This window comes from Mytilus edulis, chromosome 2, assembly GCF_963676685.1.
Source record: "Mytilus edulis chromosome 2, xbMytEdul2.2, whole genome shotgun sequence".
NCBI classification, from domain to species: domain Eukaryota; kingdom Metazoa; phylum Mollusca; class Bivalvia; order Mytilida; family Mytilidae; genus Mytilus; species Mytilus edulis.
In genome coordinates this window covers 104890528-104995652 of record NC_092345.1, presented here as the reverse complement: position 1 = coordinate 104995652, position 105125 = coordinate 104890528, and the positions used below count along the sequence as shown (strand labels likewise).

The window sequence follows — 105125 nt, the reverse complement described above, 5'->3', positions numbered from 1 at the left end:
GTGATTGCATTTATATCAATTTAAGATGAGCTATCTATGATCAGAATTCCATATATACAGCTTCATTTATGCTTGGTAAATCATTAATTGATGCTGCATTTGGCACCATCAATCGGTTCTACGGAAGTTGATAAACATCTTCTTACCAATAAAAAAAGAATAGTTAAATAATTGATACAATCAATGCGTTAACAAATCTGAACAACGATTTGCATTAAAGGTACCCAAACCTGCATACGCCAGTTGTTGATATAGCTTCACGTTTGACTTTGTCAAGTTTTATCGTTTTTTTCCAAAGTATTAACAAAAACGTTTTAGTGAAAATACAAATATAAGTCCGTAAACATTCACACAATGAAATGTTAAACGTTTAATTTGATTTCGCATACACTACTTTTTTGTGTATTCTATTGAAAGACAAACACCATCGTCTTATAGAACAAGAATTTACACCCTTCAAAAAATGCTGGTTCATAGATGGGCATGCCACAGTTGTTTTCAATTCGATTAGATTGGTTGATATAGCCTGACGTTTGACTTTGTTAAGTTTTATTGACTTTCAAAAATATATTAACAATGACATTTTAGTGAACGGAATATTGATAAGTCCGTTAAAACTTACCATATCAAATAATAGACTTTGTCAACCAATGAACGATACAAATGGATTACTGTCATAATCCGTCTTGATAGTATTTGAGTGAATGCTTGCATCTTATTTTTCAAAATGGTCTACTTTTGTATAATTTTCTTTTGTGACATTTCATTTTATTTTTTATCATAAACACTTCATCTTGCAACCTGTTTACCTGAATATTATACTGTTACAGCTTAAAGAATAAAACAAAAGTCTAGATGTGGTTGCTCCTTTATTCGAGTGCAAAGTGTGTGTTTATAAGTGATCGTAGGAATAAAAGAATATAAAAGAAACCACATTTAACTCAAATATACGCTTCTTGGAATGTATTTATGTTTTGAAAAATCTATAATTGGATCTTGGAGTTCAGTTAAGTAGAAAAAAAAAACAAAGAAAAAACTTCACAGAACTGTCAAGTTTCATAGACAACTATTACAGTGTATCCAATTTAACGGAAATAAAGGTAGGTTAACAAAGTCTTTATTGCGAGTAATACGCTGTGTTCATTACGTTTTCCTTCTGATATATAATAAACATTATATGTTATTTAGGTCTCAGACAGGGTATATACTGTGACATTCCCGGCATAGAGTTTATATCCCCTGAGCCGAAGGCGAAGGCGATATAAGCCCTAAGCCGGGAATGTCACAGTATATACTCTTTCTGAGAGCTGAATTACACATATATTACGGATTACCCCTGACTTAATGTTATTTTCCAGTGCAGGTATTTGTTGACAACACATATATATTGAAAAACCCAATCTGATATGTTCGGCATACGTGAAGGATTTGTTTAATTTTCTGTGAACATAATTTTATCGTGTATGTGAAAAATTATAATAAGACTTTAAACATTAAATTTAAGTATTAAAAGTGTAAATTGCGTGATTTTGTATCAAAAATGTATTATTGACTGAATCACGTCATTTTTTTCTTCTCTGTGAGCCTCTGACAGTCTGATAACTTTTGACTACGTCACATAGTAACCGGTGTTATGATGACGTTTTTGAGGTTCCATTTGGTGATAAAAACGTCGTATATACCCCGGCAGTTTCCTGAATATATACTGACATCTCTGTGTTGCTATCCAATCACAAACCTCGACACATTTGTCATCCGTAATATATGAATATATTTGTGCATTGGTTGACTGATTTTTTTATTTTTTTATTTTTATGATGTTACGAGTTTAGCAGTATATGAGATAACCTGGTGAAGTTCCATGGCTAATTCAGCCTGAAATTCCAGTCAAAGAATTCCTAAATACCACCATTTTCATATTATATAACAATTGAATTCTTCAACTTATAGCATATGCAAATATATAAAAACTAATTTTAATCGGTATAGTGTACAGATTCAGAAAATATAAATGTTTGGAAAAAATACAATAAATGTTATGCATACCTGTTTTAAGAAAATCTTCAGTATCTTGTAAAAACTCAACGTTAGGTCAACAGTTGGTTTATGTTTTGGATCATAAGATTGACAATTCTGGCCAACACTGAAGTGCTGAGTACTGAAAGAGGTACGAAAAATACCAGAGGGACAGTCAAACTCAAAGATCGAAAATAAACTGACAACGCCATGGCTAAAAATAAAAAAAAAAGACAAACCGACAAATAGTAGTCCAGAAGACACAACATAGAAAATTGAAGAATAAGCAACACGAACCCCACCAAAAACTAAGACGTTTTCCTTCTAATATCTTATAAACATATGAATATATTTGTGCATTGATTGACTGATTTATTTTTTTTATTTTTATAATATAACATGTATTGCAAGTATGTTATGAGTTTAGCTGTATATCAGATAACCTTGTTGAGTTTCATGGCTAATTCAGCCTTCGATTCCAGTCAAACAATTCCTTGATTCAACCATTTTCATATTATATAACAATTAAATTCTGCAACTAAAAGAATATGCAAATATATAAAAACTAATTAAAAAGCAGTAACAAGAATGGAAATTAGTTGTACTAGATTTGAGAGGTTTCATCACTAATAACACTGGTTCATCCGTATTTGAGTAGTCGAGTGAGATTTATCATGTGACACTGTCTTGAATGTCTAAACCAGAGAAAAAATGTCAAATGCTAGAAAATCCTAAATTAATGTCATGATCTAGTAATTCATCTAAATTGCCAGACGAAATTTGTTCATTCAAATTATGTCAGAATTGATTTAGAACTGATATCTATTTTTGAAAGATTTGTTGTATACACTGTGAGTAAAATTGAATTAAATTGAGATTAAACCTAAATGAACTTCAACATTCTATCTTTTTAATCTAATTCCAGGCAAATTAATGATTAGCATCGAACTCTTGAATTCACAGTTAACTAGAGAGACGGAGGTTGCCAAATTGATATTTAAACAGATCACATTTAATACTTAAACTTTTGTCACTTAGAATTAAAGTATCTGTCATCATGATTCAACGTATTGCATACATGAATGGTACTGTGAACGATAATTTAAATAATTGGTATAGACAAATATTGTTATATATATACACAGAGACAGAAGATACGAGAGGGATATTCAATACTCATAAGTCGGAGATAAACTTGCAACTCCACAGCCAAAAACGAGAAACGCACGGTGGGTATGGTTGTCCTGCGAGAGAACGTACTGTGCTGGTGATTTGGTCCTGTCAGGTGCTGGTGGGTCCTGATTCTGTGCTGGTGGGTTTGTTTACATTGTATCAGAACGGCAATAAAACGACTGTTTTGTTGCTTAATTTTTCTCTGAAGCGTCATAAGTACTATGCAAAGTATATTACAACAATATTATATTGCAAAAGTCGTACAAGTTCGTTAAACGGAATTGTCCTGACGCTGTGCTGGTGATAAGAAAAACGGTCCTGGTACTGTGCTCCAATGTCCTGGTTCTGTGCCTTTATATTTTAGTTAAAAGAAGCATATATTCAAGATCATTGATGCTGCATTGTTATTGACTAATTAACTGTTGTCTGCTTTCTTGAAATTGACATTGTTGTGAATCTGTTTACTGTTATTATGAGAGAAAAAATACACCTATTTTTTTTTTTTTTTTTTTTTTAAATTAACTGTAATTTTATGTATTGGCCTGTTGATGGAACCCTTCTTGTCCCTTTTAAGATAAGAAAATGTGTTAACGATTTTCGGGATTACGATCATTTTGCAAGATTACCAAAATACGTTGTAATTTATACAATACTTATATAATGCAGATGATGTGGTATGTTTGTTGTCAATGGAAAAAATTCCGTAATGCCCGTGTCACACTGTCCCGATTTTTATATACGATGGACACCCGAATGCGAAAATTGTAAGTTCGTACGAAGTTGGTCCCGATCTCGTTAAAATACCAAAAAGTGACCGAAGCAAGTACGATGAATAACAAAGTCTATACGATGGTGCCGAAATTATATACGATAGCAAAAGATGGACATACGAATGTTAACCGAAGACGGGTATTTAAGCTTCATATCTCAGCCGAAGCCTACCAATGGACCACGAAGGCTACACGATGGATTACGAAGGCTACACGATGGATTACGATGATGGCGCGATGGCCATACGATGTCTAAACGGCGTGTACAGCTTACGATGCATTTAAATTATATGTCGAAGGCATCATGCGTTTTAAATTGTTTGATCAATATTGAATATATAGTATATTGTACATTTAATTTCTGGTTTAATCATAAGACGGAAGACCGTGGGCTTGAAGGGTAAAACTTAAATATGTTACATACGAGGGGATGCCACGCTCGGCATTGCCTTGTTTGAACTGTAAAATGTGTGCTCTAGTCTGAATAATCACCCATAATTATGCCCATGTTTACTGATCTATCTTAAAGGTAAGGTAATGGGTTCGTTGATCCCTTTTATTAAAAAAAGCTCTTTCCAGGAGAATATCATAATAATATAGACAAAAGGAAGGATGTGGGGAAAGCAACAAATGCGGCAAAATATGACATATAGAAAACAAAATGGTTATGGAGTAAACATTCGTGTGACAACAACCCAGACGATACATAAAAAATCAGAATAATGAAGAAAAAGTTGGTTTCCCTATATACGTGTACCTGCAGTGTTGGTGTACGAGGCGCGTTTATTATTTTCATTATGTTACTTGATATGAAAAATTGACAAAACATAATATTTTACTTGTAAAAGTAAATCCTGAGCCTGTAATAGCTGCTCTTCTTGTTCCATTTGAATAAATAGAAACAACGATGTTGCCTTTCTTGTTCTCATAGAATCATATGATATGAGCTTTAAGTTTTGTGAACGTCTTTCTTAACTGTCGTTTTAGACTGACCAGTGCATATCGCGCATGGCACTTTAAATGTATTTTAGCGCGAAAATTAACTTACATTTAGCTGGATTTATTGCCGTCGTAGTTCCATCTTGTCGCCTTCGTACTTTTATTCGATGGCAACACAACGGGATTACGAGGTCTTCACGAAGTCGTGTTGCCATCGAAAGACCTTCGCGTAGCTTCGTGATTCATTCGTGTAGACATCGTAATGTCAAAACTGCCCGATGGAAACGATGGAAACACGAATGCAATACGATGTTCAAAGATGCATTCCCGGTGACATTACGATGGTGAGGATGGTGATACGAACTAAATACGAACCCTCAACATCGGACGCACCTTCGGGGATTTTTTAACATGTTAAAAAATTTAGAACCCTTCCCGAAGTTGTCCCCAAAGGCTAGAAAAAGTGGCCGATGGTTCTACGATGGTTCAAGATGGCACTACGAATAGCCCGATCTGGATACGATCAGTCCCGATTTTGAAAATTTCCATAATCGTGTTGCCATCGGCGTAAAAATCGGGACAGTGTGACGCGGGCATAAGAAACCAAAGAAAGTATGTGTTAACAACCATACGTCATCGTACGACCTTCAACAATAACCGATAAAATAAAAATGTAAAAGGTTTTGCATAAAAATGGAGAGCAAAAATATAGAACAAAGGACTTACTGAGCGTTTGAATCATATGTCTTTAGCAGCTTTAAACACATTTGTTTGTGAACAATTGAGTGCTGACTATAAGAAAGACAATAGTATTGCGGGTTTGCTTGTTTTGGGGTTTTTGTCGGAGGGGGGGGGGGGGGGGGATGGGGGATAAGTTAAAGCGAGGTTACAGTGAAAGTTTTAAGCTTGGAATAGTTTCCCGTAAGATTTAAAAGTTGTATTTTAAAAGAAAAATGTATCTTATAGCTATTAAGAATCACTTGCTGTATCTGTAAGATATTTTCAACATTTTTTTTTTGTCTGAAGGGTTATCAGGTATTTTTTTTCGAAAACCTCGTACACACTAACAAAACTAAGATTTCTTAGCTTTTTCATTTCAAAATTCCAAAATAGCTTGTTAGCTAAACCGTGAGGTCATTTTTAGGTAAGGTAAAGTACCCTCCTTTCGAAGTAGCCTGGTCCTACAGACAGAAAGATGTGTCATTTGTCGGACTAGTCTACTCTTAAAGTAGGGTAGTTTACATAACTTACAATGACTTTTCTGTTGAGCAAGCAAGATAACCAAAGTTATCCCGTTGTCTACACACTCATTGAAATTGGCTGTAATATTGCAAAAGTTCAAGCGATAGGGGCAAACTTACCGAGTAAAAAAAATCAAAATGTCTATCTCCCTTGCACATTTTAGAAAATTCAGATCAGATAACGAAACTGGGTCCAGCAACATTTATAAGCAATTAAAGATTTTGACCCTCACAGTTTCCATTCACCACAAATATTCTCGTTACAACGAATCATTTTAAATACAAAAATACAAGTTGCAGCCTTTGGTTATCTATTTTAAAATAAGTGTATACGGATAAAGATATGAAAGGCAGCAGGGTCACCTGGGTGAGGAGTCCATGTCATCTGAAATAAATGCTAAGCATATATCTAGATAGCGACAGATAACCATGACATTAAAAAACTCTCTTCTTTTCGATTTTTTTCGAACAAATTGACACATAAAATGAATTATATAGTATTGTGGAATTTTTAACTTGTGTTCAATTCATTGGTTACACCTTTTACTAGAATAACAATCCTGTCAAGTATGAGCTGGGTAAAATATTTCAGAAAAAAAGATGGAAATGTGAAAGTTTCGGTGCGTCAGGTGCAACAGCATACGGACAGCTAACATGCCTCGTCAGGGTGGAAGCTAAAAAGTCCACGAAAATTTGATTTAAAACCTTTATTCGTTCCAACAAAGTAAATGATATTTTGTTGAGGATTTAACCATATACGACAACAAGATTTTTTTTTTTTAGAATTTACAGCTCTTCTATAAATACATGCAAAGCAAACCTTGTTTAAATTGCTTGCTATGATTGTTTGGATGGTTGTAAACGAAAGGTAAGTAGTATGTTTACTATATACTAGAATTTGTTTGGACAATAAACATTAACTTCAATTCCTGTCAGTTTGTATTTGTCCAATCAAATCCCAGTATGTATTGAAACTCCGCCTACCTATTGTTTGAAAATATCCTTGGAGCAAACATAGCAAGCAAGTCAATCAAAGTTATTTTTGCATGCTTTTAAAGAAGAGTTTTACTATATAAGCAAAGAAGCGTTTAAGTCTTCGCCAAAAAATACTATCAATTTCTTTTTGTCCTATGTAAACTTCCGTACCATTTCCTTCCATTCATGATCATTAAATTGAACTGTAAAATATTTCTTGGTACCTTCTTAATTCCTTTATAAGTCTTATGTAAACATAATTATGACAATAACTTTTGTGAGCACAAGATTCACTGCACACTTTTAATTAAAGTTCTGCTTAATCAAACATTAAAATGTGAACTTAAGTTTTGAGACTTTTTTAATCGACACGATTGGGATTTTTGCATATGAGAACATGTTTTATCTATTAGTTGAAAATGCGGCTTTGAACTAGCTTTCAGTACCTGTGAGCATTTGTTGTTCAATAATGTGTGTCTTTGTGTTATTATTTTTGTGATAAATTGTTGTGTTGCTACACCACTGTAACAATGAAGGAGGAAAAAGGGGGGGGGGTTGAGTAAGTGGGGAAGGGTATACGGAGCGCTAACAAACATGTCTATGCAGCATGGGCTTTGATCATTGTTGAAGCATCAATGTAAGGGGCATTTAATATCTTAATAAAACTATTTTTATTTCAGATAGTATATATTGTTATCTGATATTGGACGAAAGAGGTTGCCCTGTTATGTAATTGTGTAATATAAGTAACGATCATTTGAAAACACATATTAAACAGCCAAATGGATGCACAAGAGCTAAAATAGGAGTCATAGATCCTATTGACAATAATTATCTGCCCAATTTTATTGATTTTGTAACATTTGTTTCAAATATGAGCAACTTCTTATCCAAAATCACCAGCACCGTATCAGGACCCACCAGCACAATGACAGGACCCACCAGCACAGTATCAGGACATGAATAAATTGAAATAATGCTAAATTTTTTCACAAAATAGTTTTGTCGTGTGGATTGCGGTATAGAAAGCGGACTCTATGAGCATTTTTGTGTTACGCTTACTGAAACAGTTTAGAGGGTCAACTTTTTAATGCTTTACATATGAACCCATAAGAAACAAAATTGAAAAATCTCAACTGTTTTTTTCAATTTTTTATGAGTGAAAACGTCAAAAATCATCATTTTCGTCTTTGTTTACATTTTTTCATTGATCACCAGCACCCGTCAGGACCGAATCACCAGCACAGAACATTCTCTCGCAGGACAACCATACCCACCGTGAAACGACAAGTAGAAAATTTCAAATTCAGTGATGTCACAGGTGATGAACAGAAGACAATGTTGTGATTACGACAATTTCTAGCTATCCATGAATCAGCCAATACATAACTAAATAAAAAAAAGAGCAAACACGGTAGTTATAGCATAAATCAACACGACGGGTGCCACATGTGGAGCAGGATCTGCTTACCCTTCCGGAGCACCTGAGATCACCCCTAGTTTTTGGTGGGGTTCGTGTTGTTTATTCTCTAGTTTTCTATGTTGTGTCATGTGTACTATTGTTTGTCTGTTTGTCCTTTTCATTTTTAGCCATGGCGTTGTCAGTTTATTTTCGATTTATGAGTTTGACTGTCCCTCTGGTATCTTTATCCCTCTTTCAACGATCGACTGTTATTCGTAAGTAGATGTTCCTATTCTTTAATATTAATGTAGCACAATACTTCAGGACTCACAGGTAAACTCAGAAAGGGAGAGATGCATACAAATTAGCAAAATCTAAGTTTATTAACCAACGGAACGAGTAAAAACTATATGTCATCTTCCTGACTTGGAACAGGAATTTTCTTCAATTTTGGTTTTATAGGTAGCTATACCTTCCACTTTTATGACAGTTGTCCATAGTTATGTTAGTATGACAAAACTCTGTGAACAATCAAATTGTCAATGTGAAAATAATTAGATCAAGCAGGTAAAACTGTATAAACATATATCACACAAATACAAGATGTATGACTGTTCATTTTTTATTACAAATAAAGCCGTTAGTTTTCTCGATTGAATTGTTCTACATTGTCATATCGGGGCCTTTCATAGCTGACTATGCGATATGGGCATTGCTTATTGTTGAAGGCCGTACGGTGACTTATAGTTGTTAATGTCTGTGTCATTTAGGTCTCTTGTGGATAGTTGTCTCATTGGCAATCATACCACTTCTTCTTTTTTATATTGATTGTTAGAACTGTTTGAACATAAGGGAACTATATTTATCAAAATCTTGCTAGTTTCCAATTCTATACTCCTGCCTGATTATGTATTCCAAAAAATGTTGAGATATACACTTTTACCTTCAGTTGTTTCTATGTGGACAAGCGCTTTTATCAAATTATTATTGTTTTTCGGATTTGGTTCTGTACAAAATTAACAAGCCAAAAGACAAAAAATCTAAATCAACACAAATAGATATAGGAAGATTTGGTATGAATGCCAATTAGACAATTCTCAATCTAATTCACAATTTATAAAAGTTAACCATTAATGATCAACACGGAGCCTAGGCTCACACCGAATAGCAAGCTATAAAAGGCAAAAAACTTATTAGTGTAAAACCATTCAAACGGGAAAACAAATGGTCTAATCTATATAGAAACGAGAAATGAGAAACACGTTTGAACAGACGACAAACACTGAATATCAGATTCCTGACTAAGTACAGGTGCAAACAATTGCAGCGGGATTAAACTTTTTAATGGTACCAAACCTTCTCCCTTTCCTGAAACATTAGTATAACATCACAACATAGAAAGACACACTATAAAATATTAATTAGAATGACGTTACTCAATCAAAAAACGAAGTGACTCAAATAAACACACAATGAACGAATAAATGTGATCTCTGATACAATGTTAGTACAGAGTTTACAAAAATAAGGAATGCATGATTAAAGAAACAGTATATAACTGATCACTTTGAAATATTAAACAATTTAGAAAATCACCAACTTTGCAAAAAATACGTTATATATTACGCAGATAAAATGCATTAAAAATAATGATTTATTTAATTTGGGGGAAATAGTCCCTTACGTTTAATATACCACTATGCTGAGATTCAAGATTTTACTATCTTCGTTTGTTTTCTGTCATGATGTTGTCAGTTTAATTTTTGCTATGAGTTTAAATGTCCCTTAGGTATTGTTTGCCTCTCTTTTCTATAAGTCCGTTAAAAGTTACAAAATCAATTTTAAACTGTGTCAACCAACAAAACAAATGGAAAAAATAGTCATATTCCATCTTGAGTATTTGAGTGAATGCTTGCATCAGATATATCAAAATGGTCCATTTTTGTATAATTTCCTTTTGTGACATTTTCTTAATTTTTTTTATTACAAACTCTTCTTCTTGCAACCTGTTTTCCTGAATATTTTATTGTTGCAGCTAAAAGAATTTAATTTCTAGATGTTTTCCTCCTTTATTCGAGTGCAAAGTGTGTTTTTATTAAGTTATCTTAGGAATAACAGAATATAAAAGAAACACCATTTAACTCAAATATGCGCTTGAAGGAATGTATTTATGTTTTGAATAAATCTATAATAAGATCTTGGAGTTCAGTTAAGCTGGGGTCACACATACACGATTTTTACTGCCGTCCTTGACAGGACCATTCCCGATTAAAATTTGTCAAAAGTCTGATCAAGATCTTGTGAATCGTGGATGGAAATTCAAACTTTAATTAAAGTTTCTAAAACAAATAATTTAATCACGACAACAATCAGATATTCTTCAGGAAGCGTCGATATTCAACCGTTTCAAAGCGAATGTATCCGGATAATCCCGTTCTCAACCCGATTTTACCGAATGATATCAGACAGTGACCAGACAGTGACCAGACAGTTAACTGACGCTGACGGAAGTTATCCGTTCGAATAGTTATCAAAGGTACCAGGATTATAATCTAGTACGCCAGACGCGCGTTTCATCTACATAAGACTCATCAGTGACGCTCATATCAAAATATGTATAAAGCCAAACAATTACAAAGTTGAAGAGCATTGAGGATCCAAAATTCCAAAACGTTGTGCCAAATACGGCTAAGGTAATCTATGCCTGGGATAGAAAATCCTTAGTTTTTCGAAAAAATAAAATTTTTGTAAACAGGAAATTTATAAAAATGACCATATAATTGATATTCATGTCAACACCGAAATGTTGACTACTGGGCTGGTTATACCCTCGGGGACGAAACGTCCACCAGCAGTGGCATCGACCCAGTGGTGTAAATAGTTATCAAAGGTACCAGGATTATAATTTAGTACGCCAGCCTAGGGGTGCTATAAACAGTTTCGTATAAGAAACTAGGGTTATTCCCCGACTAAAAATAACTAAGGAGGGAAACCCCTGTTTATTTACTAAATTGGTGAAAAGGTATCATGTTTTTTGTATTTGATTGTAAAAATTAGTAAATTAGCTTTCAATTTACACAGGTGGAATGATTGAAATAATTATAAAAATTATATTAAATATTCATGTTTTGAGGGGAGACAACACTGTAAACATCCTGTGTTTTTGGCTGTGAAAATTGAAAACCTATTTGCAGCCACTGTACCTCTTTTCGGAGCAGGTAACCGTACCCTGAAACAAGTTTTTTTTTAAAGGAAAGGTAAAAACCTATAAATTTCATACAGTTTTAATTATGTAAAATGTGCATGGATCATGTCTTCATGGGTGTGTACATGACCTGATTTCAGTTTTTTTATGTTCAAATTAGGCCTTTGTTTCCCCATGTTCTTTGGATGGATTTTTTGTAATATATCAAAAGTTCACTTTATTTTTATTTCATTATAAACTAGAGAATATTCTGATTCCAGTGATATCTAGTTTTATAAAAGTATCTTTATTAACCAGTCCACCACTAAGGGTCACTTATGCATGATCCCTCAAAATATGACGTCATAGAAAAAAAACTGTTGATTGCACCCTTAAAACATATAATATAGTGATGTGTAAGCATAGAAATAATTCTGAAAAATATTATACGGCATGTATTCATTTATTTAAAAACATCAGTTTGGTAAATTTAATGCAAATATTACAGATTAGTACATAGCAACAAGATATAAGAAAAACCAGACTCTGTGCGAATATTAAAGTTTTTTCAGCTTTTTGTGACGTCATGATATTTTTATTCAATCTCTCATATATTTGGTAACACAAGCTGCACATGAAAAGTGTAGATTTTTTCTTCTTTGACCTTTACTACTGATCAGTGCAACATAGGTTTTTATTCATTATATTATACATTTGGTACTTTTTATAGTCAAAAAGGTACGAGTACCATTCCTAAGAAAAACACAATTTCAATATTTATCTCAACTCAGCTGTAACTGAGTTCATATAATACTAGGGACAAATTATATTTTAAGTAACTTTATTCATGCTTATTTAATAGTTTTTATTCTATTTATTCAAAAGAAACCCTATTCTATGATTTATTTTATTTGTAAAATTGATTAAAATGTGATACAGGAAATGTTTGGAATTTGCCAGTTAAACTGTTTGCCACTGGCCAAAATGCCACTACTACGCGACTTAAAAAAGAGCTGTAGTTTCACTATTCATGGTCACAATCCTTAATGCCCGCGTCACACTGTCCCGATTTTTATATACGATGGACACCCGAATGCGAAAATTTTAAGTTCGTACGAAGTTGGTCCCGATCTCGTTAAAATACCAAAAAGTGACCGAAGCAAGTACGATGAATAAAGTAGTCTATACGATGGTGCCGAAATTATATACGATAGCAAAAGATGGACATACGAAGGTTAATCGAAAACGGGTATTTAAGCTTCATATCTCAGCCGAAGCCTTCACGATGGATCACGAAGGCTACACGATGGATTACGATGATGGCCCGATGGCCATACGATGTCTAAAAGACGTCGTGTACAGCTTACGATGCATTTAAATAATATGCCGAAGGCATCGCGCGTTTTGAATTGTTTGATCAATATTGAATATATATTATATTTGACTTTAAAGTTCAAAGGTCAAGGTCACAGTGGCAGTTGTAATACTAGGCAATATCACCCTTGTAGACACTCTAAAACCAATATGCTTCAAAAGATTTGAACCACATTTGGTATATTGTTCCTCCTTGTAATGATCTGACATTTTTTACGTTCAAGGCCAAAGGTCAAGGTCATGCAGATGGACTTGTTTTTTCTCCTTGAAATAGCATAATACACAGGAAATTGGTTGCTCATTTTTTTACCTGCTGGTTCTAAAGACAATATTAAAGGTATTTCCAGTTACTGAATGTTTTGGTTGATTTAAAAAAAAATAGTTTATGTATCAAATATGCATATTCAATTTACCATTTTCTGCATGTGTCATATACAAATATAGTGTTCATATTTGTCCTCAATATGTTACAAACGAGGGGATGCCACGCTCGGTATTGCCTTGTTTGAACTGTAAAATGTGTGCACTAGTCTGAATAATCACCCATAATTATGCCCATGTTTACTGATCTATCTTAAAGGTAAGGTAATGGAATGGGTTCGTTGATCCCTTTTATTCAAAAAGAGCTCTTTCCAGGAGAATATCATAATAATATAGACAAAAGGAAGGATGTGGGGAAAGCAACAAATGCGGCAAAATATGACATATAGAAAACAAAATGGTTATGGAGTAAACATTCGTGTGACAATAACTCAGACGATACATAAAAAATCAGAATAATGAAGAAAAAGTTGATTTCCCTATATACGTGTACCTGCAGTGTTGGTGTACGAGGCGCGTTTATGATTTTCATTATGTTACTTGATATGAAAAATTGACAAAAAATAATATTTTACTTGTAAAAGTAAATCCTGAGCCTGTAATACATGTAGCTGCTCTTCTTGTTACATTTAAATTAATAGAAACAACGCTGTCGCCTTTCTTGTTCTCATAGAATCATATGATATGAGCTCCATGTTTTGTGGACGTCTTTCTTAACTTTCGTATTAGACTGACCAGTGCATATCGCGCATGGCACTTTAAATGTATTTTAGCGCGAAAATTAACTTACATTTAGCTGGATTTATTGGCGTCGTAGTTCCATCTTGTCGCCTTCGTACTTTTATTCGATGGCAACACGACGGGATTACGAGGTCTTCACGAAGTCGTGTTGCCATCGTAAGACCTTCGGGTAGCTTCGTGATTCATTCGTGTAGACATCGTAATGTCAAAACTGCCCGATGGAAACGATGGAAACACGAATGCAATACGATGTTCAAAGATGCATTCCCGGTGACATTACGATGGTGAGGATGGTGATACGAACTCAATACGAACCCTCAACATCGGACGCACTTTCGGGGATTTTTTAACATGTTAAAAAATTTAGAACCCTTCCCGAAGTTGTCCCCGAAGGCTAGAAAAAGTGGCCGATTGTTCTACGATGGTTAAAGATGGCACTACGAATAGCCCGATCTTGATACGATCAGTCCCGATTTTGAACATTTCCATAATCGTGTTGCCATCGGCGTAAAAATCGGGACAGTGTGACGCGGGCATTAAGAAAGGCATTATTTTAATCGGTATAGTGTACAGATTCAGAAAAGCTGAGAAATTTTAATATATCGCATACAAAGTTTTGCTTTAAGGGTGCTATAAACAGTTTCGTACAAAAAAAACTAGGGGTTGTTCCCGACTAAAAATAACCATGGAGGGAAACCCCTGTTTACTTACTAAATTGGTGAAAAAGTATCATGTTTTTTGTATTTGATTGTTAAATTAGTTAATTAGATTTGAATTAAAACAGTTGTATGATTGAACACTGTAAACATCCTGTTTTTTAGCAGTGAAAATTGAAATCTTATTTGCAGCCACTGTAGCTCTTTTCGGAGCAGGTAACCGTACCCTGAAACAAGATTTTTTTTAAAGGCCAGGTAAAAACCTAAAAATTTCATGCAGTTTTGATTATGTAAAATGTGCATGGATCATGTCTACATGGGTGTGCACATGACCTGGTTTCAGTTTTTTTATGTTCAAATTATGCCTTTTTTTCCCTATGTTCTTTGGATGGATTTTTTTTAATACATTAAGTACACTTTATTTTTATTAAATTATAAACAAGAGAACATGCTGATTCCAGTGATATCTATTTTTATACAAGTATCTTTATTAATCTGTCCACCACTACGGGTCATTTATGCATGGTCCCTCAAAATATGACATCATAGAAAAAACTGTTGATTGCACCCTAGACCCATACCGAACAGCAAGCTATAAAGGGCTCCAAAATTACTAGTGTAAAACCATTCACACGGGAAAACAAACGGTCTAATATATATAAAAACAAGAAACGAGAAACAATTATAAACCATATAAACAGACGACAACCACTGAACGTCAGTACAGGTGCAAACAATTGCAGCAGGATTAAACTTTTTAATGGTACCAAACCTTCTCCCTTTTCTGAAACAGTAGTATAACATCACAACATAGAAAGACACACTATAACATATTAACTAGAATGACTTTACTCAATCAAAAACTGAAGTGACTCAAATAAAAACACAATGAACGAATAAATTTTATCTGTGACACAATGTAAATACAGAGTTATTAAAAATAAGGGATGCATTATTAAAGTAAAAGTATAAAATTGATCACTGTGAAATGTTAAACAATTTAGAAAATCACCAACTTTGACAAATTACGTCATATATTACGGAGGTAAAATGCATGAAATATAATGATTGATTTAATTGGGGAAAAATAGTCCCTTACGTTAGCACTCTGCTGAAATTCAAGATTTTACTATCTTCGTTTGTTTTCTGTCATGGCGTTGCCAGTTTAATGTTTGCTATGAGTTTGAATTACCCTTTCTTTTCTATAAGTCCGTTTAAACCAACGATACAAATGGAAAAAATAGTCATATTCCATCTTGAGTATTTGAGTGAATGCTTGCATCAGATATATCAAAATGGTCCATTTTTGTATAATTTCCTTTTGTGACATTTTTTTTTTTTTTTTTTTACCAAAAACTCTTCTTCTTGCAACCTGTTTTCTTGAATATTATATTGTGTTAGCTAAAAGAATAAACACAATTCAATTTCTAGGTGTTTTCCTCCTTTATTCGAGTGCTAGGTGTGTTTTTATAAGTTATCTTAGGAATAACAGAATATAAAAATAAACCTCATTTAACTCACATATGCGCTTCAAGGAATGTATTTATGTTTTGAATAAATCTATAATAAATCTTGAAGTTCAGTTAAGTAGAACAAACAACAAAGACACTTCCTAGAAAACCATTACAGTGTATCCTATTTACCGGAAACAAAAGGTAGGTTAACAATGTATTTATTTTATGAAAGTACCAAATACCAAATGTTTAACCCGAATTTCTGAATTAACCTTCAGTTAAGAAATATATGTTGATCACATGTAGTGCACTTTGTGCTGTTCAGCAATATCCGTCAAATAACTTAATAAACTCATTATAGAGACAAGAATTAAAATGTTGTACGCAAATCGCGAGTTTCTTCTACAAATAACAAATACAAATGTTTGGCAAAATACAATAAATGTAATGCAAACCTGTTTTAACAAAATCTTCAGTATCTTGTAAAAATCAAAGTTAGGTCAACAGTTCATTTATATTTTTGATCATAAGATTGATAATGCTGGTCAACACTGAAGTGCTGAGTACTGAAAGAGATACGAAAAATACCAAAAGGACAGTCAAACTAAAAGATCGAAAATAAACTGACAACGCCATGGCTAAAAATAAAAAAGACAAACAGACAAATAATAGTCCAGAAGACACAACATAGAAAACAAAAGACTAAGCAACACGAACCCCACCAAAAACTAAGACGTTTTCCTTCTGATATCTAATAAACATATGAATATATTTGTGCATTGGTTGACTGATTTTTTTTTTTCATTTTTATGATATAACATGTATTGCATGTATGTTATGATTTTAGCAGTATATCAGATAACCTTGTTGAGTTCCATGGCTAATTCAGCCTGAGATTCTAGTCAACAATTCCTTGATACTACCATTTTCATATTATATAACAATTAAATTCTGCAACTGAAAGCATATGCAAATATATAAAAACTAATTAAAAAGCAGTAACAAGAATGGAAATTAGTTGTACTAGATTTGAGATGTTTCGTCAATAATAACACTAGTTCATCCGTATTTGAGTAGTCGAGTGAGATTTATCATGAAACACTGTCTTGAATGTCTAAACGAGAGAAAAAATGTCAAATGCTAGAAAATCTTAAATTAGTGTCATGATCTAGTAATTCATCTAAATTGCCAGACGAAATTTCTATATTCAAATTATGTCAGCATTGATTTAGAACTGATATCTATTTTTGAAAGATTTTTTGTATACACTGTCAGTAAAACTGCATTGAACTGAGAAAAAACCTAAATCAACTTCTACATTCAATTTTTTTAAATCAATTTCCTCGCAAATTGCTGATTAGCATCGAACTCTTGAATTCACAATTAACTAGAGAGACGGAGGTTGCCAAATTGATATTTAAACAGATTACATTTAAAACTTAAACTTTTGTCACTTAGAATTAAAGTATGTGTCATGATGATTCAATGTAGTGCTCACATGAATGGTACTGTGGACGATAATTTAAATAATTGGTATAGACAAATATTAATATTCATATAAACAGGGTCAGAAGATACGAGAGGGATATTCAATACTCATAAGTCGGAAACAAACTGGTAGCCTCATAGCAAAAACCAAGAAACGACAAAAAGACACTTTCAAATTTCAATTCAGTGATGTCACAGTCGAGGAAGACCTATCAATAACACAGCTTTTAGATATAATAAGAAGAAAAAAAGCATGCAGAGACTTAGAACAAACTTATAACTAAATCAAAAGATTTATGAATGTGAAACTGTTAAACACGATAGTTAAGGCACACATCAACGACCGACTGTTATCCGTTAGTACATGTTTCTATTCAAGAAACATCTTATATTAAGGTAACACGATACTACATGACTCAAAGGTAAATTTGAAATAAGAGAAATGCATACAAACTTGCAAAATACTGTCATATTCCTGACTTGGTACAAGAATATTTTAGTTAAAACTGGTTGTACAGATAGCTATACCATTCATCTGTATGACAGTTTTTCATAGTTATGTTATTATGACAAAACTCGGTGAGCAATCCAATTGTTAATGTGACAATAATTAGGATCAAGCAGGTAAAACTGTATAAAAATACATCACAGAAATACAAGATGTATGAGTTATGTAAAAGAAAACTTAGTTGTTAGTCCTCTTATATTTGATGTGTTTCCCTCAATTTAAGTTTGTAACCCGGATTTGTTTTTTCTCAATCGATTTATTAATTTTGAACAGCGGTATACTACTGTTGCCTTTATTTAGAATTGTTTGAACATGAGGGAACTATATTAATCAAACTCTTGCTATTTTCCAATTTCATACTCCTGCCTGATTATGTATCCCAAAAAATGTTGAGATATACACCTTTACCTTCAGGTGTTTCTATGTGGACAAGCACTTTCTTAAAATTATTATTATTTTCTGGGTTTGTTTCTGTACAAAATCAATAAGCCGAAAGTCAACCTAATTCCACACAATTACATAAAATATAGTGATTTTTTTAATTGTAAAAAAAAAGTTCCTTTACGTTTAATTAACCAATCTGCTGAGATTCAAGATTTTCCTATCTTTATTTGTGTTCTGATATCTTTTCTATTTGGAGGCTTTATTTTTAAACCTGGTAATTTTTACTGAATGTTCCTTATTATAAGTCTAAACACAAGAAACACAAAATAGAAGTTGAAATGTACCTGTAGCTCAGATTTGAAGTTTCTTTGAAAGAAAATTGGTCCTAAATGAACCAATCAAAATAAATCAATATATGAAAGCTGAACCTTTCGACGATTGTGTGTGTATGTCCCACGTATGTCGTTCACATCTTTTTGATATGTTTATGTGAATAATGTGAATAACAAATACATATACAAAATGTCATTACGTTCTTGAATACCAGGAATTTTAGTGTCTGCCATTAGGTAAAATGATATCCAGGTTTAAAGCATTTTCGAAATCCATTGTGACGTTATTTTGGAGGCAATTTGCATTTTAATTAGATTCCGAATGAATGAATATTACGTCGACCTTACACTGAGTGACAACATTAATCTTACAATTTGCATCACTTTATTTTGGTTAGTTTAGTTCGAACAACTTTAAGGAATATAACGTTCCTTTATAATAAGTACATATCGCCGCCGTTTTAGAACTAAATGGAAACAATTCAATAAACGCTAATACTTTTGAGGCAGACATTTTTATATTACATTATTATACAGAACTACTTAACCTTTAAAGATTCTGCAATGTTAACTTGCATACATAAATATAGACTCGGTACATTTTCAATTCAAGTGCACTACACTAGGTTGACTAACTGTAAACATCAAAACATCATATGTAAGTATGTAGTTTATATAAGACCCTTATCATTAATATGCATCAAATACCTACCACTGCACGTTACAAAATTAACAATATATCAGTTACTTATTGGTCTATATGTATATGTAACCTCATCATAGATATTAAGATTAAAACTATGTTCAATGTTATCAAAAGCCTTAAAGATAAGAAGTTAGCAATATCCTTTAACTTTACGTTCCGCTATATCGATGATGTTCTCGCACTAAATAATACAAAATTTGGTGACTATGTTGAACGAATCTATTCCATCGAACTAGAGATAAAGGATACTACAGATACAGCTAAGTCTGCCACATATCTTGACTTACATCCAGAAATTGACAATGAGGTCGGTTGAAAACAAACATTACGACAAAAGAGATGATTTCAACTTCCCAATTGTGAACTTTCCATTTCTATGTAGCAACATTCCCGCATCGCCTGCATACGGAGTATATATCTCCCAATTGATACGACATGTCCGGTCTTGTATTTCATGCCATGGTTTCCTTAGTAGAGGATTGCTACTCACAAGCAAGCTATTAAACCAAGGGTTCCAAATGGTGAAGTTGAAATCATTCTTTCGTACATTTTATGGATACCATCACGAGTTGGTTGACCGTTATGGAAAAACCGTTTCACAAATGATATCGGATATGTTCCTTACGTCGTAACTACAATCCCCTTCCCTTTTCACAAATGTGATCTACTGAATTAGACTATTCTTTTACCGGATTTGTAACATAAGCAACACGACAGGTGCCACATGTGGAGCAGGATCTGCTTAACCTTCCGGAGCACATAAGATCACCCCAAGTTTTTTGGTGGGGTTTGTGTTACTTAGTCTTTAGTTTTCTATATTGTGTCTTCTGTACTATTATTTGTCTGTTTGTCTTTTTATTTTTAGCCATGGCATTGTCAGTTTAGCAATTAGGACCCTAAATTCAAAATTCGGAACGGTTTGACAAATGCCCGTTTTGGCTATTTTATCATAAAAAATACATTTGTATGGAATGAAAATATGAAGATATTTCAAAACGTAATCATGAAGTTTTCTCAGTGCTATTGAACAATTGACCTAGTTGATAGTTTTCATATTTCTCTTCAACGTGTTTCTTACAAATTAAAATATTAAGATGTAATCAATTGACATAAAAAAGACAACATTTTCAAATTCCACGATTGCATTTTTGTGCCATTTTTTTCTTCCTCAATAATGTGTTCATCCGTGATTTAATTGCTGATTAAAGAGAATGTACAAGTTTGCATTTTCAGTCGTCCCAATTAACAAACACTAAGTGATAGATAAAGATTAGTCACAACGAGATTCAGTTCATTTTAAATTATATTCCTCAAAGAGATATAGGTTATATACAAAAGGGGCAAATAAATCAATATTAAACTTTAAATATTCTAATAATTTAACATCAGGTTTAATAAATGGAAAGGTAGGAATAATATTTACATGTTAATACTATAAAAATTTCAAATATATCGTAAAATATAATAATTTTACACATCATTTTCTTAAAAAATTAAATATGGGCCAATAAATAATCCATAAATAATTATTAAAACATATTAACATTTGGTTTGAGAACATTTTTAGTCAAATGCTTTTTTTCATAGACAGCTCTTGGTCTAAATTTATATCAAAAGATATCATAATAAGTCTGTTTTGTCAAATAGCAATTGTTACTGTATGCGTTCAAAGCGCTTTTTCTGGATTTGCCTTCATTATTAACGCTCAAATCCAAATTTTTGTATGTCATGGATGTACAAGACCAGAAAACATTTATATGGCCTTTCCAGAACAAAAAAGATGGGTAAAATCCATCTGAAATCAACGTTCTCTACGTTAGTTTGAAGCCTTAAAAATGCCAAACGTAATTCACAATTGATTACGCATATCTGAACTACTAATGTTTTATAATTATTTACTTACATATTATTCATTGTTTGATATGTCAAATGTATCAGAGACAAATTTTTTAACTAACTAAAGTCTTGTCTAAGTTGTAAACATCTGACGCACGTTGTTATAAAGATACATGTACTTTTTTTTTAATTTTAAAAGGAGAAACAGTTGCCTTATCCTACCGTCGCCTGTGACAGCTCTTATGGGAATATATAAGTGTTATGATACAGATTGTTTTAAATTATTTAAGGGAAACAAATTGATTAAAATCATATTTTTGTAGAACGACTCTGCCTAAAGATAACAGTAAAGCTAAACTATAATTTCAAACACACCGATAAATATTCCATCTTAAACATAGTTGTTAAAAATAACATATTTGTATGTAAGATGTCTATACGTAAATGTTATCATTATGACTATCAAATAAAGTCAGACACATCAATATATATACATTGATGAAAATATCTCTAGGTATTTGAGGATTAACCGTAAAACTAACCTTTATGTTCAAACAAAACAAAATATATTTGTGTAGGCAATCTTAACAAGGTAGACGTTTAACTATTTGCAAATTACAAAATCAAACATTAAACAAATATATTTTTATGTAGGAAGGATATATGAAAAAGGCAAACAAATATCAAAGGGATATGCAATCAAACTAGACAAAAACATCTTGACAATGGCATGGCACAAAAGATAAAAGACCAAAAGATAATCAAAAGGACATATTTTAACTGAGTGATTTCCAATCTCTCGTGATTTTTGTTAACATCAGAGAATAAGCAAAACATATTTGAATTGTCCATGCTATATCTGTCTTCATCTAATGCAAAGTAAAACTCCAAAGTGTATATCCCTTTCCTTTAGTGGACATCTATCCCAGACGCGCGTTTCGTCTTCAAAGACTCATCAGTGACACTCGAATCCAAAGAACGTTATAGGCCAAATAAAGTACGAAGTTAAAGAGCATTAAGGACAAAAATTCTTTAAAAAAATGCCAAATAAAGCTAAGGTAATCTATTCCTGAGGTAGAAAAGCCTTAGTATTTTAAAAATTGAAAGGTTTTGTAAACAGTAAGTTTATAAATATGACCATATCAATGATAATTTATGTTAGCACAGAAATGTTGACTACTTGACTTGTGATACCCTCGGGGAAATAAAACTCCACCAGCAGTGGCATCGACCCAGTGGTTGTTAACCATGGTGACCTCGGTTACCTTAAGAAAACCCGTCTTCTTCTTTAAAATGAACCACATTGAAAAAATAAAAAAAAACAAGACTATTTTGTAAACATTTTGTGTATTATTAGTTTTTTTTAAGTATAACATTCAAGGTGATGAAGATAGGCAAATCCTATAATATCACTTTGAAAATATTGATTTTATTTAGAGTCAGTTTCCTAATACATTCAGAATTGAATAAGAGTTTGGATGACTTGCTTGCCATGCTTACGTTGTTCGTTTTAATGTTTGATCAGGCAGTGTGGTTTAGATTGACATCTGCAAACAATATAAGTAGGCGGGGTTAAACCTGTATATAGGTAATTTGATAATTTCCTATCAAATTTAAGTATATGGATACAAGTTTATCGGCACCTTTTAATAATGTTTTCAGATGTCAATCAGTAGGAAATTGACTCTATCTAAATGTCCTTCTTAGACTTATTGCATCCTATCTGATCACTGCGATCAGTTTTTACAATACATATGGATATTAATTTTAAGTTAATTCTATCTTTAAGTTTACAACTTTCTGTTCATATACGTAGGATAGAAATATTTACGCAGACACAGTTTTGCAGGTATGTTATAGTTAACCTCCCATTCGAAAGAAGTTTATTCTGCCCCGTATTTCAATTTACACGGTCAAATCAAGATTGAGTGTATGGTATTAGATCTAAACAAAATCTAGCCCCTTGATGAAGAACAACTTATATAATCACTTCATATTTATGTCGTCATGTTATTGGCTGTTACCTGCAGCTTGATATCACTTTGAGAGAAGTGTTTCATTTACAACAGGTATTATAAATTATTCCAGCCGATATGCAAAATGGTATAAGGACAATTATTACCATGGATAATGTGAATTTTATTTATCCAACAATTTGAAAGTAGTGTTACCGATGAGTCTTTTGTAGATGAAACGCGCGTCTGGCGTCAATATAAAATTTTAATCCTGGTATCTATGATGAGTTTATCTAATTTATTTCTGATGTTTACATAGTAAAGCACTTTAAAATTTCAGCAAATTGTTAGATAGATATCATGAATTTTGAACTCATGGTTGCTAGTAATAATGGCTTAGATCTCTCTCAATATTTATGTTCTTTGTCAAATACAAAAATACTCATATATGCTTTGTTCAAAATATATATGTCCATATTAGAAGCTGGGAGGATACTTGACATGTGTATTTATTGTTTTATTTCTCTTTTATGATGTGTTTGTTTCCCTCTGTTTTCGTATTTGACCTAGTTTCGCGTAAACCATGTGTTCAACATCTGTAACAAATAAATGGCACTGTGTGATGAAAACATTCCAGATGCTCTGTTGATCGACCTTATAATACATAGTTCTGCACTATGATTAAAAAAGATTGATTATACCTTATGTATTTAAGTCGTGTTATGAAAGACATTTTCCTCTATTCAGTAGCTTGCATAATCTATTAATTATATTATTTAAGATGTTAAAATTAACGTAATCGAGAGAACAAAAGTACACGTTGCATTATAAAACACAATAAAAATGTCACTTTGTAACGTTCCCGCACTGATAACATTTACAGTACAGGTTTAATTCTATTTAGCAATTTGTTTATGCATCGACCTTTTTTGTTATTATATTAGAGGAGTAGTGATATTTTCTTTTATTCGTGCACGGAAATATACTTGATCAACGAAACTAGAAGTGACTTTTTATGGATAATTTGTGTAAGGAATAAGCTGCTGATTAATAAAATTAGAACATATTCATTCATCTAAATTTATCTATTCCTGTAAATTTATATCATGATCTAACCTCAACATAACTCAAGAGACAAATAATTTAAGCAAGCCATTCTGGGGTATACCAATTGGTACTGTTAATAATACTACTTACGCTGGATCGATACCTCTATCGGAGAACTGTTGCAGCCAAGAAACGGATCGTGTGGTGTTGTTATAAAATTTTAATTTGGAAATCGTGCATAGCTTTGATTCCTTGGCCGGCTTTGGCTTAATGTTATGTCCTTTTCCTTTGGTTGATTTGCTCTTCCTTTGTAACCGTGTTTTAGATTTTCAAATAGTATTGCCTCTAGCATCACTGATGAGAAACTACGCATTTAGTGCCGAACACTTGGCATAGTTTTTGTTGATACTACCAATGTTTGATACATATGCTCTTAGACAGTTAGTTCACGAGAGTTACACCATCCCAGTGTCTAGTTTTTCAGTACTGGCATGAAAAATAAAGATATTGTGTTATTTAAAAGATTTACCGATCTAAAAAATATTTTTGTTAATTAAGGAATACATCTGCTTCATGTACAGCTCTTAATCCTTCTCCGTCTTTTGCTAAATCTTTGGTCCGTTTCAGTTTAAAGGAACTTCATTTTTTAACCAAGTTTTTGATTTTCATTTATTTTGGTATTGATCATCATTGTAGAGACATGTGCATCTGGGGTAGAAACAGAATGGAGCCATTATGATATATCAATACTACCACTGAGTTGGGAATTATTTCTTAAATTTTAAAATATTTCACCCTCAACCATAACTAGTTATAAATGCGAACTTAGTGCAGCAGATTTATTCAGTTACTTGTGATTTGGTATAACATCTGCATCGATTCCCCAAAAATCATATACTTAAGACACAAGTGCTTCTCATAGAGTTCTTCATCTTGTCGGGTGCCACTAGTGGAGCAATGGTCTACGTTGTGGGGTTAATATGCTATTTTTTTCGCATTTAAGTGTGACCATGTTTATATTTTTCTGTTGTTTTGTTTTAGCCATGTAGTTGTCAGTATCTCTTTGGAATATATTTTTAATGACCCCTCGGTATCTAAAGCAGCATTTTTAAAATAAATTTTTACAAAAATTACTGAGACAAATGGGTTGAAAAAAATTAACGAGTTATTGAATAGCTGCTATTTTGAATTATGTTGATAATATTGTTGATATCAGCACTAAATGATTTACTTCACAAGTCCTCATAGATACATGGCTTAAAACTCTGTACGCCAGACGAACAATTCGTATACAAACTCAGTGATGCTCGGAAATTTTGGAAGTATACTTTGATTTTAAAAATAATATACCTACAAAATTATTCATTGAATTGTTGGTTTTTCTTTCGACTGATATGTTTGTTTTATCCTCTCTTCAACACAGAAAAGAAGATATATGGTTAAACTACATGACCATCAGTTATTAGAACAGTATTACAATAAGCAATTATATTTACATTCAAAAATCATTAAACAAATGACCGTATACATAGTTGGATTGATATTTCACTCATTATTTGTTATTTCAGGATTTTCCCTTGCAATTGATATGAAACAGATTTATTATCAATTTTTAAACAGTTTGGTTTAATTTGTTTAGCAGAAGGATGAATAACATATATTCTAATACTAATATACTGGTAGTGTTTATTAGTGACCACATGTGTCATTTGACCTAACCTTGTTCAGTGATTTTGTGTTCATACAGCCATTTTATAGTAGAACATAATAGACCTTTCTGTAAAATAATAACTTTCTAAAAAGAACTATATTGAAAAAAATGATTTGTCCGTGTAAAACAAAAATTGACCCACATTAATATTAATGATTCCCAGGAAAACGTATGCTTCTTGCTATTTCACTTTCCATATGCACAATTTCTTTTTTTCTTCAAGTTTAATTGCTTTAACTTAATTGAAACATATATATTAACTTTCCTAATGACTGATTTCTTTTTTCATTCATGTCACACATTTTGCTGTTTTTCGAACATGAATCTGTGACTAATAGATAAAATATCAAAAACAAACTGTAATGGTTTGGTTGCGTGTTAAATAGGTTCCTGAACTGTGTTTAAAGTAATTTAAATTCAGAGAATACCGAATATTGAATAGGAAAGTCTTTCACAATATTGTTCGTGAGAGTAAAATGAATGGTACATGGATCACTATATCAAAACTTTATGGGATTCAAATTAAGATTATACAAATAAAATAATTCTTTGTTATCACTATGATAACGTAAACGTTAATCCTTAAGATGTTATCAAAATGTTCCTATGGTGCATCAAAATTATTTTGAAAATCAATACAGTACCTCCTTCTTTTATTAATAACGATGTCCTCATAACAGTGTCAAAATCAATATACTAGTGAAATCATTCCTTGTAAAGGTTTCGTCTGCCCACTTATCGTGATATTTAACTTTTTTCTTCAACATCTTAAAGAGCCATATTTTTTTTTATTCTGTAACTAATAATACCGTTAATTAAGAAGAATACTGATGAAAGAAATTGAATAAATGTGATGTATACATTAAGATATTAAAAATAAGAACTAATACCATCCCCAATTCAACTTTTCCGATACTCATAGAAAAAAACAATACGCTATTAATTTAATGCATGCAAAGCGCTTCCATAAGTCTATCAATGAAAATACTAAAACATTAAAAAGATTACTAATTGTTATAAATCCAACGCTTTTCTAGATTGACCTTCATCAAGAACGTTTAAAGCCGAACATTTGAAAGCATATGATGTATAAGATCCAAAATAGTTGAAAAGCTAAATGACCAAAAGTACCTAAAATTTACTAATTTTATCTAAGGTAACTTTTCCTGAGGAAGTTGAAACTTCAGTATCTTTAACGGACATTTTAAGTTAATTCGTTATAAATGTCATAAGATGATCTGTTTTTGAAAGTGGGATTGATTTATATGTGTTTAAATGTTTTGGTTAGTACTGATTCCTGTGACTTCTAATACTTCAGCTTCCAAAACGTGCAAATTTCTCGATAAACTTAGGCGTGAGCTAGACTTGTATGATCTTTTTGAAATATTGTATCACAGTTGCAATGATAATACTCATGTTTTAAGCACGTTAGTCTCAGTCATAGCTTCAATCGTATGTTTTTAATGTAAGATATGTTGTCAACTGTATTATAATGAAATGATTTGAACTATGCGAATGACTTTTTTGGAACGTATCCCAAAATTAATATTCATTCAACAAGTGTTACTGTGTGAATGAAGAAATGAACATACCGTCTTACAAACAATATGCATCAGTATGCATTACTTGAAAGGACATTAAACATACATATTGATGTTTTTCTTATGTAAATAATAGCTTAATAAAGAAAAGGATGCCTACCATGACAACTAGACAACCTCCCAATGGTGACAATTAAAATACCTATATCATATAAAAACATGAAAAAGAGATGAAATTGATATAAAATGGCTTTACAAAAGATAAAGATTATTCCATGCATTGGTTAGGAGTCCCCTGACAGTAAGTTTCATATAAAGATAGGGAAGAAGTTAGGTCATGCCATTGTACCAAACACATTACTGTCCCCTGAACTAATTTCACCTTATGGATCTGTCATCTACAAATTTATATTGATTTGTTTTTCTGTCACGTAAATAATTGTTTTGCTACTCTAACTATTGGAAAAGGAGTTTCACTTATGTAATCCTGACAGATATATTATATATAGCTTGTCGTCGCGATTAAAGCGTCTGAATGTCACATACAGAATAGAACTATTCCCATGTTGTGTACTTGTAATGGATAAAAAGATACATTGTATAACGTGAACTAAATGGTTTTGTTACTACTAGAGTACAATAAATTCCGTTTCTTTCTGAGAAAATGGGTTATTATATGTGTATTTATTAAAGCCATTTAAATTTCCTCGTTCAAACGTGTGAGTACAGTATTCGTGGTAGAGGGATTTGCTCGGTAGCTTTCTTATTTTGTCTTAACTAAATCCGTACGATATCCTTTATCATTTTCAAAAATAAAGTACAGTGGACAATCTTGAAGTCGAAAAATAATAGTAGAATTTAATCATTTAAATAGTTTGTAATGTTCATAAGCGTGTCTGCATTGTTGAAAAGTACAATCACAAAAAAATTCCGAAGAAAATTCAAAACGGAAAGCTCCTAATCAAATGTCAAAATCAAAGACACAAACACATCAAACGAATGGATAACAACTGCTATATTCCTGACTTAGAAATTTTTTTATGTATAAAATTGCGAATTAAACCTTGTTTTATAGCTAGCTAAACCTCTCACTTTTATGACAGTCGCATCGAATTCCATTATATTGACAACGATGCGTGACCAAAACAAACAGACACAATAGGTATAAATGTCAAAAAGGGGTATAGCAGTCAATATTGTGTTATAATCTGAATCACTTAAAAAAAAACAATTATTAATAAAGTAGCACAGAAAATCATGTTTGCTGGTTTTATAAATACAAACTATGCTGGACAGTTTTAACATTGAATAGTCTTAAATCCGGCAACTATTTTTTTCCAGAACGATTATCGATTGTTCAGATGCTTTTATGTAAAATCTGCATATTAAGCGTTATCTCAAACTCTTCAATGTATTTGGAAAATGAAAAATAAAAAACATGGGTTGATAAATTTATAACTGAATGTAACTGAATAATTTCTGTAAGAATTCCACATTACATGAAAAACAAACTTGTGCTATATAACTGAAGATTCAAATTATTTATCATCTGTTTTTATTTCAATTGCACAATTGTTTAGAAATTAATGCAATGTTTAGTACTATTGGAGTAAATTTTTTTAACATCCAAATATATATCAAAATAAATGTAAAACTAATTAAATGGAAATTGATTTATTCCACATTATATTAAAAAAATATAGAAAAGTAAATAAAGAATTACTTCGGAATACACTTTGATTCTAGAATACACATAAAACAGTGTTCATTTATATCTAGGAATTCGAGGACAGATTACTGTCTACAAGTCTCTACTCCTTTATAACTTAATCTAATAAAATTAGATATTGTTTGACTTTTTCAACTGTTCGAGCATTTCTGTTGAATGAGAGAAAAGAAAAAAGTTATAAATGGCACATATCCGACGCGCTTAACTCACCAGGAACGCTCAAAGCCGATGTTGAGAATCAAGGATGTATCAGAACAGAATAAGACAAAAATAGACCTTAAAAATAGACAAACCCATCAATGATCAACTGTGCCTGAGGGACTTGAAACCTTAGTTTTTATATAATATCAGAATTTAAAAAACGGACAATATAGACATATTTGCTATGACATATGTCAGTAAATGACAACTGAGCTGATGATACCATCGACCAGCGGTATCGACTAAGTGCTGCAAACAAAAGTAAAAGCACTTGATATAGTTTAAGTCGCGTTTGTTATTTCTTACACGTGGCTGAGACCGCTCATGATTGACTGATTACCTTTTGGCAATTAGTGCTTCTGCATTTGTAATGTTTAAATGTAAAAAATAATGTAACTTAACATGTAAAAGCATTTTTGGAGTAATCAACCCAAAGCTATCGTTAACGGTTATCTTTACGATGTTTTATGAAATATCATTGGTCATTCAGTCTTTTAAAAAAATCAGTTGCAAAAGAGGCATGAAAGTTACGAGAGGTACAGTCAAACTCATAGATTGAAAAGAAACCTGACAAAGCCATGACTAAACATAAAAAGACCAACAGACAAATAATAGTACAGAAGACAAAACATAGAAATAATTTGGTAGGTCATAAATGTGAAAAGGGAAGGGTATTGTAGTTACGACATAAGGAACATATCAGATATCATCTGTGAAACGGTTATTTCATAGCGGTCAACCAACTCGTGATGGCGTCCAAAAAATTTACATAGCGATTTCAATTTCCCATTTGGAACTCTTGGTTTAATATCTTCCTTGTTAGCAGCAATCCTCTTGCAAGTGACATTGACATAAAAAGGACAAAATATGCTCTAACATCAGATTAACAATAGAAGATTTGGATCGATATACATATAAATATACAGAGCTTGAAATTAATTGATTACATTTATACTGTTTAAGATCATGAATTCAAAAGTTTGTTCCTCCTAGAGGGATGCTGATTTCATATTTGTGTTTACTTCAATACTAAACCACTGTTGTGTTCTATAATAGATAAGTTCCCATTATTATGTTAAATATCGAAGGGACAAAAGCAATTATAGACATTTTTTATTATTTGTTGATTTGATATGCTTTAAGTCTTTATTATAAACTGCAATATGCCCGTGTATTTAATACCATTTGCATTGCGATGAAAATAATCTTTGAATTACCTGTAAATTATTAAGTCAATGATTAGCGTCACTGATGAGTCTTTTTTGTAGACGAAACGCGCGTCTGGCGTACATACAAAATTTAGTCCTGGTATCTATGATGAGTTTATTCGTAACCACATATTACTTAACATCATTACCAAATTCTTTGATAGTTACACATTTTTGTTTGAAAGATTGGCTGTTCCTATACAAAACCTATTACAAACGGTATATAAAGACAACAGTAGTACACGCTGTTCGAAAGTCACCAATCGATTGAGAAAAACGAATAAAATTCTTAAAATTTATATTACCTGGGTAATTGTTTCAATGAACTTATTCTAAAAGATAACCAATTTATCATTCTTTTTTCTTTTCTTTTTTTTTTCATTTGACTTGATTGTACAACAAATAGTCTTTCAGTAATCTTTATTTTATATCACTGAATCTAACACGATTGTAATGTCGTGTGCATGCGAGTAAGATTATAATGGTGTGTAGTCAAATTACATTCGTTTGTCTTGTCCTGTACATATTGTCTTGTCATGTGATAAGCCTCTTTGTTAATTGTGAATATGACGCATATATCTTTGTTGAGGAGACCAAGAGGTAGCTTCTGGCTGTTGGCAATCCTCTTCAAAAAAAATAAAGGATTAAATTAGGATTAAAGACTCAACACAGCAATTTGATTTTGTAATTTTGTTTTTATTGGTAAAAATATTGTTTTGTTATAAAATTTCAATCCGGATTATTGATATACACATACATACTTTCCATCTTCGCTATCAAAGGGTTACAATCCACTTCTCCTCTCTGCACCCTTGGCAGATTAATACTACATTTGTGATAACAATGTTGTGCCATCTATAGGTAGATTGAACTCGCGCCCATTCCAAACACATTATTCTTTACCAATGGTAGCACTTAAACTTTTCAATTTGGAGATAAAAACACGGTAGCGTCTAGATTTTACACACTTGGTAAAGCAGGAAACGAAAATATACGTTGACAATCATTCATTTGTGCAAGAAACATACACAGGAACTTCTATTTGTTGATTAAAACATTCAATTTGTCACGAAATATAGTCGTATGTTTAGGGATGTAAAGACTTGTTGCACAATAGGCACGTTGCAAATGTTTACAAAACTTTGAATGTTAGAAAAACTAAGGATTTTCTTATCCCAGGCATAGATGACCTTAGCCGTATTTGGCACAACTTTTTTGAATTTTGTAAAACTGCTATATTTTGGGGCCAAAAAGGGGTCTTACTGAACCTACTCCTTTATATAATAATCTAACCTCAACATCACTCAAGAGACAAATAATTTAAGCATGCCATTCTGGGGCATACCAATTGGTACTGTTAATGTTATTACTTACGCTGGATCGATACTTCTATCGGAGAACTGTTACAGCTAAGAAACGGATCGTGTGATATTGTTACAAAATTTTAATTTGGAAATTGTCCATAGCTTTGATTCCTTGGCCGGCTTTGGCTTAATGTTATGTCCTTTTCCTTGGTTGATTTGCTCTTCATTTGTCAATATGTTTTAGATTTTCAAATATTATTGCCTCTAGCATCACTGATGAGAAACTTCGCATTTAGTGCCGAACACTTGGCATAGGTTTTATTAATACTACCACTGTTCGATACATATGCTCTTAGGCAGTTAGTCCACGAGAGTTACACCATCCCAGTGTCTAGTTTTTCAGTACTGACATGAATATAAAGATATTGTGTTATTTAAAAGATTTACCGATCTAAAAAAAAATTTTGTTAATTTAGGAATACATCTGCTTCATGTACAGCTCTTAATCCTTCTCCGTTTTTTGCTAAATCTTTAGTCCGTTTCCGTTTAAACGAACTTCATTTTTTAAACAAGTTTTTGATTTTCATTTATTTTGATATTGATCATCATTGTAGAGACATGTGCATCTGGGGTAGAAACAGAATGGAGCCATTATGATATATCAATACTACCACTGAGTTGGGAATTATTTCTTAAATTTTAAAATATTTCACCCTCAACCATAACTTGTTATAAATGCGAACTTAGTGCAGCAGATTTATTCAGTTACTTGTGATTTGGTATAACATCTGCATCGATTCCCCAAAAATCATATACTTAAGACACAAGTGCTTCTCATAGAGTTCTTCATCTTGTCGGGTGCCACTAGTGGAGCAATGGTCTACGTTGTGGGGTTTATATGCTAATTTATTTCGCATTTAAGTGTGACCATGTTTATATTTTTCTGTTGTTTTGTTTTAGCCATGTAGTTGTCAGTATCTCCTTGGGATATATTTTTAATGACCCCTCGGTATCTAAAGCAGCATTTTTAAAATAATTTTTTTTTTAAATTACTGAGACAAATAGGTTAAAAAAAATTAACGAGTTATTGAATAGCTGCTATTTTGAATTATGTTGATAATATTGTTGATATGAGCACTAAATGATTTACTTCACAAGTCCTCATAGATACATGGCTTAAAACTCTGTACGCAACACGAACAATTCGTATACAAACTCAGTGATGCTCGGAAATTTTTTAAAAGTAAATTGGAAGTATACTTTGATTTTAAAAATAATATTCCTACAAAATTATTCATTGAACTGTTGGTTCTTTTTCGACTGATAGGTTTGTTTTATCCTCTCTTTAACACAGAAAAGAAGATATATGGTTAAAATACATGACCATCAGATATTAGAACAGTATTAAATACTAAGGCTTTTCTACCTCAGGCATATATTACCTTATCTGTATTTGGCAACACTTTTAGGAATTTTGGATCTCAATGCTCTTCAACTTCGTACTTCATTTAGCTTTTTATAACTTTTTTGGATTCGAGCGTCACTGATAAGTCTTTTGTAGACGAAACGCGCGTCTGGCGTATATATATATAAAATTTAGTCCTGGTATCTATGATGAGTTTATTTACATTAAGCAAGTATATCTACATTCAAAAAGCATTAAACAAATGACCGTATACATAGTTGGATTGATAATTCACTCAATATTTGTTATTTCAGGATTTTCCCTGGCAATTGATATGAAACAGATTTATTAATAATTTTTAATCAGTTTGATGTAATTTGTTTAGCAGAAAGATGAATAACATATATTCTAATACAAATATACGTGGTCTTCTTTATTAGTGACCACATGTATCATTTTACCTGACCTTGTTCAGTGATTCTTTGTTCATACAACCATTTTATAGTAGAACATAGTAGACATTTCTGTATACTAATAACTTATTATAGCAACAATTTGTAAAAAGAACAATATTGAAAAAATGATTTGTCCGTATAAAACAATTATTGACCCACATTAATATAAATGATTCCCATGAAAAATGTATGCTTCTTGCTTCTTGCTATTTCACTTTCCATATACACAATATCTCTTTTTCTTCATATTTTAAAATTAAGTTTTATTGCTTAAATTGAAATATTTTGAAAAAAATATATATAAACTTCCTAATGGCTGATTTCTTTATTCATTCATGTCACACATTTTGCTGTTTTTCGAACATGAATCTGTGACTTATAGATAGAATATCAAAAACAAACTGTAATGGTTTGGTTGCGTGTTAAATAGATTCCTGAACTATGTTCAAAGAAATTTAAATTCAGAGAATACCGAATATTAAATAGGAAAGTCTTCTTTCACAATATCGTTCGTGAGAGTATAATGAATGGTACATTGATCACTATATCAAAACTTGATGGGTTTCAAATTAAGATTATACAAATAAAACCAATAATTTGTTATCACTACGATAACGTAAACGTAAATCCTGAAGATGTTATCAAAATGTTCATATGGTGCATCAAAATTCTTTTGAAAATCAATACAATACCAACTTCTTTTATTAATAACAATGTCCTCATAACAGTGTCAAAATCAATATACCAGTGAAATTTTTCCCTATAAATGTTTCGTCTGCCCACTTACCTTAAAATTTAACTTTTTTCTTAAACATCTTAAAGAGGCATATTTTTTTTAATTCTGTATCTGATAATACCGTAAAGAAGGATACTGATTGACGAAATTGATTAGGTTTAATGTATACATTAAGATATAAAAAAATAAATTAATAAAATCCCCATAAACTTTTCCGATACTCAAAGAAAAAAACGAACAACACGCTATTCATTTAATGCATTCAAAGCACTTTTCTGGATTTACCTTCATCAAGCACGTTTTAAGCCGAACATTTAAAAGCATATGATGTACAATATTCGAAACAGTTGAATAGCTAAATGACCAAAAGTACCTACAAAATAACTAAATTTATCTAAGGTTACTTTTCCTGAGGAAGTTGAAACTTCAGTATCTTTAAACGGACATTTTAAGAAAATAAGTTTTAAATGTCATACGATGATCTATTTTTGAAAGTGGGATTGATTTATATGTTTTTAAATGTTTCGGTTAGTACTGATTCCTGTGACTTCTAATACTTCAGCTTCTAACATGTACAAATTCATCAACAAACTGAGGCGTGAGCTAGACTTGTATGAGCTGTTTGAAATATTGAATCACAGTTGCAATGATAACACTCATGTTTCAAGCACGTTAGTCTCAGGCATAGCTTCAACCGTATGTTTTTTAATGTAAGATATGTTGTCAACTGTATTATAATGAAATAATTTGAACAATGCAGATGACTCTTTTTTGGAACGTGTGAATGAATGTCTTACAAACAATATGCATCAGTATGCATTACTTGAGAGGCAATTAAATATACATGTAAATAATAGCTTAATGAAAGAAATGATACCTACCACGACAACTATACAAACAACCAATGGTGAGATTTAAAATACCGATTTCATATAAAGACATGAAAAAAGAGATGAAATTGATATAAGGTGGGTTACAAAAGATAAAGATTATACAACGCATTGGTTTAGTAGTCCCCTGACAGTAAGTTTCATATGAAGATAAGGAAGAAGTCAGGTCATGCCATTGTACCAAACACATTACTGTCCCCTGAACTAATTTCACCTTTTGGATCTGTCATCTACAAATTTATATTGATTTGTTTTTCTGTCACGTAAATAATTGTTTTGTTACTCTAACTATTGGAAAAGGAGTTTCACTTATGGAATATTGACAGATATGTTATATATAGCTTGTCGTCGCGATTAAAGCGTCTGAATGTCAAATACAAAATAGAACTATCCCCATGTTGCGACTTGTGATGGATAAAAAGATACACCATTGTATAACGTAAACTAAATGGTATTGTTACAACTAGTGTACAATAAATTACGTTTCTTTCTGAGAAAATGGGTCATTATATACTTATTCATTAAAGCCATTTAAGATTCCTCGTTCAAACGTTTGAAGTTTGTGAGAACAGTATTTTTTGGTAAACAGATTTTCTCTGCACTAGAACCGTACGATATGCTATATCATTTTGTTTTTTTAAATTCCAATGGACAATACTTAAAAAGGGATGTAACTTAACATGTTAAAAAAAGTTTGGAGTTAACAAACCTAAGATGTCATAAATAGTTATGTTAACGATGTTTAATCAAATATCATTGATCATTCGAGCCTGAAAATAAAAAGACAATTAATAGGACAGAAGACAAAACATAGAAATAATTCGGTAGGTCATAATCGTGAAAAAGGAAGGGGTATTGTAGTTACGACATAAGGAACATATCCGATATCATCTGTGAAACGGTTATTTCATAACGGTCAACCAACTCGTGATGGCGTCCATAAAAATGTCAACTTCCCCATTTGGAACTCTTGGTTTAATAGCTTCCTTGTGAGCAGCAATCCTCCTGCAAGTTACATGGATCGATGAACATATTCAAGATATTAAGTAAGTGGTAGCACACATGGGCTGTCTGCTTCCATAATTGGTAGATGTCATAGTTTTTTTTCCTATAACATATAAATATACAGAACTTGAGAGTAATTGATTACATTTTCTCTGTTTAAGTATCATGAATTCAAAAGTTTGTTCCTTCTAGAGGGATGCCGATTTCATGTTTGTGTTTAATTCAATACTAAACCACTGCGGTGTTCAATAATCGATAAGTTCACTTTCTTATGTTGAATATCGAAGGGACAAGAGCGGTTATAGGTATTTTCTATTATTTGTTGATTTAAGATGTTTTAAGTCTTTATTATAAACTGCGCTATGTCCGTGTATGTAATACAATTTGCATTGCGATGAAAATAATCTTTGAATTACTTGTAAAATATTAAGTCAAAATGATTTTGTAACAACATAATACTTAACATCATTACTAAATTCTTCGATAGTTACACATACTTGTTTGAAAGATTGGCTGTTCCTATAGAAAACCTTTTACAAACGGTATATAAAGGCATTAGTAGTACACCGCTGTTCGAAAGTCATCAATCGATTGAGAAAAAACAAATCAAATTCTAAAAAGTTATATAACTTGGGTAAAGAAAGCCAACAGTAGTATACCGCTGTTCAAAACTCGTAAATCCATGGACATAAAACAAAATCGGGGTAACAAACTAAAACTGAGGGAAACGCATTAAATATAAGAGGAGAACAACGACACAACATTAAAATGTAACACACACAGAAACGGACTAAGAATTAGACAAAATCCGATGAAGAATAACAAATAAACTTTTCAATAAACGTATTCTTAAAGATAAACAATTTATTATTCTTTTTTTTTCTCTTTTTTTTTTCATGTGACTTGATTGTACTACAAATATTCTTTCAGTAATCATTATTTCATATCACTGAATCTTACACGATTGTAAAGTCGTGTGCAAGTGAGTAAGATTAGAAGGGTGTGTGTCAAATTACATTCGTATGTCTTGTCCTGTACATATTGTCTTGTCATGTGATTAGCATCTTTGTTAATTGTGAGTCTGTGTATATCTATGTTGAGGAGACCCAAAGGTAGCTTTTGGCTGTTGGCAATCCTCTTCAAATAAATAAAGGATTAAATTAAGATTACAGACTCAACACAGCAATTTGATTTTTTTAATTTTTATTGGTAAAAATATTGTTTTGTTATCATAAAATTTATAACAAAGTCAGCATTATTTATATACACATACATACATTCCATCTTCGCTAGCCAAGGGTTACGATCCACTTACCTTCTCTCCACCATTGTCAGTTTAAGCCAACATTTGTGATAACAATGTTGCGCCATCTATCGGTAATTTAAAGTCACGCCCATTCCGAATACATTATTTGTGACCAATGATAGAACCTGAACTCTTCAATTTGGAGGTAAAAACACGGAAGCGTCTAGATTTTTGACACTTGGTAAAGCAGGAAACGAAAATATACGTTGACATTCATGCATTTGTGCAAGAAACATACACAGGAACTTCTATTAGATGATTAAAACCGTTCAATTAGTCACTAAATACAGTCGTATGTATAGGGATGTAAAGACCTGTTGCACTATAAGCACGTTGACAATGTTTGCATACATTTTTTATATTTACACGTGATCATGTTATAGGCGCTTTTTGTTTGGATGCATCGAGTTTCGACTGCAACCAATAACAATCATTACCTTGTGTCTCCAAAATTCTATCTCAATCCCTTGCCGAGATAACATGACATACATACACGGTCATACAACCAGTAGATACCTTACAGGGTTGCTCCTATCACGAGTTCCTTGACAGAGTGTGCTTCTCACAAAAAAGCTATTAAACCAAGAGTTTCAAATGGGGATGTTGCAATCATCCCTTCGTAAATTTTGCGGACGCCATCACTAGTTGGTTGACTGTTATGGAATAACCGTTGCATAGCTGATATCGGATATGTATCTTACGTCGTAACTACAATCCCCTTTCCTTTACATGAATGTGACCTACCGAATTATAATATTTACCAAGTTTGTTATAACATGAATAACAGGTGCCACATGTGGAGCAGGATCTATCTGCTTACCCTTTCGGAGCAGCTGAAATCACCACTCAGTTTTTGGTTGATTTCGTGTTGCTTAGTCTTTAGTGTTTTATGTTGTCTCATGTGTACTATTATTTGTCTGTTTGTCTTTTTCATTTTTAGCCTTGGCGTTCTCAGTTTATTTTCGATCTATGAGTTTGACTGTCCTTGTGGAATCTGTCGCCCTTTTTTTTTGCACAAGGTCACTGGTGTCTATTTTTCCAGGATTGGTATTTGAGTCTTAGATATGTCGTATGAGTTTTTAGGGAAGTTTTTTTTATCGATCTGATGAGTTAGGCCTTTGTAAGCTGCGTTTTGAGTTTATCCCATTGTTAAACTGTTACTACACTTACAGGTAAGGGTATGGTTGAGGCTACATTTTTAACCCCGAAACATTGTATATATGTCCCACGTCAGGATCCTGTAAATCACAGGTTGTCGAGTGTCGCTGTATATTATATTTGTTTTGTTAATAAATCAGGCCGTCAGTTTTCTCGTTTGAATTGTTTAAGATTGTTTTAGCACTCAAATCAAATTTCCATATTTCTATTTTGAAAAGTATCTTTCTTCTTCGATATTGTTTTTCTTTCAGACTTTAGGGTTTATATTAGATTTTATATGAATGAAATGTTAAAGAATTCATAATTTATATATCTGTTCCAATGAGAAATTAAAAAAGAGGCGAGGATCTAGTATACTTGTTTGTATTTAGGGTATACATGGTGTAAATGACAGTATTCAGCATTACCAGTTGACCAAATATCAAAACTGTTCAACTATGACAGAGATTGCACAAACACTTCCGTGCTGAATTAATTTGGACAACACTGTTAATAGCCGTCATTCAAAATCGAACAAACAAAAAAATCTTCAAAATAAAATAAAAGTACATCTTCTTGTATAAGCTGCTTTAAATTTACGAGAATTATTTTTTTTAAAGATGTATAACATATATTTTTAGGTCATAGTTTACAAGTCGAATTAAAAGAGTTTGTACTTTTTTTAATTTCCTTTTTTTATATTTCCGTTTTTAGTAATTTCACGCAAAGACGATTATCAAAAGAACACTGCACCTTGTTTTGTTTAGTTCTTCCCTTGAATTTATTAACTTTGAAATTATCTTTTATTCATTGATAAATAAATCTATAAATCTATTTTTACATTTTCTTATCAGAATTTGAACATCCTGTCATTACAGTAGAAATGTCTTTGTTCCTCAACCACGTCTTATATAAATCAGAAGTGTCAAAGAAAATCTTATTTGTAGGTTTCTGAGGTGAGGTTTATTTACCGGATCTTCTTATTCGTACTTTATTAACTAGAACACTTCCTTGTTTCATAATAAACACTTGTACTTTAAAAAGTTCCATTTTAGCTTCGTGGTAACAAGTGGTCATTGAAAATAGCTCTGATATATTTCAAAGTGATTCTTAGAGCCTATACCAATCAGTTTTTTTGTGAAATGTTTTTCAATATCATTTGTAAGACTGCGCTATGCATTGCCTATCAGTGCAAATTTATGATGTTTGATTAAAAGCCACCTGAAACTTACTATCGCTAGAATGTCCAACTTTCTCCCTATATAGAAAAGTGCTTTTTCGATCATGCAAATTTATTTTCGGTGATCTGTTTTGTATCTCATAGTTCGAGTAACGATAATGACACGAGTATCTTGTTCTGGTAATAGCCTAGATCAAATGTTAAATTATGTCTGAAATACATGTCTTAACGTTTTTTTATTTGATAATACTCAAAATCAGGCCATAACACAATGAACCTTATAATGTATAATTATAATAATGTTTAATGCAATGATCTTTATGATAACACTACTTGACTAATAAGGAGTTTGCCATAATGTACAAATAATGTACTCTTACAATATAACCACTGTAGTAATGCAATTCTTAAAGTATCGCCAGTCCAGTAGTCAGCATAATTATATATTAACTGTTTACCAAACTTTAAATTTTCAAAAAAGTAAGCCTTTTCTTACTCAGGACAGATGACTTTAGCTGTATTTGGCAAAACTTTTAGGGATGCTTGGTCCTCGATGCTCATCGGCTTCGTGCTTTATTTGGCTTTTTAACTTTTTTTCTATTCGAACGTCACTGATGGATCCTTTGTAGACGAAACGCGCGTCTGGTACAAATAGACAATTGCAGTCCTGGTATCTATGATGTGTTCATTTACAACTACTAGGTCGATTCAACTGCTGGTGGAGTTTTATTCCCGAGTGTATCACAAGCCCAGTAGTCGTCATGGAATTTCGGTACCGGTATCTGTGATGATACTCGTTCCATTACTAGATTTATACCTCAAGTTAAAAGTTTAAAACCGTGTTCAAATCAGAAAACTACATAGAAAATAGGCTTACTCGATTATAAAGTTAACCATATTTATACGATCTATAGTTTTCAAGAGTACAAATACTAAGACAAAAATATAGCAAAGACGTTTAAATACTTTCAATTAGAAATTCGATTGGATTTTAAGCAACCTTGACGTGTAATAGTTTGATAATGCTATATTTTTCTTATATGAGTACGACATTTTTCTAGTAGAATAGAGATATGTTTTTATTATGAAAAGTTTATTACTGCTATATTTTTCTCATAAAATTGTGATTTTTTATTCAAATGAAAACAATAACAACAATGCTACACTTTTTCAATCAAACAAGAAACATCGGCATTTATGTATAACAGGTTAGTTTTTGGTGGGGTTCATGTTGTTTATTCGTTAGCTTTCTATGTTGTGTCATGTGTACTATTGTTTGTCTATTTGTCCTTTTTAGCCATGGCGTTGTCAGTTTATTTTCGATTTATGAGTTTGACTGTCCCTCTGGTATCTTTCGTCCTTCTTTTTTAGACTGAATATTTAACTGATAATTATTTACACTGACATCTCCTCAAAGATACACAAAGAGAAGATGGGGTATAACTGCAAATAAAACAACTATCCAACAGATACCAAAATGACACAAACTCAAGCAAATATATTGCAAATGAAATGACTACAACAATGAGCAAAACCTATATCGTATACAGTCAGCTAAGAAAGGACCGGACATGACAAAAAGTGAAACGATTCATACAAAAGAACAACAGTCTGCTTTATAACAATCGATAAACAAAAAATATATATAACAGAATGTGTGGCAGGGTTAAATATGTTTGAGAGGGTTCATCGAGGCTTTTACCTGGAAAAATGGTTTTGCTGCTGGTTAAAATAAACCTACGTCACAATATTGTATTCCTTAGTTATCCTCGAGGATAATACTGTAAGAAGGGCCAATATACACACATCACAGTCAAAAAAAGGAAATTACCAATAGATAACCTCTTTTTTGATGAAAATATTTGTTAAAATTTTTACGTGTGAAAATTTTTAATTCCATATCTATAAAAAGGACAATAACTGCTGTTAATATCATATTTATCTAAAGGAAATTCCCTTGTGTAGATTTCAGCAGGAAAATTAAAACAACTTGTTCTGTTTAAAGAAAACCATCAGCAAAGAAACGTTGAGTGTTTCTATAATAAAATGGATTTTAGATGGATCTTTACCGAGTTTGATTGAGAATTGACCGATATTTGTTTCCCTTATCTAAAAGGATTTTCTCATCCCAGAAATAGACAACTTTTTTGGAATTTTGAATCCTCAATGCTCTTCAATTTTGTACTTGTTTGGCTTTATAACTTTTTTGATTTGAGCGTCACTGATGAGTCATGTGTAGACGAAATACGGGTCTGGCGTATAAATTATAACCATGGTACCTTTAACATTTTTAATAACTATTTACTTGGTTTAAGTTTATAACACAATGTTGACTGCTGTACCCCATTCCTGACATTTTAACCTTTTGTGTCAGTTTTTTTTCTTTTTTTTTCAATATAATAGAATTTTAAGCCACTGTCGTACAAGTGAGAGGTTTAGATAGCTATAAAACAAGGCTTTATACGCAATTTACTACAGAAGATAATGCCTATACCAAGTCAGGAATATGACAGTTGTAACTCATTCTTTGTACGTGTTTGAGTTTTTGAGCTTTTAATTTTGCCATTTGGTTAGGAACTTTCCGTTTTAAATGTTCTTCGGACTTTAGTCTTTTTGTGATTTTACTTTTTATATAATTAATGAAATGCTCAAGATAACTGTTTATAAGATACTATGGGACTTGGATGTGAGTAACTATTGGTCACCTTAAGGTCTTCTGGTCATAAACTGCAGACGTGGGGGAGTCCGTTTAGAATTGTCATTTTGCAGCATATATTTTTATTAGTTTGTACTTCCTGTTTATTTTTTTAATGAAAATAAATACTTCAAAACATTTAGAATTAACATGTCATTCAATAACACCAAACGACTCGAAAATGTCGTTAAAATGTTTAGATTTTAGATTAATATATATGTATATATAACTTTTATCGCAGAAGACTACGTTAACAACATATAAAGAATCAAAAATAAAGAAATACAATATTTGCTTTAATTTTGAATATCGTACAAAAAAATCACTAATTGAGCTTGCAAGACTGACACAAAGCAGCGTATTCAAAGTTGACGCCATAATGATTCTGTCTGGAATCAGCGTGCAATATCTCGTGCTAGACAGTAGGCAGTGTCAATCAAGATTTACGTGCCGAAATTATCCTTATGTATTTCAAGCAATTTAAAGCAAATTATTCTCATCTTTTCAATAGAATCTATGTGGTTGTTTAAGTGCCTCTCTGTATGCACCGATTATATATAATAACTGATATAAAGGAGTTCAAATATGTGCTGTGTATATTTACGATATAATTACAGGCTATTATTAAATGATATAAGCAAATAAGCCCTAATACAGATAAAGGTGCAATACTGAAAACGTTTCACTGTCAATATAAATCAAGATTTAATATTGCTCTTCGAACAGGGCCAATATGGAAAAAAAAGGGCCAATACAGAAAAAGGCGAGAAAAAGCCGTATTGTCCTTGTATTGATCACAGTTTTCTTTATGAAAAACAAGGCCAATGCAGAAAGCTGTACCTTACGGGTCTCGAGGCCAATACAGCAAACCTTAAATCTATACCAGTGCAAATACAGAAACAGCCAGCTAATAACACTATATTATTACATACTAGTAGTCTATCTATTGTATTGTTTCAGTTACAGAAGCACTGTACTTCAACTTTCTGCTTTAAATTTGAGTCTGGCATTTGATAAATTTCTTTTTAATTTGAAAATATATTTAATGAATATTTCTATACTTAATACTTTTCACCATGTAATGATGATAATTTCGGGGTTCTTATCTGCACATATTAGGTAGATGAACTTATATAACAGCACTACTCTTGTCTGCCGAGACCCAGATTTTTTTAATTACTTCTATTCATTTACTCTTGTAACAATACATATCGAAGTCTTTTGTAAAACATGTTTACATCGAATGGAAGAAATCGACGTGGGACTAGATATAAACCATTAAGAATGCAATTACATATGATTGAGCCCTATAACCTTTAATGTTTTTTTTTCTGTAATAGATGCTATGTTTTGCTTTCCTTGATTTGCGGAGCTCAATGAAAAACAGAGATCACAATTACTTCATTTAGTGGCAAATGAACCCATTATTACGTCCATCGTCTCTATTCGAGTTTTTAATAATTCAGAATTCTTAATAATTGTCTGCATTAGTAGAATACTCTATTATTTCCTTGGGGAAACATAGACGTTATTGTTATCAAACGTCTTTTTTTTAACATTTATTAATCAACTTACTACTATATGTAATGCCCATGCTTTATTAGTGGGAAATTTCGACAGCCGGTCATAATGAACGAAAAAGTTGCTACAGCCACTCATTACGAAATCTCAGTCATGCATTACGAAATTCCATCCGTTCAAGTTGAGCTATGTATTCCTGTATCTTCTGAAAACCAATAAATAAGTGTTATGAACTGACTGTTTCTGTTTTGGGCCTGTTATTGATTCATAGTTAGCTGTATTTTGGCCCGATGTTCGAAGAATCAAGTTGGTTAATAAAAACAAAACAGTAAATGAACTTTCCATATTGACCATGGTTTGGGAAATAATAATAGCCTCGGTCATTTGAAATGGCACTCAGCGTTACCATTACCATCCTTGGTCTTTATTAATATACCCGGGCCAATATAAAAAAGTCAATAAATTGATATTATAGTAGTATTCTTGTATTACAAATTCATTTTCACTTGTTTACAGAATTCAAAACAAACCAAAAGATAATAGAAGTTACCAAAAGGTAAAATAAACAAAATAGCGCGGAAAATTATAATGGGAAAGCCTCTGATCAAATGGCAAAATAAAAAGCTTAAAAGATCAAACACATCGAACGAATGAATACCAACAGTCATATTCCTTTCTTGGTACAGTAATCTTCTTAATTAGAAAAGGGTGGATAAAACCTGGTTTTATAGGTAGCTTAACATATGATTTTGAACGTATGAAAAACACATGAAAAAACATATGAAAATATATGTTGCATTTTTTTTTCTGTGTACGAAATATTTATCAACTAGGTCTTGGTACCTTCCGATGATTTTTTTTTTAAAACGGAAGAAACTTTCTTTGGCAGACCCTCTGGTTCTTCAACTTTCTGCTTAGACACTGGTGACGCAATGATAGAAAATGATGATAAAAGAGTCTCACGTTTCATGATTTCAGTTTTTATGAAATTTAAGAAAGAAGATGTGGTATGATTGCCAATGAGACAACCGTCCACAAGAGACCAAAATTACACAGAAATTAACAACTATATGTCACTGTACGGCCTTCAACAATAAGCAAAGCCCATACCGTAAAGTCAGCTATTAAAGACCCCGAAATGACAATCTAAAATAGTTCAAACGAGAAAACTAACGTCCTTGTTTAGATAATTAAAAAATTTAACAAAACACAAAGATGTAACACATAAACAAACGACAACCACTGAATTAGAGGCTCCTGACTTGGGACAGGCACATAAATACATAATGTGGTGGGTTTAAACATGTTAGTGGGATCCCAACCCTCCAAATAACCTGGGACAGTGGTATAACAGTACAACATAAGAACGAAGTATAAAAGTCAGCTAAAAAAGGCTTAAGGGGGTTCGCGGGTCTAAATCATTTTTTTTTTATTTAATATAGGATTTCGCTATATTTTTCTATTAAAGAATTTTATCTTACAATTAATAGAAAAATGAAATAAAAAAATGGGATCCCCGTTCATTTACGCTCACAATCTGCAGTCGAAAGATGCATACATTTTTGTCCTTTTTTATGTTGAACTAATAGGCGAAATAGCGGTAATATCGAAATAAAAAAAGAACTAAATTACAGAAATCGCTAAAATTTAACAATTATTTAGTTTATGTACAGCTTATTCGAAAACAACAATAAAAATTATAGGTCACTGATGAGTTAAAAAAGATATTTCAATTTTGATGCCAAAAAATGGCATGTTTGCACCAAAGGGAGATAATTTGGAGCTTTTTCAATGATTTTTAAAGTCCCCTGGGACCAAAACGAATTGATTTTTCGAAATGATTTTTGTACCATATGATAAAGTTACAACTACTAAAGGTAATAAATAAAAAATGTAATGAAAAAATAATGTTTATTTTTTTTTCTGAAAATCTTTTACCCGCGAGCCTTCTTAACACATCAGATGAATGAGTTAATCCATTTGAATGTATCTCTTTAAATTTACCTTAGGGTTAATCCTTTTTTTATGATACACTTTCAAAATACGCATTTGAAAGCAACACGATTTTCGTTCCTGAGGGAAGTACCAGCTCGGTAGTTAGCATTTTGGTGTTAACATGAATCAATATGTTCCTTTTTTTATATAGAAGTAAACAGTTTATGAAATGTCAAATGAATCAAAACACAGATATGTCAATTCTGAGGCATTCTGAGGTAGCAAAGTAATTCCATTTCAAACATCAATTTCTTATGTATAACATGTAGCTTGGGATAATCAATATTTTGATTTTAAAATGCACATAAGTCTTTAATACAGTTTGAAATTGAATATTTTTATTAGATAGTGTCGATAAAATCAAATTCAGTGATAAAAGAGAGACAACTTTGGGAACTACATTTGTGTTTCTTATTTTTTGCAACACTCAATAGCCTGTTTGCAAACTTCCGTAACTGACCCAGCAAAAAAATTTCTATTTCTTTACTTGTCTTCCTTATGAGGAAGGTGAATTTTTATTGACAATGGAGATTTATCTGTGTGTTATGTGTTTAACCTTTGTTATTTTTATATATTTAATTTACATTTTTGTGTTGTTAAGCTAAATATTTTTGATAACTGAAATTGGGTTTACAAATAACTACAAAACACCGATATCGTACTTTAACTTATCATGTTTTGTGTATGCAAAAGCCAATTTTATCTGGTGAAGAACCAGTATACGATTTTACAAAGTGGAAAACTTTGTTTTAAAACAGGATAATAACAGAATCATATGGGTTATTGGCAAACGGACTATAATATCATGATATATAAAGCAAGATTTATTTTTGCTTTGTACATTTTCCATAAAGACAAAAAAAAGCAAAAATGAAAAATGCATTAGTCTTGTTTCAATGCTTATAGTTATGCTCACCTTGTCGATGCACTCGTTCCGTCAGTCTGTAATTACACTTGTTTTTTTTCAATCGGATTTAACATTTATCTTACTTCCGACCGAATACAAACTCCCTTATTACTTCATTAAAGGATATCATTTTATTACCAGTAACAATAAATCATTTGAGTTATCTATTTATTTTTTGTTTTGTTAATTTGGCCGAGTATTACACTGAGGCATTCAAACTTAATTAGTCTGTTATTGACAATTGGTTGATCCACAAACATCCGATATAGACGAACTAGATAATACTTTAGATTGGTACATCTTTATCACTTCATTACCTGCAAAAATATAAGCCATTTGAAACAAAATGTGCATACCTTCAACGATCTTTCAAGTATAAGCATAAATTTTGTTAAACTTATCTCATTGCAAAATAATGTTTAACGATACACAACAAACATACGTATTATTTTCTAAATAGTATAAACGTAAACAAATATTTAATTAAACATAATGCATGTTTGATGTTTGATATTAATTCAACCGTTGTACATGTAGTGCTAAATGATTTTATGCATGAATAGTGTGTTGCGTAGTCGTTATTATATTATATTTATGACCTGTCAAATAAAAGGTAAAATGACAAAAATACTGATTTCCGGTGTAAAATTCAAAAAGGAAAGTCACTTATCCAACACATCAAACAATGAATAACAACTGTCGTCATATTCTTGATTAATGAGTCAATACATGAACAGAACAAAACTAGTCTACAAGTAAAAACAGTTTAAGTTGACTGCTATGTTTAGATGATGCTAGTAGTAACTATTAGCCGAATTATGTACACTTTTGTATTGTGTCTAGACTGCAAAAACGTTTGTAAATGGTTATCTAAGATATCAAAATGAAACTTTGACCTATATAACATTGCTTTTCCTACACAGATGTCAAAATTAAAGAGCCATATTGATTTCCCCATCAAATACACATAAGAATGTCGAAAACTAACTGGTTCTTTTAGGTTCTTGTAAATGTTGATTTATGTATTTCTTAAAAATATATTTTTCATGCAGCTTCTGTATGTTTTTAAGTACTAGTTTATGTTTGTGTCATAAAAATAACAAATCCCACACAAAAAGTCGATAAGTACTATTACTAGGTCGGCAATGCTACTGGTACAATAAAAAGATATAGCTGTACGCATGCGTTCTGTTGGTGTGATAGTCGTACTAGTATATATACAAATCATTTAGACAGTATTAAACGTTATTCGATTTGTACAGTTATCATGTTTCAAACGTGATATATTCTATGTTTTGAATCAAGTATACATCATTACTAATTGCTTAAAAATCTTACTTTGTTCATAATATTCAGAAATCCGACATGGAACGGGTTTCTGCTTAGCCACAAGACTCACTCTATCTATGTTTATATCAATACACATTTCTTTATTGGTAATCTAAATAATGAAAAAAATCAAAGACAATGAAAATTGCCACTTAAGTTGGTACCCAACACTTTAGCTAAAATTAATTTTCTTATAATTTTGACAAAGTATTTACTTTAACCCTTTTACAAAAATATAAAAAATTCAAAAAATTTGAACCAACCATTTTATCAGAAAAATTACACTGGTTATATAGCAGTTTGACAAACACTAATTTTGATCATTGAGAAGCTTAATATTCCCTTAACTACACAACGTAATTAAAACGTTGAGCTGATTTTACAGAGTTATCTCCCTGTAGTGTTAGGTACCACCTTAAGCTAGTCCGTGACGTTTTTATGGTTTAAATATATTTTGACATATCAACCAATTTAAAACAACAAAAATGTATCAGATATAAACAGTACTGAAGTATTCTATTTCAAACTACAATTTGTGCATACTTTTGTCAATTATCAATCAATTTGTTTAATATTTGTGTTTTGCTAATTATTATTTATATATACATATCCTCTTTAGAAGTCTGATCACGATATAAGTGCGAATGTAATGAGGTGTTGTGTCATAGTTGTTTTGTGTTATTTCAATTATTTGGAACACTATATTTGTATCAAAATTGAAGATTAGTTAAATATTTGATTTTTTCAATTATATATATATATATATATATATATATATATATATATATATATATATATATATATGTCAGATTCAAATCGACGTCCGGTCTCTAATCGACGTTCGTTTCTCAAAACGACGTCCAAATCTGACATAACAATAAAATAACATTCCAAATTGACAGCCAATGTTATGCTTATCTAATCTACGTCTATCTAATCAACCTTGAACCACAAACGTCAAAATTATTCAATCACGTAGTGGAATTAACTATTTGTGGATTCTTATACATTCTATATAACTTTTAGACTAATTTAAATCTTGTTCTATTTCTGAAATTGATTCCTACATACTTTTTTAACCCTTTATGCTAACATTGCCTATGTGAAATTTTTTAATTGTTTCTATATACATTGAACGACAAATTTATGTGACGTATAAAATTTTCTGACGTCAGACACGCGAATCAATGAATGTGTTTGTAGATAGATGTTTTTGTGTTCTGTTAAATTGTTCCTTTTAAAATTGTTACACGATGATGACTGCTGTACCCATATTTTGACTATTTTATTTATTGTGTCTGTTTAGTTCACGCATCATTGCAAATATAACGGAATTTGATGAGACTGTCACCAAAGTGAGAGGGTTAGCGCTTTAAAACCAGGTTTAATAAACCATTTTCTACATTTGAAAATGCCTGTACCAAGTCAGGAATATGACAGTTCTTTTCCATTCGTTTTTGATGTGTTTTGTTATTTGATTTTGCCATGAGATTATGGACTTTCCGATTAGATTTTCCTCTAAGTTCAGTATTTTTGTGATTTTACTTTCTACGTCTAATTTTCGTCTTCTCTAATCGACGTTCAATTTTTTGCTTCTCTAATCGACGTCCGTATTTGACACAAAATTTAAATTGACATGAACCTAAATCAGCTGTACCCTTAAGAGTTTTAATTAAAAAAAAAATTTTAATCTATTACATACTAAACGAAGAATGTAAATAGGTTATGGTATCAATTCTTAAATTACAGAGATTACATAAAAATAAGGAGTTGTGATATGATTTCCAATGGAACAACAATCCACCAATGTTCAAATAAAGTTAATGTACGCAATTATAGGCAACTGTACGGCTTTCAACAATGATAAAAACCCAGACCACAAAGGCTATAAAAGGGTAGTAATGTCCTTTAACGTAAGGCGACAACAGGTAATTTGTGGCAACCATTAGCGTCAAATTGCTTAATATTTTACCGTTATTCGCCCAAATATCCTTATCGTGATTCGTGAGAGGGCTCAAATAAAGGTTCGTTACCGTCATATTTAAAATCAAATTAACGTGATTCGTCAAATTTACTCAATTATTTCATCGTCTAATAAAGTCTACATTGCATTGTCATGCACCAAAATTACCATTAACGTCATATGGCAAGGTTTTTAACTGTTATTTGTCATGAGGGTACCCCATTACGACCCTCCCATAAAAGGCCACGACATGAATAATGTAAACAATTCAAATTAGAAATTAACGGTTTTATTCATATAAAAAATAATCCGAAAAACAATTATCACATACATAAACCATCAAAAACCACTGCACTACAGGCCCATAAAGAATATGTCGGATTTAAACATGTGTGTGAGCACTTAACCAAAAACAGTGGTGTAGCTGTACAACATAAAACAATGCCAATTCCTTGCGCGTATGTTTCACTCCAGGTGTAAAACTGAATTTGTGGAAAAATATCTTACAGAGTCAATATTATAATACTCTCAAAACTATTGGCTGTACTTCTTCATTTTATCTATTGTTGAAGACTGAATAATGCTCCTAGATGTAGTTTGGTTTGTCTTGTTGTTTGGTTGCTTCCTCATTGACACTTACATGCATGCCAAATAGGAATGAACACACTATCATGTAGATCGATAGGATTAACTTTTTATCAAGATAAACATTAATATGCATATTATCTATTTCGAGTTGCAAAATTCTCTATGGAAAGTATGTATGAATGTTTAAAAATGTGGTTGTCATAAGAAACATACAAAACTTGTTCATGTATAAGTGTAAGTCCAGTAATTTATTACATCGACTAAAGACGATTACAATCAACCGGACGTCGTCTTTGCAATACATGACGTCACATTGGACGTCGATTAGAGTATCAAAAATATTGGACGTCGATTTGAGAATGTAACATCAAATTTGGTCGTCGATTTGACAAACGGACGTCGATTAGAGTCCGGACGTCGATCTGAGTCTAACATATATATATATATGTAAAATATCCTCATACCTCACAGAAGTCACGATATAAGTGTAATTGTAATTAAGTGTTATGTACGTAGTTGATGTGTGTTATTTCAATGAATTGGAACACTATAGTTATATCAAAGTCGAAGATTTGTTTCTTACCCAGTCAAAATAAAGATTCAATTGATCTGCAGTTATTTCTTTTTTCTTGAAGAGACCATATGTACTGCTTGTATTCAATGAGCCAATGTCGGTTTCCATTCCAGTTGGTTTGGTAATTTCAATATATCCCATTGTACTGCTGTTCCCTCTTAACCAACTGCAAATCATTTTTTTTCACATATACTTAATTACACAAAATAATAACTAAATTGTAGAAGTCAAACGACCAAATTTCGATACAACTTATACGTATGTATTACGTACAATTTTAGCCTAGCCCTTACCACTATAGCTCCTGGTATTATTTTCTTCATAAATTATAAGTAAAAGAAAAATCTACTAGAAACTAACATGGGTTTGTAAAATCTTGTGGTCGTTGATGAAATATGTTTGTTGTTATTCTGCGGTTTGCATGTTGTGGGGACTGTTTTAATATTTAACGATTTTCTGTTGTGTTTGTTCTTGCATGCGTTTGTGTTGTATTTCTGTCACGTCATTCATAGTTTGGTATGAATTATTCGAAATACTAAGAATGTTCTTATACCATGCATAGATTACCTGAACCATATTTGGCATAACGTTTTGGAATTTTTGGATAATAAATGCTCTTCAACTTTGTACTTATTTTGGCTTTCTGTCTTTTCTATCTGAGCGTCAATGGTGAGTCTTATGTAGACGAAACGAGCGTCTTGCGTATCAAATTATAAGCCTGGCACCTTTGATAACTCTTGGCATGCTATAAAACTAGGATCAACCCACCGGTTTTTTTTTTTCTTAAAACGTCCTGTTCCGTGTTAGGAATATGACAGTGGTTATTAAATAGTTAGTTTCTCTATGTATTGGCGATTTTGATTTTTGATTTTTTGTTGTTTTGCTGTTTTCCTTTTATAGTTGATGTGTTTCCGTCTGTTTTGTTTGTTTTTCCTCAATCAATTTATGACTTGTGAACACCAGTATATTACTGTTGCCTTTTTTTTTTTTTAAATTGCAAATTTAATTCACTGGATATTAAGTTAATGGACACTTTGCTTTTATCCAAAAGCACTATTTTAATTCTTTGAAAAACTAAGGATTTTCTTATTCCAGGAATAGATTACCTTAGCCGTATTTGGCACTACCTTTTGGAATTTTGGGTCATTAATGCTCTTCAACTTTGAACTTCTTTGGCTTTATAACTTTTTTGATCCGAGCGTCACTGATGAGTCTTGTGTAGACGAAACGCGAATCTGGCGTATTAAATTATAATCCTGGTACCTTTGATAACTATTTTCACCACTGGGTCGATGATAATGCTGGTGGGCGTTTCATCCCCGAGGGTATCATCAGCCTAGTAGTCAGCATTTCGGTGTTGACATGAATATCAATTATATGGTCATTTTTATAAATTACCTGTGACAAATCTTTGAAATTTTGGAAAAACTAAGGATTTTTTTATCCTATGAATAGATTACCTTAGCCGTATTTGGCACAACCTTTTGGAAATTTGGGTCAATAATGCTCTTCAACTTTGAACTTCTTTGGCTTTATAACATTTTTGATCTGAGCGTCACTGATGAGTCTTATGTAGACGAAACGGGCGTCTGGCGTATTAAATTATAATCCTTGTACTTTTGATATTAATTTACCTGAAGCATATTTGAAGCCTAAACCCTAGAACTGAATCATTTAAAATGTTTATATCTAATGCAAACGCTGGTTTTCGGAGCTCCTCTGGGACATTGAAAAATACGGACACCTAAAATAAATAACAGTATAATAAATTGCAATCAAAATAACACTATCTGAATTAATAATTTGTCACCAATTTATCAACATGTATATAGACCAACGAAGAAATGTCAATAGTAATGAGACAGGTAAAACATAGCTATTCTTACAATTCAATCTTAATTGTCACATATTATTTGACAGCCATACTAGCTAGCTATAACACCAGGTTTAATACACAAGTTTATACATAAATTATTGCTTTACAGTTAGGAATATGACAATGAAATCATTTGATGTGTTAGAGATTGTGATGTTGCCATTTAGTTTGGGACTCTCTGTGCTGAATTTCATTGGAGTTTGATATTTTTGTTATTTTACTTTTTTTAGTAAAGATAGTTTTTGATGAAGTTGAATTCCAATCGACTTGCAACTAAATACACATGTTCCCTATGATATGATCTTTCCTCTTACAATGTCACAAAAAGTTTTAATTCCAATTTCACAGTCTACTGAAAATAAAAAGCGATAGTGCGAGTGGGTTATCTGTGTACTATGGACGCATTCTTGATATCGGATAATTTTGAACTTAACACTTCTTAAAAAATAACAAAAATGTGTCCATAGTACACAGATTAACAGTGAAATTGGAGTTGAAACTCTTTTTGTGGCATTGTAAGAGGAAAGATCATATCATAGGTAACATGTGTACTCATCAAATGATTTCATTGTCATATTCCTGACTGTAAAGCAATATAGTTTTCGCTAAACAGGAGATGCATTTTCTCGTCGGCTCAATCTTAAGTTTTGATTTGAAATGACATAAAGTAGTATGTAAATGAAATATCAGCAGATTTGTTGTTGGTAAAAATATAACCCCTTCATTGTTCATCTCTTACCAAATTGAAATAACATTACCTGAAAAGCCGTCATATTTTCTTATTAAATGTGTTCTTCTTTCCTTATAACCTTGCCAAATATCAAAGAGTTGTTCTTAATTCTTATCCTTGATCATAGATCTCAAGAAAACTTTAATGTTGAACTATGTGGACTTTTACTTCTCGAAATATAATTATAAATGCAAAAAGGTAAAACATCAATATATTTCTTTCATTTGTAGGTTTTTTTAACGTATTAACCAGATATAGAGAAGTCATGCTTGACGTCATTCTTTATGTAAAAAGTAAAATCACAAAAATACTGAACTTAGAGGAAGATCAATTGGGAAAGTCCATAATCACATGGCAAAATCAAATAACAAAACGCATCAAAAACGAATGGACAAAAACTGTCATATTCCTGACTTGGTACAGGCATTTTCAAATGTAGAAAATGGTGGATTAAACCTGGTTCTATAGCGCTAACCCTCTCATTTTAATGACAGTCTCATCAATTTCCGATAATTTTACATTGATGCGTTAAATAAACAGACACAATTAATATAATAGTCAAAATATGGGTACATCAGTCATTATCGTTTAACAATTTTAAAAGAAACAATTTAACAGAACACAAAAACATCTACTATCTACGAACACATTTATTGATTTGAGTGTCTGACGTCAGAAAATTTTTTATGTAATTGATACACTTAACCTCATGCGGCTAACGTAATACAACTATACATCTTATAACTTTTGTTCCCCCACAATAGATACAACTCTGTTACATTGCACCAATATTTTTCTAGCAAATATTTCCGAAGTTTGTGCCTAAAAGAATTTTAAGAACCCATGTAAATTATTTTGGCTTTAAAACTTTTCTTAATAATTTTTAAAATGAAGTAAACACAAACCTCGACCATTGTAAAACCATAGCCTTGTGCTTCAACCCGCACTTTTCTGGTTGATATAGGCATCTGGAATGAAATCATCATATATAAACAAAGAATAAAAAAGGCACAAGGATTTCTTGCTTTTTTAATAGATATGCAGTCATCAGTCTGTAATGATCACAACATTCATTCATTTAATGAACCTTTGTAAAATTAGTTCACAAAAAGAAACATTCAATCAAATTTGATGATTTAAGAATGTTTCTCTGATATATAGATTAATTATTTTAATATATTTAAGTTAAAATATTTCAAGCCAATATGTAAAAATAGACTGCATATTACTTACACCTTCCATCTGTAGAACAAGAGAATTACTGTTGTCAACATTAAACGTATAAACACTCCCTTCATTTCCCGTCACAGTCAGAGAAGCTCTAAACTGTGGTGTATAAACCTGTTCAGCTAGTCCTGTGATGGCTTGTAATGTTATAACAGTATCCTGTAAAAACATACTCATTTAAGTAACATGTTTGTATTAGAGAAATTATCATAAAATCTATTCGAAAGACATAATTAACTGATGTGGTATTGCTTTAGCATGTTATTTAGATCTTGAGTTCGATTTATGATAATTTCTCTAAGACAAATGTGTGAACATTCTAAAATTGTCCCCTCTTCTTAATACTGATCAGTTAAAAAAAATCTTGGAAATTTAGGGACATGTCTTGCAATTTTTACTGCACACTATTCTTTGTACATATCTCATTAAAAGTCACTTGTTTTTGATAAAAAAAAAAAAAAAAAAAAAAAAGGGGGGCCTAAAGATACCTATAGGGACATTTAACCTAAACATACGGTCTTATTCAGTAGGGTGCCACATCATTGATTTACATTTGTTGATGAACTGTATTGTTGATACTGGAATTATACACAATGCATTACTTTTGAAATTATGTAAGACAGATATCTTATAGGTGCAGCAGTCGATATTGAAGTGTCTTACGACAAATTGTTGATTCCTGAACATTTCATTTTTCTGCGGGGTCGTTCAACAACTGGAAAAGTTATTTCATAAGGAAACATACTGTGACATATTATTATTGTGTGCCAAACACAAAGTATTTAGTGCGTTGTTTATCTAGAATTAACAATAGTAGAATGTTCGGCATCAAGATCTGTAAATAACAATGTTAAATACTCTTAGGTTGCACTCAATTGCTATTCTCAATTATGTCAGATTGCCATCTTATAGGTACAGCTGTCTATACTGTGGTGCACTGAGATAAAATTACGATCCCTGAAACATTGAATTTTTCTGTGGGGTCTTTCAACAACTGGAAAAGTTATGTTATAAGGAAACATATTATTATTGTGTGCCAAACACATAGTATTTTGTGCGTTGTTTATCTAGAATTATTTTTGAACATCTAACAATAGCAGAATGTTGGGCATCAAGATATATATATAACCATGTTTTAAAATACTCTGAGGATGCATTCAATTGCTGTTCTCAATTTGGTTTGAGTTTTATTTTGCATTTACCTGTGTAGAAATGAACCCGCCAAAGGGATTTCTCTGCTTGTTTAACCATCTTACTACTTTTATTCCATTTGCTGTGTCGTTTTTTAAATTATAGATTAACAATACATATGATGTTATTTCAATATCAAGTGCTCTGACTTGGGTATGCGGTGGTTTCCAGTGACTGTATGGTTGAATTGATGCTGCTTCCATGTCAGATAACTGCCAGAATTTGTCGCCGTCTAAGAAAAAAAAATTTAAACATTGACTTGTCCTTCCTATATCAAAATTGATACACTGTAGTTCATGTAAACCGTGCAAATGGCAAACTATACGGTTTCGTCTTTTAATTAGGCGATTTGTTCAGTTAAAAATTCAAACCTCAATTTCGATGTAAAATTCGAAAATTGTTTCACACCGCAGTGATTGGTTTTAATAATTTAAAGGGTTTTTATAGAGTTTTCAGTTTACATAAGTATGTAACATTTTACATACGTCGAATATCGTTATTTGTTTTTACATAAATCAAGCAGGTAGTTTTCCTAGAATTGTTATACATTCAGGGCATTTTTAATGACTATGCAGTTTGGGTTTCACTCATTGTTAAAGGTTGTACGATGACCTATATTTGTAAATTTCATTGTCATTAGGTTTCTTATGGAGAGTTGTTTCATTTGCAGTCATACCCCATTTTCTTTTTACATACATATAAAAATGTATTTATGCATCTGAAAATGCATCCATAATAATTAATATTCAAATGTAAAATCCCTATCATTATAAATGAGGATTACATGTTTAGCTGATAAATATAACATCAAGCATTCATCCTGTTGAAAAAAGTTTCATTGCGATGTTGAGTAACCATTAAAGAACTAACAAAACACATATTATTTGACTTTGCCTGCAGTATTTGCTTACATAGTTGTGTAAAACAGTAGGTCTATGTCTGCATAGAATTCACGGGTTTGTGCCCAATTGTATTTGTGTCTCGCATTGAAACAAAAATGTTCTTCTAATTCATGCTACCATATGATATAAAAGAAATGTATACGCCTTATATCACAAAACAAGGATACATCGAGTTTTTGCGTATGACATTTTAAAACGATTCCGTCATATTAAATTGAATATCTTTAAATACATTTTGAACCAGGTCCTTTTTAAAGAAATGTTGAATTGAAATTTTTAACTTGATATATGATGCATTTCAAATGTCTCTAGTTCATATTTAACGTTCGGAAATCATATATGTTAAAACTGATTTTTTTTAAATGATACCATTGAACTTTTTGAAAGTTTCTATACAATGCCTACTCGTTGTATTAGCTAATTTCTCGATTTTTTCCAACAGTGCATCTGTCAGCGGTGTTTTGGTTAAGGCTAAGGCGTATGTACAAATAATCAATTCGTATTGGTAACTTGAAGAAACATTCTGGTGTTGCTCTAAAGACTTAGCAATATGAATGGTACCCCTGCGTATAGTTGAATTTACTTCTCTGATCATCTGGAATTTAAAAAAGAAAAAAACAAAGTAGACAACTCATAAAACGATTGGAATATATTTGTACTAATCAAATAAAGTTTGTTTGCTTTTCTTAAATTTACCACAAAATGAAACTGATAATAGATATATAAGATTTTAGAAACAAGAGAGCAGTTAACAATCGAAATAATTTGTGGATATTTTTGGAGAAAAAAGTACTTATACACATGTTAAATTTGTTGATGTTTACAATACGGTAATCTAAATTGCAAAGATACATATCTTAATGGCATACAGAAACATTTATATTATTCAAATAATTCGTGACGTACAAATATTTTACTTAAACCTATCCTATATGTATCAATCAGTGATGAAAATATGTCGACATCTAACAATTTTCAGAGTATATTTGTAAATCAAAAATAGAAATTTTGAACAATTTACAAATCTGTTTGGTATTAAATAATCGATATATGTCTTTTTCCAGTGAAAATGAGACGTTCAGTGGAGAACAAATACATGTACATTGAAATACAGTAAAGATATATATTTGTATAACTTACATTACTAGGTATCTGATTGTTAAGTTTTGCCTCTTCAAATGCAATAATAACATACGCTGTTAAACTAGCAGAGCTTGATGCTGATCCGCCCTGTATATAAAAATAATTGCCAAATATCATTAGTGAAACTTACTTCTGATGAAGCGATTTCTTATATTTCTATGTTTTTTTGATTTTCTGTATGGTGGTTGTAATTTTTTCTTTTTTGTCACATTATTTGTCTCTCTATTTTTATTTATATACAATTAAGAAGATGATGTATAAATGCAAATGAAGCAACTCTCTATGTAAAACCAAATGCACAGAGGTTTACAACTAAAGGTACCTACACGGTAAAGAGCAAAACGCATAGTCAATATGAATAGACCGAAATGAGAGATGTAAACAATTCAAACGAGAATATTTACGGCCTGATGTATGTACAAAATAATAAACGAAAACAAAATATGATAAACAGCAACAAGCGACAACAAACATAATTAGGCGAGGTTAAACAATTTTCTGGGCACCCAATCCTACCCTTATCTAGCACAATAGTGTAAAAGCAAAGCATATGCATCTGATGTACAGAAGTTGTCGTTTGTTTATGTAATTTAAACATGTTTCTCGTTTCTCGTTCTTTATATAGATTAGACCGTTGGTTTTACCGTTTGAACGGTTTTACACTAGTTATGTTGGGGCCCTATATAGCTTGTTATTCGGTGTGAGCCAAGGCTCCGTGTTGAAGGCCATACATTGACCTATAATGGTTTACTTTTATAAATTGTTATTTTGATGGAGAGTTGTCTCATTGGCACTCACACCACATCTTCCTATATCTATTCACAAATAATTTTTATTCTGTTTTACTGTTTGTTAAGAATAGTCAGTTGTACTTAAAACAGGGGTGATTGATATATATGTACGAGCTGGTTTAAATTTTCAGATACACAACGGAAACAGAGATAAAAGAACATATTTGAGTTTTACTTACATCAACTTATATGTACCGTATCAAATATATCATTATCTTGAAATTCGATTATTCAACGATGAACGAAATGAATAACCAATAGAAATTATGTCATAAAAAGTTTTCAGAAACTTAAAGCATTTTTTGTATTGGTACATTAAAATAACAACATTAAGGAGGATCGCGGAAATAAGATTTTCAGAAAAAAAATAAACTTTTATTTTTCATTACAAATTTTATTTATTACCTTTAGTAGTTGTAACTTTATCATGTGATACAAAAATTATTCCACAAAATCAATTCGTGTTGGCCCCAGGAGACTTTGAAAATGTTTATATCATGAAAAAAGCTCCAAATTATCTCCCTTTGGTGCAAAAATGCTATTTTTTGTCATTAAAATTGAAATATCTTTTTTTACTCATCGGTGACCTATATTTTTTATTATTGTTTTCAAATAAGCTATACATTAACTAAATAATTGTAAAATTTAAGCGATTTCTGTAATTAAATTCGTTTTTTATTTCGATATTACCTCTTTTTCTCCTATTAATTCAACAGAAAAAAGTACCTTTACAAAAATGTATGATTCTTTCGAAGTCAGATTGTGAGCGTAAATGATCGGTGACCCCCCTTTTTTATTTTTTTTTGGCGAAATCTTATATAAATAAAAAAATGATTTAGACCCGCGAGCCCCTTTAAATGTCCTGCTACCATATTAATTGATAAGATGTCTTTTTGATTTTTGTTTTCATGTTTATGAAGTAAAATTTCTGTGTAATTTTCAGGAGATTTTTTAATTTAGTCTACAATATTAGCTTTATTTTCCATAGTATTCACTTTCATGCTGATTTGAAAACACATTGATGGCTTTGTGCTGTTTTCTAGTCGGGTTGTTCTCTCTTTGACATATTCCTGTTCCAATTCTCTATTGTACCTTTAGTAAACTCAACTTAAAATAATAAAAATCATGAATCCAATGAAATCATACAGATTTTATTATTTTGCAAAGCAACTACACAGTTTTTACTTCATGTAAAATAATTCGATAAGATAATACCTGTAATGCTTTACTGTACACCGTGCCGTACTCTTTAAAGTCCCCGGAAGATGATTGTCTCCTTAGAAGAAAATATGCTGCTTTTCTAATCACCTCTGGATCAATGTAAGTAGATTCTGCCGCTTGTGCAAATGATTTTAACACAAACGCGGTCAACCTGAAAGTAATAACAGGATACACAGTTTTACAATGTTAACATTTCATGATACAAATCAATTTAAAAAGCAAATCTCTTAGAGAACCAAAGGAACTCCAAAACGCAGTAAGATTGGTACCATACCTTACTAAACAAGCACACCCTTTATTTTGATTCCAAACACATTCAAAATATGATATGACTATTTTGTTTTCTAGCGATCTACGACTGCAAAAACATGTCTCTACTGAGTTGAGATACATACAAACTATTTAGTCAACCCATTTGTAATGGTGACCGGTACACTTATAAAGTATTAACTGTTTAGGACATTGTTTATGTCCTGCACACTTCCTGTAACAGAAATATGTATAGTGTGAGTATGCACTAGCGTAATGTCTTTATTGATAATTGTTAACTCCATTCGATAGAGTAGAGTGCACGTTTCTGCTGAGAAAAAGGAAGTTGACATGCAGACAGTTAAATTCATCTTATTTATCATATGATCTAGTTGGAAATGTGTACATCTATGCATGTCAACATCAATGAAAGGATCCATATTTGACATGTTCAAAGGAGAGTTATGACAGACCCACTTCTCATTGTTCATTAAATTAATTTAAATACTTTGAAACCTTCAAAGAATCAACACATTATCATTTGATTTAAATATTTTTTTAATAATTCAATTTTACTATTTGTAGAATTTACCATGTAGAACCCTGTCTATCGGAGTTACCAAATGCACTAAATGATCCATCATGACGAGCATACGATAGCTGACGTTGATATCCTGTCACAAAAAAACATATATATAGTACTCAAATATCTGTTGATAGCTACAACTGCTAAATGACAAGAATTATAGCTGAAACATACAGACCTTTAAAATATTTATGTTATGTTTAAGCATCTTTATTGGTACAAAATTGTAAGTTACACAGCTCCTTTTTCTGTACCAAAAATCTGTAGTACTGAAAAGATCTATGTTACTGATGATTCCATAAAGAGTCATATCACGGGATAACGCAGCATACCAGAGAAAATTGTCTCGACCTTACAGTATCATATAGTTCCACTGATAAATGTATATCGTGACCAAATGTAAAATATAAAGTTGAAAATATAAAAATAGAGTTTTTATAAAAAAGGATCGGTTAGAAAATAATAGTAGAAACAACCTAAGAGTGTTCCTTTAAGATAAATTATTAGGTGAAAATATGCCTAGTCATAGGGCTTCACACTATCTCGGACTGGTCAATGCTTTTTGTCTACACTAAATACATTATCGATTTCATACATAGTTTGTATATTACAATTCTGTTAACCAACATTTATTAAGCACAAGTTCTGTACAATTTGATTTGACAACTATATAAAATTAACTGAAATAGTTTTACCTGCTGTAAGGAACTTGTCTATTTTAGCAACGATGTCATTTGTCAGTCGCTGGGTTACGTTTAGATATGCTGATACAAACACATTCGGTACAAATCTGACGAGGTTTTGTTCACCACAGCCGTATGACATCTGTAGTAAATCTTCTATTCCAGATAACGTTTTTCCAATAATGTCACCTGTAAAACAGTTTTGTTTTATGAATACATAATTTCGCTATAGAAATTTTATAGCTACATACACAATTCTGTAAAGCACCACAATTAATTGTTGTTTAATTATATTAGCAAAAAACATGTTAAAAAAACTCGTTGGCAAATTTAAAGAATTTTTATTCACATGCGTCCTAATTATTTCGATAAAATATTTGTCTACATTAATAATAATAAAGCTATTAAATATGTAGTCCATGTTTTAGATATTTTAAAGTATTTCAATACAAGAGATCCTAACGACATTACAATACGAGAAACCAGAAACATTTCAAAGTAAATAATAAAAATAATGGTCTTTTGTTTCATTTTGTTGACATTGTGAATTAGTAAAGGGGTTGTTAAATGTCATCAAAGACTCAGACTTGTTAAAATTGGTCATTTAAACTGCCAAACAGAACATATTATGTTATTGCAGTGTTGTGTTTGCAAATAAGACACGGTTTGAACATCATAGGATTGTAAACGGTTGGAGTAATTATGTATAAAAATGTGTTCAGTTGAAAAGACAATGCTGAGAAGTTGTCTATCCCGTTTATATCAATGATAAATATGTATAAGATTTATCATTGACATAGTCCGTGTACAGATAAATGTAAAAAAAGAAAATGTCCTTCATTCTTGTGTATGTTGAAATTTTGTATTTACGCCAGACGCGCGTTTCATCTACAAAAGCACTTCTTCAATTGAAAACAAAACTTCAACATCTGCCTCAAAATAGATCTGTCTGTCATTATTTTTCTTACCTATTACAGAAACCTTGATGAACTGAGATTCATTGATAACGTTTGGAGGGAATGTGACGTCCACTTCTGTCGAATAGGATCTTTCATTAATTAAATCTACTGGTATAGGTATATTATAATTCTGTTTTATACCCTCTGGCTAAAATAAAGGGAAAGAGTATGTTTAAACAAAACAAAAACTGAATCCTTGATTCCTACGAGTTATATAATTTTGTTTGGACACTAATGTTAAACTACATATCTTTCTGAATGTGTTTTAAGCTCATCAACCCTGTTAGGATACGAATTATATCACTATGTAGTTTCAAATAAGAGTATTGTGTGAATTGGAAAATCAAAATCACAGATTTGTTAAATCTAATGGGTTTTTTAAAGTATTTTTTCTTATTTTGCTGTACCTTTTTAGTTAAAGTAATTGATGCCTCTTAGAAAACTATTTATCATATCACGGGTTTATATGTTTGTCTTATGTTGTTACTCATAAGTTTACTTCCATCAGGCTTTTGCAACATAACATGGAGTAAATGTACATGTACAGCATTTGATTTTATAGACTATTTTATTCGGTAACTGTCACCCAGATCTTTACCCTATATCCGACATAGACTTTTTATACATTATTGGTATATACTGTATCTTCAAACCTTTTTGAATGTGAAAACTAAAATAACAACAACACTGAAAATTTTGAAACGAGTGATATCAGGTTTCAGATAGTTGTACAAAACCGTGAAAGTAGTTGTTAATAAACCTGATTCGTTATTTCAGTCTTATACCAAACATATCCATATCAATTAACTCAAAAAACAAAACAAAATAAATTACTTCAACTCTACATTTCAACTTTGAGACTGCTGCACTTCTATGAAATTATATTGAAATCTAACGTACCTTCACTAGAAGTTTTCTTTGAACTGCATCAGCAACTTTTATTGTTCTAGCTGTAACATCAATTAATGATGTCCCTATTCGTTCTGGGATAATTGGGAAATAAACGGATCTAACCGTGTCCTTCGGAACTAAAACTGTCTATCAAAATAAAAAACAAATAGTTCCTAATTTAGAAAAATATTGGACATATATGTTATGACACAAATTGACGCAAACCTACATATCCAGTAATGATAGTATAAGTTGCCAGTCCTTATTTTCGGGCAACACGAAAATTACAGCTGATTTATGACGTTATCAACCAATAACAGAATCTTTACATGGGAAAGACGTTCTTAGAATATGGGGGAGTTAAACACGTTTATGAAAGCTCAATAATCTCTCTAAGCCTTTACATTGATTAAACAGCATAGCCTACGAACAAATTTTTAAATAAGTTGGAAAGGGCATATATCATTATATCAGCACGAAGCACAAAAGAATGACAAAGCTTTTGCAAAAAGAAAAGAAGAGAACAACAAACCAGACACACAACTAACCATAACGACATCTAGAGGTTCACATACAGCTTAAACAACCTGAAATTTAATGTACTATACGCTTGTGGTGTATGCCCTTATATTTTTCAATTATCACATTTCATAGCGGTATAATACCGTAACTTTAATTATTCATCCCTCATTTTAAGGATTTCGTATTTTGTATTTACATTGTATCAGATATCAATTTTATACGTTTAGTTTTTAATATGTCTTTTGATTGAGTTAAGCAATTTTAATTGATATTTTATAGTCTTTCTATGTTGTGATGTTACACTATTGTTTCAGATAGTCTGTCTTTCTATGTTGTGATGTTACACTATTGTTTCAGATAAGGGTGAAGGTGTGGTACCATTAAAACGTTTAAAAACGCTGAAATTGTTTGCACTTGTCCTAAGTCGGGAATCTGATGTTCAGTAGTTGTTGTTTGTTGATATGGTTCATAAGTGTTTCTCGTTTCTCGTTTTATATAGATAAGACTGTTGGTTTTCCCGTTTGAATGGTTTAACACTAGTATTTTTTGGGACCCTTAATAGCTTGCTGTTCAGTGTGAGCCAAGTCTCCGTGTTGAAGACTGTACGTTGACCTATTACGGTTTACTTTTATAAATTGTGACTTGGATAGAGAGTTTTCTCATTGGAACTCATACCACATCTTCAAATATCTAAGATAATATAAAATCTACTTGTACGAGTTTTAGAACAAGACGTAAAGCGAGACTCGCTGTACCTATATTTTTATCCAGTAAAGTACACCCTCTCCTTGAAGCTTCAGTCATTTAATAAAAAATAGTTGTCTCTGATTTTTCAAAGAAATTGTCAATTCAAAACGTGGACATCAAAGATGATTCCAAAATAAATAATCACACAAAGAGAATACTAGTACTTATTCACATAAGTCTTACTCAACATGGAAGAGACTGTATATGTATAAGGTTTTTCTCCATTGTATTCATGGTGTTGAAATTGCACTTCTGTTTATTTTTTTGGTAACTAGTAATATATCCATCATTGTTGTAACTCACAAATATACATCTTTCCCTAATTGGGGCCCACATTTAGTTATGGAATCAGATGACTTAGAGTGCTCCGTTAGATGTCCGGGAATTTCTTTTTCAGATTTTTTGACGTGTTATTATCGTAGCGGGATCGTTGTAAAAGCGTAATGAGGACGTAGTACTTAGCATCGTGAAAACAGTTTAAAACTAATAAATAAATCTGGTTTTTTTCCAAGATTTAGCTATCAATACTGACTGATTTTAGTTCGTTTTTAAAACCTACAGACGATAAATAATAGTGCTGAATTATGTTTAATGGGCTGATTACACAAAACAGGTACGTTTATGTTTCCACTTGCGAGCCCAAACGATACTTTTCGAGAATTTAACATTTACATTCTAAATTTCGCATTTTATTTTATTACCTTTGTCCACTCTCTTCCAGGTGAGAACATAAGGTGTCCGTCATTATCCGAAAAACTTATATTTTCATTTTTACTCAGGCTGACGTGAACCTGCAATAATTAGAAATGTACATTAATTGTATACTTGTAATCAATATGCAGACTTTGAAAACTTCTTCCTGTAGTCCAGACCGAACTACTTGAAAGACGCTAAAACACGTACCTATTGTATAAATAATTGGTTTGTTCGCGTTCTGAATTTACATATAGTTATCAAAGGTATCAGGATTATAATTTGATTCGTCAGACGCGTGTTTCGTCTGCATAAGACTCATCAGCGACGCTCAGATCAAAATAGTAAGAAACCCAATCAAATAACGTTTGCCACTGGATTTTACCCAATAATAATCTGTTTCTTATTTGAGAATGAAATTGTATCTGAATGAAAATAAAGTAACTGTTCGAAAATGTATTTCTAGGTATTCCACTTAAATGGTTCTTTTTCTCGATGTTCTAGCGATTGTAAAAGCTAATCGAAATCTAATAATAGTTATCAAAGGTACCAGGATAATAATTTAGTACGCCAGACGCGCGTTTCGTCTACATAAGACTCACCAGTGACGCTCATATAAAATCTGCTGATTTGAAATAAATTTCATGTTTAATGAAACAAGATAGAAGTGTATTCATTTCTGTTCTTTTTAATTTTTTCCAGTGAGCAGCAATATAAAAACAGCTAATACTTTATGTAGTAGAGGGTACATTTTGATACTGTTTTCCAAATTTTGTGCTTACTTTTCTTGTTCAAATTAATCGTCATCCAGTATATAACTGCAGGTTTTTATGTGTTTTACTCTTGCATAATAAACAAGAAGGAGAATCGTTCACATTCAAATTGGTTCGATCTATACACGGTTTGTGACTATATCCATTAAAAGTTTCTGTAGCTCGTTGTTGTTGTCTTTGTCAATAGTTTTCTTGTTGTGTTTAGTTTTTGTTTTAATAGTCAATGCATGCTTTCCAAAAAGGCATTCGTGTTTTTATTTGTCTTGTTTTATTTCCTTGATGTCTAACCTCTCTTCCCTCTTGAAGGAAAAATTACACATAACAAATTTAATATCAAATTAGCATTTAACGTTTTGACTTACGTTAAGATCTTCTTCCATATAGTTAAATATTGTTGTCTGAAGAATTAAAATTTCTCCTCGCATAACAGAATACGGCAATTCTATTCGAATGAAGAATCTTTGAAATGTTGTGATCTGAAAAAAAAATTACAATTAAAAAATGTATTCTAGAAAATAAAAAACAACAAATATTATCAAAAGCTTATTTGAAAACACAATAGAAAGTTAAATTTAATCCGTATAAGCGCACTCACTTAAAAGTTTTACAGTTAAACGATCATATATGTTTAAGCTTAGTAATTGATGATATGAAACATTAATCTATATAACCATGACCAATAGGTATAATGATTGTGAACATGGAGCGCTGTGAAATAAAACATTCTGTAGAAACAATGATATAATTACATTTGCATTCGCTGATACTCCAAAACCAGTGTTTTTGTTAACTGCAAACGATGATGTTATCCACTGTGTAATAGTATCAGGAACAATCGTCTCTATTGAGGCATGACCATTTTCACTTAAAAGATAATAACATCTTGCATATACTAATTGATATCTAAAAGGGACTGAATGTTCACGCATCATTGTCAATATAATGAAATTTGATGCAACTGACGTACGAGTGAGAGGTTTAGCGCCATAAAACCAGATTCAATCCACAATTTTCTACATTTGACAATGCATGTACCAAGTCAGGTATAAGACAGTTATTGTCCATTCGTTTGATGTTTTTTATCATTTGATTTTGCCATTTGATTAGGGACTTTCCGTTTTGAATTTTCTACGGAATTCAGTATTTTTGTGATTTTCTTTTTCCAAAGCATAAAACAATTCATTATCACAACTTTGTTATGGTACAAAGAATTCTTTCTTTTTAATAGGAGTGACATTTTAAAATACTGTACACAGCTAATTTTGCATAGGTACTATTTCTGTACTAAAAATGTGTAGTACTAGAAATTTACTTTTAATATTTAGTATTATTTCTTTACTTTAAAGCTATTGTTATATTTAGGTACTTGTATTTTACAGTACTTGATTTGTACTAAATATTTTGGTACAGAAATAATACAATATTCCATGTTTGAAAATCATAACTTTATGAGATTTGAAATAGAAAAAACTTTCAAAATGTTGAAAAAGTAACAGATGTAACCAAAAATCTGTAGTACCTAAATTTCAAGTACAAATAAAGTACTGTAAAATACAGGTACCTAAATATTACGATAATTGTAGAGTAACAAAATAGTACTGAATATTAAAAGTAGATTTCCAGTACTACACATTTTTAGTACAGAAATAGTACCTATGCAAAAGTATCTGTGTAGATAGTGAATTTGTATACTACAGTACCGCATTTGTATATTAAAGAAGTGTATATGTTTGAAACATTATTGCACTTTAAATCGACTTTATGTCTATATTTTCAAATAATGATGTGTTAAGTCTACACGAAAATCAATGGTTTCTAACGACAAAAGTTACCTATATCACGAAATCTGAAAAATTAAAAGGTAATCCTATATCGTGAGTATCTTTGGCATCTATCGTTTGTTCATATGACAGTTCATTCGTTTGTTGTATTTGAGCTTTCGATTTTGCTATTTGCTAAAAAAAACATGCTGTTTAGAATTTTTCTCGGTGTTCGGTATTTTTGACATTTAACTTTTTGTGTACTAACATATAGACGTCTAATTAATGTTTAAGCTTGTCCGTCAAAGGCTATATTTTGTAATCGATCTATTCTAGTATTTTATTGGTTGCTTAAACTGTTATTTCATTTCAATTGCATATTAGTACACAAAGTGGTGTCGTAAGACGAATCACTGCATTCTTATTGCATGGATAAAACGAGAAAAAGCTGACAAAAAAATCCCTAAACTCTTTTTTTCAAATAGATAATATTCGTATTAAGCATTTTAAATAACATTTAACTAAAAACAACAACCATGTAGCCAAATTAATCGTATCGAACATAAAAGAAAGACAAAGCGGCTGATAGATCCTTATTGTTTGTGAAAATGTTATATTGAGATTTAGCTGAAGGAAATACAAATTCATCATTTAAACGGAAACTCATTTATGGAATATGGCACCGATACCGCATAAACCTGCTGCTACCTCTTATCAAGGAGAACCGATTAACATGAAAACTCAACTTACACAAAACAACATACAAACAATGTTTTATTTCGTCTTCAACATATTGTTCAATTTATTCTACTTATTAGTGCACTTTATACAATCAAAAATCTGATAATCTTTTTTTTCAAATGAGTAAAATAAATTACTTGTGGCGTGTCAAAAACGCGTTGAAAGCACTTGATAAACTACCTTCTAATATCGGTGCTTTCGAATATGTTCAAAGTTTTGATTTTCCTGCCCCGTTAACAATTCTTGGCCTCAAATCTCATTTAAAATTTTACATACATAATTAAATAGACTTTTAAAAAGTCAGAATACGAATATATGTGTTCAAACTCTTTTGTATTATTTCAAGGAACAACAAACACATGAAATTTCAATTACCCCCCCCCCCCCCCCCCCCCCAAATCAATTACGCCTGCTTTGTTATGATTTCTGCGTTCAAGCTTTGCAAACGTCTATCAGTAGTTCGACTGTCGCAAATTGAGTTTACATGGCGATACTAGTAGAGACAAGTAAACGAACACTACACGTAAAACAGTATTCGCTTGATCATATTTCTCCCTTTACAACAGTGTTCACATACTCGTGCTATCTGAAGTTTTATGGACTCATTATTCATAAATGACCTTAATATCGTAACCTCACCTTCAATACAGATATATCGAATGCATGGCTTTAACTGTTTTATTAAAAACGCAAAAGTATATAAAGATAAAAACAATTGGTGTACAATCAATTCACGAACTAGATGTAGTAGTAGATTGTGAAAAAAAATCATATAAGTGCATGCATCGCTTGACATAAAGAAACCCGTTGACTCATTCTGAGTTCTTTTTGTAACCTTCTAAAAAAAAAAAGCTTTCACCTTCTTTAGACCAATGAATCAGATGACAAGATAACAAGGTGTGATCACAATCTATTTGTCGATAAAACAAGATGACAAGGGCGATCAACATCTTTTTGTCGATAAAACATGACAAAAAGGACGATCAATATTCATTTATCGATAAAACAAGATAACAAGAGTGATCAACATTCATTTATCGATAAAACAAGATAACAAGGACGATCAACATTCATTTATCGATAAAACGAGATAACAACAGAGATCAACATCTATCAGTCGATAAAACAAGACAATTACGGCAAGTGTTCAACAAAATATGTAAGTCGAAAAAAAATGAAAACAAAAAGTGGTCAAAATAAACTCATCATAGATACCAGGACTAAATTTAGTAAATACGCCAGACGCGCGTTTCGTATACAAAAGACTCATCAGTGACGCTCGAATCCAAAAAAGTTTAAAAGGCCAAATAAAGTACGAAGTTGAAGAGTATTGAGGCATTAAAACAAGATATCAAGGGTCGATCTAAATATACTAGTTAATGAAGCACAGACAAACAAATTTAAAAAAAAATAGAAAAACACACCAAATTCTAGTAAAAGAAAATTGAACGACAAAACCAACGGTGCGCAGTCCATGTACAGAATCATATTCAAAACAAATAAACAGCTGCTTCCCATTCCAGAACAATCGTATACTTATTTAAAGTTGTCTTTAATATAAATTTATGTTATACTAAAAATAAACAGATAAGATGCAAATTTATCTATAAAGAAAGCATTCTGCAATAAAATTACTGTTTTTTACAAATAACCTTAAAAACAATTCCAAATAGCTTATGATATGGTCATTAAACATAGTTTTGGTATCCTTTAGTACATGTATTATTGTCTGACTTATGTTCCAAACTATAACTGGTTGTAGAAAAAGAAACTATAAAACACAACACTAATAGATTACGTCACCATTAAGAAATATAAGTGACGTCATGAACACACCCCCCCCCCCCCCCCCCCACCATGCAATTTACTCATAAGGGGTCACCATGTAATGCCGTTTAACCAATCACAACGTCATAATTTACCCGCGGTACGATATTGACGATTTTTGTTTCAAAGATATTAATAAATCATCTTATAAATAGTCACACAAAATGTCATCTATGACAAAACTAGCTATAAGAAGTCGACTGACAGTATTGATGTGATAGTCATTTAAGTAGGTCTTAACTTATCAATCATTTCTACATCGTCATTTTGTTTCTATCGATAATGGATTATAGGATAATAGATAAACTTGACTGTCGCTCTTGTATCTTTCTGGTATCTTTCGCCTCTCTTTTTGTATTTTACTCATTTTCCTAATATATAGCGATGTGGACCATGTATGTTGAAAAAAGATGTCATCTGACACATATTTTAAACAAGAATTCCCAAATATGATAGTTGCAAAGTTTAATTTCAATTTGCCAAGTAGTTTTAGAAGAGAAGATTTTTGTAAAAGCTTACTGGCGACTTCAGTCGACAAAAAACGACTAATAAAACATTATAGGGAAAATCTCACACTGGTCCTTTGGGGGAAAGCTGAAATGAAGAAGTTTTAAGATATCGAACATAACAAGATTAATGATTATAATATCACAAAGTATAAATAGATCATGTTTCGCACAAACTTTCTTGGTTTAAATCGCCCCGCTATTATTATTACAGAAACTTTCGTTTCCTCTCCTCGATCTCTTCTCATCAAGTGATTGAGATCCCAATAATTCAGAATCATTTAAGCCGTAGCAGTACTATGGAGCAGGTATGTTACTGTATGAAGATATTTTTTTATAAAGTATGATTTATAAAACAGAAAGCAAATTGCTTGCAGCAGGAATTGAAAGCATATTTTTTTCGTATTTGCATTTAATTAACACTTGGATTATAAATCCTACGACCCCTATGATCAGCCCCTGAAAGTCAATGGTTGCTCCCTGATTATGTATGATTAAGTAATCAGTCGTATGTAAAGATATTAAGAAATACGACAATAAAATTGAGGATGGAAATGGGTAAGATATGAAATCTAGAAATTGTTTTGGGAATACCGTTGAAGATAAAGCTATGTATTTCTTTTTGTGCTAAGTGAATTTTGATATGATATTAATTAATATAAGAGCACTTAGTTTTTATATTAACCTCGTTGTAGTATTCAGCCATAACCATGTCTCTGGGAACTTTGATCTTTTCCGTTGAGGTTCTGTTAATGAAGGAGTTTGTGAGTCATCTGCAGCCGCGGGGGTTGCTGATATCCCCGGAGAAACTGTGGTGCTTGTGGTCATCGCAAAAGTTTGGCTGCGTATTGTTGTAGCTCGAAATCGCTTTGTAGCAGTCTGTTGATTTCTTGGTGCTTTAGAAAAGTTACATTACAGCGAATGTATTTTATGGTATCACTAGAAATGCATTTGATCAATGTTTCATTGTACTTGATAAATGCATTCCTAATGTTGTAGTGTAATTGATTTGACATAATCTATTCTAGAAAATATTTGCATGTAGAAAAAACTTTGATGATAAGTATAAAGAAGACAGGAGTTATTATTTACAGTTACAATGACTTGAGGCAGTACTGCCAAATAAACATACTGTTCACTGTAAATGTTTACTCGCACAATTTAAGAAATGAAAAACAACACTATATAAATTGATTTCATTCCTAGCGATTTTCTTTTTCTAAATTATTCAAACATTTATAAACTGTTGATTTTTAAAACGTTTGTTATATATCACGGCATAATGGAAGTGCTGACTAAATAGCTGTTAATATCTTTATTAAGAATATATAGGGTAAAGACTTAGACTGAACAGAAATTTTTAATAATAAATGACCTGAAAGAGCAATGTTCCAAAGGGACAACCACACACACACACACAGACACACACAAACACACACACACATAAAAAAATATAGTGCAATAAACTTGAGAGTGCAAGGTTTATAATTAAAAAAATCAATTACCTGAAGTTATAACAAGGTTCACGAACTCAAGCTATCTCATGTTTCAATAACATTTACCACAAATTAGTCAAAATCACATTTAACAGTTCTTACAACAGCGTGCATATACATCGCCAAATACTCACAACAACATTCACATACTATTATTCATGTTATCTCTAGTAAATTGCAACATTATTCATTTAAACATTCAACATGTTCAACTCCAGTTACAGCAGCATTTTCGCACTCAAATAATCTGTAGTTATTTAGAACACCATTCAATCATACTCAATATATCTGTTATCTCCAGTTACGACATCATTCACCCACCCATGTTATCGTTGTTTTTACATACTGATATACCTATTGTTTTTCAAGTTGGCCTTTCGTGGAACCGTTTTGTCTAAAAAAAAACTTTTACAATTAAACCGCCTATTAGACTTTGTATATACATGTATTAGTTGATATCTTATTGGCTTTACTGATATATGACATTCATATCTCATTTTATCATTCAATACTTTCCACATTTATTGAATGCGAGACTACAATTTGGTGGGTATAATTTGATTGCTGATTCGTGTTGAAAAAATCAAATGAAGTATATCAGTCAGGTTAGATATGATACATATATTAGATAAAATTGTGCTTGATACTGAATTGTTTTTTTTATTAACCCAAGAGAAATTTAATACAATAACAACCAATATGACAGTTTTAAACGATCTGGCTATATCAGTATATGGTAAAGACAATGCTATAAATAGATGTACATGTCTCGTGAGTCAATTGAGAAATTTGTCGACTCATTCTGTGTTCTTTTTCTAATTTTATATCTATTTACATTAAAATTCGGGTTTTCGCCCTCATGATCGCCATCATAAAGATGACAAGACAATAAGTGGAGTTCAAATACAAAACACACAGAACACAAATAGAAAAAAAACAGTCAGAAACAAGTCAACTAATTATTAAGTACTAGTACAAAGCAAATATACAAAACGAACACAATCAAAACAAGGGTGCCAAATAAAATTTAGGATCATATTAAAAAAAAATACAGCTACTTCCAATGCATATACATATCTACTCTTTAAAAATTATTTATGTTTCAAATTTATGTGTAAGTAAAGTTTCTGCAATAAAATCACTTCTTTTTCTTTAAAGTTAAAAATGTATTGCTTACAACAAAAAAACTGACTTTTATTATTATTTATTTGATACAATCTCCAGTCGGGTAATTCATCTAAAATGTTATAGGACAATCATCTATATTCCATTGATTTGTATTTTGCAAACGGTACCTTTAAAAATTACCTTAATGGTCCCGCTACAGTCGATATCATACTATATATATATCCTCTAGTCCTTCTCTTCTGGTGATTGAAATCCAGAAAGTTCAGAATCTTTAAAGCTACATCACTTTTATGGAGCAAGAAACGTAATTGTTGAAAGGATTTTTTTTTAAAGTGTGATATTGAAACATGAAACATGAAATAGCAAATTGTTTCAGCAAGAATTATAAACAATATGCCAAAAGGACAACTACCATCTCAATACACAAACGCACACACACACACACGTAACCTATATCATACATGCACAAACTCTTGGACGAATTAAAAACAATGTACCATTACTTTGAGAGTACATGGTTTAAAACGATCTAAACAAATTTTGATTTGAGTTTATAACAGCGTTCACTAACACTAAGTATCTCAAGTAACAATCACTTTTACCCCAAGTAAGTCAAAACCACATTCACTAGTCCTTACATCAGCATGCTCATACTTTTATCATCTCCAAATACTCACGGCAACATTCACATACTAGTACCCATGTTATCTCTAGTAATTTACAACATCATTATTCATTTAAACATTCAACTCTAGTTAAAACAGCACATTACCAGATAATATATTACAAAAATACCGAATTCTATAGTAAATTCAATAAATAAAGGCAACAGTAGTATACTGATGTTCAAAATTCCTATATCGATTGAGGAAAAACCAAATTCGGGTTACAAACTAAAATTGAGGAAAACATGTCACATATAAGAGAACAAAGACACAACAGAAACACGAAGTGCAACACAGAAACTCTAAAATGCAACGCAAGCAAACAAACTGACAAAAGAAAATGTATTGGTCAATAAATAAAGGCAACAGTAGTATACCGCTGTTCAAACTCATAAATCCATGGACAAAAAACAAAATCGGGTTAACAAACTAAAACTGAGGGAAACGCATTAAATATAAGAGAACAAGGACACAACACTACAATGTAACACACACAGAAACGGACCAAGCATTAGACAAAATCAATATTGAACATTTAATTAGCCTATTGTTTATGTATATGGTTTGTTCATAATACATAAGGTTCAATTTTCTATATAACCAGAGTTCCCCATATGAAGCTACCCGTAGAATTATCGGGTAATCATGTAACAGTTAATTATAGACTTTATAGAGCTTGTGTCGGTCACTTGCATATTCAATAATTGCCACTTTTGTGGGGAAAAGATCATCATTTAAATAAAATTAAGATTGGAAATGGGGAATGTGTCAAACAGACAACAAACCGACCATAGAGAAGACAACTACAGAAGGTCACCAACAGGTCTTCAATGCAGCTAAACATTCCCGCACCCGGAGGCATCCTTCAGCTGGCCCCTAAACAAATATATATATATATACTAGTTCAGTGTTAATGAACGCCATACTAAACTCCAAATTGTACACAAGAAACTAAACTTAAAAATAATACAAGACTTACAAAGGCCAGAGGCTCCTGACTTTGGACAGGCGCAAAAATGCGGCGGGGTTAAACATGTTTATGTGATCTCAACCCTCCCCCTATATCTCTAGCCAATGCAGAAAGTTAAACGCATAACAATACGCACATTAAAATTCAGTTCAAGAAAAGTCCGAGCAAAGACTGTATCTCTATAAAGAGTTTAATAGCAGTATCAATCATTTTAACAAATGTGCCCCTCTGGTCATTGTTTGTTATCTAAGAGTTCAATTTTTTCCTATTATAGATTTCATAATGATATTCAAATTTATGGCAAAACTTATCATTTAAGAAAAAAACTCCTACAAATAGTCTATAAACACTTTTAGCAAAAAAGCTTTTTCGTAGACCTAATCTTGCTTATCATTTTTACTATTGAAATCTTCTATTTACTTTTTCTTATCGTTTTCAACATAATTGGTATACACACATATGAGTGTTTAAAATAGTCATTTAAAGGTGTAATACCAATACTGATTTTCCGTTATTAGTCTTTGTCCAAAAATTGAGCAGAAAAAAACGTAATATAAGAAAATGCCGAACTTATACGAAAATTCAAAACGGAAAGCTCGTAATCAACTGACCAAATCAAAAGCTCAAATTCATCAAACAAATGAATAACATCTGTGATATTCCTGACTTGGTACAGGCATTTTCTTATGCAGAAAATGGTTGATAATACATGATTTTATAGCTAACTAAACCTCTCACTTGTATGACAAAACAAACAGACATAAGATGTAAAATGTTGTCTTTTATATCGAAGTTATCTTTGTTTTTAATAAAGAAATACTTGACACTAGTAATGTTTTTATCCTGTCCAAGTCCAAATTTCATATAACATTTCTCTCTGCATATAAGAACATAACCATAACTGGAATAAAATTGAGAAAGGAAATGGGGAATGTGTCAAAACGACAACAACCCGACCATAGAGCAGACAACAGCCGAAGGCCACCAATGAGTTTTCAATGTAGCGAGAAACTCCCGCTATCGGAGGCGTTCTTCAGCTGGCCCCTTAAAAATATGTATTCTATTTCAGTGATAATAGACGTCATACTAAACTCCGAATTATACACAAGAAACTAAAACAAAAATCATACAAGACTAACAAAGGCCACAGGCTCCTGACTTGGGACAGGCGCAAAATTGCGGCGGGGTTAAACATGTTTATTAGATCTCAACCCTCCCCCTGTACCTCTAGCCAATGTAGAAAAGTAAAAGCATAACAATACGCACATTACAATTCAGTTCAAGAGAAGTCCGAGTCCGATGTCAGAAGATGTAACAAATGAAAAATAAACAAAATGACAAAAGTTATCTTATCAAATGTTCATTGTTCCTCTGGTATATTTCGTCCCTCTTTTTCACCCCTTTTGTGTACAAATTTTAGTAACTATGTTACCTCAAGTTTCCAAAATATTCTTTAGAAACACCAAATTAATATCAATATATGTTTACTGACAAATTCAAGATAATATTGTTTTAGACCTTTTTTAGTATGCAACCTATGTTATTGTGGTATTACACCGAAAGTGTAGTATTCCCTTGTGAGGAGTCAAGAGTCGATTTCAGCATTATTACTTATTTGTAAATCTTGCCTTGCTTAAAACTTTCTATATGTCTAAATATTAGATATGAAAGACAAAAGAGAAATAAGAAAATATACACAAAGTGCAATAAATTTGATAAGGAGTAGACTGAATATTTGACAAAGTTGACTTATCGGTAGTTCGTGTTTTGCTTCTTAAAAAATCTCCTCTTCATTCAATATAGTTTCAATATTAAAGTCAAACATGCTTTTAAACGGTTTTAAACGGTAAAATGTGAGAGTAATAACTCCTATAAAAGAGGTACGAAAGATACCAGAGGGACAGTCAAACTCATAAATCGAAAATAAACTGACAACCCCATGGCTAAAAAATGGACAAACAGATAAACAATAGTACACATGACACAACATAAAAAACTAAAGAATAAGTAACACAAACCCCACCAAAAACTAGCGGTGATCTCAGGTGCTCTATAAGATGTTTTTAGGCAAATTTTACGTAATAGATACTAGGCAGACCTCAAATTTTTTGGGACTTCTACCATGTCAGTTTTACTACCATCTAAATTTGGTTTTTAGATTAAATACAAAACTTGAACTTTACCAATATGTAATATACATAGCCATGCCGGACATGTTGATTAACAAGCGACATCATCGGACACATTGTTTAAACAATATACCACAGTACTTATTGTAAACAAATTTGGCACAAATTGGTTCTACAGTTTTCGAGAAGAAGCTTTTTGTAGAAGTTAACAGACCACAATGCACAAGAAAAGTTGTTTGGAAAAGCTCATACTGGCATTTGAATAGTAAGCAAAAAACAGAAATGTTTTCGATATCTCACGAAAAAGTTTAAAGGTTGTAATTAGCAAAAGCTGTTAACATTTATTAAATCCATTCCATTTGAGCGCTTGATCAGTTTATTAACATTGCAAGGATTTATAATGTGCTAACCAACAGCAGCTTTAACGGGCAATGATTGTTAATTGGGGAAGGATTCTAAACAAGTTGTATTTTCAAAAATAAAAAATAAATAGTGAGCAGCAAAAACTAAACTAATTTGTTTTCCGAACTGAGTTCTAAAAATTACTTGGGTATATATTTATATATCTTATCCCCTCCAATCACCCTTTTAAAACCAGATGGCTGGTCCCTAAATATGTACGATAATGTAGTTATCATAACTATGTCGTATTTAAAGTTTATTAGGAACAAGACAAGCTAAAATTGAACATCAAGTTTATGTTTCTAGAACCCCCTTGAAGATTATGTGCTATGTGTTTAATTATCCGCTGAAAATCTTTTTTAAATTTAAGTTTTAATCACATTTCTTAAAAGACGCTTAAATTTGCTATAAACCTCGTTGTGGTATTCATCCATAACCATGTCTCTGGGAACTTTGATCTTTTTCGTGTAGGTTCCGTTAACGAAGGAGTTGATGTAACTGTGTCTCCTGAGACCGACGGAACTGTTGTACCTGACATCATAGTGCTTGCCTCTGACATCATCAACGTTGTTGATAACACTCCTGTTGTTGTGTGTCGCCCAAATCGCCTTGGAGGAGCTGTTACTCGAGATCGTTGTGCTTTGGAAAAAAGTAACAGTACTGCGAATATGTTCAATTGTTTTATTCACTATGCATTTAATTAAAGTTTCTTTTTAATAATATAAATATATTCATGATGTTTAATTTTATTATTACTGAAATATATTCATTTGTAGAAAATATTTGGTAGACGATCTGGTATTACGAAAGAAATTGATTACTTGTGACAAGACTTCAAGGAAAAAAATGTTTCACGATAAACGTCCACTGACGATTCAAACAATACATTATAAACTCCATTCGTCCGAAATTATCTGGATTTACCTTCTCAGCAACAAGGCCAAAAATTGGAAATTAAGCCAATGATAAATAAGAACCGAAATGGATGAAGAGATATCTGATCAAAACAGGACCTAGGAATATAATTCGAATCCATGTGCAGTCAACTTGGACCGATGGTGTTGAAATCTTAGTTTCTCAAAGGAGAGGCGAAACATACCAAAGAAACATTCAAACTCATAAGGCAAGAATAAACTGACAACGCCATGGATAAAAAAGAAAATAGCAAAACAGAAAACAACAGTACAAAAATAACTTAAAAACTCAAATATTTGCAAAACTAAACCTACCAAAAAATGGGGGAAATATAGAATTTCAGAAGGATAAACATAACCTACTCGACATGTGGCATCCGTCACGGTACCCTTTTAGGTACACGCCCGATGATAAATTTAATTATACAAGTCACATGCGGGAAAAAGGGATAGGAAAATTATAACATTGCCTGATTTAAAACTTTTTTTTTAACTTTTTTTTTACAAAAGAACAATTTTAGAACAATTTGTTACAAATCATTTCAGTTCATGTTTATACCCTAATTAACTATATAAAGGAGTGGAAATCTGAATACTTTTCAAAATATTTCACAATTAATGATATGATTTGGGAAGGAATTCTCTCACGAACTAAACACTATTTACACACACGCACACAGCCATTTCATAAGTAAAAACCCAACTGCGCACAGTTTTGGCATTGATTTTTACAATGAATCCCTGGACTTGACATTACTTGACGTTCGAATAGCTGTAACAAACTCTAACTATTTTAAGTTACAACATCATTCATATACCAATTTTATATCCAGTAAGTCAGAACATCATCGACATGCTCATGCTACCTCCATTAATTACAACATCATTCATATATGCTATATACAGAAAGTTAAAACATCATCGACATGCTCATTCTATCTCAGATTACAAGAACAGACACACGTCACCTTAATATACTTATTCATTCATTCACATGCTCACGATACCTCTAGATTCTTACATATTCATTCACATGCTCACGATACCTCTAGATTCTTTCATATTCATTCACATGCTCACGATACCTCTAGATTCTTACATATTCATTCACATGCTCACGATACCTCTAGATTCTTTCATATTCATTCACATGCTCACGATACCTCTAGATTCTTTCATATTCATTCACATGCTCACGATACCTCTAGATTCTTTCATATTCATTCACATGCTCACGATACCTCTAGATTCTTTCATATTAATTCACATGCTCACTATACCTCTAGATTCTTTCATATTCATTCACATGCTCACGTTACCTCTAGGTTCTAACACATTCATTCACATGATCATGTTACCTCTAGGTTCTAACTCATTCATTTACATGCTCACGATACTGCTAGATTCTAGATTCTTTCATATTCATTCACATGATCATGTTACCTCTAGGTTCTCACACATTCATTAACATGCTCATGTTACCTCTTAGTTTTCACACATTCATTCACATGATCACGTTACCTCTAGGTTCTCACACATTCATTAACATGCTCATGTTACCTCTAAGTTCTCACACATTCATTAACATGCTCATGTTACCTCTAAGTTCTCACACATTCATTCACATGCTCATGTTACCTCTAGGTTCTCACACATTCATTCACATGATCATGTTACCTCTAGGTTCTCACACATCACAATATTAGTCACTATAATTATAAACATCGAAAGGTGGCCCTATCCATTATCAATAATGTGATTGTCAGAAATTGAACATTTCTCATTAAATCGTATTATAATAACTCGCTATTCATCAGTTAATAACTTACGTGGCGCTCCGACTAAGTTACAGTCTGTTAAAACATACATCCCACTATTCTGTAAAGCACAGAAATAGAATTATATTATTATTTTAAATCTCACTGATTGTGTAAATCAGTCCTCACAATTGTTTATCTTTCTTAATGTGGTTATATCATTCGGTATATATGTGTAAGAATTGAAGAAGGCCCTTTTCCAGCTTTGGACATGCCAAAATAACTTATTTAAAAAAATTGATGTGTTTCCCTCAGTTTAAGTTAGTAACCTGGGATTTATTTTAAATCAATTTATGACTTTCAAACAGTGGAAAACTACGGTTGCCTTTATTTGTCGGTAATCCTTCTAGATATCTTTTAAACAACTCTTTCAGAAAATCAGTAATTTGCATTTCTGAACTGAATACATTTTACTGATTTGATTATAAATTTGGACCTTGTTTTTCTACAATGTTACAATCGGCGAAAGACATCATATCTCTTCTTTTGCTTTTCTGAACATATCAAAATATATCCTACGTTTTAACAAAGTATGAACAAATTCTATCATTTTTAATGAAGACTCCCATACCACCTTAACTTTCTTGTTTCCAAAGATGAACACATGAAGATTTTTTATTATGATTTTAATTTCAGAAAAACGGCATTTACATGCATACTCTACTTATTCAAAAAACTCATCGGTGACCTTTCTATGACAAGAAGAACATCTTCCAACGGTATCAAGTCAAATATTTTTAAAGGGCCTTCCATATACTTGTTTCAAGATAATGGTAAAAATGACTAGAAAAATGCATGTTTTCAAGATATTTGGCAATTTCCCGTCACGAAAATAACATCATTCGTTAGCACAGTCATTACCTCCCCTGTACCTCAATCTTATGTTCTTACTTCTTAAATTATTGGAATACTGTAATACATACGGAAAACACTGCATTTGAATCTCGTCCATTATCAGGTATTGTTGTCAGAGTTTCCCAATTACTGAGCGATGGCGAGTAGGTATAATCATATTTCTTTAATTCCGACAGCACCTATAAACAAATAAAAGAGTATTGTTTCCTTCCAAGGATATGACAAGAATACTTTGATGATTGAAAATTCTATTCACACAAATTTCTTTTTCATTATGTGTTTATTATCAAAATATTTCCCTTTGAACTTAAAAAGATTTTGAATCAAATGTTTTGTTTAAAAGAAAATGTACATAATCTTCATATTAATCCAAGAGTTTCAAATGTTATCAGTAAAAGTAAAAGTTAGGTTCTTCACAGTTGATTCCCAGCAAACGCCTGCTTTTATTAGATATAAATTTTCAATAATACTCTGAGACGGATAGAGCTATATAGAAAAGAGTAGCCAGGGAATAATACATACGTCTGCTGCAGTAATGTCATTCGCTGATCTCAATAATAAAATACTTTTGTCAACCGCCAGAACATTCACTAATGACCCAGGGTCTGCAGTAATATGAAGGACAACGCGATCAGCAGGTTCAGCCATGTTCTTGTCAAATTTTATCGTAACCTGTTGAGAATTAAACACAAAACTTCAAAGTACAGCTGTTTTAGAAGTGCATATATCTTTATATCTGTAATTTAAGACTACGTGAAACGTCAATAGTATTGATGAAACCTTTAAAAAGTCTCTGTGAGTAGAATGATGAATATAAGTGTTTTCAAACAAAATACGTAAACTGTGACAGTATCAAATTTTTATTTTGTAAACATTTTTTGAAAGCATTCTTACATTTTAAAGATTTACCTTGTTTTTTAAAACGTCCTGTACAGAAAATGTAACGGCATCTGCAACTATTTCGCCGTCTGCTCTAACGTAATACACAATCATCTTAGCCGTCGGTGTCATATCATATGTTATAGAAACCTTGTGTTTCCTTGAATACCTCATCTTCATATTAAAAAGTCCACTGTCCACAAGTGACCCTTTTGCAAAAATCTGTATTAATAAACGATAAAATCGTTTACATAAATAGCTATATATATATATATAGCAAGGTCGTCAGAGTTTTTCTTTTGTCTTTTTTTTCAGTGGGTAATATTATTAATTGCAGTACAAGCTAGATATGTTTCATCTTAAATTGATATAGAGCATTATATATGGCTTTGTAAGGTAGTTTATCGTTATATATTTCCGTACATAGACTTTTCTTATGCTTTTCCTAAATGAAAATTTTATTATGCATAATAAAAAGTGTCAGTCACCCTGCTATTTTATAAGCTACAAGTTGCAAGGATTGTTCAAGAAAACAACTCACTTTTTGGGGACTTAAAAAATTCTATAGGATAGAATTTTAAAATGAAATATGAAAAGGTAATATTTATAATGTGCTTTAAGAAAATTAAATGGTACCACCGAACGCAATTTCTTGATACAAGTAAAAATATAAGATTTCACTATCATTCCTGTATAAAACTGTTACTATAAGGGCTTTACCCTCAAATCCCTAACTGCAAGTTATCAGTTATCTTCTTTATACAATTCAAAAGTATAACACATAACTTACAAATTTGTTTCAAAATTTGCAGATTTAGGCAAAGAACTTAACCGTTTATGTACTGCTATTTTACAATCCAAGATGGTGGTATACAGCAATTTGACCTAGAGTCACAACTTTGCATTGTTGAAACCTGTTTATTACAATAATTCTTACCTGGTAATTACAATAATGTATTTTCTCTGTAACTTGTACAATTATGTGTAGAATACTTCCAGGCTGAAAAACAAATATAATACTTAATATAGATTTGACCATACTATTTGACACAGTAGAAATTACACTATAAATTGCTAAATAGCATCTTATAATAATTATCAGAATAATTAAGGTTTTAAATGTGATCAAAAAAGAGGAAATTGATAAACAGTAAACCTGCAACTTTCCTTTGTATCGAGGATTTAAATGTTTCAAACTGCAGACTATTTTGGGGGGAAATTGATAACATAAATTGTACCTTGTTTCGATTTTATAAGTAAACAAAGGTAAATCCATCTGGATAGCTGAAATTAATTATGTGAAGAAAGTACTACCTACATAAGTACAATAATAAAAAAGCAGAGCTCCGAGAAATTCAAAACGCAAAGTACATAATGGCAAAATTAAAAGCTCAAACACATCAAATAAATGGATGACAACTGTCATATTCCTGACTATAGCACTGAATTAAGATGAAAAACATTGTCAGTACATAAAAGCTATATTTCAAGTCCATCGTTTATTATTTGTAGAGTTGCGGAATATTTATCAACAAAGTCTTGGTATCTTCCGATGAACTTTTTGGAATGAGGATGAGACGTTCTTTGACAAAACCTTGGTTCATCAACTTTAAGCTTAGACACTGGTAACATTTTATAAAGTAGCAGCTGCAAGCTCTTGAATACCAAATGAGTTGGAAAATATATACCAAAAGCAGGTGAAATTGGAATATTGCTACTAAAGTGTCGATTCACTTAATTTATCATAATAAAGCCAAAACTACATTTATATATTCAAATCTAATGAAACTGACTTATGTATACTTTTATCACGTGACTTTCATCAACGAACCTGAACAGTTACTCCACTTCTTGTTCTTATCTGAAGATAGTTACTACTCGGAGATGTCGCTTTATACAAATACTTATTTGTCAGATATTTCTTTTTGTATATTACCTAAAAGTATAGGGTTAAATGATGGATTAAGAAAATTATAGATAATAATTAACCTGATTTGTTTGTTTTACGCTTCAATTCTAGTTTTTAATGTTTAGGTTTTTTTTTTATTATGTTATGAATTGTTATATAGCATTGATTGCATCTGTATCACCATCTTTTGAAGGCCATATCTATTAACAAGTGAACGAAGATTTCAACATTTTATTGTATTTTCGTGTCATAACTTTACTAAAGAGGCTTCAAACTCAATTTAAACATAAAATCCAAATTAGATTCGTGTTGTTTTGATTATAAATAAAGGCAGAATTTTGAAAAAATATTATTTCTTATAGGAAGTCAGTTCGGCCCAAATACAATTGAGAATGGAAACGGGGAATGTGTCTAAGGGACAACAACCCGGTAAAAACAGAAGAAACAGGACAAAGCAACCAGTGGGTATTCATAAACGGTTTGAAAATATAAAAAACAAGATGTGGTATGATTGTCAGGGACAACTCTCCACAGGAGACCAAAATGACACAGAAATTAACAACTATAGGTCACCGTACGGCTTCAACAATGAGCAAGAAAAAAAAACCTATCACGGGGCGGGCTTTAGCTGTCCCATAAAAATATCTGTATTGTCAACTTGAAAATCAATAATACAACCTCATTGAATCCGTTGTCATGTTAACTCCTTAGCTGGAGATGGGTTCCGCATTTACTTGGCATGTTCGGCTTTTTAAAGAAAACAATTATCAACAACGAAGGTAAACAAGGGTGAACCGATTTAACCCGCAAAAAAATCATTCTCACACAAATGAACGATAATTGACGCTTTTGTCAACCTATAAAATGAACTCAAACAGTAATGATTTCCATTTCTATTCATATTGGTGTTTAGATCGAATTATATGATGAATGTCCTCGGGGGTCATCGGGATAGTTAAGTAAATGGCGTCTTGCTAAAATGCGCGCAACATTCTGGTACACATGATTTAATCCGAATATTTACAATTGTTTATCTTAGACTTTTTATAAATTGGATATATGTTTTTGTATGTTATTGATCACATATAAGAATTTAAGTCAAATCGTTTAACATGAATTTGACAGATAATGTCCTTTTAATCACTGTATACTGTATCAACCACAATATGTTTAATGATCTTATATTCTATTGTGTGAATCTGAGTAAAATTATTCAATATAAAGACACATTTTTTTTTCATTTTAAATAGAGGGCTAATATAAATATACTTGCATAAATTCTTCCACTATTCGCAATTGCTGGAAAAGAAACTTGCTGTATAATAGCTCCATTCTTGTTGATTGAAACATCCTTATTGAAGAACACTTTTTTCTCCGTCCTAGTTCTTTTGTTTTCTGTGATGGAGTAGTCATAACTTAATATCAGTTTTGCTTTTTCCTTGGTGTGTTTTATCCGGCTGCCGTCAGATTTTTCTATCTTGACCTACAATTATAATCAATGAACATATATTAGGATATATTCCAGTTTGCCATTTTTTGTTATCAGACACATATATTGTTTTCAACAAGAGACTGTGAAGAGCATTGTCGTGCATTTGAATCATCTTGCAAAGTTGATCGATTGAGCATATCAAAGACAAAAATTTTCGACGCTATAAGTGAAGAATACTGGTAGTTCAGATATAGCTCAAGCTTTGCAGTATGAATAACAAAGACAACCACAAAACAAAAGTCAACGTTTGATACGTGGAATAAAAACACTGTTACTCTTGAAATATTCTTCGTGTAGGCATCCGAAGAGATACCCTTGTTTAGTTTCATGACTTACGAAACCCTCTGCACGTCTCTAAGAAGTTACTTTAGGAACCTCGATATTTGCTAGTGCAAAACAACAAAAGACTAATCATCTTTAAATTGCAGTTTATGAATAATATCCATAAGTGAAATAAAGTTCTTGCATCTGTTATAATGATATGATAATTTTTGTCATTGAGAAAAATCTGTTCCTTGCAAAATTTGATGAAAGATATGCAAGTTGAAGTCTATCTTACCCGTGCACGAGTAGACAACCATATGATTAACGTTGTCTTTGTTTCTATATTCAACTTACTATTATGGTATATGTTAATCCAGGTTTGAAGGTTGAAGGGATACCAGGAGAAAATCTTGCCTTCCACGGGTCGCTTTCGAAACGAAAGTACTCAGTATCGTTAGCCTCTTTTCCAGTTATTGTCTCGTTTACTTTCGCAAATATTTTGTAATTTTCTCCAAATTGAGGATATAAATCCCAGGTAGAAATCCTTACGTCAACCTTTCCATGTATCTGTCAAAACAAATATTCAGCAAGTTGTAAATCATTTCGATGAACGATTTGCAAGAAAAAAAATATCTTCAGATTTTTTCCCTTTTTTGGCCCCAATCAATGTATTCATAAATGTATTCATTTTAAAATTTACTTCGCTATTTCGCTCAAAATAGATAGATATCATTTATGAAATGTTACCTTGCTTTTTCGTTCCTGTGAAAATATCTTTTGTTAACTGTTACATTGTAAGTACATTCAAGATAGGAATAGTTTGTGAAATGTTACCCTGACACTTCGATGCAGATGATATATTTTGTTACCTTTATGTTTCATTTCAGAAAGATCTTTTATGTGAAATGTCACCTTTTTACTTCGTTCCGGATATATATATTTTGTAAACTGTTACCTTAGTTTCTTGTTCCATTTATATATCATTTGTGAAATTTACCTTTATTTATCGTTCCAGATAGATATATTTTGTACACTATTAGCTTGATATATCGATCAAAAAAGATATTTTAATTGAATTTTTACCTCGGTATTTCGTTCCAGACATATACTCTTTATGTGAAATATAACGACCCAGACAAATATCCTTTTGGAAATGGTACATTGGTTTTTTGTTCAAAATAGTGATTTTTAGAAACTGTGTACTTGATATGTCGCTCCAGATAGATGTCTTTCGAGAAAAATAACCTTAATATTTCTTTATATAACTGTTGTCTTTGTGTTTCGTTCTAAATAAACGTTTTGTAAAATGTGACATTGATTTTTGTGCCAGGTAAATACATTTTGTTATCTTGATATTTCGTTCTAAGTATATCGTTTTTAATTGTTACTTTGACATATCGTTTCATTGATATTTTGTTCCAAAAAGATATCTTTTGTGAAATGTTCCTTTTATAATTCGTTTCAGATAGATTTCTTTTGTGAAATATTATTTTGATATTTCGTTCGAGATAAAAAAAAAAATGTGGATGTTACCTTGATATTCCTTTCCAGATAGATATCCTTTACCCAGCTAGAAGAGCTTTTGATTTGTATAACAGCGATGCCTTCAACTGGTTTTCCAAAAGTGTATCTGTAACGATAAATCATGATGGTGAGAGAGCGCACAATTTTGGTTCACACTTCCTTACAAATAATATGTGTGCTTTATTAAAGTGTAGAAAATACCATCCCATAATTTACTCTAATGTTAATTCAAATAAAGAAATCGCAAATAAAAGTAAAATATTCAGTTTTTAACTTTATTAAATTCACAAAGGTTTCAAAAATAGACAAGAGAAAAAAATTGGTAATGTTTAAGAAGACATAAAGAGTAACATGAATTTAATCTAAATAAAAAAAAATATATAAAGATTATATCTTATAGTTGTTTTTACCTTATAAACTATGAGGCAACTATGGGTTTGTTCTTCAGTTTATTTCTTAATTATTTTTCTGTTTGCCTTCTATATCTCTTTTCTTATTAAAAGTATGAGTGAGTGTTTTAAATAATTGTACATTCGATCAATCGTTTAAATCCTTTCAAATAATAGAATTAAAGCTGAAACATACAATTTCAAATATATTTTTTTTTCTCGAATTACTTAGATGCTATAAGATAGACAAGTACATCTAATTATTAAGGGTATTCGTATGCTCTATACCATTTTAACATAGGTAACCATTATATTTGTCCAAATAATGAAGAAACTATGTTGATTCTAATAGGACAATTACACCATTTATATAGGTTGAAGCGCACGAAATTACCGTTGGTATGTTTGGCTATTCCCGCTTTCTCCTCATAAATTATGCACACTACATTTCCATATTTAAAAATAATCTAAATACTAATTGTAGGGTAAAGTAATGTTTGAATAACAATTTACAATCAAATTTATGTAAGACGCTAAAATATATACACTCTATTAGGATAAAAATGAAAATAACGAGAATGCGAACAGTAAATGTATGCGCATGTGTAAAAGGTATATTGTGTTAATTAGAACACGGCTTTGTTTCAAAAGCGAAATAAGGACTTCTTATTAGAATGAGGGACATAAATAAAAATACCTTTATTTATTTTTTAAATATTTCTTATTTCTAACTGTACCATATTGTCGCATGTTGATCATTCATATATACCGTTTTTACCAAACATAGAATTTTTCGTTTGTTTGTGTAATTTATACGTGTTTCTCGTTTCTCGTTTTTTATATAGATTAGACCGTTGGTTTTCCCGTTTGAATACTTTTACACTAGTAATTTTGGGGCCCTTTATAGTTTATTGTTCGGTGAGAGCCAAGGCTCCGTGTTGAAGACCGTACATTGACATATAATGGTTTACTTTTATAAATTGTTTTGTGGATGGAGCTTTGTCTCATTGGCACTCACACCACATCTTCTATATCTATGACTATTTCTAAGTAGTTATTTTTATCTAGTGCTTTTTTAATGTATCAAAAAGAAGCTTAAAAGAATATGTGTTTCATGACTTACATTGCCGTTACTCTTATGACAAAGTCATTGTCTTCCTTTAGGGGTGGATTAAGTAGTGAAACTTTTACTTCAAACTTTGGTAGCTCTACAAGTTAAATAGATCATTCAGAATAGAATTAAATTGTTTCAGCAATATATTACGCCTTTCATCAATCGATCAATACTCAATTGAGTATTCACTCAAACATTAATTGGACGATTCTCGTTGTTTCGTCAATAAAGCAAAAGGTATGTTCTTTTATCTAATACCTGTTTTTGGAAAGAAAAAATACCACATATAGGCTTTATTAATGTTTTGCTTTTAGACGATACTACGTCACTTTTTCTGGCATCAAGAACAAAATGCAATAAACAGACAAAATTAAATTAATCAGTTTACTAAAAAGGAATCAACATCCATCATCTGGTTTTCAGCAAAAACATTGATTTCAATCACCATACCTACACAACGTCCTTAATTTTTGCAAATATTATTACGTTATAATTTTTTAGTATTATAACAATAAGTAGGTGTGGTATTCCTGACTATGAGACAACTGTCTACTAGAGTCAAAATATCGTGGAAGTAAACAATTTTACGTGCTTTAACTCATACTTTATAGTCAGCTATAAAAGGCTCCGAAATAAAATAAAAATGAGTCAATTAAAAAGGAAAGCCGTTTATCCTGTCTCACATGACAAAGTTTGTCGTAATCTTCATGTGTATCTTATTAAGATTTGTACATCGGTAAAGTGTTGTTGACTTTTACATCACACAACGATTCACGGAAAACAAATATACATATTTGCGTTTGATTTTATTGCATGTCAGTATTCCGGTTGTTTTCCTCTTATAGATGATGAGTTTCCCTCGGTTTTAGTTTGTTACCCGGATTTATTTTTCTCACAATCGATTTGTGACTTAAGAACATCGGTATACTACTATTGCCTTTAAATATAACAGACAGCAATCAACGACCAATGGAATCGTGTTAATATATAAACTCATCATAGATATCAGGACAAAATTTTGTATATACGCCAGACGCGCGTTTCGTCTACAAAAGACTCATCTGTGACGCTCGAATCCCAAAAGGTTAAAAAGGTCAAATTAAGTACGAAGTTGAAGAGCATTGAGGGCCAAAATTCCTAAAAGTTTTGCCAAATCCAGCTAAAGGTAATCTATGCCTGAGGTAGAAAAGCCTTAGTATTTAAAAACTTCTAAATTTTGTAAACAGTTAATCTATAAATATAACCATATCAATGATAATTCATGTCAGCACAAAAAGTGCTGACTACTGGGCTGGTGATACCCTCGGGGAAATAAATCTCCACCAGCAGTGACATATTTATAACGTATTTTAAGGCATTAGTTTATAATAGTTTTGAACAATATTTCCTGTAAATAATATGTAGAAATGGAGGATTAGAAATAAGTTGATATGTTGAATAGTATTTGATATTGCTGTGCATTTATGTTTCTGTTATTTATAAGCCTATTATGTAACACAAGAAATGATAAAATGAATTATTAAATGGTACTTTACATAAGTCTACTTAAGAATCAACAAATCTTTCTACAATAATATGTTGACGAATTTTGATATTGTTAAAAAATGAATATTTGAACTCCCTCAGCCAAAATAAACCCTTGATGGATTTGGGTATTTTTTTTTCAATTTTTGTTTGTTATATAACTCTTCAAATATTAGACTTTGAACATTCCCGATGAAGATAAATCCATTAAACTTGTTTCGGATACATTAGATTAGGGGTATTGTTTCCATTTTGAAATAGGTCTACATAGGAAATCATGTGTTTACGTGAATTTTAGAACATGAAATGCAACATTTAAATTAGGTACAAAATAACTGACTAAAAGAGACTTAGGTTTTGTGGTAAATATCAGAAGGTCCAGAGCTAAATGGATTTAATGTGATAAAAGCAGTTGGTGTCGTATTTAATGTCACGTTGACGACTTCAATACAATGGTCTTTCTGCAAATAGATCTGGATCAATATGAATATGAGGAATTAAGAGGGTGTCCATTGACTTGTTTAGCCATGGCGTTGTCAGTATATTTTCGATCTATGAATTTGACTGTCCCTCTGGTATCTTTGGTCCCTCTTTCCATTATCTGAAGATGTGTTAAAGATAGTACAATGTATAAATAACCTTACCGTACTCCTCAACAGCAAACGTTTTTGTTTCTTCTGATCCCTGTGAAAATAGTTTGTTTTAGATATATTATGATTGCTTCAAGTACTACTAAAACAAATGTTTGAACAAAACACAGTTCATCATCTCTCATATATTGACACTGTACAATTATGTGTATACTTATATGATTAATTTTTAAAATATTCGAGCTTCTTATGTAAACCGAATAATTGTTCATAAACGTCGATTGTTCAAAAGAATATGCAATATTCTTAAATGTCTGTATAACTGACTAATCTGTCTTGTGATCTTTTAAATATCCAAGTGATCTGATGTTTTTTACGCATGGGTGGTTTTCAAGACTTTATACAAAGTACATGATAATGTATCCCAAAATTAGCTAAGGAACTTACAGACTGTGACACTTGTATCCGCCAATCACCAAGTTTCGTCACAGATGATAGTTGCAAAAATCCGCCAAAAACTCCATAATCGTCAGTCACTTTCAAATATTGTTTTACACGATTACCCAAAGTATCCTGGAAAGAATATACAAAAATGCATCTGATAACATTTAATGATCAATGTACAGTTTTTATTTGTACGTAGAACAGGTTCATGAAGAAAATCTTAGTAGTAATCACATTCGTAGATCTATGATGAATAGTAATTTATAACTATTATAACATCTGGCAATCGGTATGATTGCTATGCTTTGAATTAACCTCCATTTATGACGGTCGAGATCAAAAGTTTGAATGCCCAAGTATCAAATTTAGTCAAGAGTAGTTTACCAATGATCAAATCTTTTTTTCATGAGAAATTTTCAAGGCATCTTACATTCATAAATGTATTATCGAATTTACACTGATTGGAAAGCCAAACTAATTAGGCAAAAAATAATAGTGTTCGTCATGCTCAGATGTCAGAAAATATCCCATTTTTTATTATTATTGTAGGATGTTATTTTATTTCGATTTGATAAGTGATATTCACAACAGTTCATAGATAGACCATTTCAAAGTCGACTTTTTCAAAATGCCATAAATGATAACACCACGGTGTTTAGTAAATGTTTTGCAATGTCGGATTGATTATTCAAACATTATAATTGATGGGTTTGTTTTAATATCTTCAACTCTTTTTAAATTAAAACTATTTTAAGGTTAGTGTACACAACAGTATAAAATGCTCTCGTATGTTATAAACACATGCTATAGAAAAAAGACAAAAATAATGAACCTATCCAAAAAAGAATATCAATATATAATCATAGTTATTATAAAAGTTTAAGTTCATAAGACAGATCTATGGACATGGGCAAATGCAATTTATCTGTTTCAAAGAAATCAAGAAATTTGATATACATGATGATTTTATCAAAACCATCATTGAACATTTTGAACTTTTTGTACACGAAAAGTTATATGTTGACATGATCCTGGGTCCGTATGCATAAAGCTACTTAAGTTAAGATTTTCCTTAGTAAACACTTAAGTTAAGGACACTCCGCCCTTTTATCTAAGTGGTATGCATAAAAAATCTTAAACTAAGTATTTCCTCAGTAAAATCTTAGTTGTGTTAAGTCACGCCCACAAAACTTAAGTGGTATGCATAAAACTCCTTATACTTAGGAAACGCCTAAGACAATACTTAAGTCTAAGGTACCTATAGAGCTACCTTAAATTTTCAAAAATAGTTAAAAATCAGTCGAAAGTATGCGTTTTTTTTAGAACATTAATAGGTTACTTACAATTTAATTGATAAAAAACTATATCAGTAATAAAATAAATATTATTCGTTTATTTATTGCTAAATATTAACGATCATCGTGATGTTCTTCAAATCACGTATAATCAACAAATCAAGATATACAGTGGGTAGTTATATATTCTATTCCCAATCTCGTTGTTATGTATACCGAAAAGTACTCAGTTTTTACACTCGTGTAATTCATGGTACTATTTTTCTTTTGTTTACTCTGTACGTGCACGTTTTTTTTAATTGTTAAAGTACACCGCGCGGTATCAATTGTAACCGTTAGTTTAAACAGTATCAAAGAATGAAGAGAGAGCATGCAAAACCACATTTCTATATGTGTGTTAGTGTATGTGGTGGGGGAGAAGCGCATTTGAATTTTCAATTTAGTTATATTCTAAAGATGTAGGGCTGGCATACCCTAAAAAATCACTTACAGGGACAACATCGAAAAGTTTTAAAACTTACCAAGAGGTTGATTTCTTTCATAAAGGGGGAGTATGGACCTCCATTTTGTTGACACAATAAGGTTGATTGTTTAGAATCACTGTTACGACAGTAAGAAGTCCACACTGCTACACCCCATGGAATTCGACGTTTATATAAGGTATTTATGATACCTTACTCGTATTAATTTCTTTTCTTCATATTTCCTTATATATTCAGTGAGAAATATTGCTAAGTACGTAAAGGTGTGGAGAATATACTTAATGTAATAATTGGTTTTAGTAAAGATTGTAGGATTTAGTTTGTATATAGATTTCTGCATGGAAAATAATCTACCCTCCACCTTTTTTTTTGGTAAAAAAGAAGTGATAAAAATGTTCATTTCACCTCAAAATAGTTTTTTTATAACCATAAGCAAATGTAAGCAAGGGGTCTGGAAAGGAAGATGGCAGCGCATAATCAGCTGAACGATAAAGTAAAAATTTTATTGAAAAAAGTGATTTGTAAAATTATTTGTTAGCACATGCTTACAATGCTACACTCAGTCTTGGGCTACGCCATCGAGTCCTTGAACATGTTTTGTTTAAGTTTAAAACATATTGTTGTCTCCAGAAAATATTACAACCATGAAAGATAATTAAAGATTAAGTACAGGAAAGTTTTGGATTACCGAAATATGTTTCTTCCAATGCTCATCCGTCAAAACATCCAACCTTAAAAAGTGTTGTTTTATATGCGCTAATTGTAGATCATTATACTATGTTACGTTCTATTGAATTGTTTTACTTACCAATATCAATTTAACCCCAGCTCTTTGAAATAAAAGCATGTAGTAATCAATAAATTTAAATAGTCATAACAAACTTTTACACGGATGAGTACATGTGATGAGCTAAAATATATCATACGGTAACGAAAGGGAGGTTCCGATTTAAATATTCCTTAGTTAAGTGAAGACTTAAGTAAGTTTATGCATACCACTTAATAATTTTACTTAACTAAAGAAATTCTTAGTGAAATCTAAGTTTAAGGAATGCTTAAGTTAAGATGTTTTATGCATACGGCCCCTGGTCTACATGTTGCATCCTTCATCAGAATCATCTATCAGATTAGGCTATACCTTGCTTTATTCACGTAATATTGAGGTATTTAAGCAAATATGTACTTACAAAGATTACAACGTCTAATGGATGTTCGACTACTTTAAGTGAAGGTTTAAGTCCAAATACTCTAAACTGGACTAAAATAACAAAATTGATAAAAAAAAATGATATGTAGAAATTGTGTTGCATGAATGGCAACAGACAACTTAACACTTGACAACGACAAACGACAACACATGTTGACAAACCATATAGCCAGCTGAGTGAAACATATGTACTGATAAAAGACTGTCGATATGCATTCCGAGGGTGTCACCAACCCAGTGTTCAGCACTTCGGTATTGACGTGAATATCAATTATATGGTCATTTTTATAAATTTCCTGTTTACAAAAGTATGAATTTTTCGAAATACTAAGATTTTCTTATTCCAGGAAGAGGTTACTCAGACGTATCGGAATCTTGGGTCTTCAATGCTCTTCAACTTTGTACTTGTTGGCTGTATAGCTTATGAGTCTTATGTAGACTTATGTAACTATTTATGGTAAATGTTTTTTGGCAATTCATCTAATTTTTCAAGACCTTTGCTTGAATGTGCTTTGTGTTTTTGTGTTACTAAGAGCATTTATTGCACATTGTTACTTTTTTTTTACCTGTGTCTTATATCATACTATAACAACAGAGTGTTTGATGTCTTGTACTGAATCAAGATATTTGTTAGATAATTGCATTACAATAATTAGTATTTTTGAATAATTCCAAATTCATTATAGTGTCATACCTTTGTCACCCGGCTTGTAAACTGGTCGGTCTGTTTGTATAAATAGTGAAGAATTCTTCCCATCTATTCGAATATTATGAAAAGTTTTATGAAAAACTAGACTTCCAGTACATATGATATCAAGTTGAAATCCGCTTGCTGGCACTGTATTATCTGGAATCTAATAATATTAAATGTTATAAAAATACAATATTATACAAACAGATTATCCATTGATACCTTTTAATTGTCAAAATCTCTTAATTTTTAATAATGAATTTGCTTTGATCTGCTACAAAAATCTCCAAATCAAGGCACATGATTTTATCATGCAATATACGATGTAGGTTAACAATGAGGGTCGGTTGAAAACAAAACTTTACGACAAAAGAGATGATTTCAGCTTTCCAATTGTGAACTTTCCATTTTTAAGTAGCAACATTCCAGCAGCACCTGCATACGGGGTATATATCTCCCAATTGATACGATATTCCCGTGCTTGCATTTCCTATCATGATTTTCTTGATAGAGGTTTGCTGCTCACAAGGAAGCTATTAAACCAAGAGTTCCAAATGGTGAAGTTGAAATCATCCCTTCGTAAATTTTACGGACGCCATCACGAGTTGGTTGACCGTTATGGAATAACCGTTTCACAAATGATATCGGATATGTTCCTTACGTCGTAACTACAATCCCCTTCCCTTTCATGAATATGACCTACCGAATTAGACTATTTACCGGATTTGTAATCACTTAAGCAACACGACGGGTGCCACATGTGGAGCAGGATCTGCTTTCCCTTCCGGAGCACCTGAGATCACCCCTAGTTTTTGGTGGGGTTCGTGTTGTTTATTCTTTAGTTTTCTATGTTGTGTCGTGTGTACTATTGTTTTTCTGTTTGTCTTTTTTATTTTTAGCCATGGCGTTGTCAGTTTGTTTTAGATTTATGAGTTTGACTGTCCCTTTGGTATCTTTTGTCCCTCTTTAATTTTATCATCGGTATAAGGACATCATTCGTAAATATAGCTCAGCAAGCAGACTTCTTATACGTTCAGGTATTTCACATCCAATATTTTATGGAAATATTCTTTATAAAGTACAAAAATGTCAGTCTTCACCTCAGAAGTTAAAAAAACCTTTAAATAGACTTATTAAGAAGGGATATAGTTACGATACTGTTGCCAGGTGACTAAAGATTGCATACTTTGGCGTTAATATTGATTCACTTATAGGGTCTTTGCATCGGAACTAAATATTTATTTAAAAACCAGTTGTTGGCATGACACGGGTTATGTTCTTCTCATATATGTTATGATGGTATGGTACTAAATCCCTCACGGGTAGGATTGTGCCTGATATTCATATGATGAAGATATAATTTTTCAATCAGTTTAATTTCTGAATTGGCTAGAGGTATAGGGGGAGGGTTGAGATCTCATAAACATGTTTAACCCCGCCGCATTTTTGCGCCTGTCCCAAGTCAGGAGCCTCTGGCCTTTGTTAGTCTTGTATTATTTTAACTTTTAGTTTCTTGTGTATAATTTGGAGTTTAGTATGGCGTTCAGTATCACTGAACTAGTATATATATTTGTTAAGGGGCCAGCTGAAGGACGCCTCCGCGTGCGGGAATTTCTCGCTGCATTGAAGACTTGTTGGTGACCTTCTGCTGTTGTCTGCTCTATGGTCGGGTTGTTGTCTCTTTGACACATTCCCCATTTCCATTCTCAATTTTAAACATGTGTGCTCTGAAAATATGGATATGTTTAACGCTATTTGTTTGATAACAAAAACGGAATTAAAAGCTGTCTTGTTTATCATATCATTCCTTCGATGATACCGGAAGAATTGTATAACTAAAAGAATGACGAATTGCCTATTTTAAAAAAAAACATGTACAATTTTTTAAAGAGTTAACAACACTTTTTAAAGGAAATAGAATAAAATCTGTTTGAGATAACGAAAAAGTAATAACGCAAATTTGTATCTACCATATTTTTGCCTAATGTTTTATCAATAACGCCTTTCATCGCCAGTACATTACCTACACTGTGTGGGTACATAATGTGCTTCGTAAGGAACAAAGGTTACTAAATAATAAAAACCTATAACATTTATAGAAAAACCTTATCCTCAAAGCAACATTACTTATTTAACATTGCAATTTAACTTCATACATAATATGAACAGTTTAATAACGGGAATAGAAACATAACCTTTAATAAAGAAATAAATCATGACCTCAGGTAAAGGGGAAACCGCTACATTTCGGAAAGGGGAAAATCAGTATCTTATGTAAAGAGGAAAACCGTTACCTTACGTAACGGGGAAACCATTTCCATGAAGGAGAAACCCATTACCTTGAAGGGAAAAACCTTTATCTTACGTAAGGAGGAAACCATTACCTTGAAAGGAAAAACCGTTACCTAACGTAAAGGGGAGACCATTACCTGGAAGGGGAAACCCGTTACCTAACGTAAAGGGGAGACTATTACCTGGAAGGGGAAAACCCGTTACCTAACGTAAAGGGGAGACCATTACCTTGAAAGGAAAACCGTAATCTAAAGTATAGGAGAAACATTACCTTAAGTTTGATAAATTCCGGTTTTCCTAGACATTAAATAATGTTAAACAATTCACTAAATAACACATAATTATGTTATAGCATAAATAATGTTAAACAATACACTAAATAACACATAATTATGTTATAGCATAAATAATGTTAAACAATACACTAAATAACACATAATTATGTTATAGCATAAATAATGTTAAACAATACACTGAATAACACATAATTATGTTATAGCATAAATAATGTTAAACAATACACTAAATAACACATAATTATGTTATAGCATAAATAATGTTAAACAATACACTAAATAACACATAATTATGTTATAGCATAAATAATGTTAAACAATACACTAAATAACACATAATTATGTTATAGTATAAATAATGTTAAACAATACACTAAATAACACATAATTATGTTATAGCATAGATAATGTTAAACAATACACTAAATAACACATAATTATGTTATAGTATAAATAATGTTAAACAATACACTAAATAACACATAATTATGTTATAGTATAAATAATGTTAAACAATACACTAAATAACACAATTATGTTATAGTGTAAATAAAGTAATCATAGAATTGATTGTGTAAGAAGAGATATTTATGTGATTGTATTACTTTGCTTTGGTTGAAACAGATATATATTTTCCAAATTTCTCTTCATTTCGAAGACTTGGCTATAAAATATTGGAATTCCTAATAAAGCCTAAACACTGTAATCCTTAGTAAGCACTAAACATTATTATAGCTATAAATGAAAACTTAACTTTTTTGTGAAGTATTGGCGGACGCAAACAAGATTGTTCATGAAATTAGGTCAAATGTCTTGCAGCAACACGAGGGAGACACCAATGAAAAAAACATATAAATCAAATTAGAACATCACGTCCAGAAACTAATACGACGAAAGAATAAACAAAATTCTACGGAATACTACTTAGGAAACCCAATATAAATCAACGCCAACTCTAGATAAAAACGAAGATAAGTCTAACTTAGGAAACGTGCAAAAAATTGCAGTTGGTCTAAACGTTTAAATATGCGCTAACCTTCACTCTAACCTGAAGCAATAGTGTAACATCACAACATAGAAATATACACTATAAAATATTGATTGCAATGTTTAACTTAATCAAAATATATATTGACAAAAACAGGTGAACATACAGTGAACGAATAAATTTGATCTATGACACAATGGTATACTGTAACGTTACCAATCGCATAATTGATTATTTTTCTTGAATTGTATTCACTTTTATGAAAGCCATAAAGGTTATAATAATAATAATACGGTTCAATTGACTATTGAATTTTACACAATACCAATATTTGTCATGCCTTTTAGTGCTATCGAGTTTGGGTCTCATCTTTTAGTGCAATCGAGTTTAGGTCATATCTTTAAGTTCTATCTAGTCTGGGTCTTATGTTTTAGTACTTTCGAGTTTGGGTCATATAAATTAGTGCTATCGAGTTTGGGTCATATCTTTTACTCCTATCGATTTCGAATCATATCTTTTACTGTAATCAAGCTTTGGTCATATCCTTAAGAGCTATCAAATTTAGGGCATATATTTTGATACGTTCGAGTTTGGGTTATATCTTTTACTGCTATCGAGTTTAATTTTATTAATTACCTGGTTTTCCACGGAAACTTCTGGAAGCTCCTGCAATAGTTTTTAAACTGCTTGTTTTAAAGAGTGTTACAATGTTTAACTTTTCTGGTAACCTCATAAAAACTGTTATAGCTACATCAATGTCTATACCTATCCTTATAGTCTTTGGAACTGTAACCATATAAGTACAGCTACAAAATATAAAAAAAAGATAACTTCCAATCAAGTTTTTGTGTAAAAAATACTTTTATGTCTGTTTATTTTGTTCACACATCGTTGTCAATTTAAACGAATTTTATGCGATTGTAATACAAGTAAGAGGTTTAGCTTTCATTAAACCAAGGATTTATCCACCATTTTCTAGATAGAAAAATGCATGAACCAAGTTAGGAATATGACAATCATTATCCATTCGTTTAATGTGTTTGAGCTTTTGATTTTGTCATTTGATAAAGGACTTTCCGTTTTGAATTTTCCTAAGATTTCGGTATTTTTGTGATTTTACATTTTTTACAGAGTTGAATTAATACTTAACAAAATTTGAAAGACTTACTTTTGTGATTTGCTGTACATTGGCAGGAAAAGAAGAAACAAAACTGTCCATTGCATAGTTGTCGTTTACCTCGTTAAGGCTATATCAATCTGCAATGAAAAGACTTTTTTCAAATCATTTGTTCCTCTCCTCGTGGGATCATAAAAGATTTTCGAAAGATACCAGAGGGACAGTCAAACTCATAAATCGAAAATAAACTGACAACGCCATGGCTACATGTTAAAATGAAGAAGACAAACAAACAAACAATAGTACACATGACACAACATAGAAAACTAAAAGAATAAACAATACGAACCCCACTAAAAACTAGGGGTGATCTCAGGTGCTCCGGAAGGGTAAACAGATCCTGCTCCACATGTGGCACCCGTCGTGTTACTTATGTTATAACAAATCCGATAAATAGTCTTATTCGGTAGGTCACATTCATGAAAGGGAATAAAGTAGTCTTGTGAAGAGGGAAATAAGGAACTTGTCAAAGGAGTAGGTTCAGTAAGACCCCTTTTTGGCCCCAAAATAAAGCAGTTTTAGAAAATTGTGAAAATCTAATCTTTAAGCTATATTTTGAAAAGTAAAATGCTTCTGCTACATATATATAAGCTGTTTTTGCCACATACAATGCACAAATATCGCGTTCTAGATAGCATCATTAAGTCATGATAAATTACTGAAATCTTCAAAATTTTAGAATTTTGGTTAATTTTTAGACGGTTTCCGCATTCGTGTTCATTCATAATATTCAAATGTAAGTTGTATTTGATGATAATACAAAACATATATAAAGGTTGAGGATGAACACGGATGCGGCCACTTTCATTTTTGACAAAAACCATCTGAAAAGTGACGTTTTTTGGCATATTTGATGGATTTTTCATATTTAAGCTTGAATCCGAGCGTTTTTAATGACTAAATCAGTTAAAATCTTTCACATAAACTAATCGAATCAATTGCAATAGACACTTAAGTGTTGAAAAAGTGTCCAAAAACTTTCGTTAGATGAACCTGAAATTTGAGGCCAAAATCGGCCCTTACCGGACCTACTCCTTTGTGAAAATAATAAAGATTTTTGTTTTAAATAAATCAAATAACTCGTCCATTTGATTTCTGTTTTAAATCTCTTTTTGTCTTCTTTATAATGTTGCTTGTAATTGGCTACTGCTCCCTTGGCGTACATTTAAAATTGCAGTTTTTGCTCTCTCTTCACATTTTTTGGCCAAAACAATTATAAAAAATAAAAAATACGAAATTGGAAGAAAACACTGACCAACTACTAATATACGACTGTAGGAAAGATTGATATTGTACTTGTCACTTACAGGGCTTGTACTTCCTATCATGATTTCCTAGATATATTAATCAGTTGAAATCATCCCTTCGTAAATGTTACGGACGCCATCACGAGTTGCTTGACCGTTATGGAATAACTATTTCACACATGATATTGGATATGTTCCTTATGTTGTTACTACAATACCCTTCCCTTTTCACGGCTGTGACTTACCGAATTTGACTTTTTACCGGATTTGAAATAGCATCAGCAACACGACGGGTGCCACATGTGGAGCAGGATCTGCTTACCCTTCCGGAACACCTGAGATGACCCCCATTTTTTGGTGGGGTTCGTGTTGCTTAGTCTTTTGTTTTCTATGTTTTGTCTTCTGTACTATTGTTTGTCTGTTTGTTTTTTTTTTTGTTTTTAGCCATGGCGTTGTCAGTTTATTTTCAATCTAAAAGTTTGACTGTCCTTCAGGTATCTTTCGTCCCTCTTTTATAAAAGCTAGCCTCCTCCTACGTTAACACATTAACGTAATGATCTAATGGGAAAATTGTATTAGTTCTGTCACCATAAACGATAATACTCATATTTCATGATTGAACTTCTGTTGTAATGAAACATTAGTACAGATATCGTAATGTGTAATAGGTGCACTTTATTTGTTTATTCAAAATTTAAAGGTCAAAAGTCTACATAAGCAATCGCCATTTAAATTGGAAGTAAGTTATGAAAAACCGTTTTCATTTTGTGTAATTGTGAAAAAAAAGATGTATTACATCGTTTTCAATATAATGGAATTTGATGCGACTGTATACAATATCACCATACAAGATCACCCCTAGTTTTTTAATGTGGTGCGTGTTGCTTATTTTTAGTTTTCTATGTTGTGGGTACTATTGTTTGTCTGTTTGTCTTTTTCATTTTTAGCCTTGGCGTTGTCAGTTTATTTTCGATTTATGAGTTTGACTGTCCCTTTGGTATCTATCGTCCCTCTTTCATACAAGTGAGAGCACAGATAGCTATAAACCAGGTTTAATCCACCATTTTCTACATAAGAAAACGCATGTACCAAGCAGTTATCCATTCGTTTAATATGTTTGAGCTTTTGATTTTGCCATTTGAGAAGGTACTTTCCGTTTTGGAATTTTTGTCCGGAGTTTTTACAATACTGCACTTGTCAATGAATAAATTAAGATGAAATATTATTCTTGTGCATCCTGTTACGAGGAATTTGCCTCTTTCACCTGAGTAGGGAACACAAAAGCGTAATCTGATATCAGGAAAATAAAATACTGTTGTTTGTCACATTAAACATCAGACATGGCGTTGTCAGTTCATTTTAAATCTATGAGTTTGGATGTACCTTTTGTATTTAAACTTATCGTATATACCAGGATTTTTTTTATTTACGCCAGACGCGCGTTTCATCTACAAAAGACGCATCAGTGACGCTAGAATCCAAAAATATCCCTTTCGACCCTCATTTTGAAGAATCATCAAAATGTCATAACTACGGTCTTAGTCAGACTTAATGCGCTACTGGTGTACTGGATCATAAACCTGATATTTACTAACGTAGAAATTGTCAATATGTTTTATCGTGAATCAAAATTATCGACTTTATTGTAATGGAGAATTACCGAGGATGAGTATAAAAATAATTTTCTGTATTTCAAATAATGGTTGTATGATTGTAAGTTACATGTTAGTATGATAAAATGATAAAATGAATTCATATCGACATCAAACTCCAGTAAGCATTTCTTAAGATTTCGTTAATTCTCAAAAATATAAATAACAAAACAAAATAAATTCAGAAAATGAGTAGACCACTTAAACATGTTTAATATTTTATTGTAATTTTTTAACCAATGCCTAAACACAATAATTGAAAAATACGATTGACTTTATTAATATTTTATGAAATATATACGATCAAATGTGGTACTGTGTATTCATTTATTTTTGTGGGTACCAATGTTCGTTGATTATGGAAAACACGCATGTCCATGCATATTTAATTTCATGGTTTTGCCGAACTGTACGTAAAATCATATAGAAAATATGTCATTCGTTGAACATTGAATTTCTTGGTTCACCTGTACACACAAAATCCACGAAAATTGGTTCTAATGTATATTATTAACCTTTACTGTTTATTCAAGTTTTGCCACAAATAACAATGAATCCACAATAATAAACCTTTACTAGTATTAAGATAAAAAATATCATATCAATAATTTCTCTGAGTAAATACCCATTATCCTATATCATTTTACAAAACGGTAAGTAAGATTGCCAATGATAACAAAATCCACTAATGTTCAAATGAAATTACAGCATGTAAAGGCAACCCTGCTATCTCTAACAATGAGAAAATCTATATCGTAAAGTCGGGTTTAATAATTACATATTACCTAATTTAGGGAATAGATGCATTAAGTTTAAGACCATGTTATCCGGCGCATTATTTTTTATATTTTGTAATATCATTCAATGAAAGGTATCATCCCTCGTTAATATTTAATTTTCATCCGTATATTTCAATGTGAAAATAGAGTGTTATATATCTAATACGTTTTGTATAAATGAAAATAACTTACGAACGTCCTATATGTTAAGTGTGTGCACTTGTTCAAGTCAGACATAAATATGAGCTTTTAATAGAACAAACGGATTCTGCGTGGATGGATACAAACCTTAAACAATGTGTAACTGCAGATGGTAAATCTCAAACTTAAGAGGATAATATTTTATTTTACGATTTATTCGATCGTTTTGTATCCGTGTCAATGAATGAATAATAAAAACGCAAAAACACCAGGAAGTTGTTTTCATTAGAATAATTGAATTTATTTATTTATCCATGCTAATTCCTCTCATAAATATAAAAAAAATACTAATAAAATTCTTTTACATTGATATTCTCAATCCCATCCGGTGGGGAATCCATTTTTATTTGAACGAGATGGACAGTAACCTCAGTGACCAGGAACAACTTGTATCGAAGATGATAAATATTCCG

The 105125-nt window shown here is 31.6% G+C and overlaps 1 protein-coding gene across 2 annotated transcripts; it reads right to left on the bottom strand.

Annotated features, from left to right (window-relative positions):
• Positions 1-47545: 47545 nt before the first annotated feature.
• LOC139513794 (CD109 antigen-like) lies at positions 47546-104833 on the bottom strand. 2 transcript variants are annotated; one of them, XM_071302604.1, is made up of 36 exons: positions 104704-104833; positions 100825-100913; positions 100293-100462; positions 98644-98669; positions 96084-96243; positions 95370-95440; positions 92409-92534; positions 92016-92055; positions 89857-89941; positions 88354-88450; positions 87175-87387; positions 86338-86547; positions 84987-85091; positions 84093-84155; positions 83186-83377; positions 82799-82948; positions 82345-82455; positions 81434-81482; positions 79104-79329; positions 67816-67930; positions 67429-67542; positions 66302-66391; positions 64341-64478; positions 63450-63588; positions 62494-62670; positions 61805-61886; positions 60958-61114; positions 58949-59038; positions 58214-58403; positions 56918-57138; positions 55722-55874; positions 55394-55456; positions 53517-53626; positions 51892-52048; positions 48767-48869; positions 47546-47745 (listed from the first exon to the last, which is right to left on the bottom strand). In XM_071302604.1, exons 2-36 carry the CDS (start codon positions 100878-100880, stop codon positions 47660-47662), a joined length of 4335 nt encoding a protein of 1444 aa, XP_071158705.1. In that variant the 5' UTR covers positions 100881-100913; positions 104704-104833; the 3' UTR covers positions 47546-47659. The 2 variants fall into 2 exon arrangements, with proteins under 2 accessions (XP_071158705.1, XP_071158706.1); XM_071302605.1 differs by lacking the exon at positions 79104-79329 and adding an exon at positions 72586-72796.
• Positions 104834-105125: the final 292 nt, after the last annotated feature.

Bases quoted from the DNA above. Each gene is read 5' to 3' on its own strand.
- LOC139513794 (XM_071302604.1), bottom strand. From the start codon at position 100,880: ATGCAATGGACAGTTTTGTTTCTTCTTTTCCTGCCAATGTACAGCAAA. The intron at 100,463-100,824 runs GTAAGTCTTTCA...TATATTTTGTAG, and splicing joins ATGTACAGCAAATCACAAAA to CTGTACTTATATGGTTACAG. The intron at 89,942-92,015 runs GTAAGGTTATTT...TTTAACTTGTAG, and splicing joins GTTTGCTGTTGAGGAGTACG to AGCTACCAAAGTTTGAAGTA.